Below are 115,691 nucleotides of genomic sequence, written 5' to 3' on the forward strand. Positions count from 1 at the left end.
CTGGGAAGCACCCTGTCCCCTTTCTAGGTCCGCCACTGACCCTGGTCCAGCCCTACAGCCCCAGCTGCACACTGTGGGCCTTTCTGTCTTCAGAGGAGGTGGCCACTTCTGTGCTCAGCCAGCACGGAGGCCATCCCGCTAGAGAACCCGTAAGCCCACCCCGGGATCAAGAAGGCTTGCCCCCTCTTGGCTAAGAGATGGGAAGATGGCTCTCGGTCCTTGAGTCGGCTACCCCATGAAGAGTGAAGAAAGGAGGTAATATCCACACAACTCCTGGGCCACACAAAGAGGCCGGGACTTACCTACAGCACACGGATACAGCCCTTTAGCCTACCGATTGGGGAACCCTAAATATGAGACAGTATCAGCTTTAGACGCTGGGTGGATGCAGGTCCCCATGGTGGAGTGGTGCTAGCCTCAACTCCAGCCTTCCCTTCCCTTCTCTCCCTCCCCCATCCCGGCCCCCCCACCTCAGCCTTCCTTCTGGAACAGAGGTTTTCAAGATGGAGGGGACAAAATCAATTTAGTGCATAACAATTAGCAATTTTTCAAATGACAAACTAAACTAGAAAATGGCAGAGTACATCAAAATCTAAAATAAAAATTGTCCCAAAGTTGGTCTGGGGGGGCACCTGGGTGGCTCAGTGGGTTAAGCCTCTGCCTTCCGCTCAGGTCATGAGCTCAGGGTCCTGGGATCGAGCCCCGCATCAGGGCTCCCTGCTCAGCGGGGAGCCTGCTCCCCCGCCCCTCCCCCGCCTGCCTCTCTTCCTCCTTGTGCTCTCTCTCTGTCAAAGAAATAAATAAAATCTTAAAAAAAAAAAAAAAAAAGCTTCCCTCTGGAGAATAGGAATGATTACAACTCAGCAAAAAGTGACCATTTCTGGAAACACGCAGAGCCTGTGTGGACTCCAAGGCAGGAGAGGTCTGAGGTCTGAGCCCTGGGCTCAGATGGGGCCCTTTGCCAATGTCTTGGTCCAGCAATGAACTGCCCTTGAGCCCCTCGGCATGGGTGCTGGAAACCACTGCCCAAATCACAGCTGGGAGTAACTCTAACAATGTGTTCACATGGTCATATATTTTAATTTTAATATTATTTTTTAAGATTTTCTTTTTGTTTTTTAAGATTTTATTTTTAAGTAATCTCCACACTCAACGTGGGGCTCAAACTCACAACCCCGAGACCAAGAGTCGTGTGCTCTCCTAAGCCAGCCTGGTGCCCCAGAGTCATATATATATATATATATATATATATTTTTTTTTTTTTTTTAAAGATTTTATTTATTTATTTGACAGAGAGAGACACAGTGAGAGAGGGAACACAGCAGGGGGAGTGGGAGAGGGAGAAGCAGGCGCCTGCCAAGCAAGGAGCCCGATGCAGGGCTCGATCCCAGGACCCTGGGACCACGACCTGAGCCGAAGGGAAGAGACTTTAACCCACTGAGCCACCCAGGCGCCCCTGAGTCATATGTTTTTATTAAACTTGCAGAAGTTGGACATTGACACCGGAACCAGCTAAGCCTGCTAGCTCATCTCCACTCTGACTTCCTCTTCAACACATTTCCTCTCCTGTCAGGAGGCCTAAGTGTGGCTACAGCTGGGTATACCGTGTTTTCATGATTGCGTATTTTAGTTCTTATGAAGGCCTCCAAAAGCTGTAATTGCTTCTGCCACGGGATGGAGTTCCCCAAGGGGGTGGGGGGGGCGGTACTGGACTGTTTCCCACCTTCCCTTTTATGGTCCTCAAAGCATTCATTCTTGCATAACCTTTACTGGGTGGATCTTCACTTTCTTTTTGAAATGTTATTAATATTTAGAATGTGCACAGTAAACACCTAAACAGTACGAGGAAGTATACAATATACTGAGTCACCAGCCCACCCCAATTCCCAGACCCACGCCGCACGGGGATCATGCCAAAAACAATGTCTGGTGGCTCTTTCCAGAAATTTTATATGTAGATCTAAATCCTAACTTTAATACAAATAGAAGTTTTTTGTGTTTTGGTTTTTTGCTGCAGCATATTCAAACACCTGTTTGCACCCAACAGACGGGCAGTCTTTCTGTGTCTGCACGTAGAATTTGCCGTCATTTTTTTAAAACAGTGCCATAGACTTCCTGTGCCAAAATTAATTTAACTGCTGGGGCAGATCTTACCGCGGCCATTATGCAGTAATTCATTGCCCTTGTCCTGCAGGGTCCCACCTGCTTGTGCTTAAGACTTCCCAAAAGGCTGTTACACGTCTCATAACCTTTTCTGGATTTTGATACTTCACCTAAGAAATCGCAGATGAGGGGCACCTGGGTGGCTCAGTGGGTTAAGCCGCTGCCTTCGGCTCAGCTCATGATCCCAGGGTCCTGGAATCGAGTCCCGCATCGGGCTCTCTGCTCAGCGGGGAGCCTGCTTCCTCCTCTCTCTCTCTGCCTGCTTGTGATCTCTCTGTCAAATAAATAAATAAAATCTTAAAAAAAAAAAAAGAAAGAAAGAAAGAAATCGCAGATGAGTCCCCAGGCTTGGGCATCACGTGTCAGGGAATCTGCTGTCTGCTTCAACTCAAACTCTGATCCCTTATCCCTCAGGATTAACGCTGCACCAGCACCTCCCCGTGGGGAGGGACACCCCTCCCCACCCCCGCCCCCTTAAAGATCCACCTCCGAGGCGGGGGTAGTTTCTATAATAACTACAGCTGCCCTAGGGCGCCGCCCAGGGCTGGGTCCCAGGCTGCCATGAGTCAGCTCTATTCTGTGAGACACATAATGAGGCTGCAGGTCTCGCCTCGTGCCCAGTTCAATTACTGCCGATCTTGTGTCCGTCTTCCAGCTGCGTCGCTGCAGGGCGGCCCGGACTGAGAGCCAGAACGTTCTGGGGTGGGCAGCGCCACCGCTAGGCCCGCCGCGGTGGAGGCGGCCAGAAGGTGGGGGACCTCCCGCCCGCACTGTGAGGCTGGTGGAGGTGTCAGGTCCGGGCACGGGGGTTCTCCTCCCCATACGGACATTCTCACCCCCAACCTCGGAGGGCTTGGGTCTGACTTCATGACTCGGACGGGAAGTTTTCTTGACGCCTCTCTGCCAGCCAGCCCGCCGGGCCACCACGTCCTGGACCCGGGCCTTGCCCTCATCTCCAACGCTACCGTGACGACCCGAACCGGGGGCAAAGTCACGGACTCGGGGTTCCGCAAATGCTCTTTAGGCGAATAAAGATGCCCCAGCAGGTTGACTGTTCACCATTCCCCACACCTGGTTTAGATTACTGTCCCCATTCCGTGAATGTGCACTTTTGTGTTCAGGGCCTTTACGATTAATCCCCTTGTGGCAGGTCCAACTGTTTATTCCTGTTCCATTTAAGAGGGGATGGGCAGTGGGGAACGCACCGGCCGATTAGTTATGCAATTAGGGGAGTCAAAAGACTACAAGTTCCAGAATGCATCCTTGCGCAAGCGTAGAGGAAAGCCGATTGAGGGAGCATTGCCTTCTGGGAATTGTAGTCTTCAGCTTGTTTGTGATGCAGGCGAAACTCGGGGGGCGGGGGGAAAGCGAGTAAACTATTACCACGTGACGCTCGAGATCAGGTGGTTGGGCCAGGCTCCGCACAAGAGCTGTGATTGGCTGACTCTAATACGAACGACGCCACTAGGGGCGGGCCGTAAAGGGGCGCAAGCGCACTGCGTTGGGAGTCTCGGGACCCTTTTCGGAGAGACTATGGCGCTCAACAAGAATCACTCGGAGGGCGGCGGAGTGATCGTCAACAACACGGAGAGGTGAAAACACTGCGGAAGGATCCTGAAGGAGGGAAGGGCGGGCGTGGGAGGTGGGCGGGTGTGGGGCCGGGGGTAAACCCTTGAACAGGGTAAACTGTCGGGGTGCGGTGGGTGGGGGTAACGGCTGGAGGCGGGGCCGGCGGCAGGAGCGGCGGGGATGTCGAGATTGGCCGGGGGTGGGGCGGCTGGAGGGAGACGGGGCTGCGGGAGACAGGTGGGGCCCTGGGGGGTCGATGACTTCAAGAGGTGGGAAGAGCTTTAGACAAAAATAATTGCCGCTTACTGGGCGGTTGCTACGTGCCAGGCCGCGCTCCTCTTCTGCCTTATTTAATATGTAAGCGCGGCGCGGCGGATGCTGTGCTGCACACCTTACAGCTAGGGAAACTGAGGCGTGGGGAGGCTAAGTAACTTGCCCGCGATCACAGAGCTGTAAATAACACAGATGGGATTCCGGGAAGGACGACCTTACTCTGAAGTCAGTAGGCTTAACTACAGTATAGAGCCTTCCAGCATATTCCAGAACTGCTGAGCGTCCAGATGAGAAACTGAGGCCCAGGGGTGCAGTTAAATAGATGTTTGTCAAATGTCCAACACATCTCCTAGCGCGGCGTCCGTCCTTGTGTCTGTCTCTTGAATGCCTGTTGACTTGGGTCGCTTCCCAGAGGTCTCCCAGCCCTCTTTCTTTCCCTTCCACCCCCTAACCCCAGATCGATTCTCTTGTCTCTTCTCCCCTTTCTGGACTTCTCGGTGGCTTCTCTCTTGCTCCTTGGGCGCTGGGAATTAGATCTAGCCTTGGTTGAACTGTACTGACCCTGAAATGCCTCTTGAAGGCAGAAGGCTTATGAGGAGTCTGAGTCCCCAGAAGAGACTTGGTGGGATCAGAGCCTTGTAGCCTGCCAGGGCCAGCACCCAGGAGTGCTTGATGAGTCAGGAGAACGCCTGGGGTGCCCTGGCTTCAGAATGCTGATGGTCCCACCATCTTGCCTGCTCAGGGTCTGCGGGACCAGCCTGTTCTGGTAATGATCTCTTTTCTCTGAGCTGTACTTCTTAAGTAAATACACACGCACGTATATATATGTATAAGATACATATACATGTTAAGAGTTATTTATTTGAGAGAGAGAGGGAGAGGGCCCGAGCACAGGCATGGGGAGGAGCAGAGGGAGAGAGAGAATCCACAAGCACACTTCCTGCTGAGCTCAGAGCCCCATCTGGGGCTCCATCCCAGGACCCTGAGGTCGTGACCTGAACAGAAACCAAGGGTCGCCCACTTAACGGATCTGCCAAGCCACTCAGGCCCTCTCTGAGCTGGACTTCTCTGTGCTGGTGCCAGTCCGCTTTCCCACTTACCTTCCCCAGTGAAGACAGTTGTGACACTTGAGGGGAGGAGGAAGACAAATGGAACCATGTGAACTTGGACCTTGTTATCGTATAATCAGAGAAACCTCACATTGTTCCCGGTTTGTCAGTCTCTCTGTGTGCGAGCCAGTCCCGGGCCTGGAAAAACACTTTTGATGCCATTTGGTAATATCTCCTGGGAGTATTTTTCTTTCTCAGTGGGACTTTGTGGGACAAGAATGTGTCTGTCCTGGTGAGCCTCCTACCTGGCTTCAGGCTCTGTGCTGCTAAATAATGGGGTGCCTTGTTTTAGAAGATACTCTGGCCTCATTCCTGAAAAAAATTGTGTGTACGGCAATTGGAGTTTAAATTAGCACTTAAAATTTCATGGTAAAATATCGAGCCTTACTCTTCGAGTGATGAGTCCCTTTGAGAGCGATGAAAGCTGCGGATTCTTCCAGGAAAGTGCGTGCACACCGTCATCTCAAGGGCTTCATGGACTCCCAGCCCTGCAGACCCAGTTCAGGAAGCCCAGGTTTAAAGGAACCGTGACATAAGTTCTTTGGTAATGCGTGATCGTGTCTTAGAGGGTTTATGTATCAGTACTAATAAGCCAATGAAAACAGACACTTATTATAGGGACTCAGAAGAAAATGGGAGAGTCAACCCAGGTAATCTAACGAGATTTGAGGGATGATGGTGTTACGACTTTAATGTCCTCGGCTCTTCTGCTGTGGTCACCTGGAGAGGTGTATATGTGGGGCTCAGGGAAATTCTGTAGACCTCCACCTTGCTCATCCCTTCCAAGGCTATATTAATGGTTTCCTTGCAGCAGTGTCCAAACAGGTTTGAGACCCGATGTGCCAGACACCTGCTTGCGGGGAGAGGGCCCAGTCCCTGGGGAAAGCAGGGCATGGCTCCGAGCTGGCTCATCAGGGCCTGTCCTCTCGTTTCTCATCCCAGCATCCTGATGTCTTATGACCATGTGGAACTTACATTCAATGACATGAAGAACGTACCCGAGGCCTTCAAAGGGACCAAGAAAGGCACCGTCTACCTTACCCCTTACCGGGTGAGTCGCACCGTGTGACGGTTTGAAAGCTCATGGTTCCTGGGGGCCATTGTGAGTCTTAGGTCAACCTCGTGAGCCCGGTGGCCTCTGAACCTGAGGAGCGTTAGTTCCTCACTCCACGTTTCTGTCACTTGCTCCTGGGTTCTAGAACCACCAGCGTCTCTGAGCAGCTGAACCAACCGCAGGCCATTGAATCCATGCAGAGTCTGGAACAGTCCCTGTAAAATCCACATGTTGTTGGGTGCAGCTGCTGGGATGACTTGGGCCCGGAGTGGGGAGCTGTTACAACTTTGATTTCTGTAAGAGCAGCCCACGAGGCCTTTGTGCACGACCAGAGGGACAAATGTGGTAAACAGGATACAGCAGTGCGCCCAGAGCCTCCAGGCTGGGCAGACAGCCCGCCACAGCCCGGCAGAGCCAGGAGTGCCAGACTGCAGCTTGGGCCTTGCCTGCAAATGACCCAGGCTGACTGAGAGCCTTCCAGAGAAAGACAAATGGCCATTCTTGGAAAAGGTTCACTGCCCATAGCTACCAAGAGTTAGGTTTAAAGAAGGTTGGAAAAGAGGGGCATATCTTCAAGTTTTCCTCACCTTGACTTAGCGGAGACAAAGGAGCCTGAAAACCTCCTTTCTGGTGGCATCTTCCGTCCCAGATGGAAGGGTTTTAAAAGAGGGTTTGCAAGTGCAGGCTGGGACCCTCCTGCTGTTTGGGCAGCCCCCTTCTCCCGGGAGCCAGCACCTCCTGCCACTCCTTCGCTCTCCGTTCTGTGAAGCTGGGGCTGCGCCTACCCCTTCTGGAAGCCGGTACTGCCCTCCCCAGCCCCCCTGCCCGACCTTGGTAGCCCCTCACTTGCCCAGCGCATCTACCACGTCACGGCAGAGCAGCCTGTCCCCCTCGGGTGTGCTGTGATGCTGTGAGCGGCATGTTCTCGTGCACTCCCACGTTCAGCCTCTCCAGCCAGACAGCGCGCAGGCCCTTTCACTTTTTTTTTTTTTTTTTTTTCAGATTTTCTTTCTTTGACAGAGCACAAGCAGGGAGCAGCAGGCAGAGGGAAAAGGAGAAGCAGGCTCCCCACTGATCAGGGAACCCGATGCAGGGCTTGGTCCCAGGACCCTGGGATCGTGACCTTAGCTGAGGGCAGACCCTTACCAGGCCCTTTGCTTTCAGAGCTCTCCAGGAGCTTCTGGTGCAGAGTGTGCCCTGGGGCCGTGGGGCCCTGGCGCCAGGGGCAGACTCCTCACACGCAGGAAGTGATAGCCGAGCGGGCAGGGCTGTGGATGGGCACTGATGGCTCTCCTCCTGTCTCCCTGCAGATCATCTTTCTGTCCAAAGGCAGAGATGCCATGCAGTCCTTCATGATGCCATTTTATCTGATGAAGGACTGTGAGATCAAGCAGCCCGTGTTTGGTGCAAATTACATCAAGGGAACAGTGAAGGCTGAAGCAGGAGGTGGGTGATGGGGTTCAGGGACACAGGTGGGGCTTCCAGAGCAGTGCTCTGGCTGCGCCTCTGCTGTCTTGGAGACCTCCTCTTTGGCTGTCTTTTTTTTTAAGATTTTATTTATTCATTTGAGAGAGAGCACGCACAGCCAGGGGGATCAGTAGCAGGAAAGGGAGAAACAGGCTCCCTGCCCAGCCAGAAGCCTGACTTGGGGCTCAATCCCAGGACCCTGAAATTGCGACCCAGCCAGAAGCCTGACTTGGGGCTCAATCCCAGGACCCTGAAATTGCGACCCAAGCTGAAGGCAGATGCTCAGCCGGCCGAGCCACGCGGGCGCCCCAGTCTTTCTTAATCAGCCCCAGCCTTGTCCTCTTCCTGGTTCTGGATTAGCTCCCACGACCCCCCGCCAGGGCTGCCAGCTGTCGAGCAGAGGTCGGCCTTTGAATGACAAGAGCTAGGAGAGGCTGACATTGAAGGTGGCAGCTCGTCTCCCCTTGTCAGAGCGAGATCAGCCAGGTGACTTGAAAAAATAAGTAAAAATGATCGTCGTGACCTGGGGAGTGTGTTCACATTTTATGTTTGGGAAGACCTGTGTCAGGGCTTGGGAATGACCTTTTCCCTAAGGTCAGGAAGAGCCAGCTGCCTCTCTCCTGCCTGGAGGTACTTTGCTTGGCGGCGGGCAGGAGACACCAGAGACCTCTGTGTTGAACTTGGCCTCCCCCTCCCAGCCAGCCAGGCTGAGTCTTGCTCTCTAGGGGCTCACAGTCCCCCTCGGGCAGAAGCCAGCCCAGAGAGGCCAGGGGTCCATCCTTAGGCCCCTCCAGAGGGATCTGCTCTGAACCTGCCTGCCTCTTGTTGCTGAAGGAAACTGCTGGGGAACTTGCTTCATGGAGGGGTGGGAGGCTCTAGTGCTGATGGTCTTCCCCGGCTGGGGATGGGATAACTGGGGAAGCGTGTTCCAAGAAAGAAAAGTCCCCTGTCCCAAAGAGTGTCCTGAGGACACGCCGTGTAGGCGGCGCACGAGAAGTGGCTGTGCGGGGAGGTGGGCGGGCGGGCGCCGAGGACTCTGCCCTTTCCCCGGGGGCGCCGGACAGAGACCCAGGAGAACAGAGAGCCGTCTCTTTGGGTGTAACCTGGGATCTTCTCCCGAGCTGTTGATGGCCCTGTGCCCCTCGCAGGTGGCTGGGAAGGCGCTGCGTCCTACAAGTTGACCTTTACAGCAGGGGGCGCCATCGAGTTTGGACAGCGGATGCTACAGGTGGCATCTCAAGGTATCAGCGCTCTGAAAGTTCAGGGCGAAGACATATTTAAATGTGTGGGTTTTAATTTGTTAGTCTGAGTTTGTTCACTTTTTGTTTTGTTTTTTTTTTAAGCACTTGAGAGATAAGTCTCTGGGCCCCGGGCCGACGGGGCTGGGAATTGGGAAGGAAACTTGTCACTAGCGTCACTCTGGCCGGAACCTTAAAGGCCGGGTGTACCCGGCCTGGAGCCTGTATGGGACATTGGGACAAAACTCTTGGGACTCCAGGACGTTTTACTGCGGCCTCATAAAAACAGGAAACCCAACCATTAAGCTCCCGTACAACAGTTTAAAGTTCAGCAGACATCCCCGTGTTGTCCCCAGCTCATCCCAGCCGCGTCTGGGACCCCATCCCCGAGCCTCCCTCTTTGTCTGTGTCCATCCGTCTGTCTGTCTACCCCTGTCCTGGCCCTGGCCTGTGTCCCCATCCAGATCCCTCACTTCCTCCCCGACTGAGGCCGGCTCTAGCGTGGGTGGGGAGTGGAATGGGGCGGGGTGAGGCGTGTCTGCTCTGCACATTCCTGGGACCCTGCAGCCCCCCTCGGTAGGCAACACTCACTTCTCTCTCCCCTTGTACTTATTTGTAGCCTCCCGAGGCGAAGCCCCCAATGGAGCCTATGGGTATTCCCACATGCCCGGCGGGCCCTATGTCTTTCCCCCGCCGGTCGCCAATGGAATGTACCCCTGCCCTCCTGGCTACCCCTACCCACCGCCCCCGCCTGGTGAGTGTGTCCTTCGCTGCCCAGCCCTCACCCTGCCCACCCAGGCCAGGGGGTTGCCGAGGGGAGACTTCAGGACGGACAGAGGAGCTGGAGAGGCCCGGGAGGTGCCTGCTGAGGGAGCTGGGGCTGGCTTGCTCACTGGGTCTCTTTCTCTCTCTCGCTGAGCAGAGTTCTATCCGGGACCGCCCATGATGGACGGGGCCATGGGGTATGTGCAGCCTCCCCCACCGCCCTACCCTGGGCCCATGGAACCTCCAGTCAGCGGCCCTGATGTCCCCTCCACTCCTGCAGGTGAGACCCTGGGCCGCTCACACTCCTGGGGGATCAGCCCGCTCCTCTCCAGGGCTGCATGGAGAGCTACAGAGAATGGCTGGAGGTTGGCCAGGAGCCCCAGGTGGTGAATGAGCCCTGCCCTTGGCCTAGTCCAGGAGACCGGCAGTGTGGTGGCTGCTGGTGGAGATCTGGACCGCACCCCCCCTCTCTCCCCTAGCTAGCCGGGTGGTGCCCTGGCGCAGGGAAGGTCTCCCTCTGTTGGTCTGGTCATCCGCCACCGGAAGGTGGCAGCGTGCCCTAGGCGGGATCGTGAGGAGGATCAGGTCGGGAGCAAGGGCTCTGAAGGAGCTGGAAGGAATCGGGTAGCGCCAGCCGTCGGGAGCAGGACCTGGTGGGAATCTCTCCCCGCTGGGGCTGACACCGAGTGTGTTTATTCTCGAAGCTGAAGCCAAGGCTGCGGAGGCGGCGGCCAGCGCCTACTACAACCCGGGCAACCCACACAATGTCTACATGCCCACGGTGAGTGGGCGCCGGGCGCGGGCGGGCAGTGTGCAGGGCTCGGAGGCGGGGAGACCTTGTCTTGTCAAGAACCTTCTAATTGTTCTAATTGAGATCTTTCTTCCTTCCTTCCTTAGAACCAGCCTCCGCCACCTCCCTACTACCCCCCAGAAGATAAGAAGACCCAGTAGACCTCTCCTGCCCCTGCCTCCCACCCCTCATCCCTCTTCCTTTCCCTTCCCCTTGGGGCTGAGACTGGGGCTGGGGGGTGAGGGAAGGGCCTTGTTCTTCCTCCAGGTCTGATTATAAACCACTTCCCAGGAACTGGTGTTGAGGGAAGGGGGGGCCCTTGACTCGGGAGCCGTGCCTCCCCGCTTCTAGCTCGGAGCCCGCGGCACTGCTCGGAACGCTTCCCTCTTGCCGTCTCTGGAGCTCTGCTCAGAGCACGGGCCTCCGTTTCGTTTCGTTCCGTTTCGTTCCTGTCTTGCTCTAGTAGCTTCTGCCCACAGAGGGACTCTCTGGCCACCTCCTCTTCCACAGTCCAGCTCCCTCGTTTTGGAATCCACTTTCTACTCTGCCTTGTGAACTCCCTCACACCAGCCTCACGTCTTCCTGGGGGCCCCTGCCGGGCCCCCCCACATTCCCTCCACTCCGGCCTGTGCCTCGCTGTGGAAGGCCACCTTCCCGCCGGACTGTCAGCCCACATTCCGATCCCAGCCAGCCTCCAGCCCGGTCACGCTCACCTTCCCCTCCCTGTCCTGTCCTTGGTCACCTGTTGCCCCCACTTTGACCTGGGGAGCTTCCACGCGAGCGTCCAAGGGGTGGGCGGTGTCAGGCCAGGCCGCTGCTTTCCTCCGGATACATTAGGCTTTTGTTGCCCTCTGCCTTCTCTCTTTTCCCTCTAGAAGGGGCTTCTCAGACTGGAACTGGACAATGCATGTTCATTCCATCATGCCACTTGGGGGCGGCTGGGTGGGCTGGAACAGAGGTCCCTGACCCTGGGGCCTGGCCTGAGCCTGTGTGCTGACTGTGACCTGTCACCAGCCCCTCGCCCTGCCCTCTTCCCTTTAAGCTTCATGCCTAACCGGTGATATGCCCCCTGGATGCACTAATATTTGCTCTTCGTTTGCTTCTGGACTGGCCGTGAAGTGAGGAGATGGTTATTTAATGAGAATTCCCTATTTATTTGACGAAAAACAAAAACAAAAAACCTAGTTAATATATTAATGTTAAATAAACCCTCTTTGCACCTTGATTTGTTTGCTGAAAATGTGAAGTAGTAAAAATGCAGTGACTGGACCCTTTCTGGCTCTGTGTGTGGTGACCAGTGGGAGCTCTTGGGAAAAGAGACCGGTCTGGCTGCTGAGGGCCCTGGGGGTCTTTGGGGAGACCGTACCCTCCCCGTGCAAGAGCCCCTTGTTCCCAAAGCACTCTGAGGCCTGCCCAGGCGGGGAAGGCCTCCCCCTGTTCCATGGTGGTTATTCAGCAACTTGGCCTACCTGGGGGTCCCCTGGGGCCTGGCACAACCCAGCAGCTGTCCTGGGCCTGAGGCCTTGGAGGCGGACGCTGGCCTGCTGTGCTCACCACCTCAGGGAAATGCAGCCCCGGCCCCTGTCTCCGGCCATGAGGTGTTTCCAGGAGGAGCATGTCCCCCGGTCCCTCCAGTGTGTGACTTCTTGGGGACCTCTGTGTCTGGGAGGAGGGGAGCAGAGGAAACAGCCAGAGTCCTTCCCAGGGCCTGCACCCTGCTGGGCCCTGGCCTGGAGGGGAGCTGTGGGCACGCCACCAGTGGGTCTGGAAGCTCTGAGACAGCCCAGCACTGGAGTGTCCATGTGTCTGTCCCTCCTGGCTGGGCAGCACTGCCTCTCCAGCCACCACCTCCAGCCAGCCTCACCTAGGAGCCCCTGGAGTTGGCTCAGGCCCCTACAAGGGCATATGAAGGGAGGAGCACCTGGCAGTCCTTGTGGGGGCGGGGGCTCAGGGCTGTCTCCGCCCCGCATAGCTTGGCCCCGTCACCTTGGTGGAATGTCACCTGTGGGCTGGAGCGAGTTGAGCCACCAACTGCCTGCTGGGGAGATGTCTCTGCAGCCTCCACCCGGTGCCCTGCCCACCCCCACCCTCGCGTCTTCGCCTGTTCAGGGAAGTCTGTGGGTGAGAAACCGCCCCCCACCCCAACCAAGTCAGGGCGTCTCCCCTGGGTCCCTGGTCCGGCCGGGCACACCCGCACTGTGAGGCAGGCCCTGACGCCCCCTGCCGAGGAGTCCTGGACCCCCCCACCCCAAAACGCGCACCAGGGTCTCCGTGGGAGGGTGGGGTGGGGTGGGGTGGGGCTGGGCCCACCCGCTGGGGCCACCTGCCTTTAGCGGGAGACAGTTCCTCCCAGGATCCCAGGCCAGGGGGAGGCAGGGAGGTGTAGGCCTTTGAGATGGTGAAACCCTGACCAGAACCCGGGCACCGGCCGGCCCGGCCCCACCCCTCCCTGGCACAGGGTGGCACCCGGTGCTCTTTGCATAATCCTGTGGCTTCTCTATCTTTCCCCCACCCCCGCGGCGGAGCGGCCACCATGGCGACACTGCTCTCCCACCTCCAGCGGCGCCCTCCCCTCGTGCGCCAGGCCATCAAGATAAGGCGGCGCAGGGTCAGAGACCTGCAGGATCCGCCCGCCCACAGCGCTCAGGAGGTAGGGGTGACCTCGGGGAGGAGGCAAGTGGCCAGGGTGGGGCTCTGCGGTCTCTGGGCGCGGGAGTCCTCTCGCGGGCTGCAGTTGAGGATGCGGTCCCCTTGCCTGCCTGTCGGGGCTCCTGGGCAGGACCTTCTGGTCGGTCTGCCATGTGTTCTCTGGGCCATCCTGGACCTCAGGTCTGTGGTCGCAGCCTCTCTGAGTCCCCTCCCTCTGGAGGGGCCACCCGCCCGCCCTAGCCTCCGGTCTTCCCGCTCTAAAGACACCTGCTCCACTAGAGGGGGTGGCCCTGCTGTGGGCCAGGCGGCTTGGGGATCCGCTGAGCGGTCCCCAGGCCTGCGGCATGACCCTCGGTCTCCCACCTCCACTGCTGGGCCTCACTTCCGCCGCTTGGGTGCGGAGCGTGGCCGCCCGATAAGCAGAGCTGCTTCCTCTGGGGAAGGAAGGGGCCACGGGTGCAGAGAGCTCACGCTGTCGGGGCTGCTGAGCGCCAATGGACCTCAGCCATGGCGGGCCGGGGGACAAGGAGGGCGGCCCAGGGGCTGGACTCGCAGGAGGCCTGCTGTGGGAACAGGTGTGCGGCGCTGGTGGGTTGGAGGCAGGGAACTAGGGACCCCGCAGCCCCGGCCTGGCCTGGCCTACCCTGGGAGGAGCCGTTGCTGCTGTCTGAGCCCTGGTCCAAGCCTCCAGGCCACCTTGTCTCTTCACCTTGCTCCCCAGATCGAGCCTCCATCCCACCACCTCTCCCCTGAGGAGGTAAGAATCAGAGTGTTGGGGAGGCAGGCAGGTGCTGGGAACACAGTCCTTGGGTGCTGGCTAAAGCAGGTGGCCACACGGCAGGGGGCGTGCAGTGGGCACTTCTGGGCCTTAACCCCCCACGCCCGTGCACTGTGGGCGCCTTGTCCCAGCTTTGGCCGTGCCGTGTTGCTGCCAGGATGGGCTGGGGGCGGGGGCTCACCTTGCAATGGGCGGCCGGGGATTCCTGAGGTGACCCTGCCGTGTCTCAGCGGGCCCTGCTCTACGAGGAAGCTCTCTATACCGTCCTGCACCGCCTGGGGCAGCCTGAGCCCAGCCATGTGCGCGAGGCCTCGGAGCTCCTGTTGTACCTGCAGGAGGTGAGTGCGGCCCCGCTGTGCCCGCCACAGCTGTGGCCCCCACCCGGGAGTCCTCTCTCTCCTGCCCTGTGCCCTCAGCCTCCCACGCTCCTGCCCCCCACCAGGCCTTCCACATGGAGCCCGAGGAGCACCGGCAGATGCTACAGCGCGTCCAGAAGCTTGAGGTAATCCTGGTCCAGGACCAGCCTGGGACAGCGGCTGGGAAGGCCAGCTCCCTCTGGGACTCAGGCTCACCCTTCTGTCCTTCTAGAAGCCAATATTTTGCCTGAAGGCAACCGTGAAACAAGCCAAGGGCATTCTGGGCAAAGATGTCAGTGGTGAGCAGGCGGGGAGGGACCCTGAGGGCCCCCTTCCCAGCCCCTCCTCCTCCCCAGCGGTCTGTCCCAGAATCCAGCTGGAACTTCCCAGCTCCCAGATATCCCCTGGGCGCTGTTGGCCCCAGGGCCTTTGAATCTGGGATGGGGAGGGACTCTACCCCTAGATTGGGGTGATGAGGGCGTCTCCCGGGGAGCCCTGCCGACACCCGGGTGGCCTTGTCCTCCCCCTCCTCGCCAGGATTCAGTGACCCCTACTGCCTGCTGGGCATTGAGCAGGGGGTGAGCGTTCATGGGGGCAGCCCTGGGTCCCGGCGTCGGCAGAAGGCTGTGGTGAGGCACACCATCCCAGAGGAGCAGACCCACCGCACCCAGGTCATCGAGCAGACCCTCAACCCTGTCTGGGAGGAGACTTTCATCCTGTGCGTGGCCCTGCGCCAGCCCCTGTCCCCTCAGGGCGAGCAGCAGTACTTCCCAGTTCGGGGTCGGGGACTTGGCTTGATTGGAGGCGGGGCCTGCTCTCTAGGCCAGAGACAGACCAGTGTGCTGGGAGGGTGTGGAGGGTTGGGCCCCACTGGGTTGATCTGGGGGCCAGGCCAAGCCTTACCTTAGGGGAGGGAGGAGGAGTTTGCAAGGAGGGGCTCAAAGGGGACAGAGGGTAAGTGGGGGGTGGGAGCTTCCCAGGACAGGCTCTGGTGGGGTCTGGCCCTCCAAGGCCCTCAGCCTGGTCCTTTTCTCCCCATAGGGAGTTTGAGGACATAAGCAGTTCGAGCTTCCATCTGGACATGTGGTAAGGGGCCTACCCTGCCCTTAGGGGTCCGGGAGAGAAGGGGGGGGCATTCAGGGTGGCAAGACCTTCTCCCAAAGAGGTCAAGGGCTCCCGGGACAGCCTCTCTGTCTCCTGCTCACACCTTGGCCCCCACAGGGACATGGACACAGTGGAGTCCGTCAGACAGAAGCTCGGGGAGCTCACAGATCTGCATGGACTGCGAAGGTGAAGGCCTCGGGAAGAGGTTCCTGGGGGAAGGAGTGTGGGCTCTTTCTGCCCTCCCTGTGTGTGCACATCGGTTGCTGGGGTACAGGCTGTGTCCAGGCCCAGGGGCCCACAGGAGGGGGACAGATCCCCGCCAGACACCTCAGTGTCTTGGCCCACCCCTCTCATGGCCCCTGCCTGGAACAGGATCTTCAAGGAGGTACGGAAAGACAAAGGCCAGGACGATTTTCTGGGGAACGTCGTCGTGAGGCTACAGGTGAGTGGGGTCAGGAAATAGGGTTTTGGGGGAGGGACTCTGGAGCCACACCAAGCATGGGCCTGGGCCGCTCCCACCTGTCTGGCCCCCCAGGACCTGCGCTGCCGAGAGGACCACTGGTACCCTCTGGAGCCCTGCACCGAGACCTACCCGGACCGCGGCCAGTGCCACCTCCAGTTCCAGCTCATTCACAAGCGGGTAGGTCTGGGGCCAGGAGCGGGGCTTCTTCCAGTGGCCCGTCTGGGTTGGGCAAGCTGCCCCCAGGGACAGGGTTCTCTCCTCACGGCCACGCCGGCCCCGTTGCAGAGAGCTCCAACAGCCAGCCGCTCCCAGCCCAGCTACACGGTGCACCTGCACCTGCTCCAGCAGCTGGTGTCCCATGAGGTCACCCGGCACCAGGTACTGCCCTCCCTGTGCTGGGGGTGGGGTGGGGTGTGGGGCATGCTGGCCAGGTCCTGACACCCTGCTACCCTGTGCCCTCAGGCAGGCAGCACCTCCTGGGACGGGTCACTGAGTCCCCAGGCTGCCACCATCCTCTTTCTCCACGCGACACAGAAGGACCTTTCTGACTTCCACCAGTCCATGGCGTGAGTGCGCCAGCCTCTCCCTCCCTGCCTGTGCGCCTACAAACTGGCAAGCTGGAGTCTAACCCTTGCAAGATCTCTGTTTGGCCACAACTGTGTGTGTCAGGTTTTGAGTCCACTGCCTACTTTAAAAATCTAGAGGTTTTCCATACAGAGTCTCAGCTCCAGCTTTCTATGTACTCCAAGTGCTGTCGTCCTGCTGGGCTGCAAGAGGTCACACATGGCAGAGGGCAGGCCCTCCCCAGCCCCTCACGGCTACCCTTGGCCCGAGTCACTCCCTGACGCTCTCTGAGTCCCTTCTGGGCATTTGAATTTGCTGCCCCTGCCCCGGAGGTAGCGTTGTGCCCCAGCTCCAGCCTCTGGAGTCAACAGATTGGCGAGCTGGCATTTCCAAATCCCTGGTGAGGGCCCGTCACGTCCCCTGGGCCCCCATAGGTTGTGGGAGGGTGTTCGAGTGCAGGTGAGGTGTGCAGGGCCGGGGCCCACCAGGTGGGTGCAGCCCAGGGTCACCGTGGACACTTGGCATTTGAATAGGGGGTGAACGGAGGTGGGGACCAGGACAACCTGTAGGACCATGGGCAGGTCGGTATCCCCAGACAGGTGGGGAGCGATGCAAGTTTAATTTACATGTTTGAAAAGCACTTTCATGGGGGTTCCCCAGGAGGTCGGTGGCAGCGGGGTGTCTCCCTGTTCCCCCCCCCCAAGCCCCCCCGCTGGCCGGCTGAGGGCTTCCCTTGTGCCGCAGGCAGTGGCTGGCCTACAGCCGGCTCTACCAGAGCCTGGAGTTCCCGAGCAGCTGCCTCCTGCACCCCATCACCAGCATCGAGTACCAGTGGATCCAGGGCCGGCTCAAGGGAGAACAGGTGGGCTGCGCAGGGGGACGAGGAGCGTGGGGCAGGCAGGGCTGGGGGAGCCGGCTCCGAGTGCCAGGCCCCCGGCTCAGCTCCTACGCTCGGCCCACAGCTGGAGGAGCTGGCCGCCTCGTTCAGCAGCCTGCTGGCCTACGGCCTCTCCCTCATCCGCAAGTTCCGCTCTGTCTTCCCCCTGTCTGTGGCCGACTCCCCGGCCCGGCTGCAGTCTCTGCTCAGGTCAGCGGATCCCCCTCCCGCTCCCTCAGTGGGGTCGGGAGCAAGGGGACCCCCCAGGGGGCGCCCGCTGCCTCTGTGGGTGGAAGGTCCCGGGCACAGCTGCCTGTCTCCACAGGGTCCTGGTACAGATGTGCAAGATGAAGGCCTTCGGAGAGCTGTGCCCTGACAGCGCCCCTCTGCCCCGGCTGGTGACCGAGACGCTGAGGGTGTGGGCAGGGCTCACGCTGGGGACGAGGTGGGCATGGGCCTGAGCCTGGCAGCCCTCCCCACTCACCGCCTCTTTGCCCGCAGACTGGCACCACCGAGTGGTTCCACCTGAAGCAGCAGCACCATCAGCCCATGGTGCAGGTGGGGGGGGCTTGGACAGGGCAGGAGGGGGCGGGTGGGGTGCTCAGGCCCTGCGGACCTTCTCAGTGCCCCTCTGTTCCCTGCCAGGGTTTGCTGGAGGCAGGCAAAGCCCTGCTGAGCCTGGTACAGGATGTCGTCGGCGACCTACTCCAGTGCCGGCACACGTGGAACAAGATCTTCCAGAAGTGAGTGCGTGGCTGGGTAGGGAGGTCTTGAGGCAGGGGCTCAGAATGGGGACCAGGAGGACCCCAGAGGTGCTCCCGGATCACACCTGTGGCCTTCCTTGCAGCACACTCAAGGTCGACCTCTTCTCCATGGCTTTTGTGGAGCTGCAGTGGCTGGTGAGTCTCCCCCTGGGTCTCCAGGCTTTGCCCCCCACCCTGGCTCCGGAGCGCTGTCCCACTGCCTGCCCTTTGCAGGTGGCCAAGCGGGTGCAGGACCACACAGCGGCAGTGGCGGGCAGCCCCGTGTCCCCGGAGATGGGCGAGAGTCTATTCCAGCTCTATGTCAGCCTCAAGGAGCTCTACCAGCTGCGACCAGGCCCCACAGACAGGTAGGTGGGCAGCTGGCTGTTGGCACAAAAGAGAGGAGAAGGTCAAGGAGGGTCCGTGCTAGCCCCGGCATTCTCCAGGCTGAGCCCCAGCTCTCCTTAGGGATGGAGTCCTGGCCCTGGATGGCTTTCACCGCTGGTTCCAGCCCGCGGTCCCCTCCTGGCTGCAGAAGACTTACAGCGTGGCCCTGGCGCGGGTGCAGCGCGCGGTGCAGATGGACGAGGTGGGCGCGGGGCCTGAGACAGGGCCCGGCTGTGGGGTTTGGGGCTCTGCTGGGACCTCTAGGATGCGCAGAGTTGGTGACCAGCTCTTGAGGCCAGTTGTGTGTACGCCGCTGCCTCCCGATACGCCTGGTTTTAACTGGCTTTCCTTTCCAGACCCATCTTTGCAGCCTGGGGGTCTGGGTGGAGCCTGCCTGCCCCTTGTAGCCCCCTGCCCACCTGCTTGGTGGCGGTAGAGGCTCTGAATGCCTGTGGAAGGAAGGAGGGAGGGAGGGGCATGATCTGGCCAGCCCTGAGCCCTCCTTTCTGCACCCTCCCCCTGCAGCTGGTGCCCCTGGGTGAACTGACCAAGCACAGCACATCTGCCGTGGACCTGTCCACCTGCTTCGCTCAGATCAGCCACACTGCCCGGCAGCTGGACTGGCCCGACCCAGAGGAGGCCTTCATGATCACCGTCAAGTTTGTGGAGGTGCAGCGACTTCACGTGTCCTTCCCCATCTTCCTAGGACAGCCTCATTTGACGTGCCCTGATTTCTCCCAAGCTCCTGCCCTAGCAGCCTCCGAGGGGCTAAGTCTTAAATCCCCAAGTCACTGAGATTTCCGTGCCTCCCCGCACTGGGGCCCCCCAGATGCCCCCCGCACTGATTGTCCTCTCCCCACCCCAGGATACCTGTCGGCTGGCTCTGGTTTACTGCAGCCTTATAAAGGCCCGGGCCCGTGAGCTCTCTGCAGGCCAGAAGGACCAGAGCCAGGCAGCCAACATGGTAAGGACCAGAGCCGAATGTCGGGCTGGGGGTGCGGGTAGGGACGGCCGGTCCCGGCAAGCTCAGGAGCCCCACATCCCTGCGTGCCTGCCCTCAGCTGTGCGTGGTGGTGAATGACATGGAGCAGCTGCGGCTGGTGATCGGCAAGTTGCCCGCCCAGCTGGCCTGGGAGGCCCTGGAACAGCGCGTCGGGGCCGTGCTGGAGCAGGGCCAGCTGCAGAACACGCTGCACGCCCAGCTGCAGGGCGCGCTGGCCGGGCTGGGCCATGAGATCCGCACCGGCGTCCGCACCCTGGCGCAGCAGGTAATCTGTTCCCCCTCGAAGGGACCCCACCCTGCCCATCCTCGGCCTGAAGCACCCCCAGCAGGACTTGCCACCCCTCTCTGAACCGAAACTCAGGCTCCCAGTGACCTCTCCCTTTCCCCCGTGCTCACGCCCCGGCCTCCCTCCTGCTGTTTTGTGTCCCCCAGCTGGAGGTGGGCATCGCCACGCACATCCAGAAACTCGTGGGCGTCAAGGAGTCTGTCCTGCCTGAGGATGTGAGTGGCCCTCCCTGCTCACCGTTGCCAAAGGGGCTTAGGGTGGTAGGGGCAGAAGGCCTTGGGTGTCAGAGATGAGTCCCCCAGACTTGGGCAGGAAATGTTCCCTCCTGGGCCTCGGTTTCCTCCTTGGATGCTAAGGGGGCAGGGGTGGGTCATTCTGTGGGCTGTCCCCGAATCCGCCTGGGGACCGCAGGCGGGGTGGGCTAGCCTCGCAGCCGAACTGATGTGGGTGTGCAGCCTTCTGAGTTCCCTGTTTCTGCGAGCCCGCCGACTCCGGCGTGCTCACCTGTCCGGGGGCAGAGAGAGTGATGCCACCTTCGTTGTCTGAGAGAAGGTCACTCCATAATTCAGCAACGCTCTAAGCGCTCTGTCACGAGCGTAGATTTAGGCGCGGAGGTGTGGATCGGGGAGGAAAAGTGACAAAACTCCTGCCTTCCCGGAGCTCACATTCTGCCAGGGGAGATGGAGGAAGAGCCAGAACCATAGCTGTGCCTAGAATTACACGAGTGTGTGTGTGCAGTGACACGTTAGTAAGTACTGGAGAAAATGAAGATTTGTATTCATATTTGTGCTTTTTTTTAAAGATATTTTTAGACAGTGGTAGAGAAGGCCTTACTCAGAGGGTGACAGCTGAGTCAGGACCTCGAGGAAGCGAGAGAAGGATCACTGAGGGTTTCTAGGGGAGGGCACGGCCAGGCCCTGCGTCAGGACAGTGCACGGGCCGCTGGAGGGCCCTGGAGGAGGTGGGGGCGGCCGGAGCCCCCCACGGCAGGGCTCCCTCAGCTCCGGCACATGTTCTAAATGAAGCAGGCGGAAGCTCCCGGCCGTTTCCTCTTCCGAGTCAGGGCTTGGGCATGGGCCAGAGCCAGACTTGCCGCCCACCCCTCTCCCCAGGCCATTCTGCCCCTGATGAAGTTTCTGGAAGTGAAGCTCTGCTACATGAACACCAACTTGGTGCAGGAGAACTTCAGCAGGTGTGCGGCGGCCTCCCGCTCCGTGCCCCCCCCCCCCCCCCCCCCCCGCGCCCTGCCCGTCTTCCCTGGCCTCAGCCATTTTCAGGGGAGGATGCAACCAGTCTCTGCTTAAGTGCTCACTCCTAGAGACAGGGAGCTCACTACTTCACACACCTGCCCATTTCCCTTTAGGCTGAGCAGAAAGCTGCCTGCCCTTTCTCCCTTAGCCCTGGGCTTCCTGTCCCTCCTAACATTACAGGCAACTGGTGTCTCTCCCAGGATCCAGGGGAACTTCTCTTTGGGGTGTCTCTTAAGGCAGGGGTCCGGCACACCAGGCAGCAGGACTAGAGGTCAAGGACGTGGGCTCTGGCCCACCTGGATTCAGACTCTAGTTCTGCTGCTGCTGGGTGGGTGCGTTGAGCGGATTACTCAAGTTTTCCATGCCGATGGTCACAGTTCTGGCCTCTAGTGAGGATCAAGTGAGTCACATGGGGTCCCAAGAGCAGCCCCTGTGCAAAGGAAGTGGTCGGTGCTGAGCTGCCCGACGATGACCGTGGGTCCTCCCCACAGGAACTGGGCTCTGAGGCTGCTGCCCCTCCCGCCGGAGGTCCACTCCCGGTGGCTCGGGGGGGCCCAGGGAGCCCACTGTTGTTATTTCTCGGGCCACAGTATGCCAAGTGTTCAGCCGAAACAGTTAAATCTCCACCGCAGGGACTTGACTCACTACAGTCTCAAAAGCAGTTAGAACACTGGTGCACAGGAAGCACGCGAATGGCGAATACACTCAGTCCGTTACCTGCCGTGAATGCGACCTTCCCCACTCTTAATGATGCAACCCCATTTTTGACTTTTTGTGCTGAACCATGTGACTCTCCTTTGACATGTGGTTTCCGTTATTTCAGGTAGTTAGCAGGACTGTGGCTTGGTTGCTACTTTTTTCTTCCCAAGGGGTAGTAGATGCTAATCTGGGTCGACATCCTATTCATTCTGGCCACTCCCATATTGAATCATCATTCTGTCATTGGGGGACGGGCCTCCCCGCCCCACCTTCTTGTTGGGGTTTGATAATCCTACTGAGGAAGGTTCTTTGCTAGGTTGTGAAGCATGTTGGTTGGGACTGGCCCCATCTGTCCCCCTTCCCCCCGCTCCCCTGCACTTGTCCTCCTTCCCTCAGGAGACCAGCCCTCCCTCCCTCTACTCCTGCCTGCTGCCCTGGTCCCCGCCTTACCTGAGAAGCAAGTGGAAGTGGGAGCATGGGCTAGGGAAGAGCTGGGGGTGGGCCTGGGTCCATTTCTCAAGAGTGTCTCTGCTTCCTCCTCTTCCATCCTCCTGGGCTGGACTGGTGTCCCTCTGCACCCCCCCCCCCCCCCAGTCTCCTGACCCTGCTCTGGACCCACACGCTCACCGTGCTCATGGAGGCGGCTGCCTCCCAGCGGAGCTGCCCCCTGGCCTCCAGCAGGCTGCAGATTGCCCTGCAGGTAAGAACAGCCGGGCCAACAAGTGATAGCGCTGGCTGGAGATGAGGGATAACCCTGGTGAGGTCAGCTCTGCTGTCTCACCCCTAGAATCTGGAGATCTGCTTCTACGCAGAGGGCTGTGGCCTGCCACCCGCGGCGCTGCACACAGACGACTTCCAGGTAGGGGGCTTTTGGTGAGCTGGCGGGGTAGGGGGAACCTACCTTTCTGCGCTCACCTGTGATCAGTACCAGCTGCATAATTTACAGGGCCGGCACAGAAAAAAAATGTGGGCCCCTTTTTCCAAAAATTACTAAGAATTGAAAGACAGCAACAGGGACGCCTGGGTGGCTCAGTTGGTTAAGCGGCTGCCTTCGGCTCAGGTCAGGATCCCAGCGTCCTGGGATCGAGTCCCACATCGGGCTCCTTGCTCAGCGGGGAGCCTGCTTCTCCCTCTGCCTCTGCCTGCCACTCTGTCTGCCTGTGCTTATGCTTGCTCCCTCTCTCTCTCTAACAAATAAACAAAATCTTAAAAAAAAAAAAAAAGAAAGAAAGACAGCAACAACAGAGCATTCAACCAAGCAGAAGGTTCTTTAAACTCGGTGACCGGGCGGCTGTGCAACTGTGTGGGGGGCACAGCCGTGAAGCCCACCCTGTCTGTGCCTCGGCTGTCCCCCGGGGCCACCCCCAGGGTGCGTTCCCCAGCCGAGGCTCCCCGACAGCCGGAGCTTTGCTATCACATCGCTGCCCGCACCGGACGGGGGTGACTGGGACAGCTCAGGGGGCAGCTCAGGGGGCTTCTCAGCGGCTCCTCGTTCCCAGGCTCTGCAGAGGGACCTGGAGCTGCAGGCGGCTTCCAGTCGGGAGCTCATCCGGAAGTACTTCTGCAGCCGCATCCAGCGCCAGGTGAGGCTCTGTCCCTCCGCGCCGCCCCCGGCGCACCTTCAGTCCCGCCTCCCCTCCCCTCTGCCCCACACTGCCCCCGCGCTCCACCCCTAGGCGGAAACCACTTCTGAGGAGCTGGGGGCGGTCACAGTCAAGGCTTCCTACCGCGCCTCTGAGCAGAAGCTGCGTGTGGAGCTGCTCAGCGCCTCCAGCCTGCTGCCCCTGGACTCCAATGGTGAGTGCAGGCTGCCCACCGGCTTCTCCCCGCGTCCTCACTCTGTACCCCACAACGTCCCCCCGCGTCCCTGGCTGTTCCGCTCTCCCGGGAGGGAGCGCTGGGTGCACTTCCTTCGTGCTACCAGGAGGGGGCAGTGCTGCTGAGCAGGGCACAGCGGCGGGAGCTGGGGACTGGAGGCGGGGAGCTGGGATATCCTTGGCAACGTCACCTCCCCGGGTGACCTCCCCACTTGCCAGGCTCCAGCGACCCCTTTGTCCAGCTGACCTTGGAGCCCAGGCACGAGTTCCCTGAGCTGGCCCCCCGGGAGACCCAAAAGCACAAGAAGGACCTTCACCCCCTGTTTGATGAGACCTTTGAATTGTGAGTGGGTTCCCCTGCTTGCCACCCTTCCCCAGCCCTGGACTTCCCTCAGCCCTGCTCCTGCCACCTGAGGCCGGTTCTGAAACGAACGCATTTGGGTCCCGGGAGGGGCAAGTGGAACAGGGGTTTGCTGGGACCTTGCGAGGAGGAGTGGGACTGCAGAGGAGAAGGCCCCCACCTGTTGGACTTAGAGGCTTGCTTCCAGGAAATGGTCCTGCTCCTGAGGTGCTCTGTTCCCCAAGACAGGAGGGTCTGGGGAACACAGGCCCCTGGTTTAAAGTCCCAGCCCGCAGAGGAGGTGTCCGTCAGAGCACGCGCCAGGCTGAGAAACGCTCTTGCCATCCTAATCCCCACCTGTCTGCCCTCAGCCCTGGCCTGTCCTCAAGAACCGGTGATGAACGGTGTGTGGGGGTGGGTGCCAGTGACCATGTAGGGGGCAGGCCGCTGAGCCCGACTCTCTCCCCCACTCAGCCTGGTGCCTGCTGAGCCATGCCTGAAGGACGGAGCTTGCCTCCTGCTAACGGTGCTGGACCATGACACGCTGGGGGCTGATGACTTGGAAGGGGAGGCCTTTCTGCCACTACGCTCGGTGCCAGGCCTGACCGGGACTGAGGAGCCTGGCGAGGTGCCTCAGATCCGCCTGCCCCTCACCTACCCTGCACTCAACGGTAGGCCTGAGCCGCTGGGCAGAGGCTGTGGGGGCTTCGGGTGCAGGGCCTGGCCCAGCACTGGGGGTGCAGGGGAGGGGCAGCCCGCGAAGGTCAGGCAGTGGCCCCAAGGGAAGCGAATGAAGTTGGGGTCAGAGGAACCCCTCCTTGGATGTGGAAGCCAGTGGAGTCAGCGTGGTGTCTCGTGTTGCTGAGTGGCTCTCTCGGTCTGATCAGGAGAGCAGTGAAATCTGAGAGGCCAAGTGCCGTGTGACTCTGCAGTGTGGGGGGAGGTCACCGGGAAGTCTACCTGGGGGGAGAGGCTACGTCTCCGACGGGGGCGCACAGGCCAGGCGTTCCCCAGGCTGGACAGTAAGAACAGGTGACACGTCTGAGCACTTACTACGGGCCATCTGTGAGCAGTGCTGCAACCGCCTCATGTGTCAGCTGCTAGTACGGCTATTTTACAGATGGGTAAACTGAGGCACAGAGAGGTTAACTAGCTAGCCTGCGGTTCTAACAGTTGGACCCCGAGGCGCACCTCACTTGGCCTCTTCCAGCGCACATCGGGTCGGAGTGTCGGTGCCAGCGCCGTCATGCGTCTCGCCTTATCCGTCAGGCTGTCTGTGAGCTTGGCTGGTGTTTCCTGGTTTCCAGGTCCCCTGCCACTCCCCAGGCCCTGCCTCCCCCTGCCGCAGTCTGACGCCCAAACGCCTCTCTCCACAGGGGACCCCATCCTGCAGCTGCTGGAGAGCCGGAAGGGCGACCGGGAGGCCCAGGTGTTTGTGAGGCTGCGGCGGCAGCGGGCCAAGCAGGCCTCCCAGCACGCCCCAAGGCCAGGGCAGTAGCCGTGGAGGTTAGGGATGGGGCTGGGTGCCCAGCAGGGGCCGGCTTTCCTGAAAGGTCTGGGTTCTCCCCACCATAGTGCCAGCCCCCCAGCCTGGCCGAATGCTCCAGAAGGGCCCTGCAAGTCTGGGGAACCCCAGCGTGAAGATCCCCTCTGGTCCTTCTGCCAGAGTAGGGGCCCACGGTGCTGGTGCCAGGACCCTGTTAGTATTTATATTCCCTCCTTCCTGCCCTGAGGCCGCCTTCAGCCGTGGCCTCTGCCTTCTCTACCAGAGGTCAGCGCCAGGGGGCGGGCAGCGGTCTGTGGCCCCCGTGGGAGACGCTGCTCTGGGCTCCGGCAGAGCCGGCTCAGCCATCCGTTTCTGGCAGGCCCGTTCCAGTCACCGGGGTGGAGGTTAGGCTCCCTTGGGCCCATTCTTTAGCGCCCTACCTTGGTTCACTGGGGCTAGGGCTACGGCACAAAGCCTCCTGGGGAGACCCTGCCAGAGACGAGGCTACAGCTGCCCTGGTGGGTAGGGTGGCAGCTGTAATGAGGGGAGCCTCGGTCCTCTCCTGAGGTGGCTGCCAGTGCCCAGGCCAGGGAGCCTCGAGCCAAGGACCTTCTGGCTCTCAGAGGTGAAGGCTGGTAGGCAATGGGGTTGGCAAGGAGCAGCAGAAGCGGAAAAGACAGCTTGGCCAGCCGGGTCTACTGAGGACACCTCCTCCCTGGGACAGTACCTGCCACTTAGGGACTTTCTTAGCAAAAATAAAAGAAAAAACAATCCATTGTCCTCTAAGGAACTATACTGTCGGCCTGCATTGGGGCCCAGAAGATTATAGTCAGGCCATGCAAACCCCCTCCTCAGCCGTCAGGAGACCTTGAGCTGCCCCTGACCTGGGGCCTGGCCCACCCCTCCCTCCCCCATGTTCTAGAGCAGGCGTGGGAGTAACTGATGCACAAGCAGGGCTTCACACAAAACATGACTAGGCATGTCAGTTTGTGTGTGCTGCCCGGCACTCCGAGGGGAGCACTGGGAGTCAGGGGAGGGGGTTCTCCCATGAGTAGAGGCTGAGTGGCTATTTGAGGGCTTAGAGGAGCAGGGTCCTAGGCCAGGCTGGGACCTAGTCCAGGTGGACCCTGTATTGGTAGTCAGAGCCCAAGGCCAGGTTGTCATTCTAGCTGTATGACCCTGTTTGAGTCCCTTAACCTTTGTACGATGTGGGCTGGAGATCAGACGAGATCATCTTCAAGACTCCTTCCGCTCTGAACCTGAGCCCCGCACAGAGCCCAGTGGACGCATGTTCTCACAGCCACCGGCTAGGCCAGCTCTGAGCAGGGGAAGCAGGTGGCTCAAAGGCGGAGACCCTCCTCCTCCTGCTGCTTGTGAGAAAGCAGTATGTGTCTGCTTCTCCGGGAGACGAGGGGCCTGTCGTCTCCCGCCAAACAGGCATCAGGTTCCAGCCGATAGTGGGGCCCAAGCCTAGGAAGCCCCCAGGGCTAATGGTCTCCCAGCTCATTTGCACCAGCAGGCCTGGGTGGGAGGCCACTTGAGCTCTGTCTAGGGGCCTGGAGCCACCTGGGGGCTTGAAGGTGGTGGCAGCTGCCTAGCCACACCTTGGGTAGAGGCCTGAGCTCTTCCATGGCCCCGCTGGGGGGGCCACGCTAACTCATCAGAGGCTCTTATTTGGGGCCCTACTCTCCCTCACCCCCATGTAAACAAGCTACAGCTGTAAGTTCATATTTTATTTCCAATAGGTTTGGAGCTTTGTTGATTTTTGAATTTTTGTAAAAAAAAGTTTTCACTTAATTCATTGAAAGCCCTTTCGTGCTGAGCCCAAGGGGGAGCCTGGGCCAGGCCAGACCCTTCACAGCCCTCTTGCTCCCACCCCAGACCCCGAGCGCTGGGACAAGGGCGGCTTCCCTCCGCCCGCTCTGCCCCTCCCGCCCCCGCTGCATCTTTCTGTACAGAACAATTTTTAAAATGGAAGCTAAGACACAATATACATTGGACAGGCACGCACACACACGTACACAGGCGTCTGCTCCAAACGGGCAGGACGTCAGCTGCACTCAAGAGAGCACCAAGGAATGCATACGGAGCCCCTCCCGGTGAGGAGGGCAGGGCCTAAGCCCCACCTTGGTCCCCAGTCCGCAGCTCCTTCCCGCCATTTGCCCCGCTAGCTGCGGGGGGGGGGGGGGGGGGACGCTGACAGCAGCTAGAGGGTTATGAAGAGGGCAGTGCCAGTCTGGTAAGGGGTCCTGGGGCCAGGGAGGCTGCTCTGGGGGCCCGGAGGGAGAGAACTGAGGCGGACCCCTGGCCTCAGGAACCTGAGGGGTAGAACCCCCGGGCCTTGCCCCTCAAGGAGCTTCAAGGGCCCAGGGATGGGAGCGGGGCTGGCCCCTGCAGCTCTGGCCTGCCAACCCCAGACTAAATACACACTTGGTAACCTAGGAGCTAGGCTGGCTTGGACCCCAGCACACCCCCCTTCTCAAGCCTCGTGGCTGGGAACCAGGTCTGGCCCCGGGGATGTCCACACCCCGGCTCTGGCCATGGCCTGGGGAGGTGCGGTGAACAGGGCCTGCCCTGAAGGCCTGGTTCCTCCCCTTGGCCCCTTTCAGCTTCCTGCTCGGGCCCCAGGAAAAAGTTAAAACTAGTTAGTTTTCCTACATTAAAAAGAGACAGAAACATATCCCCTGCCAAAAAGCCGGTGGGCAAGGAAGGGACTTTGTCTCTGCAGTGGAAAAGGAGAGAGTGGGCAAGGGCAGGGCTGCAAAATAGTTTTTTCTTTTAAAAAGTGCTTGGTAAGTCTGTTTTAAAGTGTGTGTCTATATCTATGTACAGATATACACACAGACACTGTTCACACACTGCTGCCCACGCATACCCGCACACGCACAGAAATGTATACATATAATCATATACATATACATACATACATACATACATATATATATATACTTTAAAAAGTCCTAGGTAAGAAGATCTGAGCCGGGCCGGGGCCAGGCCTGCAGGGTCACGACTGGAGGGTGTGGGCCCGGCTGGGCTGGCAGACGGGGCAGTCGCTGCCCTCGGCACAGAGCTCGCACAGCACGGCGTGTTGGCACGGCAGCACCGCTCGGTTCTGCTCCTGACACTTAAGGCATTTCACCGACTGCATGTGGAACACGGCCTGGGGAGGGAGAGGGATACGGTGTTCACCGGCCGTTCACCGGCCTGTCTCCGCATTCACTTCAGCCCCCTTGGGGCAAGGATACCAAGGCACAGAGCTCAGCAGCATGCTCGCAGGCCTCAGCCAGCAAGCCAGAGAGCAGAGCTGGAGTTCAGGGTGCTGCCCTCAAGGCTCCCAAAGTCTGCTCCCAGCCCCCCTGGGGAGGGGGGAGGCCCAGGGCTGCTCCACAGCTCCTGCCCCGACAGGCTCTTCCTCCCACAAAGCCTCCGCAGCGACCCTGAGCCCCCACATGAGAACAGCGAGGCCTGAGCTACAAATGCCCGGAGAAGGAAAGAATGTGCTTTTCTGCTGTGCCATGCTTCCTGGGCATCCAGCTGGGCACCTAGGAATGCAAAGTAGCCCTGGGGACCTAACCGTTCTGGAACGTGTGCTGGTCTGTGCAGAGCTCACGGGAGGAGAAGCCGCTTGATGCCCCTGAAGGCCCAGGCCTAGTGATGTGTCCTGGTTCAGCACCGCCCAGAACTGGGGGGTGGGGCGGGCACTGCTGCGTCTCCACCTCCACCTTTCTCACCTCCCCCAGAAGGGACACTTCCTCCCCTCCAGGGCAGCATCCTGGGTCGGCCCAGCAGGTGGGCAGAGGCTCTCAGAAGGAAGAACCATGGACCCATTAGAGTCCAAGTCCTGAGGCTACTGTATGCCCCACCCAGCGCTCCCCTAACCTCCTGGGCTGACCTTGTCCACTTGTTCCAGGTGGGCCCGCAGCTGCTTCTGGAGGGAGTAGAGGGTGGAGAGCGAGAGGGCCTCCAGGTCAGAGAAGGTGGGCAAGGCCTGCGGGTCGGGGCCCGAGTGCAGCCGCTCCAGCTCTTCCTGCAGCTTCTTAACCTGCCCCTCCAGTGCATCCCGCTGCTCCCGGGCCAGCTCGCACTCGGCACCTGCTGCACTGGCCCGCTCACCGGCCTCCTCTGCCTCCTTCTTCCAGGCATCACAAGCCTGTGGGCCCAACACACAGCGCCTCATCATGATGGCCCCCTGCCCCCGTGTCCCCTGCAAGCACCTCTCTGGGAGCCTGCATGGGCCACTTGTGGCTGCAGGGCCTGCTGGGGAGGGAGGAGGCGGGCACTGCCTGCAGAGGAGAGAGATGTCAGGGCCTGCGAGAGACCCTCTGTAGGCAGGGAAGGGGGCTGAGCCCAACACAGCAGGGGAGCACTAGGCAGATCTGGGGATGCCGCAGATGGACGGAGGAACCATCTTAGAATCTAGAACCTTGGACCTGGAGCCCTGGAAAGTTAGGGCTTCTGGGGAGAAGTCAGCAGTGCTGTGGGACCAAACCAAATAACTCACAGTGGGAATTCCGGACCTGGGACACCAGCCACCCCAGGGTCCTGATTGGCAAGGTAAGTGTTTCCACGGGAGAAAAGAGTGAATACAACTGAGTTTCTGCTGCCCTCCCGCCCCTGCGCCTGCTCTAAAATGGGCTCGGGCTGGATGCCAACTGGCCCTGGGAAGGCGAGTGGGTGTGGGAGCCCAGTACCTGCTTAGCCTGCTTCCAGGACTCCTCCCACTGCTTGATGGTGCCATTGGCTTCTTCGAGCTCTTGCCGCAGCCGGGCCAGCTCAGCAGCCCCTGGCCCTGACAGGAAGGCCGGGGAAGTGCCTGGGGAGAAGCTACCAGAGGCAAAATGCTCCCAGATGCTGCTATTCATCCCGTTCAGACCTGCCTCAGGAAAAGGAGGAACATTAGAGCCCGGAGGGTTTCAGGCCTGAGCCCAGGCCCTGGTCCTGTCTAACCCTATCTGGGAATCTTCAAGGGGCGAGCTGTGCAAGGCCTCAGCAATGTCAGGCTGGGGAGCGTCACAGGAGTGTGTAGGGCTCACGGTCCCATCAGACCTACTTGAGTACCACCTGCTACTCCAAGTTTGGCACTTAACTTCAGAGGCTTGGCATCCTCAGCATTTGCCTCACAGGGTGTACAGGGGACTTGGGAAGTGCTGCAGGGAGAGTAGCTGTAAAGGTGGCAATCTGTGACTATGAACTGACTTCTGGGCTAGAGGGAGGGGGAGCCTTCTTGCACCTTCTGTAAGGCTTGGGAGGAGTTCAGGGGCAAAAATGCAGCCCAGAGCCTCAGATGATGGCACAGCTGGAGCAGGAGGAGTTCAGGGAGCCCTGGGTTCTTTCCTCTTGTTTTAGGATAAAGAAACAAATAGGTGCGCCTGGGTGGCTCAGTGGATTAAAGCCTCTGCCTTCGCCTCAGGTCACGATCTCAGGGTCCTGGGATCAAGCCCCTCGTTGGGCTCTCTGCTCAGCAGGGAGCCTGCTTCCTCCTCTCTCTGCCTGCCTCTCTGCCTGCTTGTGATCTCTGTCTGTTAAATGAATAAATAAAAAAACCTTTAAAAAAAAGAAATTAAACAAATATACTGTGTTGCTAAGAATCGTGCAAATAGTAGGGGTGTCTGGGTGGCTCAGTCGGTGGCGCGTCTCACTCTTGGTATCAGCTCAGGTCATGATCTCATGGGTCCTGGGATCAAGCCCTGTGTCAGGTCCCGCACTCAGCAGAGGATCTGCTTGAGATTCTCTCTCCCTCTGTCCTTTCCTCTATGCTCTCTTTTATTCTTTTTGTAAAAGATCTTATTTATTTATGTGACACAGAGAAAGAGATCAGAAGGACAGAAGATAAGGACAGAAGCAGACTCCCCACAGAGCGGGGAGCCCGACACCAGGCTTGATCCCAGGACCCTGAGATCATGACCTGAATCTAAGGCAGATGCTTAACCAACTAAGCCACCCAGGCACCCCATAAATAAGTAAATCTTACAGAGACACACACAGACACACACACACACACACACACACATAAGTAAATGCTAAGCCACGTGCTCCTCCAACCACACACTCTTTTGACAGAGATAAACCTGTGTTTTTTTACCTTTGACAGAGGTAAAACCATGTGTCCTGCTCTGTGGCCCCTGGGGCAGCCCCTATCTTCCAGAGGGGGATCCATTCCCACGTCTGGCCTCCTCCTGCCCACACTTATCCTTCTAATAATTTCTTTCTTACTCCCTTCCCCACTTATCTAGCCAGGATGTTCCAGAACTCTCCAAGCAATACAAGTGTATCTAAAATATGAGCGATACCATCCTGTGTGGAGAGCCTGAGATGTGCACAGTCTATGAGCCTACGTGCTCAGGGGCGAGAACTCAGAACCAACCACCCCGCCCCAGCAGCGAGCTCTTCCCAGGCCCTCTGCTCCACACTCAGGCAGCATTTCCTCTCTTGGAGAGGAGCCCCTTCCTCTCTTGACCGTCCAGGTCAGGTCCCCGTTACTCTGAATCACAAACGAGGCCTTTAGCTCCACCCAACAGTGACAGTCCTTAAGTGCTCTCTGACGTCTGTGCTCCTATGCCTCCCTGACCAGACCATGGCTCCACGCCAGCAGGGACCGCTGAGCTCACAGTGCACCTAGAAGCGCTGCTCGACAACTACACGGAGAAGGAATGAACGAATGTGTGGCCACCGAAAAGGGCTACAGTCGAGATGCTTCCAGAATCCGAGGTCAGACAAATGTAACCGAAAGCATCGAACCCTGACAGACTGAACATAAAATGGAACAGCCCCTTCCAAACCAGAAATACGCCAAGACAGCAACGTGCGACCCTGATCTGTGGAGTGAGATCAGCGAGCTCCCAACCTGGTCAGGACGTCAAATGTGGCTCAGAGGCTGAGGCTCCGTGTGACCAGGAAGCCCAGCACCCTCAGTGGGGGTTAGTCCTGACCTGCTCCAGCAGCCGCTGGGAACCGAGCTGCTGAATACTCACACCCGCCCGCCTGCCGGTCGGGGAGCCTGCGGCTCGCCACCTCCTGCTTCTAGCGGCTGTGACTGACGTGCCCTCCAGAAGCCACAGTCCGCACCACTCTGATGCCGCTGTGCAGCAAAGAGCCTTTGGGGTTCCAGCGAGGTCTGCTTGGTGTCTCTGTTTACAGGAAGGCCACTCTGAGCCTACTCAGACTTTTCCCTTTGCCTCCTGTGAAGCTGGCTGTTGTGAGCCTACTCCGCGAGTTCTGGGTGACGGGGCAGAACCAGCACGCGGGCGTGAACAGCACCTAGGCCCTGGTGCTGGAGGTCACGGCTTCTCACTGCATGCTGGCCCCAGACCCAGCACTTCCTCACATTATTCCATTTAAGCCTCACCACCGTCTTACAAGGAGGATGCTGCCATGATACAAATTTTAAAGCAGAGGAAACAGAGGCTAAGTTGCTTGTCTAGGTTTACCCAGCTAAGGGAGACGCAGGACAGGGACCTGACCCACCTCCAAGCCATAAGCCACTTGCTTCAACCTCCATTCTGCACTGCCTCTGGCTGTGGAGAGAGTGGCCAAAGCACCTTCCAAACCTGCCCCAGGTCTCAGAGACATGCACCCCCTCTTACCCAAAGATCCATGTGATGCTGAGGTCCCCAGAAATGTGTTTTCTGACTGGCTCAGGTGGCCCTGGGGCTGCTGCAGGAAATGTGAGGAAAGGCTGACAGGAGGGGACGGGGATGCCGAGTGGAAGGAAGCAGAACTGCCCAAGGAGCCAGGGATGTTCACGGGCGCAGAGCTCTGCAGCAAACTGCCACCTGCAAGAGAGGCCCCGGAGGCCCAGTGAGGGCAGGGCAAGCTACGCAGAGCCACACCAGCAGGGGGCAGCTCGTGCCCACCCTGGGCCTAGGAGGCCACCCTTGCACGCCGCCCACCCGCTGCCCAGTACCAATTGTAATGCTGCCTGGGTGGGGCACTGTGCTGTTATCGAAAGTCTTCTCTAGGGCAGCCACCCCGAACTCGTTCAGGTCCAGGTCATCCAAGGCAGACTCTGGAGACGGAGAGAGGGGTGTGAGCCTCCTTGCCGGCCGAGAGGCCACACCACCCTGAGGTTCCAGGCCTCCGGGCCCCACCTGCCCTCTACTGCCTCCTCTTCATGCTCAGTCCCACTAGACCCATGCTCTCAAACCTCTGCCTGTCGGGCTGCTCCTCTGCCAACACAGGTGCCCTGTGCTGTCTGCCCTGCCAAGTCCAGCTCCAATGGCTCTTTTCTGAAGCCTTCACTGATACCTCCAGGGGACCCAGTGCAGGCTTCCTCACTCGGACAGAGGTCTTGTCTTGTCTCCTGGTGCTCCCACTCAGATGTCTCATCCCTGAGTTCTCCGGGGGCAAGCAAGCATTTGGGCCCTCAGTGGCTAGTGCACAGCAGGTGCTTCATGAATACCCTCTGTCCTCTGCTGGACTAGACGGGGAGGCTGGGAATCATACCCCTCCTTGAGGGCAGGAACACCCTGTTTGCATCTCTTAACGTCCCAGTGCTTAAAACAGGATCTGGCACAAAGTAGAACCCATAAATGATGCTGAGACAGAAGGGCAGTGGCTTCTACTGACTAGGAGCTCTGAGGACAGTTGCACAAGTTGTTCACTATACAAGGATACCTACTAAGAAAACGAGTGAGGGCTGAATGACCTATGTCATGGAATGAGAATGTACTTGTCCAGAGGAAGAGGTATCTCTCTCTAATTTGCACAACGAGCAAACTGGAGGCGAGGCGACTTTCCTATAAGGGCTGGTCTTGGCACACACCTTGGGCTCATTTTCCCTTTCCAAAGGGCTCAAAGTGCCCGCCCTCTGACTCTCCCAAGATAAATGTCTGAAGTAACAAGTGCGCGGGTTTGCGCATCACTGCACAGACCTAGTTTCTCTAACTCCAGAGCCAGTCCCGGACTTGGCAATAGAAATGGCCTAATTACCTATGACTGACTCTACCGTGTCGCTGGTGGGATAGAAGGGCAGAGCGTTTGCATTCATGCCAGGGACGCTGCTGGTGCCAGCAGGGCTAGGGGGAGTAGCTGCCAGGCTGGAGGTGATGCTGGAAGAGATGCTTGAGGTCAGGGGGCTGCCCGCGGGAAGGACGGCCAGCATGTCCTGCAACGAGAGAGGGAGGCGGCGGCGATGGGATGCCGGCTCACGGAGGCCACGGCGGGGCTAGAGATGGGGGCTGGGAGGCACGGAAAGGAATGGCACATCCCAGCTCTCCTCCGGATGCCCCCATGCCCAGACAGGACCCCACCCACTCGAGCTGGGAGAACTGTGGCTTACAGGCTGCAGGGCCCACTCCCCCTAGGTCCTGTAGCAGGGGAAGGGAGAAGTCAGCCCAGTGCCTAGCACAGCACAGATGCTCAAGAAATACTGTTTTTGGCTGTTGAGGGAGTCCAGGAGGTAAGGGGTTCCAGGGCTTGACCCTACCCTCTCTGGAGCTGGGGCTGGGGCCCCACTTTAGTCCTGCCCTTGGCTTGTGGGTAAGCAGTGGCCCTACTCACTGAGGCCTGGGACTCTGGGCCTGTCCTATGGATAGCAACACCAGAAGGGCAGAAAGGGGGCTGAGGGCTGTATACCTGTTTGGGCTGAAGCAGAGGCTGCTCTTGGCTCCTGGGCTCTAGTGAATGGGGTTTTAACTTGGCCTGAGAGAGAGAAGTCAGAACAGGAGATGAATGTGGTGCTAGGGAGGGCCCCTGAGTCCAGGAGTCCTCCCAAGCATCAACCTGCCATGGCATGGCCCATTATGGCTAAAGGTCCGCGTCATGCAGTTCCCCTCTATACACATACCCTGCTCTCCCTCCCCACCCCTACTCCTTTCCCTACCCTAGGAATCAGGGGAACTGTACTTCTCCCTGGTGACACCAAGCCTCAGCTAAGTCTAATATTCCTATTCCTCAAGGCCCTGCCACTCTACCAAGGCAGCGCAGGGCAGGGGGAAGATGAGCTCTGGGGTCAGCAGACAGACGGGAGTCCCTGTTCCTCTGTTAACTGGCTCTGTCACAGGGTGAGGTACCTGGCTGTGCTAACCTTCCTGCCTTCGTTTGTAACATGGGACAGCCTCCCTCCCTCTGCCTAGTGTTGCAGAGGCTGAAGACAGGGGTCTCCTAGCTCGCAGTCCTGCTCCCCACAGCTGTGCCAAGACAGCCCTCCAGGGCTTCTCCTGCCCCATGCAGGGACAAGGCTAACCTCACTGGGCTTCCCCTTACATCCCTTACCTGGCATTTAAAATTTTTCAGGTACTCGGCTCCCACCTGGTCTTCCCTCTCAAAGCCAGGAGCCTTCTTATAGCTGCCAGGGGCGAGGCCAGACTCCCCAGGGAAGACAATGCCTTCCAGGTTCGGGGGCTTCCTGATGGAGCCCGGGGGGGAGCCACAGAGATTAGATGGGCTTCCTAGATTGCTGTTTCTACAGAGGAGCTGCAGAAAAGAAAGGGAGTGGCTTGGTGGGCAAAATGTGGGCTGGGGCACGGCCCATCCTCTATCCCCTTCTCAGGAGGAGGTTCTTCAGCAGGGAGCTCAGTTCTGTTTTCATCTGCCAATGGGCATCAGCTACCATGCGGGGACCCCGAACCTCATGAGGAAATTATGGGGGGGGAGTGTGACAGAAGGCCTGTATCCCTTCTACCAGCTCTATCCAGGCTGACCAACACAGGCTCTGGGTACACCACCCTCCACCAGATTTTGACAGAAAAACCCTGGGGCAGAACGAGTAGAACCCCTTGGCCTGAGGCAAAATACCAGGGTGCCCGCCCCAAGCACAAGCTGTGAGGAAGTGGGGGCATCAGAGGCAGGTGTTGGCTCCTGGCTAGGCACAGTGCCCACCCACTCCCCGGACAGGCACGTACAGCGCTGAGGTCAGGGGCATGCGGGCTGGAGGGGCTCACGGGCACCGAGTCTCCGGCAGCAGACGGCATGTACAAGACGGGACCCGACTGAGTGGGGCTTGACACAGTTGAAGAAGGTTGTAGATCGTCACTGAGAGGTGGCTCTGCAAGACAGGACCAGGGTGTCAGCAGGCTCCGGCGCCAGCTCTGTCCCTCCGAAAACACATCTGGGTGTTTTTCAAAAGAGACCATGCCCCTGTACACAAAGGGGAGGGTCCTACCTTCTTTCTATTAATACTGCATACTGTGCACTTACTTTGCACCAAGCAATTTGTATTAACTGCGAACTTCACAATAATCGGAAGATGCAAATAATACTGTGGTTTTCATTTTACAGATAAGAAAACTGGGGCTCGGAGAGGTAAGTTAATCTCCCTGGGTGGCAAACTCTGGTCTGTACTACTCCGGAGCCTGAGCCATTAATCACTTCTCTGTGTTGTCTCAATCAGTGGACCCAGCTGCCCACGGCTGGGGATGACCTCCGTGCCAAGAATATACTCCCCGCTCCCAAGGGCCTCTAATCCCAGAAATGAGGCCTGAGCCTGAAAAGAGGTGAAGGGCAATCGGATCAGTGGTTTGTGGCGGACGTGAGTTCTAACTCGAGCTCTATCTCTGAGAAGGGCAGTGGTCTGGAGCACAATGTAAGAACCGAGAGCCGTAGGGGCGCCTGGGTGGCCCAGTGGGTTAAGCGTCTGCCTTAGGCTCAGGCCATGATCCCAGGGTCCCGGGATCGAGTCCCACATCGGGCTCCCTGTTCGGCGGGAAGCCTGCTTCTCCTTCTCCCACTATACCTGCTTGTGTTCCCTCTCTTGCTATCTCGGTCAAATAAATAAAATCTTAAAAAAAAAAAAAGAATCGAGGGGCACCTGGGTGGCTCAGTGGTTTAAGCCTCTACCTTCGGCTCAGGTCATGATCTCAGGGTCCTGGGATCAAGCCCCGCATAGGGCTCTCTGCTTTGCAGGGAGCCTGCTTCTCCCTCTCGCTCTGCCTACTTGTGCTATCTCTCTGTCAAATAAATAAATAAAATCTTAAAAAAAAAAAAAAAAAGAATCGAGGGGTGCCTGGGTGGCTCAGTGGGTTAAGGCCTCTGCCTTCGGCTCAGGTCATGATCCCAGGGTCCTGGGATTGAGCCCCGCATCGGGCTCTCTGCTCTGCAGGGAGCCTGCTTCCTCCTCTCTCTCTCTCTCTGCCTGCCTCTCGCCTCTCTGCCTATTTGTGATCTCTGTCTGTCAAATAAATAAATAAAATCTTTAAAAAAAAAAAAAGAAAAGAAAAAGAATCGAAGAGCTGCGCTGTCAGACGCAGCAGCTATGAGCCCCATGTGGCTACGAGGGGCTGGTCTGAACTGAAACGTGCTACACCCACCTACTCGAGTGTGCAACAGAATTCAAAGACTTCGTTTGGAGGGAAAAAAGTAAAAATACTTTTCTACATTATTTTTGAAATGATTATCATTTTGTATCGCATTAACTAAAAATGTATTGTTAAACTTTAACTTTTTTTTTTAAAAAACATAGTTACTAGGAAATCTAAAATAACATGAGGAAGTTTCGGTAAATTTTCACTGGACAGTTCTGCTCTCAGGACGGAGTGCCATGTTCAGTTAGTGACATCTGCCATGGATGTGGCACAGGGTGGCTGCTGAGATCTGCCTAGTTGGCTCTGGGAGGGCGCCTCACCCTGCCTGGGACTGTGAATGCCTGACCAGGGGCCCGGTCCTGCTCTCTGTCTCACGACCTTGGAAGCTCCAGGGTTTGAGGCCAGTTCCGGGGGGTGTGTGCTGGGGGGACCAGAACTTCCAGTGAGGACAGAGCCCGCTGCTGGCCAGCAGATGAGAGGCCACTCCTCTGACAGCCCGAGCAGAGGGTGAGGGGAGGAGAGGGCGGAGAGGGCAACGGGAGCAGCATACGTTCTACGTGGGCGAAGGCGCAGAAAGGTCCTCGGGGACAGCTACCAGACTGCTGCATGTCATTGCACTTGGTTGATTTATAGATCTGGAGGGTAGAGCAGAGGCAGGTCAGGCTTAGGCAAAGAGGGACAGGCAGGCATGGGTGCCTTCAACACAGGAGGGTTAGCTTAGTAATCCCCTTTCTCCTCCCATGCCACTTCCCTAAGTTTCTCCCTACTGATTCTTGATATTCAAACTCCTGAAGCGGCTATGGCCATCCCCATGCCAAAGACACCCTCCATTCTGGGGTCACAGGTTCAACCAGCCTTGCTTCGGCCCTCACAAAGGGATCTTCTCCATGGTGCTTCTCCACTCAGGTTTGTGACTTCCCAATGTCCCTCTTGGTGTCAAGGAAGCCAAGAGCACAGGCACCACCCACCCACTGGGGGCATCCTGAGTTGGGATCTACATCTAACTTTCCACCCTGTTGTCTACGACCCCCATAAGGAGGCCTCTGTCCATATGTCTATCTCAGGATGTCCTAGCCTCCATGGACCAGGGACAGCAAGTGCCTCTACATACCCTGTCCCAGATTTTGGGACACTGACATGGCCCAAGGCTACACCATGGGGCCAGTGGGTGGGGGAAGTACAACAGGGAGGTAGCTTATACCATAAGCTCTGATCTGCAACACAACACCTAGAAAGGGTTTTCTTGTCTTTTAAATCCTCATGTCACTGGACTGTAAGCATCATGAGTGGCCCAGAATGGCCAGGTCACTTCGCCCAGTCCATGCCTTCCCGGTCAGGAAGCGGAAGGGAAACAAAATCGGGAGCGGGGGCTGCTCGGGGACTATGGGCTCAGAATAAGGCAAGGTGCCAAAGTCAGGGGCAGGGCTCCTTTAGGCACTGCACGGGTGGGGGCCTCTTCCAGGATGGGGTCAGTGTGAGTTCTGCCCATACCTGCCCAGGCCCTCCTTTCCTATCTCCTTGCTTCCCCAAAAGGGCACGTAAAGCCACCCACAGACCTCACAGGGCCCCAGCCCTAGTCCAACGCCCACCTCCGGGTGGAACTGCTGCTCCGTGCGGGTGTGGCAGTACTGGCAGGCATCTCCGTTCTCACACTTGCCAGGGTCTCCCCACTCATCCCCATGTTTTACGTTCGGACATGGAGATGACCTGGTACAATTAGACAGTGGGGTCAGAGGGATGCAGGAGAGGGAGAGATTAGGAGCTGGGGAATGCCAACCACATGCCTATTCAGGGTCATCTCTGGTCCCCCTGCTTCACAGGGCCAGGCTCACAAAGAGAAAAGATGTGCTGCAGAGTAAGAGCCTTACTGGGGCCAGAAGCTGGCTCTGCTTCTGTGACGCAGCATGGCTGTTGTCGGCAAGAAGGACACTTTCTTTCCCCTTCCGCCAGGTCCTAATGCCAAGCACTCTGCAGCTCCAGGAGAGCCAGGCTATAGCCAGAACCATACTTCCCACACGATGGCTTGGCCCCTGCAGTTGCCCCTCAGAATCAGAACAGGAGGGGCCTTGGAGATCGTCTGACCCAAGATCCTCATTTCATGCCAGAGGAGGACCCCAGAGGACCCGCCATCACTCAGCTACCCTATTTCCTCCCCTTATATCTGGGGCCTGCAACCCTGTAATCCCCAGGGCTGGCCTCCCGGCCTCCCTGTGAGCACCCCGGAAGCAGCCCCCGCCGCAATCCCTTCCCTGCCACCCCTCCCTCCCATGACCGGCCTGCCTAGGCCAAAGGACCTGTATTTGTGTTTCCGGGGACTCCGCCGCCGGTCCTTGCTGTTGTGGTAGTAGGGACAGGCATAGCCTTGGCGACACAACCTCGGGGGCTTCTTGCACGGCTCCGTCTTATAGTTCCCCAGCACGTAAGCAGTCTCTACACAAGGGGGCCAGAGGCGGGGGCAGGTAGGTGAGGCAGGAGAAGCCACTTGGGAAGGGGTCCAGGAGCTCAGACTGCCTCATGTGCCAATGCCCAGACTGAGACCCAGGAGGAAGGTAAGAACACCACCCCTCACCGGAGACACTCAAGGCTCACAGGATCAAAAAGGGCAACATAAGGAGGGTCAACAACACATGTACATAAACACGCCTAAGGGCAAGGCATGTCTGGAGAAACTCCCCAGAAACGCCCCCGAATGGAAGGGCTGAGGCTGGGTGCAAGGTGTGATGAAGAAGTGGTGGTGAGCCAAACCCTTAGGGCAGCTCCGGGCAGAAGAGGAGAGGGGACAGACATTGGACAGGAGGAGGCACAGCCGTTTGTGGGGCCACCTTTACCTTGCCACCGTGGCTCCTCGCTGAGGATTTTTTCTATCATAGCGTGGCTCGCAGCCCCAGCCGCCTGGCCCTCTGTGCTGCCCTCTGCTGCGGTCTGGCCGTTCTGCAAGGCCTCCATGGCCTGGAGCTCTCTGGGAGGAAAGGGAAGGACAGAGAGTGGGGACGGGGCATAAGGGGAGACCCAGAGTGCCAGCCCCTGCACTCCATCTATGGCAGTCCCGTGTCAGCAGCCAGGCCCCCGCCCTGGCCCACAGCCGTCAGCCCAGCATAGCATCCAGCCCACCTGATGTCGTAGACAGGGGAACGGAGGTCATGGGGCCCGTGGGCAAAAGCGCAGTGCAGGCCGTTTTTGGTGCAGTTGCCTTTTGAGTCTGTCTCGTGGATACAGATTCCAGTTTTGTAGTAGCGGAGGTGGTACCTGCGCTCAGTGTCCCCTGTGGTCCTGTGCAGGAATGGGCACCTGAAATGTTGTGTATGGGGGGGGGGGGTCACTCACCTTTGCCCCATGGAACCTGGGCCATTAGCCCACGTGCCCCCCCCCCCCGAAGGCTCTCCCCACCACCCGGACGGCGCGCTGGTTGAGGAGGCCAGCAGTAACGGAACCCCCCTCCCACCGCCTGTCGGACGCTGTAGCTTGATGGGGGCCCACAAGGGCCCAGGATTCCCACTTCAGCCTGCCTTAGCAAGTCCTCTCGGGCTACTTGGCCAGGGCCCTGGGCTGACTTGAAGAGAAGCTCCAGAGCGGGACACCCTGGGAGAGCAAGTGCCACCTGGATCCGCAGGGGTCCACAAAGAAACGGCCTGCTCCCAGCATGGGCATACCTCTCATGCCCCAGGGCTTCACCAGGCTGGGCGCACGGGGCTCAGGGGGTGGGAGAGAATAAACCTTGAACCTCTGGGAAAAGTGTGCGTACAGGGATGGCTCAGTCGTTGTACCCACAGATCCCCAGCAGTGCTTTCCACTAACACCTCTGCAAGGCTCAAGCAAGCAGGGTCCACAAACATTCCCTCTCAGTGATGTCCCCAGGCCTGCCTTTTCTTCTACTTAGCAGAAGAAAAGGCTACATAGGTTTCCCAAAAGTGGGTAAAGAAGAAGAGGACTCCCCCAGAGGACGGCGGGGTCTGAGCCCCAGGTCCAGGCCACAGGAAGGCAGGCCAGGCAACAGGAGTACTCCCCAAAGTAGCCTCTGGCTGGCTTCCCAGACTCTGCCCGGCCTGTTCTGAGGGCACCTGACCCAGGAGACATGAGGCTCCTCTGAGGGCAGGTTGCGGGGGGGTGGGGGTGGGGCACTCACTCGTCGCCCTCCGGGCAGAGGCCTGTAGCCTCGTCGTACTTGGTGCAGTAAACGTCGGGGCTGTAGTTGAAGGTGCCGTCCCGACGGCGGATGGACCGGCGACGCCGCTGGTTCACGAAGTGCCAGTGGAAGCAGGTGTAGGGCCGGTGCTGAGTGCATTTGTGCTGCACGAAGAGTGGGCACTGCTCTGTGCGGAATTCCTTCAGGTACCTGCAGGGAGAGCCCCCACGGAGGGTGGGCCAGGAGCAGAGACTTAAGCCCCTTGCTTCCCAGCAAGAAGTTAGCCACCAAGTCCTCTGAGGGCCCTACTCTGGGGTGCTAGTTCCATTAGGACAGCGGTAGAAGTCCAGAGCTAAGGGTGGACCTTAGCATCCAGACCCTCCCAGTACCCCGATCCCAAGCCAGCCTGAAGAGTGAGAACCACAGACCACAGCCTTCAGCCGTCTCCCACAGCAGCCAGTGGAGGCCTTAACCAGTGGCTTAGCGCTCTGTGCCCTGCCTGAGGTTTCCCAGGCCAAACCACTGATCACAGGCAAAGGGCTGCAAACAAGAGCATGAGGAGCTTTTCCCAAACTCCCGTAGGGTCCTCTGCTGCTTAGGGGACCCAGATCCCTGAGGGTCTCATCTGTCCCAGGAGAAGAGGTGAGGCTCCAGGCTGAGGGCTGGGGAGGCTGCTGCTTTGGAACTGAAAGTCACAAGGCATTCCTCTGAACTACTGAGTCAGAAAAAAAATGGTCCTGTCTGCCTGCTTGCTCCCAGAGACACTTCCTAGCACGACACAGATTAGTGCCTGGGAAGGAGCTCCTTTTACAGAAGCATCCGAAGAGACTCTCCCTCCCAGCCTTGCCTGCCCCCAATGGTCTCACAACTGCGAACCCACAGCAGCTGGGGTTGTTTACATTCTGACTAACCTGGAGATTTGGGGGCACTGTCCTTTTGGCCTCCTCCCAACCTCTGTCCTTCTACTCTGCATGTAATAGCCAAGAGACCCCAATATAGCACTCGCCCATGCACCACCCAGTGGAGAGCCCCAGACCCACTTACCCCCTTTACAGAACATGCCATCCATCTGTGTTTTGGCTCACTCTATGTATCCAGGTGGAGGATGTCTTAGACTTGGGAGCCCCTACACAGTGGGGACAGGCAGGCAGTGTAGTTCTCTTTATTCATTCCCTTAAGCCCTAACAATGTAGGCAACAAATGGCTTGATAGAGGGCATCTGATGCCAGCAAAGAGGATGATTCTAGAAGGCACAGAAGATTGTGTGCAGAAGGGGGCACAGAGGGAGCAACAACCTGAAGTAACTCTCCAGGCTTGGAGCCGCACCTGAAGCTAGATGGTATGGGACAAAGGTAAGTGGATGTGGCTCATGCCAGGATACTTGGGGCCTTACTAGTCTGGGCATACAGAAGGTATAAGGACAGGTAGATTGAGGGTGAGACTTTCCAGACAAGTTTTCTTTAATGCTAATGAAAAGTGCTGAAAAACCCTCTCTTCCTTGAAGTGTGGAGTGTGTCCAGGTGTACGTACTAGGCTGGGGGAAGCTGGAGCTGGGTGCTCCCTGCAGAACACACGTAACGGTTTAAGGGGCAGTAAAACTTCCAAACAGAGCCTGCTGGTCATGCAGCACACGTTTATTGAGTACCTACTAGGTACAAGCATGGTAGCAGGCACTGAGGACCCTAATGAAGAAGCAGATCCTTGTCCCTGAAAGCCCGTAATTTCTTGGGAGAGACATACAAGTAACAGGCAGAATCAATCAAGTGCGGGAAAGGTTCTAAAGGAGGTTGGCTGAGGGTTCCTTGGGAACCCAGCACAAAGGGCACAAGCTAGGACAGAGGAAGGGAAATGGGGAGGTGCTGGTGGGTGAAGAATGTGGGAAGGATGTTTAAGGCAAAGGGCTAAGTACGAGCTTAGAAACTATGTTTGGGTCCAAGAGTTCCAAGTACCTTTGTGGGATGTGAGTGGGGTGGAGAGGAACTGGAAAGGGGAAAGGAGGATAAGGTGTGGCACTGGAACACAAGGTCTTCCTTCCTGTCTGGTGAGAGAGAAAGCTGTACGTCGGGTGGCACCCACGTCCCAAACCCTGGCACTGAGGCGGGACGGTCATCTTCCTAACCCCTGGCCCCTCCCTCCCGGCAGCACAGACTTCACTGGACTCTGGACCCACTAGGAGACGAACTCAGGAACTAAGAGGTGGAAAATGGAAGAGAAGGAAGCAGAGTCCAGGGCCAGAAGCAGAGAAGAGTGAAGAGTGGTTAGGACTGTCAGACCCTGGGACACCCAGTTAAATCAGAACTTCAGATAAACCAAGTATTTCATGGGGCACACTAATAATAAAAATGTATCCATTATTAGAAATTGCAATCTAACCGGCATCCTGTATTTTTATCTGCTAAACGTGCCAACCCTGAGTCGTGCTTGTCTGCTTGGTATCAGTGCCTCAGTAAAAAACTGGGAGGCAGCCAGGGGAAGAACTCTAAGATGTGGTCCCCCTGACTTTGGGCATAGTCTGTCCTCTTGGAGGAGGAGAGCCTCGGCAACCTGCTTGCTTGGGACAGCCCTGTCCACAGCACCACACGCAAATACCAGGGCTCTCCAAGGGCACTGACTGGCAGGGATGCCACAGAGGACAGATAGGAGGCAACAAATTGTCTCACTTTAAGTGGTAGGCCAGGGACTTTGTACTTTTTAATAAACCAGTCTCTGCTTCCAGCCTCTCCCCCTGTCCAATTTCTACTACACAGCATTCCTTTATTCTTCCTAGAGCCCAAATTTAATTCCCACTTTCTTAAAAGTCTTCAGTTTCCCCAAGTAGTTCCAGATAAGCACCAACTATTCAGCCTGGCATTCTAAGCCCTAAGCATCTGGCCTAGTATTTTTTTTTCCAGCCTTACTTCCCTTGATTCCTCTCCATTCCAGCTGCTAAAACTGGAGTCCTTGGTGTCTTGCAAATAGATCTTTAACTTCCCTTTATGTCCCTTTCCTTACCTGCAGAATTCAACGGTAATAAATCTGATATCACTACCTCCACGGTGCCTTGGCTTCCACTGGTCCTCCCCTTTCTGCCCTTGTCCTCAGCTAAAAGTTAGAATCTCTGAAGTTTTGCCAGCATGTTCTCTAGACATTTTTATAGCCTTTACCCTGCAATGCATATTACTAACCTGTACATTTTTCTCTACTACTAGATTATAAAATCCTTGGCAGCAAGTAAGAACCAAATAGTCTGCTGGATGAACACAAGAAATGAAGTCACAGAAAAGGCAAAGCCCGCAGAACAATACCTACAGCTTTAGGATACCGCCAGCAGCCAGAGCACGGAGAGGTGAGAGCCTAATCCCCATTCCCTTGTGAAAAGCACCACACTGCAGGGAACCTGCAACTCCGCACACAGGGCAGAATATCCTGCAGAAAAGCCCTCATGAGAGAAGGGGCTGAGTGACCAAACTCATGTACACACAGAGCCCACTTTCAGCCAATTACAATCAGAGGAGAGAAATTTCTAACATTTTTGCTAAAATCATGAATGCAATTGTACCATCTCCTACCTAGGAATCAAAATACTTGTTCAGAATTTCCCACTCTCCCCCTCCCACTCTGACCCTGTGCTAACAGGCAATGCAGTGCCCAGGATGCAGGGAGAAAACCACTTAGAAATCACTTTCCTCTTTTCATGGATTGAAATGAAACAAACTGTCACTGTTAAGCTCCAATTCATCTCTACATCTTAAGGCTTTGAAAGTTCAAGATCTAAGGAACTAAATAGGTTGAAATTCACTCTAATTCAACCAACTCTTGGGAAACCCAAGAAGTCCTGGGGTCTGAGGAGAGAAGACATACCAACTACTCACTCTCCCCGCCAGCTCTGAGGAAGGCACAAGGGCCACACCACCAAGCTCTTCACACTCCCATCTCCTGGGAATACCTACCTGCCCTCAGGAGTAAAAGCCAGGAACACAGAACAGTTCCAAACTGCAAGGCCTTCGTGAGCTACTATGGCTAGAATGAGGCTAGAAACCACACAGGCCCTGGGCAAGTAAGAGCTCTGTCTGAGAAAGCCATGCCTTCAACCAGAAAAAGGGATGGACCTCGACCGCTCAGAGCTTTACCTTTTCTAAGCAGTGCCCGTCACGTCTGCCCCAGTCTACCCCACGGCTGAGCTTAAATCAAAGCTACCTTTCACTCCTTTTCAGGACATCACATTAATTATCCCACCAATGGTTTATCTGTAAATGCAAAAGATTATGAAAGTCACATGCCCACTTATAAAAATTTTGGAAAACTGGCAAAGTTGCCCTTAATCCCATCACTAATGTTATCAGCCTTTTGGTAAATTTTCTCTTGGTATTTTTACACAGATATAATCATAATGTACCTATCATATTGTTAACCCACTTTATACAACCTGTAATACTTTTCCCAAAATCTTTTAAAATCAAATATATGAAGCCACATTAAAAAAATCAAAAGTACTTTCAATATTTATTGGATTATTTTTATTTTCCAAAACTGTAAGTAACAGCAAAAAGCAGGCTACTGGAAATCTAAATTCAAGCACTTGCCCCACTAACAGGGATAGCACATAAGGGATTAATAAAGTCAGTAACTTACATCACCCCGAAGGAGGTGTTATTATCAAGCTAATATCAAGCGTTAAACTGCTACCAGTTCAATTTCCAGCTAAACCTTAAATCCTATTCCAAGTTGTCTAACTTAATAGATTTATCAGTGTGGGTGTTTCACCCAAAGAGAATTTAAACAAACAGAATAAACAGAAAAGTATCAGAGGTGACAGAAAAACTACGTATGTTTAGAGGCAATGGGGAGAAAGGAGCTGGTATTCTAATCCGTATCTAGTTCCCCCATGGATTCTAGAATAGTGCTGCATGGCCTCACTTGGACTCTACTGCCTTGCTGCCCCTGACCTGTTCTCTTCCCCAGCAACAAACCAGACTAGAGCAGGGTCAGCAAACTTTTCCTATAAAGGCCCAGTTAGTACTTTAGATCTTGAGGGCCAAGAGGCCAAACTGAGAATAATATGTACTTACAGAACAAGAGAAAACAAACTTCCACATTTTTTTTGATGAAAATCAAAACATAGTAATTGACTACGAGTTTTGTAGAGGCTCTAATAAGATAAGATTTGGGGAGATGGGATAAGATTTGGAAAGTTAAGGTCCCTTCATCAAACTGATTACAAATGTTGGGGTGCCTGGGTGGCTCAGTGTTTAGGTTAAAGCCTCTGCCTTCGGCTCAGGTCATGATCCCGGGGTCCTGGGATGGAGCCCTACATCAGGCTCTCTGCTCAGCACGGAGCCTGCTTCCTTCTCTCTCTTACTGCCTCTCTGCCTACTTGTGATCTCTGTCAAATAAATAAAAATCTAAAAAAAAAAATTGATTACAAATGTTCACCTGTTAATGCAGACTCTGTCATCAGATTTTATAAATTTCATCTTTGAAAATGTCTTTTCACAGGGCACCTGGGTGGCTCAGTCGTTAAGCATCTGTCTTCAGCTCAGGTCATGATCCCAGGGTCTTGGGACCAGAGCCCCATGTTGTGCTCCCTGCTCTGGGGGAAGCCGATTTCCCCCTCTCCTACTCCCCCTGCTTGTGTTCCCTTTCTCGCTGTGTCTCTCTCTGTCAAATACATAAATAAAATCCTTAACAAAAAAAAGAAAATGTCTTTTCACAGATAGGTACTGCCAAATGCGGTTACCATTCCATAAGCATGATTTTAATCGAGCACATTCTTCTCTTAGAAGACAGCTATAGGGGCACCTGGGTGGCTCAGTGGTTTAAGCCTCTGCCTTCGGCTCAGGTCATGATCCTGGGGTACTGGGATCGAGCCCCGCATCGGGCTCTCTGCTCAGCAGGGAGCCTGTTTCCCTCCTCTCTCTCTGCCTACCTCTCTGCCTGCTTGTGATCTCTCTCTGTCAAATAAAAAAAAAAAAAGAAGACAGCTATAGAATTCTATTAGAGTCTTGACAGTTGCCTTTTAATCACTTCCAATCAAAGGTTTGGTGTAAACTCTTTAGTTGCACAGGTAAATGGATTCTGAAATAAGGAAATTTCTTTTGCATCCATATCCAGCAGCAAAATCACTGCTGGAACTGTAGTTTGTGTTCAGAAATCATCCACAGTAACTTTGTGTAGGAATGGAGATCTTGCCTTTAAACTGAAGTGTATAAAGTAGCTTGACATGACATGATTCAGACATTAGATGTCGAAGAAACTTTACTACAACTTAAGATTTGCAAAGAGGCTGTTTGCCTTGTAATTTTAGGCTGAAGTCATTAAGAAACCTTATCAAGTATGCAGAAAAAGCCAATTTCCAAAGCTTTTCAACATTCAAGAATAGTGGCTGAGAATCATTCTTCTCATTCAGAAAAGTTTCAGCATCAGCCCTGAATTCAGGAAATTAAAAGAATACTTTACCACTGTTCAGCCATCGGACTACGGTGTAGTAGGGCATGCCAGAATATTCAGCTTCTCTAACAAAAAGTCATGGCATTGACTAGCATGGTGAAGTCCACGAGAGGAAGTAAAGTTCATTGCTGACTCTAACAATTCAATAACATGGCAGGATTCAAGTATTTTTCTGCAAAATACCTGCCGATGAATAAAATGGATGTAAGCTTTAAAGAGCTTGCATTCTCAACAGCTTTGTAAATTTGTCCAGTTATATCTTTTTCTGCTCCATACCTCTATTCGTACCACCATCAGCTGTTCAGATATTAGCAGATCATACTTCAGGATGTACTGAGTTTTTAATTTTTGGTGAGTATTCTCAGCTGTCATTTTTGGTTTTGTTTTGTTTTTTAATTCAGCTGTCATTGTTTTAAGTAACTATTCGCTGATGCTAATTCTTCAGGCACTGACTCCATAAAGGAATCAACTGAACAGTTAACAGTGACATCTGTTGACTCATCAAGAGCCCAAGGAAAACCACATGAAATCATTTGCCTGGTATTCTGACTACTGCTATTCCTCCCACGAGCTTCCACATTTGAGAAGTTGTTCTTGACAAAAGGCTAACGCTTTTAAACAAGTTCGTTTGCTCAGGAGAAGTTTCTTCAGCTGCTGCAATCACACACAATGTAATTCGCTCGGTATCATCAGTATCAGTAGACGGCTTTCCTAGCTCAGCTAATCAATGAGCCACTCGAGAAACTTACTCCAGTCACAGCCTCATTTTCTTTTTTGTGAAGAAATTCTGCTGTGATGAAAACAGTCCCTTTAAGATTTCTAATTTTTCTAACCATTTCCTTCCTATGCACTGCGGCTATCATGACAACTCCTTGGTCTGGTAATGTTGATTGGTCTTCTCACAGCACAGCTCTTACTAAGACAGCTTTGCCATCTAATTTAGTAACAAAAGAATTTACACTCCATTGTGCCCTAAAAACATGACATTCCAAAGTCCATTTTTCTCCTCCTCGCCTGTTCTGACTGGCAGGCACTGGTAATAAGGAATAAATAAAACACTGTGGTGTGCTAATACACACCACACTGCAAACACTGTCACGTTGTAATGGTGTCCTTGCCATCTGTAGTACACCGAACAGCAGTGCCATGCAAGGAGAGTGCCACGTGCGGTTTCTGTCACAACTATGGAACCTGCAGTTACAGTGCAAAAACAGCTAGACAACATGGAAACCAATGGGGGTGGGGGGTTCCATTAAAGCTTTATTTATGCATCCCCAAATGTGAATTTCATATAATTTTCATGTGTCATGAAATAGTATCGATTCTTTTTCAACCATTAAAAATGTAAAAGCCAAAAAAAAAAAAAAAAAAAAAAAAAAAAAAAAGTAAAAGCCGTGGCTCAGTGGGTTAAAGCCTCCGCCTTCGGCTCAGGTCATGATCTCAGGGTCCTGGGATGGAGCCCCGCATCAGGCTCTCTGCTCAGTGGGGAGCCTGCTTCCCCCTTCTCTCTCTGCCTGCCTCTCTGCCGACTTGTGATCTGTCAAATAAATAAATAAAATCTTTTAAAAAAAATGTAAAAGCCATTCTTTTTTAACACAATGGCTTTTTTTTTTTTAATTTATTTATTTGAGAGACAGAGAGAGAGCATGAGAGGGGAAGTCAGAGGGAGAAGCAGACTCCCCATGGAGCTGGGAGCCCGATGTGGGACTCGATCCGAGGACTCCAGGATCATGACCTGAGCCGAAGGCAGTTGCTTAACCAACTGAGCCACCCAGGCGCCCCTGTAAAAGCCATTCTTAGCTCACAGGCCATACAAAGGCAGGCAGCAGGCTGCATCTGGCATTACGAGCTGTAGTTTGCTGACTTCTGCTCTGAAAAGTTGGTATTCCCCAACAGGCCATAACCCTCCCTTCACATCCCTATACTTCTGATCATATCGTTCCTGGGGTTTGGAGCCCCCTTTTGGCTTCCTCTCCATAAGAGGGTTCCCTGACACAGCCCACTGGAGTTAGTCACGCTCCTTCCAGGTTTCCACTACAAGGTATGACTATAGCCCAGAGAGCCCCTAGAACAGTTGATTTCAACTGCTTTGTATGTCACCATGTCTATCATTTCTGCACCTCTGCAAGAGCTGGCCCACAGCAGATATTCAAGATAGGTTAGAGCTTCACAAGTGGTACAAGCCTGGTCCACAGCAGCTATATACTAACCCAGCAAAACAGAAGCAATTCCAATCTCTGATTTACGTGCTTCTCCTGGCAATTTATAAACCAGTAACTTCTCTAGCTACCTTCCCCACAATGTCTGCACAGCCTTGTTCCTCACCCTGAATGCTAATTTTGAGATCAGACTCACATGCAGAATAGAAAAGTAACCAGGTTGCTCTGTAATTCCTGGGAATGTGTGGAGATCGCTAGAGATATATTAAATTCCTTTTTCTCTTTCCTCCAAAAACTAAGGGGTATTATGACTATTTGGCAAAAGCTGGGCACAAACCAAAGATTTATCAAGAAAAATTATGGAAGTATGTCACCAGACTGTAACTGGGGGAGAGGGGACCTATAAGGGAAAATACATCCAGTATTATTTTTTTTTTCAAAGATTTTATTTATTTATTTGACAGAGAGATCACAAGCAGGCAGAGAGGCAGGCAGAGAGAGAGGAGGAAGCAGGCTCCCTGCTGAGCAGAGAGCCCGATGCGGGGCCCGATCCCAGGACTCCGAGATCATGACCTGAGCCGAAGGCAGCGGCTTAACCCACTGAGCCACCCAGGCGCCCCTACATCCAGTATTATTGACATTAGAAGTTACCTTGACTTTTCTTTATTGAATTATGATTAATAACTTGTAGAATTAAAACCTGTTTGTTAAGAAATCCACAATATTGGGGCACCTGGGTGGCTCAGTCGTTAAGGGTCTGCCTTTGGCTCAGATCATGATATATATATATTTATGTATTTATATATATAAATATATATTTATATATATATATAATGGGTTGAGCGTCTGCCTTAGGCTCAGGCCATGATCCCAGGGTCCTGGGATCAAGCCCCGCATCGGGCTCTCTGCTTGGTGGGGAGCCTGCTTCCCACCTCTCTCTCTCTTCCTGCCTCTCTGCCTACTTGTAATCTGTCAAATAAATAAAACCTTTAAAAAAAAAAAAAAAAAGACTAAATAAAGCTAAAATTTAATTGGCAAATATTTGGACAATTCCGAAAAAGCACTATAGGGCTATAGAGATTTGGTTTCCAAATCTCAGGTGCTCCTGGTTTAAAACATTCTCTCTGGGGCGCCTGGGTGGCTCAGTGGGTTAAAGCCTCTGCCTTCAGCGCGGGTCATGATCCCAGGGTCCTGGGATGGAGCCCTGCATCAGGCTCTCTGCTCAGCAGGGAGCCTGCTTCCCCCTCTCTCTCTGCCTGCCTCTCTGCCTACCTGTGATCTCTGTCTGTCAAATAAATAAAATCTTTAAAAAAAAAAAAAATTCTCTCCGGCAGAAAAGCAAGCTCAGATAGTATTCAGACAAATAAAGTCAGCGTCTAATGAATCTGAGTATGTCTGAACATTTAAGGTAGGCTTCAGTGTGTACCTCCTGGATACAACAAAACTATCCTAACACACAGAAACATGAACAGGAACCTCAAGTTGAGGTGCTACGGGCACTTATGTGAAAGCAAAGGCTTTCACATGGGGGCGCCCTTCATCGGAAAATGACCGCAGCCCACTCTTCACTGGGAAAGGTCTGACACCTGTGAGCCATCCTGGCCTGGAGAAATGAATGATGAATGGCCTGAATGATACAGTGCTGGCAGTCAGTCCTACACGTCCCTACTTCCTTCTTCCTAGGACTGCGCCCTTGACCCAAAGATTTTGGAACTGATAAAACTGAGGAGAGAAAATTCATGAAAGGTTCACTCACATCATTGATTCTGGAGAATGTATGTGAGGAGTACTGAAAACCCTGGTTCATTCTTCCCTAAATAATACCTTGACTTAATTCAGTCTTCCTGGCCTGAAAAGCCCCCAATTTGATGAATGTGTGAGTATATACATTTGAATCGATGTGTTATTTTGTACACGGTTTTCTGTAAAACAAAGTCTTTGGCCCTGTAAGAGCAGATCTGTTTTGTTTAGAACACCAATCCATCATGTAGAATACAGGGAGCGGACAGAGGCTACTGGAAGAAGGGCACCTGGAGTGAAATTTGAATGGACACGGAGGGGAGGAATATGTTCTCTGAAGACAACACTGACCCACACGTACCCTAGGAACTGATGAGTCCACTTCAGGGTAGATGTAGCTAAAGCAGCATTTGGTTAAGGCTGTTGAAGGAGGTAGCAATGAAACTGAAAGCACTAACTTGGGCCTTGTTCAAATATTGATAAAAATGATACACTGTGCTAAATGCCAGGTGCGCTTTTAAGCACTTCACATGTATTAACTCACTGAGACCTTGCAACAACTCCATGAGGTAGGTACCATTAGTATCCTCAGGAAAATGACATACAAAGAGGAAAGTCACTTGCCTAAGGTCCCACAGCTAGTAAGTGGCAGAGCTAGGCTTCAAACCCAATCAGTCTGGCCCTGCAGTCAGTGCTCTTAAACACTGCGCTGTTAACTATGCTTTTCTTAATTGAGCTACAAAGAAAAACAACAGTAATAGCAGATAAGCATAAGTGATTCTCTAGAAGCTGTTCAAAATATGTTAGGGAGTTTTTTTTTTTTTTTTTAAAGATTTTTATTTATTTGACAGACAGGGATCACAGGTAGGCAGAGAGGTAGGCAGAGAGGCAGGCAGAGAGAGAGAGAGGGGAAGCAGGCTCCCTGCCGAGCAGAGAGCCCGATGTGGGGCTTGATCCCAGGACCCTGGGACCATGACCTGAGCCGAAGGCAGAGGCTTTAACCCACTGAGCCACCCAGGGGCCTCTGTTAGGGAGTTTTTAACAGGCCATAATTACAATAACCACGAAATAAGTTACTAAAATTAAAAAACAAAAATGTTAACTTTAACATACTCTACTGGAAATTTAATATTCATTTTATATATTCGTTATAAAGTACTCTTTAGTTCAATTATAAAATTTAAATTTTGGATTTTTTTTTTAAATAAGAAAATACAAGCATGGGCTTCTACTTTATATTTGGGTAGACTGATTTACACAAATCCTAATGTGGTGGGCTACCAAATAATTGGCACCTCTAAGCAGTAAAAGTTACATCAAAAAGACATAGCAATATTCTTACCATTATTAATAAAAACTTACATATAAAAACTACTATTTGAAACTTTTACATCATAAAACACCAGGCCAAAAGTTTTTCTCAACCTCTTCTTTCCTAAGCATAGCTACATCTCGTCCATGGGATAGTTTTGTGACAATGCCAAAATCTCACAGGAAGGTGGGCACATGGGCCCTTCCACTCCTCATCAGAAGTCAATTTGTTAGGACTCACGTTGGCCACATGGGGTTTCAAATACTAGTAGGAAACAAATGAGTCGATTTCGGAACACAAAAAGTAAACTGTGATATAAAGAATAAGGAAAGGGATGAAACATTTCAATAAGCTCGGATATGACATGTTGATACTATCACAGGCCTGAGTATCTTCTTTATCTCCTAAGTAAGTTGAGCCCCAGCAGGAAAAAGGTCACCTCACAGAGAATGCTATGAGATTTTTAAGTCGCTAGACTCCTTTCCATCTTCTCTTCCTCATCAGCTCTTGATACTGCTGTCAAATTCTACACACTGGCAAAGAAAAAAGGGGTGAAAGTTGAGGGATTGTATAAAGAAATAATAAAAAATTTGTGATTATTAGAACTAAAATATAGCCACTGATATAATTTAAAATGACTAAAACATGTGGCTCGTCCTTAAAGAAATGTCAATGTGAACATTAAAACAACCATAAACTACCTGAGAATGAAATTCATTACATTTCAGCAAGAAGAGCAACTTTCTATCTCCCACCCACCCTAGGAAGCTCCGTTCATTTTTACAAAGGCAATGGGGACAACGTGCTTGTTCCTTGTAACGGCTGTCAATTCAGAGACAATGTGAAGTACAATTACCAACAACCAGGAGTCTCAAACTTGCTGAGTATTCACTTCATATCTCAAAGGATCTCCACAGACCTAGAACATGGGGGCATTCACCTAGAATGGATATAAAGGGACTGAGCCACTGAGAAGGCTGGAAAAGGGGCACCAAGGAGGTGTTCACAGACTGTAGGCTTTCCCATACCAAACGATGCTGCCAAGCCTTGACAGGCCACATGAGCCTGACAGACTCTTATGCGCTGATTTTTTTTTTTTAAATACTTTTTAAAACAGTAACTGAGATATAATTGACACAACATAAAAATTTCACCATTTTAAAGCGTATGTCTTGGTGGTTCTTAGGATATTCACCATGTTGTAGCATTACTGTCACTATCTAATTCCAGAACATTTCCATCACCCCCAAAATAAACCCCATACCTATTATCATATGTACTGATTTTACCCACACTTTCTCCGCAGATATCTCTGTGGCCCATGCAGATATTTTAAGATGGCTGGCTGGTGTGTGAATCTACACAGTATCTATATGGTAAGAAAACAACAAAGCTACATTGTCCAGAAGGATCCTGAGCCGAAATTCTTGGCATTTTTAGCAATTACACTAACGTAATGTTTATATATTGGCTAAGAATGGCAGAGAAACTTACATTCAACATCCATCTTCACTTAACACATTAGTGTGCCCCAAATTCATCCAAGATGTTAAAAGAAGGGAAGACAATCTACTAGGATTAGCCATAACTGTCCATAGTTGCAATTTCAAAATACAGAAGATGCAAATGTAGGAAACCTCCTTTAGTATCAAGCATAGCTGGATTAAAAAAAACAACAACGACAAAACGAAAAACTTAATCATTAAATAAATACTGCCCCATTTGGGAAAATAATCCCTACACCAGTCCAGTATTTAAAGTAATGCAGCTTTAAACGCAACCTTACTTTTATCATACTTGTGACCTAGAGCCTCTCCTATGAGAAAAATAACCTTTAGGTAAAGGTCTGGCGGGAAAGCCTGCAGGTGTGTGGTGCTCAGGCTGCTGCAGGGCTCTCATTACCTAAATGAGCTCATGGCTTCTAAGACACACAGGAAGGAGACCTCACCTTCAGGCATCAGGGTGTTGAAAGCGGGAGGAAGTAGGTCCACGAGGGTGTCTTGCTTTTGTGCACTTATCTGGGGTGCTATTTCCAGAGAAGGAGCTCCTTTATAGAGTGTGCCCAAGATGGATTTCTCTAAGTTGCTCTCAGAGTTGTCCAGCTGCCCTCACCAATAAGTCAGTCTTTGTAGGTTGATAGAAACCACCAGTCAAAGCAGATGCAAATGGATTGTGGGGAAGCCTTCTTTAGTATCTAACATAGCTGGATTAAAACAAAAAAACTTAACCATTAAGCAAATCTTCATTTTAATCATTACTTTCACAGCAAATATCAACTAGGTGCTACACTTGACTCTACCCTTAGCATGGGCACTTAATTATTAATGGAGATTCTGTGGGCCTGAGTGAAGACCACAACGAGCTCTTAATTTTTGTCCCGTAAGAAATTAGTTCTACTTGATAAACAAGTAAACAAGATCCAGAAATATTTATTGGTAATTGAACTCATGCTTGCTGAGGTTGCCTAGCAACACTTCCAGTGACTTCTCTTGTGCAACAAGTTGTACTCTAGTAACGTATTTACAAGTTCATTGCAATTCGCAATAATGATTTAAATATGTTTTCATTTCCTGGGTTTTCCAAAACACAGTCAGATGCAATCAAGCGAAATTTGGAACATTTATACGATGTATAAATTAACAAATTTGCCTCAAAATAGTTATCTATGGAAGTACTGCCACATTAACCCTGTTTAAAAGATGCCCAGGGAACAGTCTCTAAGTTAAAAAAAAAAAAAAAAAAAGACACTTGGCTAGAAGACGCTATAAAGCATTTATCCTCTACCTATAAGAAATCACCCAGTGGCCAGAAAAACTCCAAAAAAAACCTTCACTAAACTAGAATTTCATTTTTCCTTTACCCCAAGGGCATTAAGAAGTCTGGGAATCAACTGCAAGCAAAGGAATCCAAAAATGATCTAATGTCTTTAAAGCTTACATCCTCTTATAGGATCAAAATAATGAGGCAGAAACCTGGATATTTTGGAGGGCAGGTTTTTTTGGGTGACCTTTCAACTATACACGTAAAATAATATAACTGTTATCCAGTAAAAAATCCAAAGTTAGCTAAATTCGTAGATACATTTTGGAATGCAATTGCTCCAAAATTTCCCATTCATAAAACCGCTTTAATAAAACTCTTCAAATACAATATACAAGATGGACTTGTTCTGAAAACAGATGGATCAAATTCAGTCTTTGTCAAATAAAAGGACAAATTACCTAGCAAAACGTCAGGTGGTTCTTGTACTGGAAGAGGACTGATACATGCACATTATCATCTTACTGCATGCTATCAGACACTTGGAGCTGAGTAAGAGGAAATTCTAACAGCCATTTTCTAAAGGGTTGAATTCCTCAGGTCTAGCACAAGTGCCGACTATACCAATTGGCTAAAAGGATCATTTCAAAGTTTTTCTTAAAGCAAGATTATTCATGAGTTTAGGGGGAATATACCAACAAAACTATCATTCAAACTATGTTATGAATACTCCTCTTGGTTTAGGAAAAAGAGCTCAAATTCTAGGATTTTATCTGTGGGGCAAGACGGCAAGCCTATGGAAAGGCAATATTTGTTTTTGGTAGATTCAACCAAGTTTACCAAGACTGTCTGCCATTATGATGACTGGCACTCAATTTTTAAACTTTTTTTTAAAGTTTATTTTTTAAGTAATCGCTACACCCAGTGCGGGGCTCGAACTTACAACCTCAAGATCAAGAGTCACATGCTCTGACTGAGCCAGCCAGGTGCCTCGAGTGGCACTCAGTTTTAAGAGGTTTCTTCTGGATTAGTGTAAAGATGACTGCATAGCATATTATCTCAAATAATATCAGGCATAAAAAACACACAAAGTTAGTGTAATTTATGTACAAATAAGTTTTAAAAAGTTAAAAAAAAATTAACCGGTAAAAAAATACATACAAAAACAAAACAAAACAAACACACACACACACACACACACACACACACAAAGGGTTTATATCTCTATTCCAGAAAGGGATCTATGCAATATATAAGGCCATATTCGACTGGTACAAGTTCTGGAAATTCATGTTGCAAGTGAGAATTTAAAAAATACTGGCCAGCTCAAAATTTTAAATATTGAAAGAAAAACAAAAATATTCCTGTGGTCTAACCTCCAAGGGTAACAAATGGGCTCACCTTTAAAAAAAAAAAAAAAAGAGAGAGAGAGAAAGAAAAAAGAAAATAAAATCAGTGCCAGTACGTGTACAGGTGCCATCATCTGTATCCTCAAACTCCCTGTGCTCCTAAGACCTCAGATGACAAGGGAATGGAGTTTTCCAAATCATCAAAGCTTCTGAATGCCCATAAATCTACCAAGGAAGACAACAGATGTCTACCTCTGATTTTCGGAAATAAAAACGTAAACATGTATGCAAATGAAGAATTAACAGGAAATAAAAAGATGGGAACACCTGCAACCTCCAATCACCCAGTCAAGCTTGGGCTTTCTGTTATTACTAAGCCACCTTGAGAGTCAAGACTGATTACTCTGCACCTACCCCACAAGCAATGGAAAGAGATTTTAAACAAATAAGCATCAACAGAACAAAAACTCAGTTATTAACATTTACACAGATGTTGACTTGTTTCATCTGTCAATTCCAAATGGTAAGAAAACCCTTCTAATACAGATTCCACAGTCTACTCAATGACAACACAACGTACAGAGGTTGCTGAAACATAACCCCAAGTATTTATGTTACTGAAAAATATGATCCGAGCAACCACTTTATAGAGAAGTTCCAATCATGGGAAGTCTGCAGATTTTCAAATCAAAACCATACTGTGGCTTGACCAAACCAATCAACGGATCAGTATTCTCTAAGGTAAGATCATTTCACCAAAACCGATGGAAGGACAGCAGAAACAACTCCAGGGAGGAAGGACCCGCAAAGCAATGGCCACAATAGAAAAGTAACAGTTAACACGAGTCCTACTGTAGCCAAGAAAAGACAGAGCTTCAACTTACTTCAACCAATAGCAGGGAACCTCACAAAGAAACCAATACGCTTCCTAAAACCCATGTCCCCCAATCCCAGAACAGCTTCCTAACCGGGCTTACTCCGGAGAGTGACAAACAAGAGCTCCTCCTGTCTCGTTTAGTTCCCTCTGCTCCCACAGAGGCTTCCTTCTCTCGGCTCACCGGGGGGGCAGTACTGGGTGGCTCTCCAGGGCTGCCAGCCTCAGGTCCACCTGGGAGCCCCAAGCAGAGGCGAGGCGCTCAAGGAGCACTGGGGGCGGGGGACGGGGGGCTGGAAACCAACATTTTGCTGAACAGGAGGGCCCGCCTCTGCAGCTTGCTTTCTCCCGAGGCACCTCGCACTAGGTGGTCTTTTAACGTGCCTGGAAGGACACAAGGAGGCAGGGACCTCCCCTCAGACACAGGCAGATTCCCAGGGAGCGGGTTTTCCATCTACTGGACTCCTGCGGGGCGAGCGTCGGGGCTCCCTCTGCTACCGTACTTCGCTTGGGCCTGAAGACGCGCTCGGACCCCATCGCCCTCGGGGTCCCCGACTCAGGCCGGGTCGGCTGTCCCTGCGAGTTCCAAGCAAGAGGGGCCTCCACAGACAACATACGGGCTTCGGGGACACAAAAGGCCTCCCAGGCACGGAACGCGGGGCGCCTGACAGAACCTCGCGCCAACCGTCATTCGCAGCGGCGGCAGGGCAGGCCCCCGAGGCGCTCAATCTGGTTCTGGTCTGGGCTTCTGATCGCCCCCCAAGAGCCTGATACTGTGGTATTAGGTCTGAGGAACAGTTAGGCCTCACAGGCCCGGCCTGAGATGTGTGCTCTCCGCACCCCGCACTCCCGCCTTCCCCACTCAGCGGCGGGGCCCGGCTTTCCCGCCCCACGGCCCGACCAGGGGTTGGTGGCAGTTGGAGGCAGTTGGGACCGGCCCCAGCAGGTTGGAACCGGTCTGGGCCGGGCCGGAGGAGGAAGGGGGGGAGGGAGAGGCCGCCTCGCGCTCTCCCTGCGCGCGTGACTCACGCTGGCCGCTGACGTCAGGCGTGCGCGCGCGGCGGGGGGGGGCTCTACGTACGTGTAGTGCTGCGGTTTCTCGGGCTGTGCCTGCAGCACCTGAGCGGTAGCGGCCGGGGGCGCCGAGGAAGCTGCGGAGCCGCCGGGCCCGGGGCCCTTCGACATGGTCCTGTCTTCCTGCCTCTTCGCCGCTCCCCTTTTATTATTCAGTCTGCGCGGTCCGCGCCGAGGACCCAGTGCGCCTGCGCCGCGCCACGAGAACGTGAAGACCCCCCGCACGGCAGCAAGGGTTGCTGGGAGTTGTGGTCCTCCGTTCGGCTGGAATTTTACCGTCGGCAGAGGGTTGCTGCCAAAGGAATGGACCACAATACCCAGGGATCCTTGCAGACGGTGTCCCGGATGCTCAGGGCCCGCCACGGCTTGTGGGGATTGCAGTCCTGCTGCGTTCCTACTTCTTAACAGTGCGTTTCCAGTTTCGTAGGAGAGCTTTCCTTGAAACTGGAGCCTCTGGAGTGGAAAGGGCCCGTAGCTAGAGAGGCCCTGACGACTTCTGTGAAACAGTCCAAGTGTAGTTTCACCACTAACAGTGTAATAATTATCTCGCCACCAGACTTACTAGGTCTTAGGTTCAGTGCTGATGCCGGCCCCGGCAGTGCTTCAGAATCTGTATTGTCCGTCCCTTAGCTCTGGGCCTTTGTGCTGCAGGCACCTGCAGTCCGCCAACATCCTCTTCATTCCTGCGGCCAGGCTAACGGGGGAGGCATGAAGGAAAGTCTGCCTACCAGAAGTCAGCCTGAGAAATCTTTGCTAAAGTAGAGCTGCACGACGCAGTACTCCGTTCCCGCGTCTTTGCTGAGGTGCGCGTAAACCTTTACCAACCCTGAAACCTGGAACTCCACGGCTTGGGTCCCTCCCCAGCTCGACGCCTGGCCTGACCGACTTGTTTCCAGGACGTTAGGGGCCAAGGACGAATTTAATCTCCATCTAGAACAGTCTCAGGTACACTAGCAAGTTGCAGGGGTGTTGAGAAGCGTCGCCTAGTGTCCAGAGGCAGCGCCTGGGGTTGAGTCGGGGGTGCGGTTGATGACCCACTGCAGTTTCCTGCTCCGGAAGTCAGCTTTTCTGTGTTTTCCGAGCCCGATTCCCACTCGTCGGGCGAAGTTCCTCACTCTGTGGCTTTTGTCAAATCAGCCAATTCCACCTTTATGAAGTTTTTTTTTTTTTTTGAGTTGTTTTTTTTTAAGATTTTATTTATTTGACAGAGATCACAAGTAGGCAGAGAGGCAGGCAGAGAGGAAGGGAAGCAGGCTCCCTGCCAAACAGAGAGCCAGATGGGGGGCTCGATTCCAGGACCCTGAAATCAAGACCTGAGCCCAAGGCTGAGGCTTTAACACACTGAGCCACCCAGGCACCGCCCCCCTTATGAAGTTCTTCATAGATAAAATATTGACACTTATCATTTAACTTTGCTTTCCATAATGAATCTATTTAAATCCCTTGTGTTTAAGACTGATTCATATTTGGGACGCCTGGGTGGCTCAGTTGGTTAAGCAGCTGCCTTCGGCTCAGGTCATGATCCCAGCGTCCTGGGATCGAGTCCCACATCGGGCTCCTTGCTCATCAGGGAGCCTGCTTCTCCCTCTGCCTCTGCCTGCCATTCTGTCTGCCTGTGCTTGCTCTCTCTCCCTCTCTCTCTCTGACAAATAAATAAAAATAAAATCTTTAAAAATAAAAAAAAGACTGATTCATATTTGATTAGATAGGTTAACTAGTCTAGTGATTGTCACGTTAAAGAGAAACGTTCCCAATAACCTTAGGGATGCGGGAGGGAGGAGTGAATGGAAAACTGTTAATGTTTGAGAATGACACTTATTTTATTTGTCCCGAGTAACCTCACATCAGAAGCCAAATTGTCAGCCCACAAAGTTGAGAAACTGGTATTTCCTAAACAGGCCAAATCAATTGTTTAACCACTAGGGGCGTGTGAAGATGAAAAATTCCAAAAGGACAAATAAAAGTTGTAGTGTATTTTTTTTAACGCTGTTATTAAATCCAAGTAATTGACTTGTAGGTTATCCCCAAAATACCTAAGCGCGATGTGAATGAAGAAATAGAGTTCACAGCACAAGGCTTTAAATAAGCTGTATACCATAAGCTTCAGAATGAGTGTGTACTGGTAAAATTGGGAGATGATATCATCCAAACTGTTTAATTTACAAAAGAGGAAACCGAAACTCAGAGAAGTAACTTGCACAGAGTTACTCAGCAAGCCCATGCCAGAACAGGAACTAGGATAGTAGCCTATATGCTGCATCACATTCCACATTGTTTTGATTGTATAAACATTTTTCGTTCTTTCCCATTTCCTGTGTTGCTTTTCCTCTCCCGTGCTAACTTAGGAAAAAGAAAACGGTTGAGTAAGAAGGACAGACTATTCCCACTACTGGTCCTTTAAGTGGATAAATGTAAATCTTTACCTAGTTTCTGCTGGAGCAATTAGTTCTCCTCTAGTAATCAGCCAAACTGCAAGAAAGAAAACAAAACTGGAGTGTCTGTCCTCTGGAGTCTTGGGACAGACAGGATTCTGGATCTTTTAGAAAATCCTTGGAACACAAAGGGGTTGTTAATTTAGGAACCAATCCCCTCTCCAGACCATTTGGGCAGTCAAAAAATGTTAACAGGGTATTTTTCTGGTTACATCCCAGAACATTTGAGAGCCTTTTGTGTGGGATCTAACCAGTGCCCTGATTCTTAGCTTTCCTTAGGTTCTGAGGACAGGGCAAGAGCCTCCATCTTGGTTTCTCAGCATCACATGAATGAAACAGAAAACTTAATTCCCCCCCTACTGTAAACTTTGTGCCGAAGGCAGGAATTAAAGTTGACCAAATTATCGCATAAAAGTTTACATATGTGATATTTAAATACAAATTGTGCCTGTTAAAATTGAGAGGGCAGAAATGAGAGGAATTTGGTACCAGAGATTGGGTGAAAGACATTTTTACCATAGCAGCTTCTTCATATCGAGAATTTCCCCCCTCGCTGTTGATACTGAGAGCAGACCTTCGATGTCACAAGTAAATTTTTGAGGTATTTGTGTTTATGTACAATAATTATTTGAGTTGAAATCTACATGTACACGGAATTTGGATGATTTAAAATACTCAGGGGAAAAAAAATCAGTAAACCCAGAGTAGGAACTATGGAATAAAATGCACAAAACTCGGGGTGCCTGGGCAGCTCAGTGGGTTAAAGCCTCTGCCTTCAGCTCAGGTCATGATCCCAGGGTCCTTGGATCAAGCCCTGCATCGGGCTTTCTGCTCAGCAGGGAGCCTGCCTCCTCCTTTCTCTCTGCCTGGTCTCTGCCTACTTGTGATCTCTGTCAAATAAATAAATAAAATCTTTAATAAATAAATAAATAAATAATAAAATAAAATGCACAAAACTCTATTTCGGTTTTCTGAGTTTAGTTTGGCTGGTCTCAAACTATACCCTGCTTTGGTATTCTATATACCTGTATCATCAGGAGAACTGAACATTACAAATTATCAAAGACATTTATTTAGGCAAAAGTAGGGATTACCATTTTTATACATTTGTCGTGTTTCTTAGAAGTGATGACAATATACCACTATATACAAGGGCACGTGTTAATTTCGTTTTCTTCTGTTTATTCCTTATGGACATGTAAATGTTGTACTAGGACTATTTCCATTTTGGCCGCAGTCCTTTCATTCAGTTGAATTACATAATTCAAAAAAATGTTGCTTAGAAGGCTACTTCCTTAAGCTATTGAAATCACAAAGTATTTTGTGATAGCCTAAGAATGTACAAAACAGTTCTTATAAAACCATACACTGACATTTTTTTTGTCTATTATTTACCCCTACCCACACCACCAAACAAAAGAACTGCTTTTTGGTTAAAATGTATGTGCGTGATACATGAAATACTTGGTGGCACAACATGATTTGCTGAATTCTAATTCTTTTACTTTATATACGTAACTATCAATATGTGAAAGTAAATAGTCACAGGAACACATTTTATTTTACACTGGAAAATATTTACAAGAATTTCCCTGAAGTAATCTCTCCTCCTGCATTTTATTGGAGAGATGCGAATTTGGTTGGATTCCTAACCATCCCGACCCTGAAGTCCTCATACAGACCAATGCAATTCATTTGCATTGACTTTCTATTGTAGAGCTTTGGAACCGAGGGAAGGATCCAAACATAGCTTCATTTTATCCAATCAGAAGAGCCGCTTCGTCCTAAGCTCTGATTCGTCCATTCCTCTTTGCATTCATCCAATCATTAGGCCACTTTAACAGCCAATCAGCGGCATAGATGCCCACCAATCCGGGAGCGGGGCCGAAGCACGGCCTTTGTGTCGGGGATGTCAGCGCGTCGGCGAAAGCTCCCGCCAATAGAAAAAGTCGTTGGTGTATGCAAATGAGGCCCCTATGACGCAGGGACGCAGCGTGAAGCGTGGGTATAAAAGCGGAAGCAAAGGGGGGGTTTAGAGCACAGAGCGGTTTGGTCGTTCGTTGGAGCTTCTTCTATTTCCTTGCTCGGCGACTGCGGCTCTTCACTGGGCAGCAGGAGCGGCGCGGCGGTCGAAGAAGCGGTCTAAGACTTCGGCATTGGGTAAGCGTTGGCGGCTTTGCTCGTGGTTCGAGGCCCCGTCGGCCGTTAATGCCGCGGGCCTCAGCCGTTGGGAGCGGAGTGCTGGCTGGTGCGGGCTGCTCGGGCCGCCGGCGTCGGGTGTGGGTCCGGGAGGTTTCCCCTTGGGGCTTCGTTCCGGAACCGCGTCTCCGCCTCCTTCCCGGTGGTGATTCAGATGTCCCGACGCCGGGTTCCGGGCAAGCGGGGCCTCCGCCCGTCGAGGAGGGGAAGTGACTCCTCCCCGCACCCCCCCTCCCGGGGGAGGCTGCTGCCGCTCCTTGCAGCCTGAGTCATTAGGGGAGGGGGAGGAGGCGGCGGCCCCGGGCCATCTGCCGCGGTGAAGAGGCGGGAGGGCAGGGGCGCGGAGCCCGTCCGCCCGTGACCCCCCAGGGGGGCGAGCGCCGGGGCCTCGGAATCACGGATGTCTTCCTTAGGTAAAAGAAAATGGCCCGAACCAAGCAGACTGCCCGTAAATCCACGGGTGGGAAAGCGCCCCGCAAACAGCTGGCCACTAAAGCCGCCCGGAAAAGCGCCCCTTCCACCGGTGGGGTGAAAAAGCCTCATCGCTACAGGTAGGCGAGGCGGCAGGCAGACAAGGACGGGGCGGCGCGCGGCCCGTGCGGGAGCGCGTGCTGGGGCTGGCGCCGGGCTCGGTCCGTCGCCGGGTGTCCGCTTACACTCCCCTGCTCGCTGCAGGCCCGGCACCGTAGCGCTTCGGGAGATCCGTCGTTACCAGAAATCCACCGAGCTTCTGATCCGGAAGCTGCCTTTCCAGAGGTTGGTGAGGGAGATCGCCCAGGATTTCAAAACCGATCTGAGGTTTCAGAGCGCCGCCATTGGCGCCCTGCAGGTAAGGCGAGCGCGGCCGTGTAGGGTCGGAGGGCTCGTGCGTGGCTTCTCGGCGAAGAGAGTTTAATAGTGTGGCTCTTGTCCTCAACAGGAGGCCAGTGAAGCGTACCTGGTGGGTTTATTTGAAGATACTAATCTGTGTGCCATCCACGCTAAGAGAGTCACCATCATGCCCAAAGACATCCAGTTGGCTCGCCGGATACGGGGGGAGAGAGCTTAAGTGAAGGCAGTTTTTACGGTGTTTTGTAGTAAATTCTGTAAAATACTTTGGTTTAATTTGTGACTTTTTTTGTAAGAAATTGTTTATAATATGTTGCATTTGTACTTAAGTCATTCCATCTTTCACTCAGGATGAATGCGAAAAGTGACTGTTCACAGACCTCAGTGATGTGAGCACTGTTGCTCAGGAGTGACAAGTTGCTAATATGCAGAAGGGATGGGTGATACTTCTTGCTTCTCATGATGCATGTTTCTGTATGTTAATGACTTGTTGGGTAGCTATTAAGGTACTAGAATTGATAAATGTGTACAGGGTCCTTTTGCAATAAAACTGGTTATGACTTGATCCAAGTGTTTAACAATTGGGGCTGTTAAGTCTGACCATACATCACTGTGATAGAATGTGGGCTTTTTCAAGGGTGAAGATACAAGTCTTAACCACAGTGTAACTTACAGTTTCCTTAAAAAAAAAAAAGAAAAAGAAAAAGAAAAAAAAAGTAAACCTGGCAGCTATAGAATACACTATGTGCATTTATAATAGCTATTTTATATATTGTAGTGTCAACATTTTTAAATTAAATGTTTTACATTCACATGTGGTGGGGAGTCTTGTCATTAAGGTGTGTGTAATTTAAAGTCAAGTTGGTTTTCTCCTAACTAGACTGCACTTGTTTTCATAATAGTAAAATGCTTTGCAAATTATACCTTGCATAAGTCCTCATTCTACCACATGTTAACTAACCCTCTAGCTGATTAATGCAAACACTAATGGGGGGATTTTATTTATAAGGGCTCTAGACTATAATACCGAGTTATTCACACCAGCATCATCTGTTAATAATCTAAACTAGTTAGTGCAGCTTTTCTTTGTGTTGTGGTTGGTCTCCTAACTAGGTTGAGTTTTTCTCTACCAAGAGGAAACAATACCGAAGTTCTTTTCCTTGTGGAGTTTGTATTATAATAATCCTTAGAGTAAACTTGCTGTGGGGGAGGGGCACACAACTCCAGCTTGAACCTCTGCCAGTTAAGATGGTGTCCAGTTAGGTTACATCTGATACATGGTCCTGGGAAAATCACTATAGAGATGGTCTTCCAGGTGGTTTTAAAAATTATCCTTCTATTGAAGTCTTCAGGTCAATTATGTATGTTGACTAAATTTACAAATAAACTTGTTTATTCAACCAAGTGTCAAAAACCTACATTTGAATATACAAAGCTTAAATACATCCATTATCTAGATTCTTTGTATCCTGAAGTTTGAGCTTAGTTTATACCTGGTTTTGCTTGGTAGACAAAGGAACCATTTATACACAAAAATAATTATGAAATTTCTTTATACAGATTATTTTAACAGAAGTTTAAAACTCCTTGTTGGTTTAAGCTGCTTTTTCAGTATAAAGCTAGTTTTCTTAACCATTGATGGTGCGCTGTATGCAGAGTATCTAGAGGTCAGCAAGACAAGGGCACAAGAGCCACACGGGTCATCAGACCAGCATTCTGTGTATTTGGAGCTGGCAGCTATAGAAAGATAGTTGTGCCCTAATAAAGTAGCTTCATTTTTAAAAAATGTTTGGTTTCAAATTCAAAGGACTTAGGGAGAGAGGCAAGCTAGAATAGGTTTGATTCTTGGCAACTTAATGAGCCTCCATGACGCATCAGAGGTGGAGTCCAATATAGAAAGAGCTGGTTTTCTAGAAGGTTCGTTGTAACCAGCTCTGGAACAGTGACTTCCCAGTTGTGATGATCCAACATTGTGCTTCTGAAGGACGTCCTGATCCTGGATGGCCTAATGTGCTGTGGACTGTACCTGGCAGTGTCTTGAGTTCGAATAGACCGACTTCACTCTGGTGATGTCAGTTGAGTTTACTAGTTGTGATGACCCAAGTGGGGTGAAACTTGAACCTTCTCCCCCAGCGCATCTTCCCTACATCTGACGTAGAGGTCTGTGGATTTTACTGGGCAGCTGGGAATTTGCTGCTTTAAATAGTGCAGCTTGTGCTTCCAGACTTGCTTGAGCATTCTTAACCCAGAAGGCAAAAATATCTTTTGGTTCTAGGAAGCTGCCCACACAGGATAACCCTGGGTTTAGGTGATGGAACAATCTGTAAGGAGAAAAGCAAAAGCTGGAGCTGATGAAGGTATCCTGTGCCCTTGATGGATGAGACAAAAATAAAGTTTTTGAAGTTGAGACTTTCATCTTTGTTAGTGGTCTTCATTTGAATCGATAACCTCTATTTCACAAATAAAATTTCCTGTGGGGAAATGTCTGGAATATTGCTTTCTGACTCCGGGAGGGGGTGCTTTCAGTAATGACAGGCAGACCCCCTATTTTGAAAGGTGATCCGTGTCATGATTTGCTTTGGACAGGGCCAAGTGATGCTTGGTGAACCCGTGTATTAATAATTGCATTTCTTGTCTGTCCACGGACTTGGTTTCGATCAGACCAGTTAAGGGCTGGAAGTGCCAGCACTCTGGCCCGCTACCAGGAGATTCTGAACCAAGCCATTCATTGCCCTTGTCTTGAAGCTCTTAGCCTGTGCCCTTCAGAAGGTAGCCAGAGGTGTTTGTGAAATTGCTGGTCACAAGCCAGGTCCACCCTCATGAGGGTGACCCCCATTGCTCTCCCTCCATGCTCCGTCCTGTCTCACCTTTCACTGCCTCTTTTCTCTGCCAGGCACCTGTGGGCCCATGCTGCTAGGTTGTAAAATATCCCTGCTTCATCCATAAGCTGGTCAGTAGGTAGACTAGATGATTTAGACACCACACAGAAGTTACATCCTATTTACAGAATTTAAGGTGTTATGGAAGAAAACCACCAGAGAGGCAAGGACGTCAAACCTGGCTGACTTCCAGAGATCTGCCCATACATAAGTCAACTGGTCCCTGTCGCCCTGCCAGAAAGGAAGGAGAGCAGTTGGGAGAGGCCAGCAAGAACCATCCTATGCCCCTTGCCAGGCCTCCCCAACCCCCTAGGGGCCTGACCAACGTCTCCAATGTCTCCAAATGTAGAGAAACAAACCCTGAGCCCACTGGCTGGACTGGAAATTTTAGTCTTTCCCACTCATTTCCTCAGTCATTCCTCAGGGGTCTTCCCTACTTGGCTCCTTGAAAGCACTGCCTCTTGCCTGGTGGGCATTGGGGCGGGGGTCTCTGGGTCACTTTCAGGTAGGGTAGTAGAGGGTAGGTGCAGTCCAGCTAGCTGCCTGCCATTGGGCTGGTGGGAGACTTGGGCTTGCCCTTTATTTCCTGCCAACGGGGCCATCCTGTGTTCAGGGCAACAGCTGAGGGCCAGAGATCAGAGGCTCAGGCCTGTGGCCAACCTCGCCTGCCATGGAGAAGGGCGAGGTGCACAGTTTTCACCACACCCATCTGCAGCTGTTGTCTCACTGGTGGTACTGTGGTCCACTGGGCATAAGAGCCTTGAGTCCCCACCCTGCACATCCGGTCCCCACCCCTACCTCTCCATCCCTTGGGTTGGGAGCACTTCATAGCAACCTTGCCAAGGCGATCACAGCCCATGTCCCACCATCAGTCCCACCCCAGGCACTGCGAGAACGCAGTTGGCTTGCCTTGCCTGGGCCCCACAGCCTCTTCCTTCCCTCAGCCCAATGGTAGTCGCACCTGCCCCTGTGGACATTCCTCAGGGATGTCCATCCGGCTGGGCCTGGCTTTTGGCCAGGAACTTCAGCACAAACAGCTGGCCTTCCAGCTGCCTTCCTGAAGCCAAGGTTAGGGGAAGGAAGGAAGAGCCAAGCCCCTGCCCAGGCTGCCGACCCAAATCCCAAACCACCCCCAGGAAGAAGGCTGAAAGTGCCCTCTTGGGCCAGATGGCTGGCCTTCTGGCTCCCTGAGCCCTTTGTCAGCACGTGTGGAGAATGAGTAAGGCTGTAGGCCGAGGTGGGTGCAGCTGGGACAGCTTTGAGTTTATACATAGAGGACTGTGCTGTAAGGCAGGACCAGAGCCTCTGTCCTCCCTCCTAGGGGTCCTTGTTCTCCATGGCTCTGCTAACGGCCCAGCAGCCCCTGGCAGTGAGGGGTCCCACTCAGACACCAACATTGTTCCAAACAGCATCATAGGACTTCTCTGTGATGTGCCCCCTGCCCTTTCTGGTTTCCTTGCCTGAGCATCCTGCCTGATGTTTGCCAGGGGCCAGGACTGTTGGCCAGGCACAACCAGGAGCAGCATTTCTTAAGCTTCTGCCCTGAGCAGAGGACCTTCCTTCTCCACCATCGCCTTTCCCCAGGGAGGAAGCTAAGAGTTCTGCAGTCACCTCCTCTACCAGGGAGGCAAGGGCAGGGGAGCTTTGGTGAGGCTGTGGTCCCTGAAGGGGCTATAAGGTTATTATACATGACTTGGAAAGGGCGCCAGCGTCTGGGGTCTTCTCCCCGGCGGCTGCCAGCTCTCGATCAGAAAGCTGTAGTTCTGGAATGCACATAGTGGAATAGAGGGTGGCCAGAAAAGGAGAAGCCCATCTCAGGCACCAGCAATACTACTGACAAGAAGGGCTCTGGGGTGCACCTGGGTGGCTCAGTGAGTTAAAGCCTCTGCCTTCGGCTCAGGTCATGATCTCAGGGTCCTGGGATCAAGCCCCACGTCAGGATCTCTGCTCGGCAGGGAGCCTGCCTCCCCCTCTTTTTCTGCCTGTCTCTCTACCTACTTGTGATCTCTCTCTGTCAAATAAATAAAATCTTAAACAAAAAAAAAAAGGGAGAAGGGCTCTGGGAAGGGAGGCTGGTGGGCTGCAAGCTTAGGGGGTTTTGGGTGGTGTTTTGCTGAGGGGTGTGTGAGGGACTGTGCACGTCCCCATGGAGGTGATACCCGGGCTCCATTAGCCCCCACTCCCCTGCTACTGTCTCTGTTAGACATGCTGGGCCTCAGGACCTTGCCCCACAAGCTCCTCACCACCTAGTACTGAGCCAAGAGCATCAGCAGAGGGGACAGGATGGATGGCGTTGGGTCCAAGGCCCAGGCATTATGGGCCTGACGGTCTTGCTACAGCCTGGAGCTCCCCTCCCTCCCCGGCCAATCTCAGTCCTCACGCCCACTGGCTATGGCCTGGAGGCCTGGACCAGCTGCAGCGCCCAGTATGAAGAGATGGCTGTGGCCCTAAGCTGTCCCCTGTATCCCGTGAGTCTGGATTTCTCCCTGACCATTGGCACGGTGGTCATCAGCCTAGAGGGCAGGAACTTCAAGGACACGGTGGGGGCATCAAATAAAGACAAGGCCTGGGGACGTCTAGGTGACTCATTCGGTGACGCCTCTGCTTTCGGCTCAGGTCGTGATTTCAGACTCATGGGATCGAGTCCTGCATTGGTCTCCTTGTTCAGCGTGAAGTCTGCTTCTCCCTCTGCCTGCTTCTCCCTCTGCCTGCTGCTCCCCCTGTTCGTGCTCTCTCTATCAAATAAATACATGTTTAAAAAAGAAAGAAAGAAAAGACAAAGCCTGAAGCTGGCCCCTCTTAGCAGGAGCATCTGAGGCCAGAGAGGGACAAGAAGCTCCCGATGCTCTGAAGGCCAGGCCTGAGCCTCGCTTGCTTTTGGAGTCATGCCTGGCAACCAGCAGAGGCTCCGGACGTGTTTGGTGACCAGCCCGGATGGCCCTGGCAGCCCCACGGCACAGCTGGCTGGATCTGCTCCTGGCACGGGGAGGGGGCAAAGAATCAGCCCAATTCCCAAGAGCTTTGGGTCCTGTCCTGGCTTCCGAATTGGGAGTGTTCCGTGTAGAAACTAGGGCTGCCGTGGTCTGAGAGAGCAGCTGCCTCCCTCCTCCCCCACAATCCCTTACTTCAATCTGAGCTTTATGTCTTCACACCTTACTGTGCGGAAGCTGCAGCTGGTTAGGATGTTTGGGGACGGGTGGTGGCTGAGAGGACAGGCTCAGGGGCAGCTGGGCTCAGGTTCAAGACCCGGCTCTCCCATTGGGATGAGTTCCTTCACCCATCTGTGCTCCCCTATCTGTAAAAGTGGGAATAAAAACAGTTACTACCTAATAAGCTTGTAAGGATTTAATGAAATAATCTGTGCAAAGTCTGGTGACCAAAAATATTTGACAATAGAAGTCAAGGGCACTGACCAATCAGAGCACAGCCTGGTAGTAAACAACCAGCGCCACTGCCGGGGCTCTGATACCGGGCTTTGATCACAAGGTCTGATACCAGGGCTGACCACAAAGCTCGAGGTTAGTAGTATCAATATTACAGAAGTGTTTATCATTAATATTGCTGAAGGGCAAAGGGGTTCCAAATCAGGAGACAGGTCAACCCTCTGGGAACAATCACAAAAAGAAGCTCCCAGAATGAATGAGAGGGTGGGCCATCTGCATTTTCAGAGACAATGTCTGTAGATATTAGAGTGGGAGACGTGGACCTAAGTCCCATCAGGGAACCAGGCTGTCATTGCAACCGAGGAACCAGAGCGGCAGGGAGCCCAGAGACCTCAGTCGCATGAAAAACTGGGTCTATCAGGGAGGACCCACCGATGAAGAAGTGGCAGTGAAGACAGCCACGGACTGCAGCAAGGCAGAGGCATCTCCAGAGGGCCTGTCCTCAGTCAGGAGCCAGTTGTCGCTATGGCCTGGACCGATGTGTGTTAGCGACTTCTAGGCCTGCCTCAGCCACTGGGCTTCTGGCTGGCATGCTTCGGCTCCCATCACTGACAGTATATCCCCATGGTGGGAATCACTGGGAATTCTATCATGATGCCTCAGTCCTGCGAGACAGCTGCCTCTGGCTGTGCTGATCCTGGGGAGTTTTCAGCTAGCAGAGCAGAGGACAGACTTTGGCTGGGGATACAGTGTCCCCAGGAAGGTGCCACCTCCCCTGCAGTGCTGTCACATCTGGCCGGGAAAATGGGAGGGAGAGTGAAAAGTCAGGGGCAGACTTCCTTCTGAACAGATTTCATGTAACATGCTAGATGGGACTCAAAAACTGAGAGTAAACACATCTTCCAAATGAAAATCAATGTTTCAGAGTTCATCGGCGAGCAAACAGGAGCACTGACCCTCAGTTAAAGCCAAGTTCTCCGAGAACAACCAAAACAATACAAATAACGAACCTTGGGCAAATGGATGTATTTTCAACCAAACTGAAACAACGGAAATAAAAAAGGGTATAGGCCTCAGGGATTAGGAGCCTTCCTCCCGCTCCCTCACTCAGATAGCGCTTTCCTCCTGCAGAGCCCTTAGCCAGAGGGGGCCAGATTGTGTCTTCCTCTCCCAGAGAGCACCAGCACCTTTTATCTTTTATCTGGCCAATTGCACAGGACAGTCCATGATATCTGTTGAATTAATGGATGACTGATGATAACAGCAAACGTTTATTCTGTGCTTACTAAGTGCCAGGTGCTGGGCTCGGCCCTCTTTGAAGATAAGCTCATTGGGTTCTTCTACCACGGCAATCACTAGCCCCATTTCACAGGTGAGAGACTGAGGCTCAGAGAGGTGCCGTCATCTGCCTGAAATCACACAAATCTCAGATCACACAGATAGAGATTCGGGCAGAGATCTGGGAGGAGAACTGTGAGACGTCAAAGCTCAGGCGGGTAAAGGATTCACAGAGGAGTTGCTTTCACAGAGAAGGAGTGCAGACGACGCTTCTCCGAGAGTGGTGCCCCCTGGAAGGCGTGGTTTGTGCGTTGAATCCCACTTCAACCAGCCTCAAGGGCCACTGATCGTTTGGTTTTGTTTTGCCTGTGCCAAAAAATGCTTTACTGAGTGCTCAAAAGAAGCAGGCCATCAGATGAAATTTGGAATCGTCGTATTTCCCAAAGGTTTTTTTTTTTTCTTTTAAGTTAAGATTTATTTATTTTATAGAGAGTAAGAGAGAGAGCACACAGGCAAGCGGTAGAGGGGCAGAGGGAGAGGGAGAGAATCTCAAGCGGATTTCCCGCTGGGCATGGAGCCTGACCCAGAGCACCATCTCACAACCCTGAGATCATGACCTTAGCTGAAATCAAGAGGCGTTTAACTGACTGCGCCACCCAGGTGCCCCCCCCCACACAAAATTTTTTTTAAAGATTTCATCTATTTATTTATTTGACAGGCAGAGATCACAAGTAGGCAGAGAGGCAGGCAGAGAGAGAGGAAGGGAAGCAGGCTCGCCACTGAGCGGAGAGCCAGATGCGGGGCTCGATCCCAGGACCCTGGGATCATGACCTGAGCCGAAGGCAGAGGCTTTAACCCACTGAGCTACCCAGGCGCCCCCAAAAAAGTTTTTAAAAACAGTTTTGAGGGGGCGCCTGGGTGGCTCAGTGGGTTAAGGCCTCTGCCTTAAAATGAATAGATAAAATCTTTAAAAAAATCTTATTTATTTGAGAGAGATTGAGAGTGAGAAAACACAGAGAGGAGAGGGTCAGAGGGAGAAGCAGACTCCCTGTTGAGCAGGGAGCCTGATGCAGGACCTGATCCTGGGGTTCTGGGGATCATGACCTGAGGCAGAAGGCAGTGGCTTAACCACTGAGCCACCCAGGCGCCCTATTATTATTATTATTATTATTAATTTATTTTTAAAGGTTTTATTTGACACAGAGATAGAGAACACAAGTAGGCAGAGCAGCAGACAGGGGGAGAGGGTCCCAGGTACCCCTATTATTATTTTTTCAAGATTTTATTTATTTGACAGAGAGTGCGCAAGTGAGGGGGAGGGGCAAAGGGAGAAGGAGAAGCAGACTCCCTGCTGAGCCGGGAAGTCTGCTCCAGGGGCTGGATCCCAGGATGCCAGGATCCTGACCTGAGCAGAAGGCATATGCTTAACAACAGAGCCACCCAGGCGCCCCGTCTTTTCATTTTCTTGATGCTGCCCCCTGAGGCACAAAAGTATTTAATTTTGATGAAGTGCAGCTTATCTATTTTCCTATTGTCTCTTGTGCTTTGGGTGTCACATCTAAAAAGCCCCTGACTAAGCCGGAGTCACAAAGATTTACCCCCATGTTTATTTCAGAAGTCTTCAGAGCTGCATTTTTTTAAACTGAAGCGTAAGTCACGTATAGTATTACATGAGTTTCAGGCACAGGATATAAAGATTCAACAATTCTATGCACTACTGGTGCTCATCACGGTAAGAGTATCAGTGCTGCATTTTGGGCAAACCCCTGGGCAGATCCCAAGCTCTATCCCTGGCCACAACTCTCCGCAAAGCCCCCACTCTCGTCCCAAACAGGCTGCTAACATTTCAGCGTTTCTGCCCCGAGGCTTCATATCGGAGCAACCGGGGACCCGTGTCCAGGTGGGGGATGGGACCCGCTTAAAGGTTCAGGATGCAGGCTGGTGAAAGAGGAAGTGGCGAGTGTCAGCCTCCGCATCCCAGGCTCAGGACTGAGGAAGCACCTGCTGAGGCCAACAATCCCGCCCCAGGGGGGCTGCTGCCGTCCGTCCTTCCGGGAGAGGCTGGCCACTGCCACCCTCCTTCAGTCTTCCACTGCTAACAGCTATCCCGGCGGGGCCAGTCTAGAAAAGGGGCCTGTAGAAAGAGACTCCCTGGTCACCACCAAACTTGGCTTTTTTTTTTTTTTTTTTTTTTTTAATAAATGTTTTCCTTCACTTTGTTCTCTCTCTCTTTTTTTTTTTTAAGATTTTATTTATTTATTTATTTGTCAGAGAGAGAGAGAGAGAGCACAGGCAGGCAGAATGGCAGCAGAGGCAGAAGGAGAAGCAGGTTCCCTGCTGAGCAAGGAACCCGATGAGGGACTCGATCCCAGGACGCTGGGATCATGACCTGAGCCAAAGGCAGCCACTTAACCAACTGAGCCACTCAGGTGTCCCCAAACTTGGCTTTCTTGATCTCAATTTACACCGCGTGCTAGGCCCCTTTCGGAGACTCATGATCAGGGTCTGACGCCCTCGCACAGAGGCAGGACTCTAGGACCTAGGAGAGCCCTTTGGGAAACTCAGGTCCGCTGGACGCGGGCTCCCCAGCTCAGGCTGTGGGTGGACGGACCGGCCGGTGTGGGGAGCACAGAACGCGGCGCCAGGGTCGGGGAAGGGCAGCCCAGATCTTCCAGTCCAGGCAAAACCGCTCTACTGGGCACCCGCCGGTCTTTCGCAAAGTCCGCCGCCTTCCCAGTGGGGGCGTCGGGGGGGGGGACGCGGCCGAGCGCGCCCAGCAGGTGGCTGGGGGCGGAAGGCGGGGCGGAGCGGGGCGGGCTCGGCGGGGGCGGGAGGAGCCCCGGGTGGGGGCGGGGGGCGCGTACAGGAATGCGCACCGCCCCCGCGCCCGCCGCTCCGCCCCGAGCATCCCGCGCCGACCCGGCCTCGCTGCAGGGCAGGCGTCATGGCCGCTTCGAGACAGCCCCAGGCTGCGGAGCTGCTGGACGAGGCCCGCAGAGCTTTCCGGGAGGAGTTCGGGGCCGAGCCCGAGCTGGCGGTGTCGGCGCCCGGCCGGGTCAACCTGATCGGGGAGCACACGGACTACAACCAGGGCCTGGTGCTGCCCATGGTGAGGGGTCGGGAGGGGAGCCCCGAGCCTCCCCCGAGGCAGGGCAGGCCTGCGGCGCGCGGGGAGGTGCCTAGTCCCTGCGTGGATGTTGGGCGGCCGCACCGAACTTTAGCCATCCTCTCCGGAGTTTGGGGGACGAGCACATGGGAGAGACCCGGGGATGGGGTATTTCCCACGTGGGAAGGGAGGAAGCGGGGGATCCGCGAGGAAGTAAGCTAGGAGGGGGTGTGCCGACGCCTCGTCGCTCTAGCCTGCCCTCTGTAGACTGACGATCCTCGCCATCAATCTGGGAGCCACCTCAACTTGGGCCCCGACGGAGCATGCGGAAGGGGACGCTTCGGGCACTGTCTTCCAGGGACCCCGACTGCAGACTTGAGGAAGCTAGTCCTAGAGCTCCCGGCCCAGCCGCTTCAGTTTACAGAGGAGGAAACTGAGGCCCAGAGAGGGCTAGTGATTTGCTCAAGGTCACAGAGCTGGTTCTTCCTGGGGCAGCGATTAGAGCTGGGGCCCTTTCCACCTGGTGCAGCTTGGCAAGTGAGTGGGTTCCGCGCACCTGAGACCACTCCGCGACGGCGAGGCATCAGCTGGAGCGCCTCTGACTCTCTTTGCCTTCCGAGCTCTCCTCCCCCTCGCCCCATAGCTGGGAGCCGGTGTTCAGGGCAGAGTCCAGGACTGCACGTCTGCTGCACCTGCCCTACCTCTGAAGACACAGAGGCAGGACCCAAGCCCCCAGGGCCAACTCAGCACTCTGGTTCTTCCCCGAAACACCCCCCATTCCTTTCCTGTTGAGCCTCCAAGGGACTGAAACCTCTCATTCTTCAGAGCTTTAGTAGGGGAGGGAGCCTCCTTCACTGGTCAGCAGGCAGAAGCTTTACATACTCCCTGTCTCTCCCGCCAGGCGCTGGAGCTTGTGACTGTGCTGGTGGGCAGCCCCCGGGCGGATGGCCTTGTCTCCCTCCTCACCACCTCGGAGGATGCTGATGAACCCCGGAGGCTGCAGTTTCCGCTGCCCACAGCCCAGCGGTCACTGGAGCCCGGAACCCCCCGCTGGGCCAACTATGTCAAGGGAGTGATTCAGCACTACCCAGGTATGGGGCTGAGGCCAGGGTCAAGTTCACACTAGTGCTAGGAGCACCACCTCTCAGCTACAAAGCTCCTTAGCTCATCTAGTCCACCCCCGGGTAGCTTGCAGGAGGAGAGTATCCCCATTGTACAGATGATGAGACTGATGCCCAGAGAGGTTCCAGAACTTTCCCTGAACTGCCCATTAGATAATGGGAGGAGCCAGGATTCAAACCCCTAGCCCGTTGGCCTCCAGAGCCCTAAACCAGGAGGAGAGCTAGGAAGACTGTGTGCCAGGTACCTCAGCTGCTGGTTAAGTAGCTTACCTTAGGAGGGTAGGATGAAGGGTGCTGGGCCCAAGGTGGCCTCTGACAATTGAGACCTATCCCTGGAAGCAGCTTTCAGGCTGTCGCCTCCCTTCATGCCAAAATACATGCCCTTTGCGGGCCTGTCCTCCCAGATGGCCCATCTCACCACCACCTGTTCTTTCCAGCTGCTCCCCTCCCTGGCTTCAGCGCAGTGGTGGTCAGCTCTGTGCCCCTGGGGGGTGGGCTGTCCAGCTCCGCGTCCCTGGAAGTGGCCACGTACACCTTCCTGCAGCAGCTCTGCCCAGGTACTTCCTAGACCCCAGCCCCCGATCCAGCCCTCCTCTGCTTGTCAGAGCTCCCCTCTGCTGTGGCTTCGGGAAGGGGGTGGGGAACCTCCCTGGAGTGTCACTGGAACTCCCATGGCTCCCACCCCACACACCCCCTCCTGGGCCCCAGCCTCCCCATGTCACCCTGTGCCACAGACTCGGGGTCCATAGCTGCCCGGGCTCAGGTGTGTCAGCGGGCCGAGCACAGCTTCGCAGGGGTGCCCTGTGGCATCATGGACCAGCTCATCGCACTGCTGGGGCAGAAAGGCCACGCGCTGCTCATTGACTGCAGGTCAGGGGCTTGCCTTGTACCCCCCCACCATCATCTGGAGCTTCTGGGTGGAGCATGGCCCCCTGGCTGGTGTGGCACATGGACCCTCGGGCTTGTCCTCTTCCTCACTCCAACTCAATGCCAGGTCCCTGGAGACAAGCCTGGTGCCGCTGTCAGAACCCAAGCTGGCCGTGCTCATCACCAACTCCAATGTCCGCCACTCCCTGGGCTCCAGCGAGTATCCGCTGCGGCGGCAGCAGTGTGAAGAGGTGGCCCGTGCGCTGGGCAAGGAGAGCCTTCGGGAGGTGCGGCTGGAGGAGCTAGAGGGTGAGAGCTGGCTGGGGGCCCTGCGGGGCTGCCAGGCCCTCCGTGTAGCCTTGACCCTGCCATGTACCCCTCATCTCCAGGGACCTCCGCTGCACTCTGCCTGCTCCCCCAACCTTGTAGACCCTCCAACCTCAGCAGGGCTGCTTGAAATCTTCATATTGTTTTCTCCTTTTTTTTTTTTTTTAAGATTTTATTTATTTATTTGACAGATCATAAGTAGGCAGAGAGGCAGGCAGAGGGGCAGGGGGCGCAGGCTCCTTGCTGAGCAGAGAGCCCAATGCGGGTCTTGATCCTAGGATCCCAGGATCATGATCTGAGCCAAAGGCAGACACTTAACGACTGAGCCATCCAGGCGCCCTGTTTCTCTTTTTCTAACGTTATCTGAGAACCCTTACCTGGGCCGGCAGAGGCACGTCATCAGCAGGGCCTGTGAAAGCTATAGACAAGTTCAGCGCGCAGGTGTGCTGTAACATGACCATTTGCCGACGATTGCACATGACGCTGTGACGATCAGTTTCATACACAAGTGTCTCCGTGTTCTCGGTATTTTCTTAGGATTGGATTCAGAGGAGTAGGATTGCAAAGTCCAAAGGTGCACGTATCTGAAAGGTTCCTGGTACATGTGGCCGGGAAGATAGTATATTTGATAGTTTGAAGCTCAGGTCAATATCCCCTTGTTCTGCCGTACCCTGTGGAGCAGAGGCTGTTACTACTCTGCGTGTTTTGGATGAGGCAGTGCTGAGTCTCGAATCGGGCAGCTCAGCCCCCAGTCTGTACTCCGCTGCGGGCCAGGCTGCTGGCCTCGGGAACCGCGCCCTCCCTGGCAGGGTGCAGGTGCCCATTGCCGGGATGCTGGCCAGCCCTGTGGGACTGTCTTGTCCTTCTCCTTGGTGAACTGTCCCATTCAGAACTGCCCCGTCTGCTCATTGAAGGCGACCTTGATGGAGGTTTTCATGCTGGAACACTTTGGGCGTCCCTCCTCTCCACTGCACACCTTCCCCACCACTCGTGTGTGTGTGTGGCCGGGGGGGGGGGGGTCTTCCCTCCCTGGGGACCGCAATGCTGCCCTGCCTTCTCCAGAGTCCTGTGTGGAAAGGCCTCCTTTGCCTCGTTCCTGTGCCCTGCCTGGCTCCTCTCCTGCTTGGAAACACGGCCAGTTCTCTTCTCTTTGAAAATTGAACCTCTTTCCTGTGCCGTCTTGGTGGGAGACTTAATGCTTATGGCCCATTTTGTTGTCTATGTTCACTTCTCAGTCCTCTCAGCCGCTGCCGCTGCCACCTGGGATTGGGGCCTGTAGTCCGTTGCTCCCCCGGCTGGAGCCTCCCCCCATTTCCACCTCTGGTTCTGGAGCCTCCACCTGATTCCCAGTGGAGCTCTGTATCCTTCCTCCCCGAGAGGCTTCCCCTGCTGACTTCCCCTTGCTGGTTATTTCTCACCCTTGTCACTCCTATGTGAGACCTCGGTCTCCTCTGTGTCCTTATGTCCCCCTCCCATTCTCCTCTCCCATCTCTGTCCCTTCCATGCCTTCCTCCCCCCCACACCATGGCTTTCTGAGTATTTAGCAGCTCCTGGTGCCTGGGTCTCCCAGCTCGGGCTCTCTGCCCAAGGTGGTCGCTTTGGTCACCTACTTCAACGCCAAACCCTTGCCTGCTCCCGAACCGCCGTGGCCCTCAATTCAGCAGCAAAGCCTCTGGCATTCAGAGCTGCCCCTACCGAATCGGCTGGCTCTCCCCACCTCGGCATGAACTGGGGAGGACAGTCCGATGCCAGTGTGCCCTGTGGCTTGATGTGTGCCTGGGCTGCACCCCGGCTCTGGGGCCCCAGCCTCTCCAGTGGAGGCTCCACTGGTGCTCCAGCGTGAACGGCAGCAGGAGGACTTCTCCCGCTTGCACTACCGTGGGCTCCGGGAGGCAGCCGTGTGTTGCCCCTCACCTTGGAAGCATCAAGGGTCTGGGGCTTCTCCTGCTGTTTACTGAGCACCCACTGTGTACCAGGCCCCCTGCTGGGAGGGGGGGCTCTCTGTGGGTTCTCTCAATGTTTGCTGCACCCCAAGTGATTTTTTTTTTAAGATTTTATTTATTTATTTGACAGACGGAGATCACAAGTAGGCAGAGAGGCAGGCAGAGAGAGAGGAGGAAGCAGGCTCCCTGCTGAACAGAGAGCCTGATGCGGGGCTCGATCCCAGAACTCTGGGATCATGACCTGAGCCAAAGGCAGAGGCTTTAACCCACTGAGCCACCCAGGCCCCAACCCCCCGTAACATTTTATAGTTGGGGGCCGGGGAGGCTCCGAACCTGAGTCACCAACACAAGGTTCTGGGCACAACTTTGTCCGAATGAGGTCTCCCAACTCTCAGCCCTTCCCCAGCCTCCCACCCCCAGGCCACCGCCTGGCGCCCCAATCCCCACATCGGTAGGGGCCCAGAGGTGGTGGGTGGCAGGTCCGCTGACCCCATTCCCTCCCCAGCTGGCAGAGACCTGGTGAGCAAGGAAGGCTTCCGGCGTGCACGGCACGTGGTCGGTGAGATTCGGCGCACGGCCCAGGCGGCGGCCGCCCTGAGCCGTGGGGACTACCGAGCCTTTGGCCGCCTCATGGTGGAGAGCCACCACTCGCTCAGGTGAGGACCCTGGAGTGCCCAAATAGCCCAGGGTGAGGCTAAGCCCTGGGACGGGGCTGTGCTAGGCCCTCCCTGTCCTCCGTCCTCTCCGCAGAGATGACTATGAGGTGAGCTGTCCTGAGCTGGATCAGCTCGTCGAGGCTGCGCTGTCTGCACCCGGGGTTTACGGCAGCCGCATGACTGGCGGTGGCTTTGGCGGCTGCACTGTGACCTTGCTGGAGGCTTCCTCCACCTCCCAAGCCATGCAGCACATACAGGTGGGCGGGCACCAGCACGCAGGGGTAGGAGGGGTGGGTTCCCAGGGCCATGCCGTGCTGAGACCCCCACCTGCCTCTCCCGCAGGAGCAGTATGCTGGCACCGCCACCTTCTACCTCTCTCAGGCAGCCGATGGCGCCAAGGTGCTGCGCTGGTGAGGCATTCCCCGGGGACGGCACCCGGTGGGCATGGGGCCTGCCAGGCAGCAAGGCACAAAGCGCCAGGCCCCGGCCGCCTGCCCTCTGCATCTGGGTGCTCAATAAATTTGTGCCTCCCACCACTGACCCGCCTGCCTGCCTCTAGAGGTGGGCGTGTGCTTGGGTATCCAAGGAGCCCTGTCAGAAGCGCTCCCCCCGCGCTGTGCAGGCATTCCCTGCGAGAACGGACTGGGCAGGGCCAATCGGTAGCAAAATCTTTTATTAAGCGTGGAACAAAGCAGGGGCCTTGTCATGCTGGTTCCAGCTCTTTGGTTACGTGCAAATGGGCTTGGGCCTGGGGTAGGGGCATTGCTGCCAGAAGGGCCTACTGGGACCTCTGCACCCTTTATTCCTCCCAGAGGACACCTTCTGTCCTCCGTAGCCAGAGGCACTGGCCCTGTGGTCAGCATTTGGGTGTGCTGGGCCGCGAGGGGTCCACGGGTGGAGGAGCCAAGCCAGAGCCAGGGATAGGAGGTGGGGTGGGGGCCCAGGTTCCCGCACACAGGTGGGTAAGGGTTGGGGGGCTCAGGTCTGGAAGAACTGTTGGTCCACCTGGGTGCTGAGCGTTCCACTGGTGGTCAGCGTCCGGCTCACAAACTCCTGGGTCACGTGGCGGGTAAGGGAGCCACCTGCTTCCAGGCGTTGGGTCCCTAGGCTCAGTCCATCTGCAGGGGAGGACGCACTGAAGGACTCTGCCTGGGGCCCTGCCTCTCCTGCTCTGTGAGCTCTGTATCTCCCACTTCCCCGCAAAGAGAGCTGGATCCCCTGCCCAGTAACTTACCCAGTAGGAAGGGCTCGGTGGTACTGGTGTGGGTGGTGGTGATGCCACTGTACTCGCCTGGCAGTGAGTGTTGGAAGAGCCCAGCATGGCTGCCCAGTTGTGGGAAAGGGCCTGGCATGGGCAGATGGGCCAGGCAGAGATGAGGCCAAGAGAAGAGGTGGCCAGAGAAAGGGCAGGGGCTAAGAAGGGCTGAGGCACTCTACCTCCATCCTGGGACTCAATGGTGATGATGCCCTCACGCTCTGGCCCGTAACCTTCGGTGGTCTTGGCCTGCACCTTGAACTTATAGGGCACGTTCTCGCTGAGGCCTGGCACGGTCAGCCGGCTCTCAGGGCTGTCACCATCCACCAGGAACGTGGTGGCTGGCTCTGGACAGGGAAGATGACTTAAGCCTCTGCAGCTCTCTCTCCATCCCTCCCCTGGCCACCCCTGACCTGGGGGCAGGCAGCACCTCCTCCGTGGGCCATCTCGCAGGTCACCAGGTAGCCAAGGATATTCCCATCGGGCCTGCGTGGCCGCTCCCAGCTCAACTGCAGCGAGTCTGGGCTCAGGGCAGTAAACACCAGTGGGCCCGGGGCACTAGGTGTGCTCAAAGTGAAGGTGGAGCCTGGACATAGCAGAGCAAGGATGTCAGTGTCTGTGTCCATAGGAGACCTCATGGGGGCAGCCACACGGTGGGGAGGCAGCTCACCTGGCAGGGGGCAGAGTGGACTCTGGGGGTGCACCTGTGACTCAATGGTGATGACACCCTCGCGCTCTGGGCCCCAACCTTCCTGGCTCTGGGCCCGCACACGGAACACATAGGAATGGTTGGGCAGAAGGTCTTCCACCACCACTGACGTCTGGCTGGGGTTGGGGATGTTTAGGTGATATAGCTCTCCTGCGGGTAGGGTGGGAGACAGGGGAGCAGTATTATTCCCACCCCCGGCCTGATCCCACACCTTCCCTAGGCTGCTGCCAAGATCTAGTCATCACTCACCCAGGATTAGCTGTGGTTTGGGGGCAGGTGGGATCAGCCTGGTATGGTATGGTTGGTTGTTTAGGTTGTACACTATACAAGGGATGAGTGCCGTCTAAAATTCCACTATGTTTTGGCTGTTGATGGGCCCCAGCCCATCATGCTGCCGTGATTTTGTCTTCCAGGGAAGCCCCACTTCCCACCTCCCATGCCAGCAGAGGCTCTAGGTCCCCTAGGCCAGTGAAGCCTTGTTAGGCAAAATCTAGCAGAGGGAATAACCTGGAGAGAGGCCCAGGGAGGTGGATAAGAACTCTGGAGAGAGGAGGCCATGAAGGGCAGTGAGGAGCATGGAAGAGAGAGACTCTCTCCGAAAGTCTGGTGGGGATCATTAGCGTTTGAGGGACTTGGAGGGATTCCTATCCAGCCGGATGCTCCTGAGTGTCCCGACCCTGAGCCGAGCCCGGCAAGACATCATCCCCGGCAAGACATCATCCCCGCAGCCCGCCAACAACAGCTGTGCCTCACCGCCGCTCAGCAGCTGGTACTCCACGCTGTAACCCTGCAGAACCTGCTCGCACTGTGGCTCCTGCCAGCTCACTTTCAGAGATGTGGGTCCCAGGGCCGAGAACACCAGGCGGGTGGGTGTGTTGGGCACACCGGCAGCCAAGCGGGGGTCTGAAGACGGGAGGCCACAGTCAGTTTGTGGCGGGACCTCTGTCCCCTGACCTTCCTGAGCTGTCAGGTCTCTGCTCAGCACTGGCCTGCCAGCTCGCTCACCCTGCCACACCCTGGCCAGGCCACCCAGCCCCTCCTGCCCATCTCAGAGTGGCTGTGGGCTCGAGGGTGAGCATCGTGAGATGGCCCTCCCCCACTGGCCTGGCGCCTCTCCTCCCCCAGCCCAGCGCCCCTGGAAGGACAGAGGCTGAATGAGGCATCAGCACTGATGGGGATGGAATGGAGGGTGAGATGCTGGGTCTGGGCTCAGCTGCAATGACCAGATGGATGACAGATGGAGCAGGACAGCTGTGGAGACACGGGATGGCCACCCCTGTACTACCTGGGTCCCGGAAGGGCGCTGCTGGCTGCCCAGCCAGGATTATAGTGTCCCGTGAGTCCCCAGAGGGAGGGAACCCCTTCATCTGAGCCCGACTCAGGGGGCCCAGGGCCCAGGACAGCGGAAGCCTGCTCCTCCCCTCTTCCCAGATGGGAGGGAGGCCTGCGGCAGGACAAAACAAGAGTGAGCGCGAGGGAAGGGTATGTTGGACGACGGGCGGCGGGAACAGAACCCCGAGCCTGCTGGAGCTGGAAGAGAGGACGGGTCCGGGGGAGACGCAGGGCTGGTGGCAGACACTCACTGTGGGAGGAGACGGAGGAGAGGGTAGAGTAGTCTCTGGGCAGCGTGGCGGAGTGGGAGTGCTCTGTGCGGGTCAGCGAGTGGTAGTCACGCGTGAGGGTGGAGGAGGTACTCAGCACCCGGTGGGACAGGTGTGGGCTCAGGTGGGTGCCGTAGGCAGTGTTGGCCACAGTCATCCTGTGCAGGGAGTTGGCACTGCCCGGGAAGGCAAACTCCATCCGCCCGTTCACCAGGTGCTCTGCAGAAGGAGAGCAGGGTCACGGAGACAGAACTGTACCGACCCAGAGCCCGGTGGGGCAGGCTGTCGCCCTGGGAATTCCTAGGATTACCTATGGGGGGGTGGTGGCATAAAGAAACCCAGCCTTCCTTGGCCACCAGGGACAGAAGGTCTGTGTTCCTGGTGGGGTCCCAAGGGCCACACAGGCTTCTGCAGCCCATGTTCTGGTGCTCAGGATGCCGGTGTGGATAGTCTGAGGGTCGCTGAGACCTTGCAGTTAGCCCTGCCTTGGTGGGGGCGTGTGTGGCAAATGTCTGCCCTGGGTCCCTTCAGGCCTCTGAGGGTACTACAGCCTGTCCCCTAGACACAACAGACTTCTGAAGTTGTACACTCCTGCAGGCAGTCCTGCTTTGAGGACAGCCAAATGCCTGCCCTGGGGGTCGTCCTGGCACAGTGGCACCTTCCCAGGCCAGCGGGGAGCCTTCCTGGGCAGCCTGGCCACAGGGGGCTCGGGCCGGGCCCAGGCAGCCAACGAGCCTAGCTGGGTGCGGGGTCGGGGCAGGCAGGGCAAGCCCGTCACCTCCAGGAGGCCTGGGTGTGGCGCCACGGGCTAGGCCGCCACCCTCCCCGCCCGTGCCCGCCTCCGCGCGGTCGTCGGTGGGGCCGCCGGGCGGCTCGCCGTCGGAGGAGCGCCCGCTGCTGGCCGACAGGCGCGGGATGAGCTCCGGGGGCAGCCGCCACGTGATGCGCCGCAGGTCCAGCTCCTCCCCCAGCAGGGGCTCGAACTTCCAGCCGCCGCCTTGGGAACAACGAAGGGCCGCGTTGGCACCGCCGGCGGCTGCAGGCGGCTGCGGGAGGGGGCGCGGCGGGGCGGAGACCAGCGACGTGAGCCGGTCCTCGGGCTCTCCGGAATCCGAGTGTGCGGGAGGGGCGCGGGTGGTCGCGCAGCAGGCGATGGCCGGGACCCTCGGCCCCTGAGGCGGAAGAGGAGCCCTTCCGTGGGAGCCGGGGCAGCCGGGGCAGCCGGGGCTGCGGCTGGTGAGGCAAGACGCACCCCCCGGGGTGGCGCTGGCTCTGTCAGCTCTGTCCCCTTATCTGTGGACTGGAGAGAGTAACCTCTCCCCTGCCTGCCTCCCAGGGACAGTTCCAGAAGCCACAGAGTGCGTCCCAGGTAGAGTTAGGCCCTGAGTTTGGGCACCTGATTCATACCTGCTGTGCTTTCTCACAGCCTCAAAATCCCCATAACCTTTGGGCTTGGGTTCCTTAAGCCCAAGCTCAACCCTGCCAGGGCAAGGATGGAAGAGAGTAGGACTCCAGAGGACTGTGACTCCTGGCATGGTCTGACTGGGGTCCTGCTCTACAGATCAGAGCACCGGCACAGAGAGACTGAGTAGTTCATCTGATGGCCCACAGCAGAGCCGCGCTCACACTGAGTGCCAGGGGGGCCAGCTGAGAGCCCTTTATACCACACTTCGGGGAGTCAGGGGGGAGGGCAGGGCAGGGGGCCATGCTTGCCACCTCCCACATGGCCTTGTCCCTGGGAGGTGGCCTGAATGACCCAAGTCCACGGTACAGCCTTCCAGGTGCGAGGCTGTGTTCCCACATGGGCCCGTGTGTGTGGGCTGGCCGACCCTGTGTGCCTCTGCTCCTAAGCAAGTCTATTGGCCTGTGCTTATACACAGATGTGTACACAACTGCCTGTGGGCCACGCTGGCTTTGTCCCCTCTGTACCCCACGCCAGAGTGGCACCCGCCAAATGGCAGGCTCTGCCGATACCCATGTGGAACCGAGAGGGGCTTCTGGTTTTGCTCTCTATGCCCGGTGGTCACTGGCCCCTTTGCTTTCTCTGGACACCAGTGACAGTCCCACCTCCTCCCCAGGACTTCCTGTCATGGATCCCAGACCCACTCACCAGTGTCATCGGAGACGCTAGGCCTCTGGCTGCCAGTAGGGGAGCGTAGAACGTCATCGCTGTACATGAGGAAGCTTTCATAGTCTTCCCCGCACTGGGCGTCCACAATGGGGATGTCCGGGATGATGGGGACTGCAGGAATGGGAGGGGTGAACCAGGGCCCCAGCCCTGCCCTCCCAGCCTCTGTCCTGCCTGCCCCCCTCCTCTGCTCCCCACCCCCACTCACTGGACATGGGTCGCTTGGGCTGGGTGGCCAGGTTGATGATGGCCTCCCGCTCCGGGCCCCAGCCTGCCCCATTGCGCGCCTTCACCGTGTAGCGGTATGGCTGGGACTCCCGAAGGTTCTCAATGAGCAGCATCCGCTTCTTGGGACTGTCCACCAATACCTTCTTCATGGGCCCGATGGGTCCTGGGGCAGGGAGAGCGCCTCAGATGGGTCATTCTAGCTTCCTGCCTGGCCTAGCCCTGCTCTGATGCAGCAGCCCCCCTGTGTGGGCTCTTTACTTCCCAGAGAGAGCACAGGAAACAAGGCCGGGAGCAAGCAGCTGCGGGAATCCCGGGTCACGCCAGGCCCTGAGAACCTGGGCAAGACTGGTTTCAAGAAGTGTCACCGACTCTCTGAAGGGCTCATCCTTAAGTGGCAGAGTGAGGACAAGACTCAAGGTGGCTTCGATGTCACCTCTACTGATTGGCGCTGCGATGGCCCTGTGTCCAGGGTGCCTCCACCGGATACACATTCTGGCGGTGAGGGCGCCTGTGCCTCATTGCCCACCGCCAAACCCCAGGTGCTGAGGGCAGAGATGGCCCAACACCCACCACAGCTGCCATGGGGTCCCCTTACCCTAACCCATGAACACCTAGAAGGGTGGACACACAGCCCTGGGAGAAAGGAGGACGTGACCCCCGCAGCTCAGCGCAAGTTCCGGGTTTAGGCCCAGGCCCAACAAGAAGGGGTCTGCCGTGGGGTGCCTGGGTGGCTCAGTTGTTAGGCGTCTGCCTTCAGCTTAGGCCCTGATCCCGGGGTCCTGGGATCAAGCCCCGCATCGGGCTCCCTGCTCAATGGGAAGCCTGCTTCTCTTTCCCCTACTCCCCCTGCTTGTGTTCCCTCCCTCGCTCTTTCTCTGTCAAATAAATACACAAAATCTTAAAAAAAAAAAAAAAAAAAATGAAGGGGTCTGCCCTGCTGGAAGGCTTCTGGGAAACCAGAGAAGACACAAAAGACTGGAAGCCAGAAAAGGTCCCCGTCTCCAAAGTAGCCCAAAGGAGGCTTCTGGAAAATGATACCTCATAAGCTTGGTGTTGGCCCCTAGCAAGCAACTGTGCTTAAAAAGAAATGGTTGGTGGAGGCCTCTCAGCCCGGGGGAGGTCTCTAGCTGCCAAGGTGGGCACTATTTCTTGGCCCACCCCTCACATCCCTGTCAGCTAGAGGGAGAGGGGGAGAGGGGCACCCGCCAAAGTCCTGATGCCTTCGGCCAGGTGGGCCATCTGGTGCATTCCAGGACACAGCAGAGACCTCAGCAGGCTGAAGCCATGGCTGAAATAATCAGAAATGAGCTTTTGACAGGATACATATCACTCCTGGGATTAGAGGCATAACAGTGTCTCTGTAATAATGGTCATGGGTGGGTTAGAAACCCAGGATGCACCAAAGGTGGGACGCAGCTGGTGATGCTGTGTGTGGTCTGCTTGGCTGCTAAAGAGCAACAAATCTGATGTCTGGAATAATCTCTCGGCTCTCCGCCCTACTGGGCTACGCCAGAGTGCTGAGCCTGACCCACGTTAAGGCCCAGAGGTCGTATGAGATGGTGAGCTCCCCGTCCCTGGGATGGACCAAGGAGAAGCGAGGGCACAAGGAGGAGGTCCCTGCACCAGGTGGTTGTGGAACTGATTCCCCTCACTGTCTCGTCTTGGCAATTGGTGCGGTTCCCTACCCTCCCCTCCCTTCCAGGCCTGGGAGGAAATAATGATGTGGCCAAGTAAAATGTTACATAAGTTGGACTAAAAAAATTGTTTATCTGAAACTCAGGGTATCCTCTATTTGCTAAATCTGGCAACTCTTCTTTGGCCCCAAGGGAACCGTGTGAAAATGAGGCACCCTGGTTCCCTGTATGGGAAGGCACCCCTGATCGTTTGACCTCACTGTACATCTGTCTCATGCCTCCCATCCCCACCTGCCCTGTGTGCTTCTGCGTTTGGCCTTGGGACATGACAAACCCAAACCTGACCGCAAACCTGATGATGCCTCACGCAACCGTGGGGGCGGACCACAGGGATGCCATAACTTCCCTCCTGCTCTTTGTCCCCTCCCCTTCCTGCCGTCCCCAGGGGTGGGGGGTGGGGTTGGAGGGGTCCAGGTCCTTACGGTTGTCCTCGTTGACCAAGCCGTAGCAGACCTCATAGGCTGTGATTTCACCGTTGGTCTCCGCGGGCTCAGCCCAGCTCAGCTGGGTCACGGTGGAGGAGACGACATTGAAGGCCAGCCGCCCTGGCTCACTGGGTACTGGGGCAGGGGAGGGGGGCAGTACAGGAAGAAAGCTGTCAGCATCAGCAGAGGGAGGGCCGGGTTCTGGGAGGTGCTGGGGGAGGGGGGCAGAGCCGGGCATCAGGGTAGTCGGGGACAGACACAGGTGGTGTGGCCTCACCTTCCTGGTGTGTACGGCAGGACACCAAGGAGCTGTAGGGGCCCTCGCCCTGGGGCCCGTAGGCACACACCTTCATCTCATAGTCGCAATATGGGTACAGGTTGGTGAGCTCCGCCGAGGGAACCTTGCTGTCAAGCAGGTGGGCTTCGGACTCAGGATCACCCTGGATCCAATATTTGACCTGCCCCCAGGGGAGGAACGGGTCAGTGGGGAGCGGCAATGGCCAGAGCTGCTCGTCCCTCCACGGACCTCCTGCTCTTATCGTCCCCTTTGCGTAGATGAGACACCGAGCGGTTGGTGACTTGCCAGGTTCACACAACAGGGCTGGGGCAGAACTGGGGTGTCTCCGGGGTGGATGGAGGGGCCACATTCCAGGAAGGAGGGCAAATGTCTGAAAACGTCAGGGATGGGTCTTTCCTCTTCCCCAGGCAGATGGCGGCTCCCCCTGTCCCCGGTGGGCCAAGCATGCCCTCCCCACCACCTCAGAGGCCCTCTGGCCGCAGGTGGCTCACGTCCCCAGCGGATACCAGGCCTCCCCCTCCACACCCCTTTGCCTCCCACCTTACCCTGTACCCTGCTGGCTTGCCAGGAGGGGGCAGCCAGTTGAAGTGGATCTTCCGGGACCCGGCAGCCTTGGCATTGGGGTTCTGTGGGGCGCCCAGGTCACCATGGTGAGGGAATGCTGACAGTGTCTGGCTTGTGAAGTTCCGGTCCAGTTCGTCTGTAGGGAGCCAAGCGTGAGCGTGGCAGCCAGCTCAGCCACCCCTTCTTTGATGGAGGCAAGAATCCACCCTCACCGCCAGGGGGCTCCCCCCCACCCTTGCCCACCAGCACTCAGCGGACAGCTGCCCCCCCCAGACCTGTATTTTTACTTGCCAAGACTGACAGCCTCTGTGGAGAGGCCCCCCACCCCCAGCCCTCCCTCTGCACCTGCTTAACCACATCCCTGGCTCGGCACACCTGGGTCCCCAATGGTGACGGTGGCTGAGTGGGGCTGGCCCAGGCGGGCCCCGAACTTGGGGTTGGTGAGCTGAATGTGGAAGCGGCGGGTCTGGCGGCCCTGCAGGAGGGAGTCCATCTCCTGTAGCTCCAGGAGCTTCACCTGTAATTCCTTCCAGGTCTCCCCAGGTTGGAAGAGCAGCTCACCCTCTGCGGGGATGTAGTCCTGGGAGTGGGGTGGGGTCAGGGTCAGACAGGCCCTCCACCCCGATCTTGTATATCCGACAGAGACCACCCCACATGGACGCGAAATGGCTTATGTTGCTACAGCACCTCCCTGCTCCCCTCCACCCCATGCATCAAGCACTTTACAAATATTAGCTCACTTGACCCCCACAGCACTGTGAGTTGGAGCTACTACTGTCCCCCGTTCACAGATGGGGAACCGAGGCACACACAGGTGGAGAAACTTGCCCAAGTTTGCACAGGTAATTGTGGTAGAGCTGAGCTTTGAACCAAGACCCAGAGCTGGGGATGTGAACATACAGAGAGTCCCACACTGGCAGGCTCCACCCAGGGAGGGAGGAACCCCTGCCTCCAAATGTGGCTCTGAAGTCTGGGATCCCACCAGGCCCCAGGCCCTGCCTCCTGGGTAGGGTGCCTCCATCAGCTCCAGCTTTCTTCTTTCTTTTCCTTTTTTTTTTTTTTTTTTTAAGCTTTTATTTATTTGAGAGAGAGCGCAAGCCGGGGTAGGGTCAGAGGGAGAGGGAGAAGAAGACAACCTGCTGAGCAGGGAACCCGCCACGGGGCTCAATCCCAAGACCCTGAGACCATGACCTGACCCAAAGGCAGATGCTTAATTGACTGAGCCACCCAGGCGCCCCTCCAGCTTTCTTCATTCAAAGCATCAGAACTCTCCTGAGTTTCTAGAAGGCGAGTATAGAATGGGGCCATCAGCTGCAACTGGGGTGCGCTTCGACCACTAGGTGGCGCTGCAAACTAACATTTCAAGTCCAGGCCCAGCAAGGGGCAAATTCAAGGAAATTTAAGGAAAGTAGGAGTTACCTGCTAGAACATTTCCAAACGTCAAAGTCACAAAACACAAAGCAGGAGAGTTGTACCAAATTAAAGGAGACTTCAGACACATAAAAAAATGCAATGCCAGATCCTTGACTGTTTCCTGGATTGGGGGCGGGGGTGGGGGGAGGGAAAGAGCTATCAAGGACATTGTGGGGCCATGTGAACAAGGGGGGATCTGAATATGGACCGATTATTAGGTAATGCAACAATGTGGGCTTTCTTAAAGTTGGTAATGACAACGTTGTGTAGCATAGCCTTGTTCTCAGCAGGAGCCTACATGGTGTCTACCGCTTCCTTTGAATAGTTCGTCAAACAAAATGAAATGGAACACAACTCTCTCCCCCTGGGTCTCTACAGTTACAGATAAGAGATATACATCCACGCATAATTCTGTGTCTAGGTACGGGCATCTTGTAGGGAAGGAGAGAGAGAAAACCAGTATTAGTTGGCGACTCTCTATAAAGGGTAAGTGGGTGCTGATTTTATTAGTCTTTTCTCTGCAGGCTTGAAGTTTTTCAAAATAAAAAGTTGGGGAATAATAATAATGTTTCTAAAAACATATAAATACCAAGTATCTTTATAAAAGCACAACAGGATTGCCAGAATCTCTTAGATAATACGCTGTATTCAGTGAAACTTACGGACCTACAATTCTTCTTTGGAACTTTCACTGGGAGCACGGGAGTGGTGATGGGAACTGTTCCGTAGACTAAAAGGCAGAAGAGGGTGTGGCCAGGCTGCCGGAGCCCGAGCCCGAGCACATGCTCCCCTGCATTTGCCTAACAGGCCTGTGGGCCCACAGAGACCACATTCTATTACCCGCTGAGTCAACTGCTGGTATAAATATTTTTAGCTTGTACATGTTGATAATAAATTCAGAAACACAAACCTGGAAGCCAAGACAGTACATGCAACACCTGGGTTTGGTTCTTCCCGGAGACTCGGGCCCTGTGACAGAGGGGACGGGGGCCCTCGTGCCAGGCGCTCCCTGCCTTCAAGGGTTGCCTCTTGCTCTTGGCCCTGGGAGGGCCTGCCAGGCAAACCGAGACAGTTCCTTGGGGAGTCTGCCCAGGGGCCATGTGGCCTCTGATCCCACCTCAAGAAGCCCAAAGCCCTGAGGGGGGGTGGCTTAGTCGGTTAAGCATCAAACTCCTGATTTTGGCTCGGGTCATGACCTCAGGGTCCTGGGATAGAGCCCGCATTGGGCTCCGTCCTTGGCATGGAGTCTGCTTGTCCCTCTCCCTCTGCCCCTCCCCACTGCTCGTTCTCTCTCTCAAATAAGTAAATAAATAAATAAATAAAATCTTAAGGGGAAATAAAAAGAAGCCTAAAGCCCCAGGATTGGGGCAGATAGAGAAGTCCATTTCAGTCTGAAGGGTCTGGCGGCCCTGAGACCCTTGACGGCTTGTTGGAAGGAGACACAAATGATCTAGACATGTCCCTGGCCGTGATGGGGCCTCACCTCAGGCACCACTGGCCCTTTCGGGGAGGGAGACAGCGCTGCTGCCAACTGGCCATGTCCTGCTCTCGCTGGGCCCCCCGGAGATGCCACTGACCCCACGGCAGAGACTTACCCGGTTGCCCTGGGCAGTGCTGTCCTGCGTGCGGTAGGAGACCTGGGACTTGCCATTGTCCAGGATGCGCCGGATGACGGGGATGCGGGCCACTTGCTCCCCGCCGCTGACCACGTACTCGGCCTTCTCGAAAGACACTACCCCACTGGCTGCAAGGACCCAGGCGGCAGTCAGGTAACCCGACCGGCCGCGGCCCCTTCTCAACACCCACCTGCCCTCTGGCCCTGCCCATCCCTCCTCATCCCACCGCCCTCTGGGGAGAGCAGAGCAAGGGAGTGGAAAATTCTTCCGGAGAAGAGCAAGGGGGCTGGAACAGAGTCCCACTGGCATCCTGGATGTTTCGGGGCAGAGAAAGGAGACCAGGCAGGGGCACAGCCAGAGAGGAGGCCCCGAGACCGAGGGCTGGGGCAGAGCAGGACGGAGTCCTGTGTTTGCTGGAGCGGGTGGGCAGGAGGGCTCAGGGGCCCAGCAGGTCCTCCGGATGCAGGGAGGATGGTCGTCAACACCCCGGGCTTCCCAGAGGAGCAGGTAGGGAAGGCAACGAGGGTGTCGCCTGTACGGTGCCGTATTTCCCCTCTGGACCGGCGTGGGTAAAACCAACTCCCACAGCCCTTCCTGTCCGCTGTCCGGGCATCCTGGGGACGTTCATTCAACCTCCGAAGTTCGGAGACCAGAAGGGACGGAAGAACAGGGGGAGGGACGAGGGCAGCTTCAGGAGCACCCAGCACCCTACGACAGTTAGAACAGAAGCTCCCTCATGAGTGTCACGACCAGACACTGTGCAGCGATGAACAGACACATATGCCTCTCAGGAGCCTGATGCCCATTTTACAGATGGAGAAACCAAGGCTCACAGAGGTTAAGTGACTTGCCTAGGTGACATGGCCAGGCCCCATTTCTGCTCAGACACCAGGAGGAACAAGGGTTCCCAGAGCCCCCTTTCTAAGCCCCCTGCTCGCTCTTCCCTGACCTACCTTGCTCCTTGATGATGGTGATGTTCACCAGGCGGCGGCCGAGGGTGGCGGTGCCCATGGGTACATCGATGGCCTCCACCAGCAGCTGCTTCTCGTCGTCGTCCTCGGGCCGGATGAAGAGGGGTACCCGCACGTCTACGAGCTCCACGCCCTCCTGGAACTCCACCATGCCCCGGGCATCTGGGGGGGTGTTGGCGGGGGGCAGTCAGCGGGGTAGGAGGCACAAGGGAGCGGTGCAGGGAGCCTGCCCACCTACCCTGGTCTGCGGTGATGGTGTAGTAGCCTGGGGCCACCTTGAGCTCATGGAAGGACCCCTGTTCCACGTGCTTCTCTGTCAGCTTCAGCAGGGCCTGCTTAGCGGAGCGGGGCGCCATCAGCACCGTGTCCACGATGGTGTGGTCCTGCCTGGGGTGGGGGCGGGGACAGGCAGTTAGGTGGGGATGTCAGGCCGGCCACAATGCTGGCACTTGCCCCCTATCCCCCACCCTCCTGCCTGTCCTCTCCCCAGCGTGGGACAAGATGCCTGGCAGCAAAAGGTGTGGGGTCTTTGGAACCCTGCCGTCCTGGTGGCCCAGGATGGTCCCGCCACCTCACCCCGAGCCTCAGTCGAGCCACTCTGCCCCCTGGAGCCTCAGGGTCCTCATCTACGAAGTGGGGCCCCTCCCTAAACCCTCCCAGCCACCCCCCTACAGGCGGGCTCTCAGGAGCAGATGCAGGACAGAAAAGATGCTATGGGTATGGGTGCTGGAGTCAGACAGGCTGGGTTCAAATCCGGGCTCTAGTTCTCAGTAACCAGGTAATTAGGGGCAAGACACTTGACCTGGGGCTGCCCCACCTGTGTGCCCTCAACTCACTTTTTCCCGGCGTTGGGCTGCTGCCTGTGGGGGACCAAGAGGGGGCTGTGAGCCACACAGTGTCTGGGGTGCAGCCATGCCCTGCTTGGGGGGTGTCCCCTAGAGTGGGCAGTCTGGGCAGCTCCCCCCACCCTCCCTGGGCCCCTGGACCCACCGGAACTTGGTCTGCTGGAGCTTGTGTGAGTCTGTGATCTGTCGGTACACCTCATTCAGCTGCCAGGCAAGGAAAGGCGTGAGGCTGGGGCCCTGCGTAAGCCTCCCTACTCCGAGCCATCCAGGCCCAATGCACATGGTTGGCCGGGGACATGCACAGGGGCCTGCACATTGCCTTGTCCCCTTCTGGAAACATTCATAGGATGACCCCAGGCCGGGCACATATCCAAGGAAGCCCCTCTTTCCTACTTGGAAAAATCCAGGTTCCACAGCAGCTTTCCCTCTGCTCTCCCTCTCCCGGGATCACACCCGTGCCCAGAGATCAGCTTTTCTGGCCCTTACATTCTCCTCCACCTCCTGGCGCAGCTGGTTACACTCTCGCGTGTCAGGCTTCAGCAGGTTCTCAGTGCAAAGGCGGGCGAGGCGCAGGGACAGCCCGTAGGGCACTAGGGACAGGCAGGGATGGGGGTCATCAGCCCCCCGCGTGGCAGGCACCCTGGGAGACCCTCCAGGAGCCATGCTAAGATGGTGGGGGGCGGGGGGACTGGCGGGCCGAGATCCCGAGGTCCAGAGCCCCATCAGGAAGGGTCGAAGCCAAGCCCCTGTCTGCATCCAACACCCAGAGAGAACAGGAATGCTGTGACTGGAACCCTGGGATGGCGGGGAATGGGCCCCAGGCTCCAAGCCCCAGGGACACTGCCGGGAGCCACGATGCCAAGCTCCCATCCTCACCCAGCTCTGTGGGGTTGGTGCTGGAGGTGTGGCTGGCAAAGCCCGGCCGCTGCACATTGTTGGTGATTTTCCATCGGACCATGTCCCGTCCCTTGAGGTTCCCACTGCGAAGCATGGGTGTGTCCAGGTGGTCCGAGGCCATCAGGTTCTCCCGCAGCATGTAGTGGTCCTCCTTGAAGCCCACCATGTGACCTGCGGACGGGGTCCTCCACATGGGGCCTCACCCTAGACCCTCCCCGCCACACCCACTCTGGGTGGGACCCCAGACCGCCTGCCTCTGTTCCAGACTCAGCCCCTACTTCCCCTCCACCCTATCCAGGAGAAGGGGTGGTTGAAGCCCTTGCCACCCCCGCAGGTGCTGGGCCAATACCTCGGTTGCAGCAAGGGAGAAGTGCCAGACAAGCCTAGAAGACAGGGTGGGGGTGGGTGGATAAGGGCTGGGACGGCTGCCTCAGCCCACAGAAGCCCCTCCATGCCAATGGTCCAGTGGGGCAACAATGCCTTCCCCAGACACCAGGATATCACGGAAGTTGAAGGGATCTAGGTGTGGAGCATACTGGGTGAGTACAGAGGGTGATGAGGGCAGAGGATTCCCAAAGTTTGTGCCATGGGACCCTGGTCCTGCCAGAATGTCTCTTAAGTAAAGGATCTATGATCGAATCCATTTGAGAAGCACTGATGTCATTCCCCATGCACTCTTAGGGTTTCGCTATGCATACAACTAGATCAAAGGCTCTGAGATATCCTGCAGAGAAGAAGCCTCTTTCTCAAATGTACTTGATCGTAGATGTCTTTTTCTCTGTAATATATATTAATATCCCCCAATCCTGGGGCTACTACATGGTGTCTTCTCTGTTCCTACAATTCAGTATTCTGTGCTGGGCCATCCTCCATGCTTTTCCTGCCTTTTTAGCTCTTCTGCCTGGTGAGACTATCAGCTCCTGGCGGGCAAGGCCCTCTTTTCCCTGTTGGCTCCCATGGCCCTTCGCATGTGCCTGACCTGAGAACAAGTCGTCTCAGGTCCTGGCCGCTGATGGTTGGCAGAGGCAAAGGGCTGGGGTGGGGAGGCCATTAGAGTTGGGCAGAAGACGTGAAGTCACCTGGCCTCTGTCACCTATGAGGACCTTGGTGGGGTGGGGCCCTCAGGTGAGTGGGGCCCCTGGGGTAAGGGGAGATACTGGTGGGAGGTGGGAACCTGGTGGGGGATGGGAACTCTGGTGGGGGTGGGGACCCTGGCTGGGGTAAGTGGGGACCCTGGCAGGGGATAGGGCCCCTCATGGGGGATGGGACCCCTGGGGTAAGTGGGGACTCGGTGGGGGATGGGGCCCCTGGGGTGAGCAGGGCCCCTTGCGGGGGGCGGGCCCAAGGAGCCCCCACCTTGCAGCAGGCGCAGTACTTCCAGCACAGCAGCAGCAGCAGTGCCAGGAGCAGCAGGAGGAAGAGGAGCAGAGGGATGAGCCACCAGAAGGACCTGGGTGGGCAGTCTGTGGAGGCAGGGGAGGAAGAGAAGGAGGGGGGCACTGCCCACTCCCCACTGGAGCCTGCCAGGCCACCCACCAGCCCTGTCTGCCAGCTCACCCTTCTTCTTGTGCACCAGGACGGTGCTGTTGGGCCCGGGGGCGCCGTCACCCTCCACCGTGTAGCTGTACGTGCAGTCGTCCTCTTCGTCCCGGAAGGAGCAGTGCTCCACCACCTCCTCTGCTGTGCCCATGGACGATCAGTAGGGCACCCCAGGCCTGGGGAGGCGTTCCCTACCCTGGGGCCCACCGTGCCCACTGTGTGGGGGAGGCCCCTTCCCGGGGGAGAACGCAAGGTCCGGGACACAGAGCCAGGCCGAGCTGGGGCGCTGCCCTGTCCCCGCCCAGGAGCATCTAAAGGCTGCCAGTCTGTGCCCCCTCCTCCCCATCCTGGGTGTCACTCAGGAACCTGGCTTCTAGAACATTTATCTGACCCAGAGGAGAGGAGAATGTGCGCCCCCCTGGGCCAGTTATGTGCCTCTACTGTGTTCAGATCCCGGCCTGGCTATCTGCCCCCCCGCCTAAGCCAGGTTCCCCCTCCCTGGACTCTTAGGTCCCTACTCAGCTGGGCCTCCTGCCAGGGTCTGTGGGTCCTGTCTGTGTTCTGTGACCTCTCCCCAGTCTTTAATCCCTTCCCTCGCTCTGGTCTGCATGACCTCAACCTGGATTGTGAGCCCTTGCCCAGTGCCACCGCCCTGCCCAGCTGAGTGACACCCCCTACCCACCGGATGCCCTCCGCCTAGGCTATTAGCAGCCCCGTCCTCAACTCTGCCTCACACCTGTCTTGAGCTCATCCACCATCTTGACCTTGAAGCCGCACTCCTCACACATACGGCCCTTCTTCTCACCAGTGCCCCAGGCTTGGCACTGCACACAGGAGCGCAGGTCCTCGCAGAGGCCCAGGCGTATCTGGGTGGGAGAGGAGGGAAGATGGGGACTGTGGCTCCCTTAGCCTAACTCACACCCCTGGCCAGCTCCTCTGTCATCAGGCTCAGTGCCTCCTGTCGGCCCTGCCCGGTGCCTGAGTTTCCCATGCCCACACCCCAGTGATTTGGGCCTCACCGCTGAGTAGTTGATCTCACAGATGGTGTCCGTGTAGAGCGACTGCTGGTTGCAGTGGCAGCGGCCACACTCACAGTAGCCACGCCCGTTACAGATGCCCTAGAACAAGAGGAGGCACCAGTGAGGCACCAGTGCCCCCATCCCTGCCCGAGAGGGCAGGTGTTTCTGACTACGGTCCCTTCGCCACCCTGCCTTCCCTCCTTGTGCCCCCGCCTACCCCACTGCTGTCAATGCAGGTGGCATTGCTGAGAGGGCAGTCACAGCTCAAGCCTGTCCAGCCGGGCTCACATGCGCACTGGCCCATGGAGCAGCGTCCCCGGTCTGCAGAGAGTGGGGAGGGAGAGGAGAGGAGAGCCACATTCATTCCTGCAGTCCAGGCTGCCCATCTGCCCGGGAGGGCCTGTGGCTGCTCAGCCTGAGCTGGGATTTCTCCAGTTGGAGGCTGATCCCTCTCTTCCTCACTTTCTTGGAATCTCCTTCCCTCCATCTCTCTGGTTCCATCCTGTCTTCTACTTTCTGCTCTATAGCCAGAGTCATTATCCCAAAACACAAATCCAATTGTGTGTCTCTCCGGTTTAAGAACTCCTAATGAGTTCTGGCCAATGCAATAAGGTAAGAAAAAGAAATAGAACATGTAAGTATTAGAAAAGAAGAAATAAAACTGCTGTTATTTTAAATGTTAGGAACAAGGGGTGCCTGGCTGGCTCAGTCAGTGAAGCATGGGACTCTTGATCTCAGGGTTGGAAGTTCAAGCCCCACATTGGGTGTAGAGATTACTTAAAAATAAAATCTTAAAAAATATATATTAGGGACATGTTGCAAAATAGCAAAAAGAACCTGCAGATAAGTTACTAAATTTTGTAAGTGTTTTAAAAAAATTTTCTAAGTTATAATGCCCTTTTTTTTTCTTAAGATTTCATTTGAGAGAGAGACAGAGAGAGCATGGGCAGAGAGGAGGGGCAGAGGGAGAAGGACAAGCAGACTCCCTGCTGAGCAGGGAGCCCGACACAGGGCTCCATCCCAGGACCCGAGATCATCACCTGAGCCGAAGGCAGATGCTTAACTGACTGAGCCACTGAGGTGCCCCATTCATAAGTGATTTTATCAAAGCAGCTGGATACAAGATTAACATACAAATAGCTTGAAAATGAAGTCAAACCCTCCAATGACTCCCTTTTGCCGAAGGATGAAGTATACTATCCTTAAACCAGAATAAGCATTGATTAACCACAGCCTGCAGGCCAAATCCAACTCACTACCTACTTTTGCTGAAGTTTTATTGGAATGGAGCCACATTCACTCGTTAATGTATCGTCTGTCACTGCTTTCTGCTTCAGTGGCAGAGCTGAGTAGTTGTGACGGAGACCATATAGCTCAAAAAGCCAAAAATATTTCCTTTCTGGCCCTTTAAGAAAAGTTGGGTCTAGGCTAGAACTGGAACCCACAGCCCCGCATTCTGGTCCTGCCTCCTTCTCCAGCAGCCTCTACCTCCCCTCATCTCCTATAGCTCTGTCTGTGCCAAATGTCTGCCTTCCTCCGGATACACCCAGTTCTCCTTTCCTTTCTTTGAGTCCACTCCCACGTGGAGGACTGAAGGGGAAACATGACAGACAAAGGCAAGAAGGGAGGAAAGGTAGGAAAGCAAGGGCTTGACCTCCAGGGGCAGGAAGATGGTTGGGGCTAAGTAAGCATGTGAGGGCTGGATTTTTGTTGATTCTCCTCCATTCAAGCACCCAATCCTTCCTGGGGCCTCTGTATGGCTTCCGTGACCCCTGCCCTGCTCGGAAGCCCTGGTTGCAAGGCACTATGGTGGGTGCAGGCCCCCAGGTCCTGCCTACTGCAAACGTGCCATCTCCTGGGAGAGGGAGGACTGTCGAGGCACTGGGACCCGCCCTCATTGGACATTGAGGGTGGGCAGAGACGGCAGGACCTCAGGGGGAGCAGTCTGAAACATGAACAGGGGCCTTGGGCATCAAGTTTGTAGAGTGGAGGGAGGTCCAGGTTGGGATGGACTTAGGGGAGGTACCTGGGGAGCCCTGGGAGGGGCTAGGTCCAAACTTGGGGATTCTGACTCCTGGCCTGGCTCTCCCCCCGGGTCAGGATACCCAGGTCACCCTTGGTGTCCCGAGCCCCCCAACACTGGCCACGGGGGCCGCTGAGCTCACCGTTACACAGGACCCCGGAGGCACGGGGACACTGGAAGTTGTCATACTCGCAGAACGGACCCTCGTAGCGGCCTTCTCCATAGCAGATGCAGTGGCCGCACTGGCACTCGCCACGGCCGGAGCACGGCTTGTCCTCGCCCTCCCGCAGGCAAGGCTTTATGTCACTCAGCGAGCCCGTGGAGCAGCTGCAGGTCTGGCCGCTCCTGCGGAAGGAGCCAGTTACTTCCCCACAGCCTGAGAGGAAGGCTGGGGCTTTTGCCGACCCATTATACAGATGAGGAAGCTGAGGCTTTGAGAGGGCCTCGGAGGGTCCACGTCACACAGACAGCAGTGCCTGCCTGAGCTGAGACCCAAACGCCGGTCCCTCCCAAGACCCTCCCAGCATCCCTTCCTCAAGTCACCATGGGCTTGTTCAGTGTCTTGTAGCTTTAAAAGCCCTCACTACCCTTACGGTGAGCTTGTTTCTTTCTTTCTTTCTTTTTTTTTTTTTTAATATTTTATTTGTTTATTTGACAGACAGATCACAAGTAGGCAGAGAGGCAGGCAGAGAGAGATGGGGGAGCAGGCTCTCTGCTGAGCAGAGAGCCTGATACGTGGCTCCATCCCAGGACCCTGAGATCATGACCCGAGCCAAAGGCAGAGGCTTTAACCCACTGAGCCACCCAGATGCCCCAATGAGCTCGTTTCTGATCGGATCCCATGTACGCGTGGTTCAGAAGGCTATCGCAGCGGGATGGAGTGAAAAGCAAGGGTCCCTCTCGTGTCTGTCCCCATCAGGCAGTCCCCACACCCTGCTGGCCACCACTGTCCTGATCCTCGCACCTCTTCCCGGAAACATCCTTTATGTCTACGCGTTTCGAAGCGCGTTGAGCTGGAGCCGCCTCACTATGGGGCCAGACCCTTTCCAAGCCTTTCTGTGACCCGCCATCCCGCCCTCAGCTGGGCGTCCACCGTGCGGCCGACATCAGAGCCTTGCAGCGGCCGGGGCCTCCCGCGCACTCACCAACCCTCGCTGCACACGCAGTGTCCGCACATGAAGTCTCCGTGGTAGTTGCAGCGAGCTGAAAGCTCCTCTTTTTGCTGGAAGGAGATCATGGCGGGATGTCACAGGGCCCCTGGACCCTTCCACTGCCTCCGCCCCTCAGGGCACCCCGCAAGGCAGACACAGCCCCCCGGAGGCTCTGCTTCACCACCCCCCCGGGGCCTCCCCGGGCAAGGGGCCGGCCCTTCCCTCCCGCCTGGCAGGGCCGCATCGCACCAGCTCGCACGGGCACACGTCGCAGATGATGCCAGCATCCATCCAGAGGCCGTCCGAGAAGGAGGGCTTCAGATGGATGATGCCCTTCCGGTCCTCCTCTCCCAGCTCGCACACGTGGGTCCCGTCCACCACCTCCATAGCCCGCAGCTGCACCTGGTAAGTGCCCTGCAAAGACCCCAGCCACATGGACGTTGATGAGAGGCACCTGTGGCCCATTCCCTCCTCCAGGCAGCCCTCCGAGCTCTGTGATTAATCCTCATTCCGCAGACGAGGGCAAGCTAGAAAGGCGCCCAGGTCATCCAAGTGGTTAACCCAGGGGGCTTCAAACCCAGGCCTGACTCGGAAGGCACCACTCTTTTTTACTATTATTATTTAAACCAATCTTTTTTTTATTAAGTAATCTCTATGCCCATGACCCCGAGATCAAGGGTCAGCCAGGAGCCTATAAAGGCGATGCTCTTGACCCCTGCTTGGGCAGACACACCCACCCCCTTTTCAGGGCCTTGTGCCCATCCTCCCCTACCCAAAACCCCACAGAGGCCTACCGGTATCCCCCGTGTGATGCGAAAGGACCCAGTATCTGTCTTCTGAAACATAGTAGAGGTGACCTCTGTCCGCAGGCCTCGGGGACTTTCCAGGGCCCGGATGTCCAGGTTGGAACGAATGAGCTGGAGGAGGACAAGCAATGAGCGGTCTGGGAGGGGGAGCCTGGGCTCACCCACTCTGGCCTGGTCTGGCTGAGCTCCCCGCACTCCGCATGGAGAACTGAGGGGGAGTGGGGGGGTCAGGGTGGCAGAGCCCACAGGAACTTGGGGCCAGGCTAAGGGGGGCATCTCAGGGTCCCCAGGGAACAGCAGAGCCCTTCCTCACATGCCTGGCCTACTTCTCAACCTCCACCTGAGCCATCCTTTGCCCACTCTGCCTCCTCTCCAGCCCTGCCCCTGAAGGTCTCAGACCAGGGCCGTGCTCGGGCCTCACCTGGAAGGCTTCGTGCAGCAAGTCTACGATGTTGGAGGAGTCCTCCTGGAGCACTCCCAGCGAGGAGACGGGGAAGTACGTGTGCAGCTTCTGTGGGGGAGAGTGCCAACCCGGGGCTAAGCCCTCCACAAGTCTCACCTCACTGAATGCGGACAGGAGCTTTGAGGTTATCCTCCCTGAAGGCCTGGTGTGCTCTGGAGCCTGCCCTCCTCACCCCTACTCTCTTGGGAGTGGGGTGGGGGGATGGGCACCTGAACTCCCCTTCCCATTGGGGTTCACCCTTGGGGCAGCCCAAAGCTTTGGGAAGGAAAGAAGGAAGAGCTGGAGGGAGGGGAAGGAGGGAGGGAGTGAGGACGTCTGAGAAGTCCCATGCAGCCCCCTCCTGCCTCCCTCCGGCCTAGGGGAGGCCTCAGCCCCGCACCTCATAATAGCTGTAGGAGTAGTTGGTGACAGCGAAGATGGGGATGATGTTGTGTTTGCCCAGCAGGCGCACCAGGGTGGGCACGGACGGGTAGTCCTGCGTCTTGTACTGCGTGTAGGTGCCCGAGGAGTCCAGGTGGCACGCCTCGTCGTTGCGGCTCAGGATGCCCGCCAACACGTTGGCGCCATCCGCCTCGTAGTGGAAAGCGGACTCGGTGGAGAACACTAGCACGTGCGTGCTGTCAGGGCGCCAGCCAATGTCCCTCTGGGAACGACAAGGAGTGGGGAGGCCCGTCGAGCAGGCCGCCTGCTGAGGATGTCCGTCGCAGTGCAGAGTGTGACAGAGAGAACAGGACCCAGCACGAGCTCAGCTGAGCTGCAGCGTGCTCCCATCAGGGACCATGTGGCCAACAGCCCATGGGTGGCAGAAAGCCGCGACCAGGATTGGGGACGGATGCGGACGGGCTCTGTGTACACAGTGGTCACCACGCAAGACCCGAGCCAGCGTCATCTGACTGGCCTCCCAAGGCTTCATAGTTATTCTGCGGGAATATTTCCTTCTTTCTTTTTTTAAATTTGATTTTTTAAAAATTATTTTTATTAACATATAATGTATTATTTGCCCCGGGGTACAGGTCTATGAACCATCAGGCTTACTTACACATTTCACAGCACTCACCATAGCACATACACCATAGCACATATCCCCAACATCCATAACCCAACCACCCTATCCCTCCCCCACCTCCCCCCAGCAATCCTCAGTTTGTTTCGTAAGATTAAGAGACTCTTATGGTTTGTCTCCTTCCCGATCCCATCTTGTTTCATTGATTCTTTTTAAAATATTTTTTTATTTATATATTTGGCAGAGAGAAAGAAACAGTGAAAGGGAACACAAGCAGGGGAAGTGGGAGAGGGAGAAGCAGGCTTCCTGCCGAGCAAGGAGCCCCATGTGGGGCTTGATCCCAGGACCCTGAGACCATGACCTGAGCCAAAGGTAGCTGCTTAACGACTGAGCCCCCCAGGAGCCCCTGTGGGAATATTTCAACTGCATGGGAAAATGCATACATGCAACTGGTGAACAAAAAGTCTGGTTGGGGCGCCTGGGTGGCTTAGTCTTTTGAGCATCTGTCTTTGACTTGGGTCATGGTCCCAGGGTCCTGGGATGGAGCCCCACGTCAAGCTCCCTGCTCAGCGGGGAGCCTGCTTCTGCCTCTCCCTCTGCAGCTCTCCCTGGTTGTGCTTTCTCTCTTTCTCCCAAATAAATAAATAAAATATTAAAAAAAAAAAAGAAAGAAAAGACCAGTTAAAATAGATACAGCTGTGCATGGCAGTTAGAAAAATATATGGATAATCTGGAAAACTATGTATTACAAGTGAAAATGTTTGTGATAGTGTTAATTTAAAAAAAAGCAAGTTTCAGAATTATAAGTATACTGATTTCAGCTATATAAAGTAAGGAAAAGTGTGCAAAATATGCTGGTGGGGTGTCAAGTGACTGGCTGGCTGGTTGTAATGAAATTATGGGCAATTTCTGCTCTCTGTTTTCCAAATTGTTTATACGATGGGTATATTATTTTCAAAATGAAAAAATCACCGTGCACATAAAAACTACCCTCTTCAGCTGTCCAGTGCAGTTGGAGACTGTGGGTCCTGGAAGACTGGCATTAGCAGGGAGATTGGGGGTAGGTTGGCTTCAGGGCACGTAAGATTCCAGAACCCCAGAATTCACGTCTGCTTTGCTGGTTGGTACAAAAGCAGACTGACTGCTCAGGCTGGGGGGCCTTGGATCCCAGCACGTCTCAACCTGGCTTGTAACTGAGGGCTCCCTGGAGGGTCTGAACTTGTCTTTGGGCATGGGGGTCATTGCCTGGCAACAGAGCCGGCCGGTGGGCAGCTCATGCCCTTGCAGAGAAGCACAGCCCTGGTGTGGGTGGGCAGGGCTGTCCCTGACACTCACCGTGCACACGGCCACCTGCAGGATGGCATCAAAACCTCCTTCAGGAGCATCCAGGTTGCCTGAGATCCGTTCCCCTAGCAGTTTATCCCGAAACTCGTCCAAGTTGTTTGTCAGGCTGATGACATTCTTGAAGGAGAAGGGGGGGTCGCTGTTGGGCCAGGGCTCCTTTAGCCTGGGCAGAGGTGGAGGGAGAGGGGGACAGAGTCAGGGGAGAAGGCCCTGTGCCCACCCTGTGTCCACCCTCTCTAAAGGTGTCCCACTGGCCTGCTTCGACCAGAACACTTGTAAGTGCCCTGGTTGAGAGGAGGTGAGCCCTGTGGCTGGGACACCTGTCTCCTCGGTCACTCAATCCTTTTTTTTAGACTATTTTATTATTTTATTTTATTTTACTTTATTTTATTTCATTTCATTTCATTTATTCAACTTGGCTTTCTTCTCAGCTTTACTGAGGTAGAACTGACAAAGCTGTAATATGTTTAAAATGTACAATGTGATGATTTAATATACAGAAGTCCCCCCTTATCTGTGCTTTCAGACACCCATGGTCAACTACAGTCTGGAAGCAAATGAAAAATACGGAACGCTTCACGAATGTGCATTGTCATCCTTGCGCAGGGGCTATGCTAATCTTCTCTGTATCGTTCCAATTTTAGTATATGAGCTGCTGAAGCGAGCACTTTATTTATTTTACTTTTTAGAAAGATTTTTATTCATTTGAGAGCAAGCAAGCGAGAGGTGGGGTCATAGGGAGAGGGAGGAACAGACTCCCAGACTCCCCGCTGAGCAGGGACTCTGACACAGGGCTCGATCCCAGGACCCTGGGATCATGATCTGAGCCGAAGGCAGAGGCTTCACCAACTGAGCCACCCACGCGCCCCTCAGTCACTCACTTCTCAGGCCTCATGTCTGTCTGAGGGACACTGACTTTGTCCACAAACTTGCCAAATCCGATAGTGTAGTCATCAGTGAGCGTCTTCAGGACCTGAGCTGGATGTCAACAGGAAAAAGAGGGTACGACTGAGCCCCAACACCCCCACATCAGCAGAGGGGGCCAGGGGCTGGCTCGGGAAGGAGGAAGAGGGAAAATAACCTCCTGTCAATACCTTGTGTGTGAACATCAGTTCAGGCTCACAGTAGCCCTTCTCCCTGTTCACAGATGAGGGAAATGGCACTCGGGGTCGGGGGCAAAGTCATGCATGGAGCAAGGGAGGGGGCAGCCAGGGGACTGGAGAAGAGCTGGGTCAGAGTCTTGGCCTCATGGCCCCGGGTATGCTCCCTGTAGGGGCCGGATAGTCCTGTTGCCCACCTAGCTGGGCCTTTTCCAAAGTCCTGAGTGGTTAGTGGGGTCTGGCTAGGACTCCTGCCTCAGAATGGGAGGGGAGGGAATTCTTGGGGTGCTCAGATATCCTATCCTTCCTTGTGGCATGGCTGTAGCCATCCTGAGCCCTGGCCCTCCGAGCAGGGGCCAGCCAGCAAGATGAGGCCACCCTCTCCGCTCCCCACCCCACTGTCCTCTATGCTGGCCCAGCCATACCCAGTCTCTCCCCCATCTGCTTGAGGTTGTCCAGATCGTCGGACATGGAGTAGGAGAAGTCCATGAGGATGTACAGGTCCATCGGGCTCTTCTCGGGCTCGAACACCTTCATCTCAAAGTGCTGCTCCTCGCCGGGCCGCAGCCGGACTCGTAGCCCCTGGGGCGACACCTGGCTGCGCTGCAGGTTGGTGTTGATCTGGGTGTCCTGTGTCCAGGGGAGGGGGACAGGGGAGGTCACTCCAGAGATCTGATGGGGAGCCTCTCAGCCCAGCCAGCAGACACGGCGGACCCCTGTAGACAGCCGGCCTTGAGCATGGGCCGGCCTGCTTCCCTTGACCCCCACTCCAGGCACCTCTGTGATCTCGAAGCTGTTCTCCATGACCACCAGGCTCTCCCACCGGCAACCCAAAGCCAGCAGCTCTGCATGGGTGTTGCAGCGTCGCTCCTTGAACATCTGGCCAGAGGAGATGGGGTCAGGGGGATCAGTGCCCATCCCCCGGCTGTCCCAGCCCTGGATCTCTCCTGACCCTTGCCTGTTCCACACCCGCCTGGCCTGAGGCTGGGCTGAGGGTGCGGCGGGTGTGGACTGGGCCAGAGCGAGGGGTGGGGCACGGCAGGGTGGGGCAGCCGCGTTGGAACTGGGCTCAGGAAGGGGGCCGGCGACGGAGGCTCACCTCGTCCGTGCAGTAGGCGCATTCCTTGCCCACGCGGATGCACTCGGTGCAGCTCTTCACCTGGGCCCTCTTGCAGCGGTTCGCTGGAAGGCAGAGACGAGCAGACCCAGTGAGATGAACCTCACCAGGGGCCAAGCCGTTTCCCGCGTGCACTGGAGAGAGGCAGGGGTTCTCTCCCGCTTTATGGAGGAGGAAGCAGAGGCCGGTGGGTAGGTGGTCTGTCCCCCTGGCATGGCCGGGGCAGAGCCGGGTCTCACACCTGAGCTTTCCACTCAAGTCCGGATGGTGCGGGGCTGGCCCATTTCCTGGTGGGGACACCCTGGCCATCCCTCCCCTGCTCCTCCAGGGCACAGGGGACCGTGTCTGTCTTGATTACTGCTGTTTCCAGTCCCCAGCCCAAGCCCCGCACACAAAAAATTGTTAGTAAATGAGTGAAAGAAAACTCTGGAGTTTCCCCAAGGGTTACAGGGATTCCCTTTGGTTCTGTTCAGTTAAAATCACAGTGAGGGGGATGCCTGGGTGGCTCAGTTGGTGAAGCATCTGCCTTGGGCTCAGGTCGTGACCCTGGAGTCCTGGGATCGAGCCCCGCATCGGGCTCCCTGCTCAGTGGGGAGTCTGCTTCTCCCTCTGCCCCTTGCCCCCAATTCGTGCTCACAGGTGCTCTCTCTCAAATAAATAAATAAAATCTTAAAAAAAAAAAAAAGAAAATTTGTAATAAAAAAAATCACAGTGAGAACCTACTGTGTACACTCAGTGTACACGGTGGGTGGCCTCCTGGGCTCCAGGCGATGGTGGGTGGTCAGTGTTTAACACTGGTTCTGGTGGGGGCAGGGAAGCCCTGCCTTGTGGCATCGCCCATGTTCCCGTCGTGGCCTATCCCAGGCGCCCCAACACAGCCTGTTCTGAAGGCAAAATTTCCATGGTAGGAGCTGACCGGAAGAGAGTCATGGGTCTCTTTCTCCAAGTTCCCATGAGAAACACCCTGCAAGTGCCTCAGATCGCCGAGTGGGTGGTTTCCTCCAGGCTCTGGGCCTCCTGCTCCCCAGCCCTCGAAGGGGGCCCTGGCTGTTTGTTGAGTGGCCAAGTGAGCGTCAGGGGAAAGACACCCTGTGGCTGGCCTCCGTGGAAGGGCAGCACCTCGAAAGGGGAGCCCCCGCCCAGAAGGGTGCTACAGACGTGTGCCAGACCCACTCACCCATTTCCTCAGGGAAGCTGGCGCCCAGCAGGACAGCCAGCAGCAGCAGCCTGCTCCAGCGGCTGGGACGGGGTCCTGCCATCCTCTTCCTCCTGTGTAACAGCCAGAGCTGACAGAAGACGTTCCACAGCCCGCGGCCCTGCCAGTCGCAGCTCTAGCGCTCCCACCACACAGGGCTGGAAACTGAGGCTCAGTGTCAGTGATGTTCCAAGGCTACCCAGCCTGCAAACGGTGGGGTCCAGGTATTCCTCCCCTCCCCGCCGCAGCTCCTCTTGCTGTCTCTGGACCCGTGGCTAAGATGCGCCGCGGGTCTGCACCCTGCCCCGGGACGCCCCACCCTGGCATCATTGTGGACTGGGGGCTCTGAGCATGTCCCCATGCCAGGGCTTCTATGCTGATCTCGTGGAGAGCAGGGCGAGGCTTATTCTGCCTTTGCCTTTCAGATCCCAGTGGGCCTGGGTCAGGTCTCGCCCAACAGGAGGCCACCCCTCGAGGGCCTGGCTTTACCCTCCCATCCCTGGCTTGTTGTGGCCTCATTGCCCTTTGATGAAGGTGCTGTGGCCGGGGGAGGGGAGCCCTCCCAGGATCTGGGGCCTGCAGAGGGGAGGTGGGAGCTGGTGGCGCCCAGCTGGCTCTGCAATGACACCCTGGCCCCTCACTGGTGGGTCCCCTGCCCAACCCCCTACCCTGCCTGCTCCAGAGTTGAGTTTTCGGGGTCCCTGAGCAGATCATCCTTTCAGAAGTCGGCCTGGAGCTACATTACATGCCCCTCCTGCCCTCTTTCTCTCTCTCTCTCTCTCACACATACACACACACAGACACACACACACACACACTCACACTGTGCCAGTCTCCCCAGGAAGGCGCCTGCCTCTGGCTCACTATTACCCCGTCTCAGCTCCTCAGTGACCTTTGGGGTAGGCACTGACAACCCTGAGGACTTTTAAAAGACTGGTGGCCTGCTGCTTGGGAAGAGAAGGAACTGGGCAGAGCCACCAGGCCTGCAGAGCAGAGGACAGATGTCAGAGCCGTGCTTCTTTGTCCAGGACCAGTTTCCCCGCATGCTCACGGGTTCCTTCTCCTGGGACCAATCCTCAGTCCCTGGCCTGTGGGCAGTAGCAGCTAAGGCCCCCCCATTAAACTTCCCTCTAAGAGTTGGGGAAGCCTGTGGAAGGGGGCAGGAAGGTACTACCTCCCTCCCTCTGGGGCATGTCCCTCCCAGGAGGCCACCAGCAGCCCCCAAACATCCAGAGGCTGGGGAGGAACTGCCATCTCAGAGGGGCCTAGGGTAAGGAAGCCCTGAGCCAGCCAAGGGGGGCCGGCTTTCTGGGGGAAATGACTTTCCTGCAGCCTTGGGGTGTAGGCACCACACCCACACGCTGCACAATACGGGCCACAGACTTGGACCTCCCCGGGGCACCATTATGCATGCAGGTACCAGCACCGGAGGGCCGAGCCCTGCTCTTACTCACCCTCCCGGGCTGGGCACAGAGCAGGCTCGTGCCCAGCACTTCACCCAGGTGATGGCCGTGTCATCTACACAGGAACCGTGTAGGGGATGACCATGATACCCCTATTTCCCAGATGAGGAGGTGGAGAAGGGGCACAAGGCTGCTGGGGCGCCTCATCCTGCAGCCAGCAGTGGGGGAGCCCGGACGGGACCAGGGCAGTCCAGACCTGCCCCCATTTAACCTTTTTGTCATCCTCAGAAACCCTAAGATGGCAGTTAGGGGGCGAGCTATGCACTCAACAGTGTTTTTGTTTGACTCCAACTTGGGTTTAAAAAGTTTAAAAACAAGGAGATTTCACAGAAAAGTTAGGCTGATGGGTTTCCTGGAGGTTGTGGCCACAGGCTGGGCCAGGTGCTCAGGACATGAACACTCCCGGCCACCCTGGGGGCCCTCCCGTAACCAGGCTTCCTCCCATCCCACAGGACCCCTGCTTTCCCATCTCCTGGCCCCTCGCAGCTCTGTCACACAAGGAAATCAGGGCCCAGGAGACAGGCACGCTTTCCCCACTGTCCCCCAGCTGTCTCTCTCCTCTCAGCCCTCAGGATGGAGAGAGACCCTCAGCCTTCACTTCCAACTCTGTCAGATCCTTGGGCTCAGGGTGTGGCAAGGCCGTGCTAGGGGGGGAAGGAGCCCAGCCCTGCTGTCAGAAGCCATCGGAAGTCCCTGCACCGCAGCCAGAGGGCCACCAGGGGCTGAGTGGGAAAGAGGCAAGCCCTTGAGGAGGATAGAGTAGTGGGCATAGCCCCCACGGCTGCTGAATGAGGTCAGGAGAGCTTCCTGGAGGAAGCATGTCCTGAGCCGACTTTGGGAGGAGGGCAGGCATACACTTGGCCAAAAGGAGAGTCAGGGACTCCCCAGACCTCAGCCCCTGCTGTGCTTGGTCAAGAGGGGAGTCAGGGACTCCCCAGGCCCCAGACGGAACAGCGGCACTGTACACAGCAGGCAAGGCCTCGCCAAACATGGAGAGCCTTTGCCCATAGGTGGCTGCTCCCCCACCTTCTTTGCAAACCCCAGCGGGCCCAGCCCAGTAGGCCTGCCAGCCACTGCCTTGCATCTGCCCACTTCCGCACACCCACCCAACCCTCAGGCCTCTCTCCTTAGCCCCGAGGTCTCAGGGCCAAGAGCCTTAGCCAACCCGATCACACGGCCCCTTTGCGCCCAGCTGCCCCCAGGGCACACCTTGGCAGCCCAGGCAGTTGCCCCGGGCAGGATGGGGCCAAGGCCTGGCAGCCTTTAGGAAGGGAAGAGGAAACAAAAGGCACCCGGCCCTCCCAAAAGGGTCCCTGGATGTGCTGGCCGGGCTGCGGTGGGCACTCACTTTCCCCTCCTCGCCTCCAGGCTCCCAGAACGGACGCCCAACTCAGGCAGCCCGGGGCACTGGAGGGGCGGACGGGGTGCAGCCCGGAGACCACTCCCCCCGCACCGACTGCCCCGCCGTCCCGCCCCCCTGCCCCGCGCCCAAGCCCCCGCGCCTGCCGCGGTCGGAGGCCGGACCTACCTCGGCGCGGACTGGCGCCCTCCCCGCGCTGGGCTCCGCTCGGCCGCTCCGGCTGCAGTGCTCGGGCGAGCGGGGACTGTCCGGAGGGCGGGTGGCGGGGAGGGCGGGCGGCGGCCGCGGGGAGGGGACCGCTTTATGGGGCGGGCGGCAGGTGGGAAGGAGGCGCTGGTGAGTCAGGCCCGCCGCATTCCTGCGCGCGGCGCGCACCTGTCGGGGCAGGAGCCCGGGCGCCGCCGCCGCCGCCGGGCCCGCCCCCCGGAAAAGGCTGCGGCTCCCTCGGCGCCCAGCCCCTGCGCCCCGACCGACGGCGGCGGGGGCGGAGGAGGAGCCTCCCCCATCTCTCCAGGCCAGCCCCGGGCGCCCCGCCTCCCCACCCCTCCAGGCTGCGGAGTCGGGTGCCCGGCTGCCTCCGGCCGGGCATGGCCTCTTAGCCCCCGGCCCGGACCGCCGCCCACCCACCTCCGGACTCAAGGCGGTGAGCAGCCCCGCTGCCCCGACGGCCATCGACCGTGCGCGTGGCTTTCGTCCGGTGCCGGCGCGGGGCGCGAGCCCAGGGATGCCTGAACCCGATCTGTCATTCCCTGGGTCCGCTCCGCCTCACCCGCCTCCAAGTGTGTCCAGAGGGAGATCCCAGTAAGGACTGCTTCCCTGAGTGTCCTCAGGCAAGGCACTTAAACCTCCTTGACGTGTGAGTAATGCCCGTGAAGTGGCCGGCACTGACCTGACATGGAGTAGGCACTCAAATTGTTACAGTTCTCGACAAGCCGGTTCACAGATCTGACCCCCGCGGTCCTCTGCCTACGATCTTTCAAGTGCTGCACGTGTTCAAGCTGGAGCCTCTGTAGTTGCTTTAGGACCCCTGCTTGGTCTACTTCTCTAGCCCCACCTGCCAACAGGTGCCACACAATGTCCCATGGCTAGCAGCCCCAATGCGCCGGCGGTGCAGCTTGAGCCACCGTGCTTCTGCTGGAGGCCAGGTCCTCTGCTCAGGATGTCTCTATTCTCCTACCCCTGCCCCCAACCCACCTGGTTTATCCTTCTTTAACTTGGAAGGCCTGGTGCTGATGTCACGTGCTCCAGAGAGCCTCCTTGACCTCCTTCACCCTTGGTGGGATTATGTGCCCCTGTAGCCACCCCCCACCTCCAGGGCATGGCTTTTTCTACTCATTTGCCACACTGGTTTGAAATGATGTGTTTAGGGGTTTCTCTTCCCCACTAGACTGTGAACCCTGAGAAGGATGTTCTCTAGCCCATCTTTTTATTTCCAGCGCCTAGCACAGTGCCTGGCAGATAGCAGGTGCTCAGTGAAAGTGCGCCTGAACCCAATGGGATTGCCGCAAAGCCTCCCAGCTGTCAGTGCTCTCGTCTGTAAACAGTCTTGTGCACTGCCTCAGAGTGATGTGGAAGTGCCAGGGACACATGAGTGCTCCTGCAACTGTTCGAGCCACAGTCACCCTTGCCGGCTTGCCCCATGGTCTTGGAGAGCTCCTCTGCACAGGCCAGCTTCTTAGAGGGACTGGCTCCTGGACTTGCGAGCACGGTGGCAGGAGCCCCAGTTTGGTGGAGGCACGCAGGTCTGGGCATGCCAGGTAAGCACAAGTACCCTGAAGACCTGAGCTACTCCAGCAGGTGCGCCGTCCACTCTGGGACATAGGCGCTCAGAGAGCAGCCTGCCAGCACCATTCATTAGAGGGATTGGGTAGGGGAAACACACCCCGCTGTGGGTGGGGGATGGAGGCACTCTCCCAGAGAAGGAGACCCTGGCCCTGAGGCAGTGATGCCATGGACTCAGTGGGTTCAGGAGCCCCTTCCTTTCCTCATTGCCGGACCCTTCTAAAGATGATTAGGGAGTCTAGGGCTACCCGGAGAAATGAAACACACTGCCTGCTTCTTCTTTTTCTCCTCCCCCTTCTCCTTCTCCTTTCCTTCTTCTTCTCTTCCTCCTCCACTCCTTCGTCCCCCCTCCCCTCCCCCTTTTTCTTCTTCTTCTCCTTCTTCTTCTTCTCCTCCTTCTTTTTTAAAATAAGCTCTATGGGGGCGCCTGGGTGGCTCAGTGGGTTAAAGCCTCTGCCTTCGGCTCAGGTCATGATCCCGGCGTCCTGGGATCGAGCCCCGTATCGGGCTCTCTGCTCTGCGGAGAGCCTGCTTCCTCCTTTCTCTGCCTGCCTCCCTGCCTGCTTGTGATCTCTCTCTCTGTCAAATAAATAAATAAAATCTTTAAAAAATAAAATAAAATAAAATAAGCTCTATGCCCAACATGGGGCTTAAACTCACAGCCTTGAGATCAAGAGCCTCATGCTGTACTGGAGAAGCCAGCCAAGCACCCTCTGCTTTACGATGGTCCTCCCAAGTGGACCCCAGACTCTCCAGGGATGTGCCAGATGACCCAGAGTTTGACGGTGAACATCACTCACTAGAGTGGTACATTCGTCTACAGATAAACAAGGTAAGTGATCAATAGTGGATATGTGATCAAAACAGTCTGGTGACCATTCTGGAGACCCATTGTCCACCACCTCTCTAACTGAGGGAGACGCCGCTCAGGTGGACAGTTGTGACACATGGTCTCTCCCCAGGGCTAGGGGATTGCTCAATAGATCCCTGTTAAATTATTTTTCCCCCCAGGGGTGCCTGGGTGGCTTTCTCGGTTGAGCATCTGACTTGATTTTGGTTCAGGTCATGATCTCAGGGTCATGATCTCAGGGGTGGTGATATGTGGCATGCCCAGCTAGAGGGCTCCATGCTCAGCACAGTCTGTCCCTCCCTCTACACCCCTCCTCCACCTTGCATGCACATGTGCGGACTGTCCCTCTCTCTCTCTCTCAAAGAAAAAAGAAAGAACTCCTAATTTGAAAAAAGCATCTTCCCTCCAAGTTTTTATTTTGAATATTTGCAAACATATGAAAACAGTTGAAAGAAGATCACTTGTATTTTTTTACCACCAGATGCAAGAGTTAACATTTTGCCATATTTGCTTTATCTATGTATTTGTTACGTATTTATGTATCTTTTTATTTGAATTTAAGAGACCATGACATTTCATCCCTCGACACTCTAGGTGTGTATCTTCTAAGAACAGCCCCCCACAATCTCAATAACTTTATCACACCTAAGAAAATGAAAAAGAATGTTCTATTATCCAGGATTCAGTCCATATTAAAATTTCTTAGTTGTCCCAAAAATGTCTGTTGGAACTGTTTCCTTTTTTTAAAACTTTTAAAAACTGTTTCTTTTCTTTTCTTTTTTAAAAGATTTTATCTATTTGTTTGACAGAGAGAGATCATAAGCAGGCAAAGCGGTAGGCAGAGAGAGAGGAGGAAGCAGGCTCCCCACTGAGCAGAGAGCCTGATGCGGGGCTTGATCCCAGGACCCTGAGACCATGACCTGAGCCAAAGGCAGAGGCTTTAACCCACTGAGCCACCCAGGTGCCCCAAAACTGTTTCTTTTTGAATTTGAGTCCAATCCATTGCATTTGATTGATTTATCTCTTTCTTTATTTATTTAATTTATTATTTTTTAAAGATATTTTATTTATTTATTTGAGAGAGAGAGAGAGACTGAGTGCACGGGGCAGGGGAAGGGGAAGAGAAAAGCAGACTCCCCTCTGAGCGGGGAGCCTGACAAGGCATTTAATCCCAGGAACCCAGAGATTATGACTGGAGCGGAAGGCAGATGCTTCATTGACCCCCTGAGCCACCCGGGCACCCCTCTTTTTTGCTTACTCTCCCCCAGCTGACCTTTTGAAGAGGCAGGCCAGTAGTGATCTGCAGAAGTCCCGCCATCTATTTTGTCTGACTGCTTCCTCATGGTGTCATTGGACTTTTTTTTTTTTTTTTTTTTTTTTTTAAGCTTCCTGCAAACTGGAAGTTGTGTCCAAAAGCCTGATTAGATTTAGGCGAAATATTTTTGGCAAGGATGGTCCTGGATGGGGCTGGGTGTGTTTTATTGGGTGCCACAGGACAGGAGCTCCGTCACTGTTAGTGACTATTAAGGAAGTGACTGCCATCTCTCTCCATTGTAAAAATACACTATTTACTTTGTGATTAAGAAGTAAGCTAGAGGGGGTGATGAGGCTTTGTCACCTTGCCCACTTCCCAGTGAACTTTCCCTGAATGGTTTGTTGTGTTGTTGTTTTTTTTAATATTTTATTTACTTACTTGACAGAACGGGGGAAGCAGGTTCCCTGGGAGCCCAATGTGGGGCTCGATCCCAGGACCCTGAGATCATGACCTGAGCCAAAGGCAGAGACTTTAACCCACTGAACCACCCAGGCGCCCATCCCTGAATGGTTTTAGTCAGCATCCCTTGTGGATCTTTGCCTGAATTGGGAGGTTGAAGAATGGTGATTTTCTGTTTCTACGTTAATAGAAGCTATCCTTCTGATTAAAAAAGAAAAATAGAAGTTCCCTTCAATGAAACTATGTGCCTCCAAAAATGTAGACTCTGGTGACTCAGTCAGTAGAGAAGGTAATTCCAGATCTCGGGATTGTGAGTTCAAGACCAACGCTGGGTGTGGGTGTGGGTGTGGAGCATACTTAAAAAAATTTAAAACCAAAAAGCTTTTGCACAGCAAAGGAAACAGTTAACAAAACCAAAAGACAACTGACAGAATGGGAGAAGATATTTGCAAATGACATATCAGATAAAGGGCTAGTGTCCAAAATCTATAAAGAACTTAGCAAACTCAACACCCAAAGAACAAATAATCCAATCAAGAAATGGGCAGAGGACATGAACAGACATTTCTGCAAAGAAGACATCCAGATGGCCAACAGACACATGAAAAAGTGCTCCATATCACTCGGCATCAGGGAAATACAAATCAAAACCACAATGAGATATCACCTCACACCAGTCAGAATGGCTAAAATTAACAAGTCAGGAAATGACAGATGCTGGCGAGGATGCAGAGAAAGGGGAACCCTCCTACACTGTTGGTGGGAATGCAAGCTGGTGCAACCACTCTGGAAAACAGCATGGAGGTTCCTCAA

The 115,691-nt window shown here is 55.1% G+C and overlaps 6 protein-coding genes and 1 non-coding gene across 23 annotated transcripts; 4 read left to right on the plus strand and 3 right to left on the minus strand.

The window, feature by feature from the left end:
• The first annotated feature begins 3,613 nt into the window (after nucleotides 1-3,613).
• On the plus strand, nucleotides 3,614-11,697 carry WBP2 (WW domain binding protein 2). 3 transcript variants are annotated; one of them, XM_047707218.1, is made up of 8 exons: nucleotides 3,614-3,755; nucleotides 6,057-6,165; nucleotides 7,479-7,614; nucleotides 8,784-8,876; nucleotides 9,493-9,627; nucleotides 9,796-9,918; nucleotides 10,343-10,419; nucleotides 10,536-11,697. In XM_047707218.1, the coding sequence occupies exons 1-8, from the start codon at nucleotides 3,697-3,699 to the stop codon at nucleotides 10,587-10,589; spliced, it is 786 nt and encodes a 261-aa protein (XP_047563174.1). In that variant the 5' UTR covers nucleotides 3,614-3,696; the 3' UTR covers nucleotides 10,590-11,697. The 3 variants fall into 3 exon arrangements, with proteins under 3 accessions (XP_047563174.1, XP_047563176.1, XP_047563175.1); XM_047707219.1 differs by lacking the exon at nucleotides 3,614-3,755 and adding an exon at nucleotides 4,582-4,771; XM_047707220.1 differs by lacking the exon at nucleotides 9,493-9,627.
• A 726-nt stretch (nucleotides 11,698-12,423) lies between these two features.
• Nucleotides 12,424-26,005, plus strand: UNC13D (unc-13 homolog D). Of its 4 annotated transcripts, XM_047707207.1 has the most exons (33): nucleotides 12,424-12,549; nucleotides 12,954-13,078; nucleotides 13,799-13,834; nucleotides 14,086-14,193; nucleotides 14,298-14,357; nucleotides 14,444-14,510; nucleotides 14,749-14,929; nucleotides 15,253-15,297; nucleotides 15,433-15,501; nucleotides 15,688-15,757; nucleotides 15,851-15,955; nucleotides 16,064-16,156; nucleotides 16,241-16,344; nucleotides 17,087-17,204; nucleotides 17,305-17,429; nucleotides 17,545-17,635; nucleotides 17,721-17,777; nucleotides 17,865-17,962; nucleotides 18,067-18,118; nucleotides 18,197-18,330; nucleotides 18,431-18,551; nucleotides 18,875-19,018; nucleotides 19,215-19,313; nucleotides 19,411-19,617; nucleotides 19,785-19,853; nucleotides 20,751-20,830; nucleotides 22,182-22,287; nucleotides 22,375-22,446; nucleotides 23,087-23,170; nucleotides 23,264-23,384; nucleotides 23,624-23,747; nucleotides 24,219-24,415; nucleotides 25,121-26,005. In XM_047707207.1, exons 2-33 carry the CDS (start codon nucleotides 12,962-12,964, stop codon nucleotides 25,240-25,242), a joined length of 3,276 nt encoding a protein of 1,091 aa, XP_047563163.1. In that variant the 5' UTR covers nucleotides 12,424-12,549; nucleotides 12,954-12,961; the 3' UTR covers nucleotides 25,243-26,005. The 4 variants fall into 4 exon arrangements, with proteins under 4 accessions (XP_047563163.1, XP_047563165.1, XP_047563161.1 ...); XM_047707205.1 differs by lacking the exon at nucleotides 12,424-12,549 and having other exon boundaries at nucleotides 12,747-13,078; XM_047707208.1 differs by lacking the exons at nucleotides 12,424-12,549; nucleotides 12,954-13,078 and adding an exon at nucleotides 13,156-13,652.
• Nucleotides 26,006-26,948: 943 nt separating this feature from the next.
• On the minus strand, nucleotides 26,949-59,516 carry UNK (unk zinc finger). 6 transcript variants are annotated; one of them, XM_047707212.1, is made up of 18 exons: nucleotides 59,294-59,424; nucleotides 55,178-55,432; nucleotides 54,724-54,887; nucleotides 41,593-41,802; nucleotides 40,581-40,757; nucleotides 40,298-40,428; nucleotides 39,764-39,899; nucleotides 39,059-39,176; nucleotides 38,020-38,104; nucleotides 36,072-36,214; nucleotides 35,443-35,643; nucleotides 34,804-34,869; nucleotides 34,159-34,333; nucleotides 33,134-33,235; nucleotides 32,814-33,002; nucleotides 29,922-30,103; nucleotides 29,123-29,380; nucleotides 26,949-28,390 (listed from the first exon to the last, which is right to left on the minus strand). In XM_047707212.1, coding segments are annotated over exons 3-18 (2,331 nt in total). In that variant the 5' UTR covers nucleotides 54,726-54,887; nucleotides 55,178-55,432; nucleotides 59,294-59,424; the 3' UTR covers nucleotides 26,949-28,234. The 6 variants fall into 6 exon arrangements, with proteins under 6 accessions (XP_047563168.1, XP_047563169.1, XP_047563170.1 ...); XM_047707213.1 differs by lacking the exon at nucleotides 59,294-59,424 and adding an exon at nucleotides 56,451-58,279; XM_047707214.1 differs by lacking the exons at nucleotides 54,724-54,887; nucleotides 55,178-55,432 and having other exon boundaries at nucleotides 59,294-59,516.
• Nucleotides 59,517-63,724: 4,208 nt separating this feature from the next.
• On the plus strand, nucleotides 63,725-67,156 carry LOC125087183 (histone H3.3A). The gene is made up of 4 exons (XM_047707221.1): nucleotides 63,725-63,878; nucleotides 64,331-64,468; nucleotides 64,593-64,746; nucleotides 64,837-67,156. The coding sequence occupies exons 2-4, from the start codon at nucleotides 64,341-64,343 to the stop codon at nucleotides 64,963-64,965; spliced, it is 411 nt and encodes a 136-aa protein (XP_047563177.1). The 5' UTR covers nucleotides 63,725-63,878; nucleotides 64,331-64,340; the 3' UTR covers nucleotides 64,966-67,156.
• An 8,015-nt stretch (nucleotides 67,157-75,171) lies between these two features.
• Nucleotides 75,172-80,845, plus strand: GALK1 (galactokinase 1). The gene is made up of 8 exons (XM_047707150.1): nucleotides 75,172-75,394; nucleotides 76,293-76,482; nucleotides 76,950-77,069; nucleotides 77,247-77,382; nucleotides 77,507-77,688; nucleotides 80,155-80,305; nucleotides 80,400-80,562; nucleotides 80,648-80,845. The coding sequence occupies exons 1-8, from the start codon at nucleotides 75,230-75,232 to the stop codon at nucleotides 80,717-80,719; spliced, it is 1,179 nt and encodes a 392-aa protein (XP_047563106.1). The 5' UTR covers nucleotides 75,172-75,229; the 3' UTR covers nucleotides 80,720-80,845.
• Nucleotides 80,846-80,963: 118 nt separating this feature from the next.
• ITGB4 (integrin subunit beta 4) lies at nucleotides 80,964-110,836 on the minus strand. Of its 7 annotated transcripts, none has more exons than XM_047707143.1 (41): nucleotides 110,701-110,836; nucleotides 107,692-107,783; nucleotides 106,497-106,579; nucleotides 106,175-106,276; nucleotides 105,823-106,027; nucleotides 105,179-105,275; nucleotides 104,289-104,460; nucleotides 102,330-102,593; nucleotides 101,909-101,998; nucleotides 101,476-101,598; nucleotides 100,931-101,095; nucleotides 100,676-100,752; nucleotides 99,673-99,875; nucleotides 97,725-97,828; nucleotides 97,508-97,606; nucleotides 97,225-97,354; nucleotides 96,507-96,629; nucleotides 96,306-96,412; nucleotides 95,299-95,332; nucleotides 94,929-95,120; nucleotides 94,539-94,642; nucleotides 94,198-94,256; nucleotides 94,044-94,067; nucleotides 93,446-93,594; nucleotides 93,190-93,369; nucleotides 92,216-92,364; nucleotides 89,583-89,787; nucleotides 89,189-89,343; nucleotides 88,623-88,803; nucleotides 88,343-88,480; nucleotides 86,207-86,389; nucleotides 85,981-86,112; nucleotides 84,649-84,867; nucleotides 83,853-84,089; nucleotides 83,555-83,713; nucleotides 83,023-83,172; nucleotides 82,231-82,419; nucleotides 81,991-82,146; nucleotides 81,743-81,907; nucleotides 81,540-81,650; nucleotides 80,964-81,423 (listed from the first exon to the last, which is right to left on the minus strand). In XM_047707143.1, the coding sequence occupies exons 2-41, from the start codon at nucleotides 107,771-107,773 to the stop codon at nucleotides 81,284-81,286; spliced, it is 5,637 nt and encodes a 1,878-aa protein (XP_047563099.1). In that variant the 5' UTR covers nucleotides 107,774-107,783; nucleotides 110,701-110,836; the 3' UTR covers nucleotides 80,964-81,283. The 7 variants fall into 7 exon arrangements, with proteins under 7 accessions (XP_047563099.1, XP_047563100.1, XP_047563103.1 ...); XM_047707144.1 differs by having other exon boundaries at nucleotides 96,507-96,626; nucleotides 110,701-110,835; XM_047707147.1 differs by lacking the exon at nucleotides 84,649-84,867 and having other exon boundaries at nucleotides 96,507-96,626; nucleotides 110,701-110,833.
• Nucleotides 104,858-104,965, minus strand: LOC125088205 (U6 spliceosomal RNA). Its single transcript, XR_007123610.1, has one exon. It is a non-coding gene; the product is annotated as a U6 spliceosomal RNA (small nuclear RNA).
• Nucleotides 110,837-115,691: the final 4,855 nt, after the last annotated feature.

The sequence above is a fragment of the Lutra lutra genome, chromosome 16 (genome assembly GCF_902655055.1).
Source record: "Lutra lutra chromosome 16, mLutLut1.2, whole genome shotgun sequence".
Classification (NCBI taxonomy): Eukaryota; Metazoa; Chordata; class Mammalia; order Carnivora; family Mustelidae; genus Lutra; species Lutra lutra.

Excerpts from the sequence above, each read along its gene's own strand:
- WBP2 (XM_047707218.1), top strand. The coding sequence starts at position 3,697 with ATGGCGCTCAACAAGAATCACTCGGAGGGCGGCGGAGTGATCGTCAAC. Across the intron at positions 7,615-8,783 it reads AGTGAAGGCTGAAGCAGGAG|GTGGCTGGGAAGGCGCTGCG; the intron begins GTGGGTGATGGG and ends TGCCCCTCGCAG. Across the intron at positions 9,628-9,795 it reads CTACCCACCGCCCCCGCCTG|AGTTCTATCCGGGACCGCCC; the intron begins GTGAGTGTGTCC and ends CTCGCTGAGCAG.
- UNC13D (XM_047707207.1), top strand. The coding sequence starts at position 12,962 with ATGGCGACACTGCTCTCCCACCTCCAGCGGCGCCCTCCCCTCGTGCGC. Across the intron at positions 19,854-20,750 it reads AGTCTGTCCTGCCTGAGGAT|GCCATTCTGCCCCTGATGAA; the intron begins GTGAGTGGCCCT and ends CCCTCTCCCCAG. Across the intron at positions 22,288-22,374 it reads GGCTGCAGATTGCCCTGCAG|AATCTGGAGATCTGCTTCTA; the intron begins GTAAGAACAGCC and ends TCTCACCCCTAG.
- UNK (XM_047707214.1), bottom strand. The coding sequence starts at position 59,397 with ATGTCGAAGGGCCCCGGGCCCGGCGGCTCCGCAGCTTCCTCGGCGCCC. Across the intron at positions 40,429-40,580 it reads TCCCCTGTCTACGACATCAG|AGAGCTCCAGGCCATGGAGG; the intron begins GTGGGCTGGATG and ends CTTTCCTCCCAG. Across the intron at positions 39,900-40,297 it reads CGAGGAGCCACGGTGGCAAG|AGACTGCTTACGTGCTGGGG; the intron begins GTAAAGGTGGCC and ends CCCCTTGTGTAG.
- LOC125087183 (XM_047707221.1), top strand. The coding sequence starts at position 64,341 with ATGGCCCGAACCAAGCAGACTGCCCGTAAATCCACGGGTGGGAAAGCG. Across the intron at positions 64,469-64,592 it reads AAAAAGCCTCATCGCTACAG|GCCCGGCACCGTAGCGCTTC; the intron begins GTAGGCGAGGCG and ends TGCTCGCTGCAG. Across the intron at positions 64,747-64,836 it reads CCGCCATTGGCGCCCTGCAG|GAGGCCAGTGAAGCGTACCT; the intron begins GTAAGGCGAGCG and ends TGTCCTCAACAG.
- GALK1 (XM_047707150.1), top strand. The coding sequence starts at position 75,230 with ATGGCCGCTTCGAGACAGCCCCAGGCTGCGGAGCTGCTGGACGAGGCC. Across the intron at positions 80,306-80,399 it reads GAGAGCCACCACTCGCTCAG|AGATGACTATGAGGTGAGCT; the intron begins GTGAGGACCCTG and ends TCCTCTCCGCAG. Across the intron at positions 80,563-80,647 it reads AAGCCATGCAGCACATACAG|GAGCAGTATGCTGGCACCGC; the intron begins GTGGGCGGGCAC and ends CCTCTCCCGCAG.
- ITGB4 (XM_047707143.1), bottom strand. The coding sequence starts at position 107,773 with ATGGCAGGACCCCGTCCCAGCCGCTGGAGCAGGCTGCTGCTGCTGGCT. Across the intron at positions 88,481-88,622 it reads CTGCCGTACACACCAGGAAG|TACCCAGTGAGCCAGGGCGG; the intron begins GTGAGGCCACAC and ends CCCCTGCCCCAG. Across the intron at positions 86,390-88,342 it reads CTTGGTCAACGAGGACAACC|GACCCATCGGGCCCATGAAG; the intron begins GTAAGGACCTGG and ends TCCCTGCCCCAG.